This window comes from Palaemon carinicauda, chromosome 10, assembly GCF_036898095.1.
Source record: "Palaemon carinicauda isolate YSFRI2023 chromosome 10, ASM3689809v2, whole genome shotgun sequence".
In the NCBI taxonomy this organism is placed as follows: domain Eukaryota; kingdom Metazoa; phylum Arthropoda; class Malacostraca; order Decapoda; family Palaemonidae; genus Palaemon; species Palaemon carinicauda.
The window spans coordinates 128935213-129079391 of record NC_090734.1 but is presented as its reverse complement, the minus strand read 5'-3'; the positions used below and the strand labels follow the sequence as shown (position 1 = coordinate 129079391).

Here is a 144179-nt window from a genome sequence, read left to right as displayed (position 1 = left end):
AAATCATCTTTGTCTCTTGTAAATAAAGTTTAGACAAATCAATCTCGGTTTTTAGTTTTTTTTTTTACCGTAATCCATTGTCTTTTGTAAGTGAATTTAAAAAAAAAAAAAAACTAGGTTAACTCTTGAGCCTTTTGGTCCTGCAGCAATATAACATAGGGATATTGCTTATCAAAGGTAATATTAAACCTCATTGCTGACATGCTTCCAGATTTTGACTTTTGCTTCTGTACACAAAAATCTAATCTATCAGTTTATTTGGATCTACAATGTTCTGTCATCCTCTTGAAGGGATGTGTTAAAAGTATTCTTAAACATTTATCCCTTTAGTGTTCCCTAATATGTGCTTTCATGAAATTGCCATGTAATTTTATTGAACTGTTATTTATACTTTGTTGTTCTTTGATTTTATTGAACTGTTGTTGTTTATACTGTTATTCTTTGATTTTATTGAACTGTTGTTGTTTATACTGTTATTCTTTGATTTTATTGAACTGTTGTTGTTTATACTTTGTTATTCTTTGATTTTATTGAACTGTTGTTTATACTTTGTTATTCTTTGATTTTATTGAATTGTTGTTGTTTATACTTTGTTATTCTTTGATTTTATTTAACTTGTTGTTTATACTTTGTTATTCTTTGATTTTATTGAACTGTTGTTGTTTATACTTTGTTATTCTTTGATTTTATTGAACTGTTGTTGTTTATACTTTGTTATTCTTTGTTATAGTTTAATCTTTGTAAGTTAGAATTTGTTTTAAATAAATTAACTGAATCTGTAACTGTAAAGTTTAACTTAATTCTCAAAAGTATTTTCGTAATTTGCTCTCCCAGCACTTGGTTTAAGTCATTACTTTGCTCTATTAGAATCGTTTTTCAGTTTTTAAGTTTTGTGATGATTTGGGAGTTTTTAAAAGATAAACATTGTTTTCTATAAAGTATTCAACATATAAACAGTCTCTTCAAATATAAATCAAGTTGGTTTTTCTTTAGTTTTTGTCTCCTTTTATCATATATAAAATCTTAAAGCACAGTCCCTTAGGCCAATTCAGCATGGTTACCAGTAGCTCAACAACATGTATACCTATATAGGTATTTCCCCCTAGGCCTGACACGTAATTTCATTCATAAAAATACAATTGTATGACGTCACATGCAACCACCAATCACAGCAGAGGACGAATCCGTCAACGAGACAACAGATATTTCCCGCTAAATATACATAAGGCGAGATGGTTCCTCTGGTTTATGGGATGTTTTTGGCGAGAGAGAGAATAGTGTCAAAGCGTTTGAACTTTTAATGTAATAATTAACTGGTTTCTCGAACAGCTCATAGATCGTAGGAACTCCCTCTTGGCGGGATATTCCAGCCCTCTGATTGGCTTGTTACATTTGTTAACAAATTCATACCTCGTGTTAAACATCGTAGCCAAAACCTAGTTAATTATTTCTTCTAAAAAGACGTATTTATTCAGCTTAAGCATTCGAACAAGATTTATTATTTATTTCATTAATAAATTTATTATATTAAAAGTTAATTTTTACTATAAACTATAATTTATTATTCCTAATTCATCTGCAATATGTATAGATATTTCACTCTTACAGAGTCGAATTCATTCATAAAATACTATTGCCTGACGTCACATACTACAACCAATCACAACAGAGAACGTTTCAGCCAATGAGACGACAGATATTTCGCGCTAATAATGCATAAGGCGAAAGGGTTTCTCCGATTTATGAGGTGCTGTTGACAAAAAAGTCAGCATCACGGGAGCCATTTCGGTCAAACGCTCTAGTTAATGACGTTTTTTTCATCCTATTTTGTTTTTCATAAGCGTTTTAATGTAAATTTACGGGTATTTGGACAGGTTCCTCCAACAGCAACTCATAAGTCCCCGTTACTCTTGGTGGTACATTCCAGTCCTCTGATTGGCTACATCATCCTCAGTTGTGATTGGTTATTGCCTTCGTTTCACGCACAAACGAACACATGCATAGAACATCGTAGCCAGAAAGTTAGTCAATTATTCCTTCGAATATGACTTATTTATCTAACTTACAGCCTTTAATAAGATCCTTTGTTTATTTTATTTTAAAATTAATAATATGACTAAGATTATTTTTCCGTAAAATTTAATTTTTTAAGCTCTAATCAATCTAAAATACGTATAGATTTTTTTATGCATGAATACGAGTGTCTGACGTCACATACAACCAGCCAATGAGACAACAGATATTTCCCGGTATAAATGCATAAGGCGAGAATATCTTGTAATACTATATACGCAGAAAACAGTAATTGTTAAACTACTTTTGTTTAATCAAAAGACATTTGATCAAAGTATTCTTACATTTATAATACATGCACCCTTCTCCTTTCTGTATTTAAGTAAATACAATGAGTTATGGATAATGACGTCATCAATCAAAAATCAATAATAGCTATGAATAATGACGTCATGAGTCAAGAACCAATTATGAGCTCGATAGTTAATGACGTCATTATCAAAGCAACCAATCACAGGGCACAACCTTCCCACTAGACGAGCTTTATACTGGGGCTTATGAAATGATATGCTGACTTATGGAACCTATTTTAAACATCTCAGACATATAATAATGTATGAAGGAAAGCAAATATATTAATGTATACTGTACTATGAATATGTTTTTAAATAATAATTATGCATATGTATCAACACAATTGTTTCCTGTTGCACTGGAATGACTAATCTCTTTCATATGGATTATAAATCATAATTTGATGTTCTATTGGTCATTTATTCATAATATAATGCACATTTAATCAAAATTGGTGGATTTTTATATTGTTCTTCCATATGTATGTAGATTGAACAATAAGCTAAGCTATGAAATTATGCCAGCCATAAATGAAAAATTATAGTGTACTCTATAATGGATGAAGATAATTTGTGTGACTTGTGCAAAGATGAAGAAGATACTACTGAACATTCATTTTTATGCCATAAATTAGGACAGCTAATAAATGTAGACATAAGATTAGGTACACTGAAAAATCTAGGGGTCTAGCTGCATTTATAGGTAGCAGGATTGCCATGATTTGTAAATGAGAAAAGGCCAATTTTAATTAAACGCGGCTTTAAAAGGCCGAGCCATTAGTAGAAAAAGGCCAAATATATAGTATTTACGACCCAGCTTTTTTCAAGATATTACTAAAGGCCAACTAATTAAAAAAAGAACAAATTTTAGGTTTTTTTTGGCCTGAAAAAAGGCCAAACTGACCACAATAGGTTGCCAAAACTGATGATAGCAAGGTGTTATCCTATCTAATTACAAGGTAGAAGGGAATAAAAGTAAAGATTGGGAATCTCATTACGATATTAATTTATTTAAGGCACAGGTAATATAAACTTAATGACAATAATAATTCTTCACCCAAGGGGTTAACTACTGCACTGTAATTGTTCAGTGGCTACTTTCCTCTTCAGCTATGGTAAGCAGCTCTTCTAGGAGAAGGAAACTCCAAAATCAAACCATTGTTCTCTAGTCTTGGGTAGTGCCATAGCCTCTGTACCATGGCCTTTCACTGTCTTGGGTTAGAGTTCTCTTGCTTGAGGGTACACTCGGGAACACTTCTATCTAGTTTCTCTTCCTCTTGTTTTGTTCAAGTTTTTATAGTTTTTATAGGAAATATTTATTTTAATGTTGTTACTATACTTGATATTTCATTTTTCTTCATTTCCTTTCCTCACTGGGCTATTTTCCCTGTTGGAGCCCCTGGGCTTATAGCATCCTGCTTTTCCAACTAGGGTTGTAGCTCAGCATTTAATAATAATAATAATAATAATAATAATAATAAGTATAAGCTTAAAGAAGCTTTGCACTTATCTAGAAAGGGATAGAGTGGCCGCAAACTGATTTTGCGGAGTAAGAAGTGGCCAGATCTCCTACTAAAATGGAAGAAGAAGAAGAAGAAGTACAGGAAATGTAAACAAAGTTGAATTCAACACGTGATTATACATATTTTAATATTTACGCCATTTTAAGGTAAAATAATCTAATTATATTATTGTATAATACGATATTATCGTATATTTAGGCATTTATTATCATTGAATAAGCAAATATCGTAAAATAACGTACGATATCGCGAAGGAAAACTTAGCCTAAGGTAGACTACGTTTCCGAAAATGTTTAAAAAACTAAGATAATTAATTTTATATATAATTGATTATTAATTTTGGTTAATACCTAGTTGTGTGTGAAATCATGCATTACCTACCGTAAGCCTGCTGGCCTGCACAGTAGGCTAGTTCGGTAATGTGGTATGGCCCAATAGCCTACTGTAAGTTAGGCTCAAGGTGAATAATGGTGTTAATTATTCTTCGAAGCTTTATTACTTAATCTAGCCATTGATTAGGCTAGGGTAGGCCTAACCATGCGTGCCGAACTCCAATTTTCTATTGGTGGTAAGGGAGACTTTGCAGATCAGCGGACAGGTCCTCCCGGGGGCGCAGAGAATAGGAATTTCTTCCCGTAAAGAGATATGCATCGGTACCCAACCTTACCTAAGGTAGTTTCTTATAACGTAGGCAAATAACCCTCCTATAAAACGCCAATTACCCATGATTTGTTGAATTAATGTGCATCCGCTATTTTACAAACATTACTCTATTACTTGTGATTTGTGTAATTAATGTGCGCGTCCGTCATTCTACAAACAAATATGAATTACCTCTAGTTTGAGTAATTTAGCTGTTGTGTGTGCTATCCTACAAACCATTTACTATTACATTTAATTTGTGTAATTAATATGTGTGGCCGCCATTCTACAAATAACTCCAAATTGCCTACAATTTTAGTAGTTAGTGGATGTGTCCGGTATTCTACAAACCATTTACAATTACATCTGATTTGAGTAATCATCGTGTGCATCTGTTATTGTACAAACAACATCCAATTACCTCTAATTTAAGTAATGAAGGGGTGCACGTGCTATTCTACAAACTACCCATGTTGTTATTCAAGTATTTTTATGGTATTGCTCTCCAACGAAGAGTTATGTTTAGTGAAATATAATTCATTTCTGCATGTATGCAAACCCTCGTCTCCTGAATATGCGTAAGATTTTCGCTTTGAGTAGAAAGTTTATAGACGACAAATGAGTGCTTTGCACTAGCGATAATGGTCAGAAATGCATCGAGTATGTGCTAACCAGTTATAAAGTATGTGGTTCATTTGATAGAATGAGGCTGTTATTAATACGATGAGGGATTTTTAAGAAAATATCTTATTTGTGATCAACAACAGCAATAATAGTAATGATAAATGAAAATTAATTAGCCAGAATAGATAAATTAGTAATAGCCAATTTTTTTTTAATCCATGTTTTAAAAAACCATAAACTTGAATATACACGATTAAAATGATAATAATTAACAGGTTGCCACGTAAGTTAATGAATGTCCCGTCGTTTCAGAGCAGATCCCACAATGAGCCAGCTAGATTCACGACAGTCTTCGGCAGGAGCCTTGGTGGTTTCAGAAACCGACAACAGCTCCAAAAAACCCGGCGTGCCTCCTCCGAGGAAGAGGAAAAAAAAAGTGTTGGACGAAGACACTTTTGTGAACGTAAGTAGAAGGAATTAGACTTACAAACACTTATAAACTTATGAAGTTTATTTCAAGGTTAAAAGATCATATCAGGCCTAAAAGCTTATTTCAAGCTGAAAAGCTTATTTCAAGTCTAAAAGCTTATTTCAAGCTTAAAAAGCTTATTTCAAGGCTAAACATTCAGAGACACAGACGCGAATCCAACTGAAATTGTTCATCTCAGATATTGTATCCAAAGTTCATAATGAAATACTGTAGTAAAACTATATAATTTAACGCAGTAAGCAAGAAGACATTTGCAATATGAAATTTTATCATTTGTTGAGTTTTGAAGTTGAAAATCATTGCTATGCAGGTTAGGTGGAGCCAAAATTTTCATAAATTTGACTTTCAAACAGCTTCTAGGAACCTGTTTAGTTTCTAAGTTGAGGACTTTTTGTATAGTACTGTCATCTACAGTTATGAAGGTTTAAATGGGGACTTCCAGTTCAGATATTAATGATTTGTTTGCTTCCAGGAAGTAGAGCGGATCATCGAGAGGGACTTCTTTCCCGATGTGGAAAATTTGAAAGATTGGAATATGTACCTCGAAGCCAAAGAAGCTAACGACATCCTCAACAACCAGGACTCGTCTTCGTTCCGAAACGTTGAGGACAGCCCGGCCACCTTCGAGACCCCGCTGTCGAACACGGGCGACGCGACGCCGCTCATAGGCGGTCGGGAAGGATCGCCCAAGTCGTCCCGGGATGCTAAGGAAAATGAGGAAAGTAAGGATGGCGACAACGTGGACGTGGCGAAGATGTGCCAAATTCAGGTTGAAGGTGAGTGAGCGCAGGTGTTTTTCCTTTTTTAGATCAGGTAAATTCTGGAGAGGATATATCAGTCTTGTTCCTGTACATAATAAAAACCTTTGTCCTTTATCAGAAGTATAACTTCAGTGAAGTTTGAAAAACAGATAAACTTTTAATGAGGCGAGCATAGAGGCCTATCCCGATAAGGGGAGGAACCCTCACTTTCACTTCGGCTGCGGTGCTGTACTGTCTTAATTACCTGCATCTCTTGTTGGGCTGTTTAGTGATTTTTTCTTTTGCCTTCCAGAGTGTTTGTGTTGATTGTGCTATTTGTTGATTATGGTGTTTCAATGGGCAGACGTGCGGCTTTGTCTGGGCCATAATTGTGGCTGGTACATGAGTAGTACATTGGATCCTTCTCTCTGGTTTCGGTTCATTTTCCCTTTACCAACACACTAACAAACCGAATAGTCTGGCCTGTTCTTTACATATTCTCCTCTGTCCTCATACACCTAACTACACTGAAATTACCAGACAATTCTTCTTACTGCACTGTAATTGTTCAGTGGCCACTTTACTCTTTGTAAGGGTAGAAGAGGCTCTTTAGCTATGGTAAGCAGCTCTTCTAGAAGGACACTCCAAAATCAAACCATTGCTTTCTAATCTTGGGTAGTGTCATAGCCTCTGTACCATGGTCTTCCACTGTCTTGGGTTGGAGTTCTCTTGCTTGAGGGTACACTCGGGCACACAATTCTATCTTGTTTCTCTTCCTCTTGTTTTGTTAAAGTTTTTATAGTTTATATAGGAGATATCTATTTTAATGTTGTTGCTCTTCTTAAAATATTTTACTTTTGTTTATTTCCGTTCCTCACTGAGTTATTTTCCCTGTTGGAGCCACTGGGCTTTTTGCATCCTGCTTTTCCAACTAGGGTTTTAGCTTATGAATTGATGATAATGATAATGATAGCCAGATGTGGATCCCGACTTATTAGCTTTTGCAGAGGGGTAGGACTGCACACATTAATATCCCAGTGATTATTGTAGGGATTTTCCTCCTCTTCAGTGGGGAGAATTCTCAAAGGAGAGGAAGAAATCTAAGACGGGTTCATCGGGATAAGAGTGGCAACGTCCAGGCTGGTGCTAAAGAAGTTCTTTTGTACCTTCTTCACTGCATCTTCAACTTCCTTCATGGCTAGGTTTTTGTGAGGAATTAGTAAGAGGAAGTGAAACCCTGCCATGCACACAGGGATTGTTTTGAGTAAGACAAGTACAGTGGTACCTCTACATACGAATTTAATCCGTTCCACAGCCGACTTTGGATGTAGAAAATGTTCAGATGTCGAAACGAATTTTACAATAAGAATACACTGAAATAGGATTAACCTGTGGTTGAGCCCAAAAACCTATGATAACTCCTCAATAAATTACTACACATAATTATACATGACAATAATGCACACTAAATTAGATAATAGACATGTATAAAAGAATAATTATCAAAAAATGATAAATAAGAAACGGGTTTTTAGTGTCACTTTACCTTAGAAAGTCCAGCGCAGGTGGTGTTGGTCTTGCTACGCAGAGAGGAGATGGACGGGCGGCGAGGAGGTAGAGAGGTTAACTACGATAAACGTACACTACCGTAACTTATTCTAACTTACACTAGATGAACTTTAACCTAACTTAGCTTTTTTAAATATTTAACTTAGCCGGTGAATATATAGCTGCAACTCTGTTGCTCGACAGACAACTCTACGGAAAAACTCGCCAGCGATCGCTACACAGGTTGCGGGTGTGCCCAACAGCGCCATCTGTCGACCAGATACCCAGCTCTCAATGTAAACAAAGACTCAATTTTCTCTCTGTCGACGTGTCGACAAGACGTACTTTACTCGCTGTTGCTAAACTGGAGTTTTTCACATCTAATTGGTGAAGTACTATATTCTAGTTTTGAGCTTTCGCTGTGCAGGGTTTTTCTTCACACAAATCCTTGAACTCTTTTTTATATCGGATTCTTTGTTGATGACTTTTTGATCGTTTTTTGGATTTTCCCTTGACCAATTCAAAATGGCTGACCCTTCACAAGTTCCCAAATTTAGGAAATAAAATGCTAGGGACTGTTCTAGGCGTCTTCCGAAGGCTTCTATCGACCCTCACACTGTTTGTTCCAATTGTCGGGATAAAACCTGTCAATTGGAAGATCGGTGTGAGGAGTGCGTTGGCCTTTCGGAATTCGATTTTATCGAATTTCAAAAGTACACACGTAGGCTAGAGAGAGATAGAGTTAGGAGAAGTTCTTCTCGTTCTATTGATGTATCCTCTCCTCATGCCCCACAACCTATTCCTTCCCCTGTAGTGGTTGCTCCTAACCCCCCTCCTGGCACTCAGGAACCATCGATGGCTGACATGATGCGTGCCATCCAGGCTCTGGGTGAGAGAGTTGAGTCCCTTGCTAGTGACCGTAATCAGCTCATGGCGGATGTTAAGGAGCTTAAGTGCCAAAGTGCAGTGGGAAGTGCTAAAGTGCCAAGTGATAGTGTTGTGGACAGTGTTGCGCTTGAGGGTTCGTCTGTTCGTGCCTGTCGTCCTCCTAGTCCGGGACCTCTTGCAAGCTCCCAAGTCCAGGGGAGAAGCAATGTCGTACGACGTATGGGTTCGAGAGGCTTTAATCAGCGAACAGACGTTCCCTCCGTGGTATCGGGCGTATCTCCCCAAGATCGCTCCTACCTACCTAAGACGAGAGAGCCCATTTATACCTCGTCTTCTGAAGGTGTTTCTCGCAAGAAACTTTGGACCAAGGTCTCGCGACCGTTAAAACGTAAATCGGTCCCTTCAGCACAAGTCCAACGGCCCGGTTGTAGCCACTGGGTCAGTTCGGACTCGTTGCCGTCATCCGATGACTGCTCACCACCTAAGAGAGGCAAAGCGGTACCGCTTCAGACACTAACACCGTCTGTCGCCGCACCTGCACCTGCTCCCGTAGACCCTAAGTGGTCTCTACTGCAAGACATGCAGTCTAAACTTACGTCTCTGATGCAGGACTTTCATGCGGAGAAGGTTGCTGCCGTACCAGCTAGTGCAGTACCTAGCCTACAACCCTCCAAGCGATCGGTTGTGCGTCCTGTGGACGCTGAGGTAACCTTCTCACGCACACCAGTTGAGAGAGTTCCTCCACCCATGCGTTCCAGTGTGATCTGCCAGCCGCATGTTGACGTTAAGCGACGCACGGAGGTTGCCTTTGACGTTCTGGATGTTCAACAACCGTCAGAGTTGCCTTGTTTTGACGCGGTGCGTCAACCTCCGCAACCCAGTGTGGTTTCCACTGCGCAACCCTATCAGTCTAGACAGTCTGGGGTAGACGCTGTGCGTCCCCGCGCTACCATGGTTGTTGCCAGCTCACAGACTGGGCAGCAGGTCCATGACGTTGCGTCCGGCTCAGTCACGCATGCAACAGTGCGACCGGACTCAGCGAACCAGCCGTTACCCACTCCGTTGCCATTTCCTCATCAGTTGTCGGATGAGGAACTTTCTGATGATGATGTTGCTGCACATATAGATGAACCACAATCAGAATTGGACGAGCCTAAGTCTTCTCAACCCTCTTTGGACTTTAGAAAAGTTTTGGCCATTTTCAAAGAGCTGTTTCCTGACCAGTTTGTTTCTGTGGCTCCTCGTTCTCCGCCTTCAGAGTTTGTTTTAGGCATACCGTCTACCACTCTTGCCTTTACTAGACTCGTCCTCGCACGCTCGTCCAAGAGAGCTTTGCGGGTGATAGGAGAATGGTTGCAGTCCAAGAAGAGTTTAGGGAAGACAGCATTTGCTTTTCCCCCTGCTAGACTCTCTTCTAGATCGAGCGTCTGGTATGCCACGGGAGAAGTTCTCGGCTTGGGAGTTCCTGCCTCTGCCCAGGGCGACTTCTCAAGTCTTGTAGACTCTCCCCGCCGCCTTGCCATGAGACGCTCTAAGATTTGTTGGTCATCATCGGACCTGGACCACCTTTTGAAAGAAATCTTTAGGGCCTTCGAAGTTTTTAACTTCTTAGACTGGTGTCTAGGAGCCCTAAGCAGGAAGATCTCTTCAACAGATAAAGAGACTTCCTTGCTCATTATGTCCTGCATGGACAAGGCCGTCCGTGATGGGTCTAATGAGCTTGCTGCATCTTTTGTGTCCGGAGTCCTTAAAAAGCGAGAAAATCTCTGCTCATTCCTTTCTGCTGGAGTTACACCGTGCCAGAGATCTGAGCTTCTCTTTGCTCCTCTTTCCAAGTGCCTTTTTCCAGAAGTCCTGATTAAGGAAATAGCCGCTTCGTTAGTGCAGAAGGACACTCACGATCTTGTTGCGTCCTCAGCTCGCAAAGCTCCCCCTTTGCCTACCTTGTCAGCTAGACCAAGGATGGACACTCCAGCGTCTCGCTTTATTCCGCCCTTTCGTGGCAGAGCCTCCAGCAGAGGAGGTGCTCGTGCCGAAGGGAAGCGAGGGAAGAAGAAAGGATCCAAGTCCTTTAAGGGCAGAGTCTGACTGCCCGCAACTTCAGACAGCAGTGGGAGCCAGACTCAAGAACTTCTGGCAGGCCTGGGAGAAGAGAGGCGCAGATGCACAATCTGTGAAGTTGCTCAGAGAGGGGTACAAGATCCCTTTTGTACGGAAACCCCCTCTAGCAACGTCTCCCATCGATCTCTCTCCCAGGTACAGAGAGGAAGAAAAGAGACGAGCCTTGAAACGGGAAGTGTCTCTTTTGCTAGAGAAGGGAGCGGTGGTCAAAGTCTCGGACCTTCAATCTCCGGGATTCTACAACCGCCTCTTCTTGGTTTCAAAGAAGACAGGAGGGTGGAGGCCGGTGCTAGACGTCAGTGCGCTGAATGTCTTTGTCACAAAGACGACGTTCTCCATGGAGACCACAAAGTCGGTCTTAGCAGCGGTCAGAAGGGAAGACTGGATGGTCTCTTTAGACCTAAGGGACGCCTACTTCCACGTTCCCATCCACCCAGACTCCCAACCTTTTCTGAGATTCGTTTTCGAAAAGGTGGTCTACCAGTTTCGGGCCCTGTGCTTTGGCCTAAGCACAGCTCCTCTCGTATTTACGAGGCTGATGAGGAATGTAGCCAAATTCCTCCATTTATCGGACATCCGAGCCTCCCTTTATTTGGACGACTGGCTTCTCAGAGCCTCTTCCAGTCGTCGCTGTCTGAAGGATCTAAAGTGGTCTCTAGATCTGACCAAGGAATTGGTTCTCCTTGTCAATATAGAAAAGTCGCAACTGGTCCCATCCCAAACTATTGTGTATTTAGGGATGGAGATTCACAGTCTAGCTTTTCGGGCTTTTCCGTCGGCCCCCAGAATAAGTCAAGCCCTGTTATGCATCCAGAACATGCTGAAGAAGGAACGCTGCTCAGTCAGGCTGTGGATGAGTCTGGTAGGGACGCTATCATCCCTGGAACAATTTGTGTCATTAGGAAGACTACACCTCCGTCCGCTTCAATACCATCTAGCTTTTCACTGGAAAAAGGACAAGACGCTAGAAGCGGTCTCGATCCCCATTTCCGAAAAGATGAAGTCTTGTCTGACTTGGTGGAAGGACAGTATCAACCTAAGAGAGGGTCTTCCCCTGGCTGTTCAGACTCCCAACCACGTTCTCTTCTCGGACGCTTCGGACGTGGGCTGGGGCGCGACATTAGACGGTCGGGAATGTTCAGGACTGTGGAACTCGAGTCAGAGGATAATGCATATCAACTGCAAGGAGCTGCTGGCAGTACATCTGGCCTTGAAAAGCTTCAGGTCTCTCCTTCGAGGCAAAGTGGTGGAAGTGAACTCGGACAACACCACTGCCTTGGCGTACATCTCCAAGCAAGGAGGGACCCACTCACTGACGTTGTACGAGATCGCAAGGGACCTGCTCATCTGGTCAAAAGGTCAAGACATATCACTAGTAACGAGGTTCATCCAAGGCAACTTGAATGTCATGGCAGATTGTCTCAGTCGGAGAGGGCAAGTAATTCCAACAGAATGGACCCTCCACAAGGATGTATGCAAGAGACTTTGGGCCACTTGGGGCCAACCAACCATAGATCTCTTTGTGACCTCGCTGACCAAGAGGCTCCCAATCTATTGCTCACCAGTCCCGGACCCAGCAGCAATACATGTAGATGCCTTTCTCCTAGATTGGTCACATCTAGATCTCTACGCATTCCCACCGTTCAAGATTGTCAACAAGGTACTGCAGAAGTTCGCCTCTCACGAAGGGACAAGGTTGACGCTAGTTGCTCCCCTCTGGCCCGCGAGAGAATGGTTCACCGAGGTACTTCGATGGCTAGTAGACGTTCCCAGAAGTCTTCCTCTAAGGGTGGACCTTCTACGTCAGCCACACATAAAGAAGGTACACCAAAGCCTCCTCGCTCTTCGTCTGACTGCCTTCAGACTATCGAAAGACTCTCGAGAGCTAGAGGCTTTTCGAAGGAGGCAGCCAGTGCGATTGATAGAGCAAGGAGAGCATCCACCCTTAGAGTCTTCCAATCGAAGTGGGAAGTCTTCCGAGACTGGTGCAAGTCAGTCTCTGTATCCTCGACCAGTACCTCTGTAGCTCAAATAGCCGACTTTCTCTTATACCTGAGAAAAGGACGATCCCTTTCAGCTCCCACTATCAAGGGCTACAGAAGCATGTTGGCATCGGTCTTCCGGCATAGAGGCTTAGATCTTTCCAACAATAAAGATCTTCAGGACCTCCTTAAGTCTTTTGAGACCACTAAGGAGCGTCGTTTGGTTACACCTGGTTGGAATTTAGACGTGGTACTAAGATTCCTCATGTCAGACAGGTTTGAGCCGCTACAATCAGCCTCCCTGAAAAATCTCACTTTAAAGACACTTTTCCTGGTATGCTTAGCCTCAGCTAAAAGAGTCAGTGAGATTCATGCCTTCAGCAAGAACATCGGATTTTCGTCAGAAAAAGCCACATGTTCGCTACAACTTGGTTTTCTAGCCAAAAATGAGCTGCCTTCTCGACCTTGGCCTAAATCGTTCGATATTCCCAGCTTATCGAAGATTGTAGGCAACGAACTAGAAAGAGTCTTATGCCCTGTGAGAGCTCTTAAGTTCTATTTAAAGCGCACTAAACCTTTACGAGGCCAATCTGAAGCTTTATGGTGTTCAGTTAAGAAACCATCTTTGCCTATGTCAAAGAATGCTTTATCCTACTTTATCAGACTGTTAATACGAGAAGCTCATTCACATCTGAGTGAGGAAGACCAAGCATTGCTTAAGGTGAGGACACACGAAGTTAGAGCTGTCGCAACTTCCGTGGCCTTTAAGCAAAATAGATCTCTGCGAAGTATAATGGACGCAACCTATTGGAGAAGCAAGTCAGTGTTTGCGTCTTTTTATCTAAAGGATGTCCAGTCTCTTTACGAGGACTGCTACACACTGGGACCATTCGTAGCAGCGAGTGCAGTAGTGGGTGAGGGCTCAACCACTACAATTCCCTAATTCCATACCCTTTTTAATCTTTCTCTTGAAATGTTTTTATTGTTGTTTTTTGGGTTGTCCGGAAGGCTAAGAAGCCTTTCGCATCCTGGTTGATTTGGCGGGTGGTCAAAGTCATTTCTTGAGAGCGCCTAGATTAGGGGTTTGATGAGGTCCTGTTGTATGGGTTGCAACCCTTGATACTTCAGCTCCTAGGGGTCGATCAGCATCCTAAGAGGATCGCGAGGCTCCGTAAGGAAGACGTACTTAAAAGGCAGAGTAATTGTTCAAGTCGACTTCCTTACCAGGTACCTATTTATTTTGTTTTTGTTATTTTGATAACTTCTAAAATGAAATAAAAAACTCTTAGCTCATAAAAGTGTAAACATATATTACTGGTCTCTACCCACCATCCTGGGTGTGAATCAGCTATATATTCACCGGCTAAGTTAAATATTTAAAAATGATATTTTGATTATAAAATAAATTTTTGAATATACTTACCCGGTGAATATAAATTAAATGACCCTCCCTTCCTCCCCAATAGAGACGCAGTGGGACGAGGAGAAAATTGAGTCTTTGTTTACATTGAGAGCTGGGTATCTGGTCGACAGATGGCGCTGTTGGGCACACCCGCAACCTGTGTAGCGATCGCTGGCGAGTTTTTCCGTAGAGTTGTCTGTCGAGCAACAGAGTTGCAGCTATATATTCACCGGGTAAGTATATTCAAAAATTTATTTTATAATCAAAATATCATTTCTGGGCTTGAACCTGTGCCGGCCAGTGAATAAGCTCCTGTTAGCACTTATTCTTAGGTAATTTACTGCTAAATATACCAGAGAAAAAATGTAAAGGAGTGTTAGGTTAACTAGCTCGCTCACCTATTGGTGTCGGTATAAAATTGGGCGTATAATCCAGAGGTCCCGCACTATTTAGATTCATCCACGACAAAGACCCCAATAGAGGAGAGCCGTTCAACCTCACTCGGCACCAGCAACTCTGCATCCGCTCAGAACCCAACTCCTTTTTTAGCACGCCTGTGTTGTAACCCGCTTTTTTTGTGCTCTCGTATTTTGCTTATTTTCCACTGGATTATGGCTTCTTCATCGGTTTCCCAGGAGACACCGTCTAAGTTGAGTACCAAGCTATGTTTTGCTGTGTTTTGAGCAATCTAGATCGTTTAATATTTAAATTATAGGAGTTTATTCTCTTCGATCATATCGATCTTGCTTGATTCCGCTTACGGTTGGTACTCCTGTTTTGAGAGCTTTTAGTTTCACTCGCGGTGTTACTAAGTGTATTATTTTTATTATTAATTAAATTTTTATATGTTTTATTGTGGATATTCATTATTTAGCGTTTAGAACCCTTGTGGTTCATATTTAGGGCCGATATCAGTTACGTATCGTAGATGGCTTGCCGACCTTCGTTACTGGGCGGCAATTTTTATTATTTAAGCCATCAGGTTGCTGTCCTTTGGGATTTATTTATTATGTTGCATACCTTGCCCTAATATTTTATGTGTATATTCATATATTTTTCAACGCTATTACTTTTATAATGAATATTTGTGCTTATTACTCCGTATGATCTGTTTTGGTAGTGTTTGGGGATCGTCAGTTGGTAGCCCTGCTGCTCCGTATCACGTGATCCTCCCCCAAGCTCCCCCTCTCGCTAGGTTGGTGGCTAGGCTTCTCTCCCCCCTCTCCTAGGGGACCGTTGCCTTCCCTCCTTTTAGAGGGGGTAGTTCAGTGTTTATGGACTTTGTCCTCCGGGTGTCCCGGCGGTTTCGTCTCTGTCTAGACGGGTTGGCCACCTTTCAACAGAGTAGGATCCCGGTGCACCCTATTTTATATTCACCTATCACAATTTTATTATGTTATACGAAACCCTCCGGGTTCGGTTGGCGGTTCTTATCTACAGTTCCGCCCCCTATTAATTTATAACAGTTCCTATGATTATATAGGATTATATATGACAGATCACTATCCCGGAGTTCCTATATGTATTGGTTTATGGATATACCTTTATTTCCCGGCCCGGGGCTTAACCTCGCTCCGGGAAATCAGACACCATGTGTCTTAATTCTTACCTTTATTTCCCGGCCCGGGGCTTAACCTCGCTCCGGGAAATCAGACACCATGTGTCTTAATTCTTTGTTGTTGCATCCTTTTTTATGATCCCGGCTCGACCGGAATGGATAGCTATACTCTAGTCTTAAGTTAGACTTATGTTTAGGCCCGGGTCCTCCGGACCCGCCCCTACTTAAGAGTATTACAGTTAAGCTCTAGTCTTAAGTTAGACTTATGTTTAGGCCCGGGTCCTCCGGACCCGCCCCTACTTAAGAGTATTACAGTTAAGCTCTAGACTTATGTTAGTCCCGGGTCCTCTGGACCCGCCCCTACTTGAGAGAATTACAGTTTCTCATATACTATTCTTTTTATAGATGGTGCATTGTCAGACGACGGCCTGTGCGGCTGTTCTTCATCAGCCTTGTGGCCATACCGTATGTAGGTCTCACGCCCTCTGCGGAGTTCAGCTGGAGGACATAGTGGTCTGGCACCCTGATAACTGTATGGTCTGTTTTGACCTCATCACCACCCTCGGATCTGATTCGGTGAGTCCCGTTGGCTATGTTGCCTTTCTAATTATTTTACCTTTTTTGGTATACATACACTATTTAGTAAGATTTCTATGGCCTTGAAGGACCACCGGGAATCTTCCTTTTTATAATTCCCACTATTATTTCAGGCATCCCCGGAGCAGAAGACTGCGGCTCGGGCCACACTGAAAGTGTGGGTTAGGGGATTTGCCAGAAACGTCAAATCTAAACAGCCTTACGTCCTGTCTGAAGACTACTGTGCAATGATCTACCCTAATGCCAAGTCTTCAGCCGCTGTGGCTAGGCATGTTGCGGCACCCATCATTGCCCACATTGATGCCACTATTGCGGGATTCATAGACCAGGAACAAGATCCGTTGGATGCCCCCGGAGATCTGGAAGACAATGTTGCCTCCATGAACTTGGACGTCGAACCTATGTTGTTGGATGATCCGGATGCAGGTAGGGTGGTAAGTGAGGCAGGTGTTACCGGCGCTGAGATTCCTATCCTCAGCCCTGCTCTTTCTTCTTCATCTGATCTCTCTTCTTTCCATGGTCTTTCTGGGGACCGTGATTCGTCTCACCGATCACACCCGGTTCCCCCCAAAGATAAGTCTATATCTAGGACTTTGCCAAAAGCTCGTAAGCCCCACAAGGCTTCCCATAGTTCCAAGTCTAATACGAACCCGTCATCTAAGGCTTCCGGCTCCTCCTCTAAGTCTCACGACCCGGGAGTACAATCCGCCACTTCTGCTCCTAATCCGGCCCTTTCCGAATCAGCCATGCTTCGCATTGTGTCGGAGATGCAAGCTAAGTTGGTGTCAGAAATGCAGGCCAAGATGGACACGATGTTCTCTAACATTGGTCAGAGACTTGGGGCATTAGAGCAGGGTGCTCCGGAGCGAGTTCAAAGCTCTCTCATCCCGGATGCCTCTAAGCTTCCGCCTTTTACCAAGAATAACCCTTGGCGCATGGCTCTTCATTCCCCATTTTCAGACGGGATGTTAACATTGGAAGGTCTTGGCACTCGTCCCCTAGAGGACTTTGAATTCTTTCCTCCTGGTCTCGCATTTCCATTTCATGGTTATGCCAGGCTTACCGAGGAAGCTCTGGTTCGGCTGGATAAGGTCCCCAAAGAGACTGTCATTTTCCCAAAGGAACAAGCCCAATCTGTTTGGGCTAGGTTTCTGAATGATATTGGTTGCACCAATACCATGTTGACGCCTCATAAAAGTTCGTTCACAATGTTCTTAATGGACAAGAATACCGTGACTCCATGCGTCAATAAGGTTGCAGAACTGGCTTTTCAATATGCTCTGGAGGAGAAGCCCTTGCCTCCCATCCGAGAGGTAGACCCGATCTCCCTCCTTCTTCCTTCAGGTAATGAGTGTTGGGACAATGTCCATACCTCCTTTACTTCTGGCAAGCTAACAGCCGACTGTGCGTCGGTAATGTTTAGCGAACGGCTTCCCCGTCTCCCGGAATCCCTTATTAAACAGGAGTATGATTCCCGCCTACGTGTTGGTCGAACTTTGAACTTGGCCACGTCTACGGAGTCGATAGCCTTAACTTATGATACTGAGAGTATCTTTAAGTCTCTCAATAAGGCTACTTTGCAATCGTTATATTTCGATCTATATGACTTTGCTATTGCCAAACGTAGGTGCCGCAAACACGTCCTGGCTGAGGCGACTATTAGGCACGAGCCTAATAAACTTATCCGGTCCTCTTGCTGGGGTTCAAATCTTTTCCCTGAGGATCTTGTGGAGGAAGTCTTGGCAGAGGCTACTAGGGTTAATCAGAGCCTTAAAACCTGTTGGGGTTTGACTCCTAAGCGGAAATATGATCCCGCAAATTACCAAGCCCGGGGTAGGAAGAAGCTCCGCCCGTATACCTCCACCCAGTTCCGGCAACAGCAGAGTAGTTCGTCTGTTTTCCGTCAGCCTCTTCCTCCATCTCCTGCTGCTCCTGCACAGCCTTCCACCTCTCGGGCTCCTTCATCGGACGACTATGTCACCGTTCTGCTCCCTAAGAGCCAGCTTCCCGGTGCCTCCACCACCTCTCCAGCCTTTAACCAGTCTTATGAGGCTCAAGGCTCTTCCCAGAGTTATAACAGAGGTAGAGGCTACCATCGTGGTTCAAACCAGAACAGAGGTAGAGGTAGATTCTTTCGCAAGGGAAAGAACTTCCGAGGCGGACGTGGAGGCAACTCCTCAAACCAATACTGAGGTGCAGCGGGTAGGGGGGAGGCTTTATGCCTTCCGCAACAAATGGAGGTTCAGTCCCTGGGCTTTCAGTATCATCTCCAAGGGACTGGGGTGGAGTTGGATTCAAGGACCTCCACCTCCGAACAGATTTCATCAATATTCCACTCCGGACCTAGTCGAATTTGTCCAGGACCTGTTACAAAAGAACGCCATACAAGAAACGAAACACCTGAAGTTTCAGGGTCGGCTGTTCAGTGTCCCGAAGAAGGATTCGGACAAGAGAAGAGTGATTCTAGACCTATCCCTTCTCAACTTGTCCATTCAATGCGACAAGTTTCGAATGCTTACCGTCTCGCAGGTGCGGACCTTACTTCCCCGTGGGGCCGTCACCACCTCTATCGATCTTACAGACGCCTATTATCACGTCCCGATAGCGAGACACTTCCGTCCGTATCTAGGCTTCCGCCTAGGGGACAAAAATTACTCCTTCAAGGTGATGCCCTTTGGGCTCAACATCGCCCCAAGGATCTTCACAAAGTTAGCAGAAGTTGCTGTTCAGGAACTCAGAAATCAAGGGATTCAAGTAGTAGCCTATCTGGACGACTGGCTCATTTGGTCAGACACCTCCCAAAATTGCCTAAAAGCCACTCACAGAGTCATCCAATACCTTCAATCTCTAGGCTTCCAGATCAACTTCAAGAAGTCCCGTCTTCTTCCGAAATCAAAGTTCCAATGGCTCGGCCTGCAATGGGATCTTATATCTCATACTCTGTGTCTTCCCAAACCCAAGAGGTTAGAGTTTGCAATGAACACCAAACGCTTTCTCAAAGACAAAGTAAGTTCCAGACGACTCCAAGAGAGGATCCTAGGGTCCCTTCAATTTGCTTCAGTGACGGATCTACTTCTGAAGGCAAAATTGAAAGATATCAATCGTGTCTGGCGTTCGAGGGCGAACCGGAAGCTCCGGGACAGGAAAGTCCGCCTTCCTCCCATTCTCCGGGAAAGACTTCTACCTTGGACAAGGGCCAACAATCTGTCAAAGTCAGTTCCCCTTCGATTTCCGCCTCCGAAGTTAATCATTCACACGGACGCATCCCTATCAGGTTGGGGAGGCTATTCTCAGCTCAGGAAAGTTCAAGGTCTTTGGTCTCCCTTATTCCGCCAATTTCACATCAATGTGCTGGAGGCCATGGCAGTTCTTCTAACCCTGAAACGTCTCGCTCCACCCAAGAGACAACACCTTCGTCTGGTTCTCGACAGCGAAGTGGTGGTCCGCTGCCTCAACAGAGGCGGATCAAAATCAGGGCCTCTGAACCATGTTCTAGTAGCCATATTCTCCCTAGCAGCCTCGAACCGTTGGCATCTTTCAGCTGTCCACCTGGCGGGAGTCCGGAACGTAGTGGCAGACGCCTTGTCCCGGACCTCCCCTCTAGAATCGGAATGGTCACTCGATCTAAAGTCATTCCGGTGGATTCTCTCTCGGGTTCCGGGTCTCCAAGTGGATCTCTTCGCCACGGAGTCCAACCACAAGTTGAGAGTATATGTGGCTCCCAATCTAGACCCTCAGGCCTACGCCACAGACGCTATGTCACAGAATTGGGACATCTGGGAAAGGATTTATCTCTTTCCCCCGGTGAATCTTTTACTGAAAGTCCTAGACAAGCTGAGATCCTTCAAGGGACGAGTAGCCTTGGTCGCACCCAACTGGCCCAAGAGCAATTGGTATCCTCTCCTGCGAGAGTTGAGACTACATCCTCACCCGATACCCAATCCGGTTCTGTCTCAGATAGTACAAACACGCGTTGTGTACGCTTTCTCAAACATTCAGAGCGCCCTAACTTTATGGACTTCATGAAGTTTGCGGCCATGCATGGTGCCAATATCGATCCTCAAAACACCCTGTTCCTAGAATCAGATAAACGGGATTCCACCATCCGCCAATATGATTCTGCGGTTAAAAAGTTGGCTAAATTTTTGATAGACTCAGACGTACACTGTATGAACTTGAACCTTACAGTCACTTTCTTTAGAACTTTATTAGAATCAGGTCTGGCAGCCAATACTATCACCACTATTAAATCTGCCTTGAAAAAGATATTCCTAGTGGGTTTTAACATAGACTTAACCGACTCTGTGTTAGCTTCAATTCCGAAAGCCTGTGCCAGACTGAAACCGGTTACTCGTCCTACCCCGGTGACCTGGTTCCTTAATGATGTACTCAAATTGGCTTCTGATACCATTAACAGTTCTTGTGATTACATTCCCCTTCTCAGGAAAACACTTTTCCTGGTGAGTTTGGCTTCCGGGGCAAGAATTTCTGAACTGGCAGCTTTGTCAAGAGACCCGGGTCATATTGAGTTCCTTCCTTCGGGAGAGGTCCTTCTTTCACCTAACAAATTCTTTTTAGCTAAGAACGAAGACCCTCAGAACAGATGGTCCTCCTGGAAAATTGTTCCCCTCACGCAAGATCCGTCTCTGTGCCCTGTTACTACTCTTAGGTCTTATTTATCCCGGACCTCCTCTAACTCCTCGGGGCCTCTATTCGTTAGAGAACAAGGCGGTACCATTACCATTAAAGGGATCAGGCAACAAATTTTGTATTTTATTAAACAAGCTAGCCCTGACTCTTTTCCTCTTGCACATGATATCAGAGCGGTTGCTACTTCGGTGAACTTTTTTCACCACATGAATTTTACGGATCTTTCCAGGTATACAGGGTGGAAGTCACCGTCAGTGTTCAAGAAACACTACCTTAAACATTTGGAAGCCCTTAAATTTCCTACAGTAGCTGCAGGGAGCGTAGTTACCCCTAGGTAACTCACATGTTAATTCCTTGTCATTTTATCTCTCCCCCTTACCTGCCTCATTTATACCCTATTTGTATTCGTTGGTTTCGCACCTGATTACTATTACTATATTTGTAAATTTTTGACTCCTGAGTATCTGTATATATCATCACTCACGGCATTATTATACCTTACCTTTTTTGTCAATTGTTCTACCAAGTGGATTTATGTTCTTTTTGAGATACCCTTATAGCTGTTTTTGGCACTCATCTCTGATTAAAGCAACTTGTATTTCCCTTATGTTTATGTTTTTCCTTTATTTTGCAAGTTTGGTGACATTTCTCTTGTATATATTCACTGGCCGGCACAGGTTCAAGCCCAGAAAAGGGATTTTGACGTAGGAAAAATCTATTTCTGGGCGAGGGACCTGTGCCGCCCAGTGAACCCTCCCAGCTCCTCTCCCTTGGAGTCCCCAAACTTTGGGTGCTAAGGAGTTGGGTTCTGACCGGATGCAGAGTTGGTGGTGCCGAGTGAGGTTGAACGGCTCTCCTCTATTGGGGTCTTTGTCGTGGATGAATCTAAATAGTGCGGGACCTCTGGATTATACGCCCAATTCTATACCGACACCAATAGGTGAGCGAGCTAGTTAACCTAGCACTCCTTTACATTTTTTCTCTGGTATATTTAGCAGTAAATTACCTAAGAATAAGTGCTAATAGGAGCTTATTCACTGGGCGGCACAGGTCCCTCGCCCAGAAATAGATTTTTCCTACGTCAAAATCCCTTTTATCATAAAAACTCCATATTCAGGGAAACTGCATTTTCATCGCACAGGTGGTCCCTAACTTCCAAACATTCACAGAAACAAACTGAAGATAACAAGGATAAGATTAAGAAATACTGTAATAAAACAACATTTTTCAATAACTTGATATCTATTTCATATGAAACCTGACTATTTGTTGATCTTTCTAGCAGAAAATCATAGCCATGGGTTCCAGGTTAGGCTTACCCTAAGTCAAAATCTAACTAAATTGGACTTACAAACAGCTTCTTGTAACCTATTATATTTGTAAGTTTAAGGACATTCTGTACTGTTTATTTCTTCGTTTTGCAGATCTTGTGGAAGATGGGCATCTCACGGCACCCCAGATGTGTGTCCAGCTATTTCCAGTCTAATCGGAGCCTTGGGCCTCATCTTGGTCCCCTCGTCACCAGAGAATGATTTTGTCCATAGTTTGATGGCAGGTAGGTAAAATGGAAATTACCTGGGGGTTTTCTAGAAATATAATCCAAGAAATCTATTGCCTTGACTTCTCTAATCAATACGATGTACTTCTAACATTTAACGTCTCTCTTATACTGTAGATTCTGTTAACTTTTTTCTTGCTTACACTCGATGCATTTGCCCCTTTCACATATTATTTCTGGGCTCGAACCTGTGCCGCCCAGTGAATAAGCTCCATTTAAGCACTTATTCTTAGGTAATTTACTGCTAAATATACCAGAGAAAAAATGTAAAGGAGTGCTAGGTTAACTAGCTCGCTCACCTATTGGTGTCGGTATAAAATTGGGCGTATATCCAGAGGTCCCGCACTATTTAGATTAATCCACGACAGAGAACCCCAATAGAGGAGAGCCGTTCAACCTCACTCGGTACTACTACAATGCATCCGCTCAGAACCCAACTCCGTTTAGCACGACTTGTGCAGTAACCCGCATTTTTCTAGTGCTCTCGAATTTTGGATATTTTCTAGTGAATTATGGCTTCTTCGTCGGTTTCCCAGGAGACACCGTCTAAGTTAAGTACCAAGCTGGGTTTTACTGTGTTTTGAGCAACCTAGATCGTTTAATATTTATATTATAGGAGTTTATTCTCTTCGTTCATACCGATCTTGCTTGATTTCACTACAGTTGGTACTCCTGTTTTTGAGAGCTTTTAATTTTCACTTGCGGTGTTACTATGTGTATTATTTTTATTATCAAATATTATTTGTTATTGTGAATATTCATTATTTAGCGTTTAGAATCCTCGTGGTTCAATTTTTGGGCCGATATCATTTACGTATCGCTATGGCTGCCGACCGTGCTAAGGCGGCAATGTTATTTTAGCCATCAGGTGTGTCTTTTGTGATTTATTTATTTATGTTGCATGCCTTGCCCAAAAATTTTCTATGTGTTTATTCATATATTTAACGCTATTATTATTTTTATAATGAATATTTGTGCCATTACTCCGTTTGATCTGTCTGGTTGGGGATCGTCAGTTGGTAGCCCTGCTGCCTCGTATCACGTGATCCTCCCCCACGCTCCCCCTCTAGCTAGGTGGGAGGCTAGGCTTCTCCCCCCTCCACTAAGGGACCGTTGCCTTCCCTCCTTTTAGAGGGGGTAGTTAAGTGTTTATGGACTTTGTCCTCCGGGTGGCCCGGCGGTTTAGTCTCTGTCTAGTCTGGTTGGCCACCGGTCAACAGAGTTGGATCCCGGTGCACCCTATTTTATATTCACTTTTCATTCTGGCTTATGTTATACGAAACCCTCCGGGTTCGATTGGCAGTTCTTAGTTACAGTTCCGCCCCCCTATTATTTTATAACATTTCCTATGATGATTATATATGACAGATCACTACCCCGGAGTCTCTAAAGGAATTGGTATTGAATATACCTTTATTTCCCGGCCCGGGGTCTACCCCACCCCGGGAAATCAGACACTATGTGTCTTAATTCCTTGTTTTTGCATCCTTTTTTATGCTCCCGGCTTGACCGGAATGGATGGCTATATTTTAGTTTCAAGTTAGACTTATGTTTAGGCCCGGGACCCCCGGTCCCGCCCCTATGTAAGAATATTACAGTTAAGCTCTAACCTTGCGTTAGACCTATGTTAGGCCCGGGTCCTCCGGACCCGCCCCTAATAAAAAAAAAAATTATTTTATTTTTTACAGTCTAATCTTGTGTTAGACCTATGTTAGGCCCGGGTCCTCCGGACCCGCCCCTACTTAAAAGAATAGTACAGTTAAGCTCTATTCTTGTGTTAGACCTATGTTAGGCCACTTAAAGAATAGTACAGTTAAGCTCTAATCTTGTGTTAGACCTATGTTAGGCCCGGGTCCTCCAGACCCGCCCCTAATTAAGAGAATTACAGTTTCTCATATACTATTCTTTTTACAGATGGTGCATTGTCTGACGCCGGCCTGTGCAGCTGTTCTGCACCAGCCTTGTGGCCACTCCGTCTGCCGATCTCACGCCCCTTGTGGGGTTCAACTGGAAGACGTTGTGGTATGGCACCCGGATAACTGTGTGATTTGCTTCGACCTCATCACTACCCTTGGATCTGACTCGGTGAGTCCCGTTGGCTATATTGCCTTCTTATTTTATTTACTATTAGTAAGATATCTATGGTCTTGAAGGACCATTGGGAGTCTCCCTTTTATAATTCCCCCTATTATTTCAGGCATCCCCGGAGCAAAAGTCTGCGGCTCGGGCCACACTGAAGGTGTGGATTGGTGGGTTTGCCCGGAATGTAAAGTCTAAGCGGCCGTACGTCCTATCTGAGGACTACTGCACCATGGTTTACCCCAACGCCAAGTCTTCAGCTGCTGTGGCTAGGCATGTGGCAGCTCCCATCATTGCCCACATTGATGCCACTATAACGGGTCTCATCGACCCAGAGCAAGATCCATCGGACGCCCCCGGAGTTCTGGAGGACAATGTTGCCTCCATGAACCTGGACGTCGAACCAATGTTGCTAGACGAGCCGGATACAGGTAGGGTGGTAAGTGAGGCAGGTGTGTCCGGCGCTGAGATTCCTATCCTCAGCCCCGCTCTTTCTTCTTCTTCTGATCGCTCTTCCTTTCTTGGATTTTCTGGGGACCGTGATTCGTCTCAACGTTCATACCCGGTTCCCCCTAAGGATAAGTCTACTTCAAGGACCTTACCCAAAGCTCGCAAGCCTCACAAGACTTCTCATGGCTCTAAACATGGTATGAACCCGTCTTCAAAGACCTCTGGTTCCTCCTCTAAGTCTCACGACCCGGGAGTTCCTTCCGCCCCTCCTGCGGCTAGCCCGGGCCTTTCCGAATCAGCTATGCTTCGCATCGTGTCGGAGATGCAGGAAAAGTTGGTTTCGGAGATGCAGTCGAGGATGGACACGATGTTCTCTAACTTCGGTCAGAGAATTGGGGCTTTAGAGCAAGGAGCTCCGGAGATAGTCCAAAGCTCTCTCATACCGGATGCCTCTAAGCTCCCGCCGTTTGCCAAGAACAACCCCTGGCGGATGGCTCTTCATTCCCCGTTCTCAGACGGAATGTTGACTCTGGAGGGCCTTGGCACTCGTCCTCTAGAGGACTTTGAATTCTTTCCTCCGGGTCTGGCATTTCCATTTCATGGTTATGCCAGACTTACCGAGGAAGCTTTAGTCCGATTAGACAAGGTCCCCAAAGAGACGGTCATCTTCCCGAAGGAGCAAGCCCAATCTGTTTGGGCCAGATTTTTGAATGACATCGGCTGCACTAACACCATGCTGACGCCTCATAAAAGCTCCTTTACGATGTTCTTAATGGACAAGACCACCTTGACTCCATGCGTCAATAAGGTGGCAGAGCTTGCCTTTCAATATGCTCTGGAGGAGAAGCCCTTGCCTCCCATCCGAGAGGTGGATCCAATCTCCCTCCTTCTTCCCTCAGGTATTGAGTGTTGGGACAACGTCCATACCACCTTTACCTCCAGCAAGCTTGCAGCAGACTGTGCCTCAGTCTTGTTTAGTGAGAAGCTTCCCCGTCTCCCGGAATCTCTCATTAAACAGGAATATGATTCCCGCCTACGTGTGGGCCGTACTCTAAACCTGGCCACATCCACGGAGTCGATAGCCTTGACTTACGATACGGAGAGTATTTTTAAGTCTCTCAACAAGGCTACGTTACAGTCGTTATATTATGACTTGTATGACTTTGCTACTGCTAAACGCAGATGTCGCAAGCATGTTCTAGCTGAGGCGACGATTAGGCATGAACCTAATAAACTCATCCGGTCCTCCTGTTGGGGTTCAAATCTCTTCCCCGAGGATCTCGTAGAGGAAGTCTTGACGGAGGCCACTAGGGTTAATCAGAGCCTTAAAGCCCGTTGGGGTTTGACCCCTAAACGCAAGTATGACCCCGCAAATTATCAAGCCCGGGGTAGGAAGAAGCTTAGACCATATACCTCCACCCAGTTCAGGCAACAACAAAGTGCTTCATCCAACTTCCGGCTGCCTCTTCCTCCATCTTCTGTTGCCCCTGCACAGCCTTCCACCTCTCGGGCTCCTTCGGATGACTATGTCACCGTTCTGCTACCTAAGAGCCAGCTTTCTGGTGCCTCCGCCACTTCCCCTGCCTTTAACCAGTCCTACGAGGCTCATAGCTCTTCCCAGAGTTATGGTAGAGGTAGAGGCTACCACCGTGGCTCTAACCAGAACAAAGGCAGGGGAAGAGCCTTTCGCAGAGGAAAGAACTTCCGAGGCGGACGTGGAGGCAACTCCTCAAACCAATACTGAGGTGCAGCAGGTAGGGGGGAGGCTCTATGCCTTCCGCAACAAATGGAGGTTCAGTCCCTGGGCGTTCAGTATCATCTCCAAGGGACTAGGGTGGAGTTGGATTCAAGGACCTCCTCCTCCGAACAAATTTCGTCAACATTCCACTCCGGACCTGGTCGAATTTGTCCAGGATCTTTTACAAAAGAATGCCATACAAGAAACGAAACATCTGAAGTTTCAAGGTCGGCTGTTCAGTGTCCCGAAGAAGGATTCAGACAAGAGAAGAGTGATTCTAGATATATCCCTTCTCAACTTGTCCATTCAATGCGACAAGTTTCGAATGCTTACCGTCTCGCAGGTGCGGACCTTACTTCCCCGTGGGGCCGTCACCACCTCTATCGATCTTACAGACGCCTACTATCACGTCCCGATAGCGAGACACTTCCGTCCGTACCTAGGCTTTCGCTTAGGGGACAAAAGTTACTCCTTCAAGGTGATGCCTTTCGGGCTCAACATTGCCCCAAGGATCTTCACAAAGCTAGCAGAAGTCGCTGTTCAGGAACTCAGGAATCAAGGGATTCAAGTAGTAGCCTATCTGGACGACTGGCTCATTTGGTCAGACACCTCCCAAAATTGCCTAAAAGCCACTCACAAAGTCATCCATTATCTTCAATCTCTAGGCTTCCAGATCAACTTCAAGAAGTCCCGTCTTCTTCCAAAATCGAAGTTCCAATGGCTCGGCCTGCAATGGGATCTTATATCTCATACTCTGTGTCTTCCCAGACCCAAGAGGTTAGAGATTGCAAGGAACACCAAACGCTTTCTCAAAGACAAAGTAAGTTCCAGACGGCTTCAAGAGAAGATTCTGGGGTCCCTTCAGTTTGCCTCAGTGACGGATCTTCTTCTGAAGGCAAAATTGAAAGATATCAATCGTGTCTGGCGTTCGAGGGCGAACCGGAAGCTCCGGGACAGGAAAGTCCGCCTTCCTCCCATTCTACGGGAAAGACTTCTTCCTTGGACAAGAGCAAACAGTCTGTCAAAGTCAGTTCCCCTTCGATTTCCGCCCCCGGAATTAATCATTCACACAGACGCATCCCTATCAGGTTGGGGCGGCTATTCTCAGCTCAAGAAAGTTCAAGGTCTTTGGACTCCCTTGTTCCGCCATTTTCACATCAATGTGCTAGAGGCCATGGCAGTTCTTCTAACCCTGAAACGTCTCGCTCTTCCCAAGAAACAACACCTTCGTCTGGTCCTCGACAGCGAAGTGGTGGTCCGCTGCCTCAACAGAGGCGGGTCAAAGTCAGGGCCTCTGAACCATGTTCTAGTAGCCATATTCTCCCTAGCAGCCTCAAACCGTTGGCATCTTTCAGCTGTCCACCTGGCGGGAGTCCGGAATGTAGTGGCAGACGCCCTGTCCCGGACCTCCCCTCTAGAATCGGAATGGTCACTCGATCTAAAGTCATTTCGGTGGATTCTCTCTCAGGTTCCCGGTCTCCAAGTGGACCTCTTCGCCACGGAATCCAACCACAAATTGAGAGTATATATGGCTCCCAATCTAGACCCTCAGGCTTACGCCACAGACGCCATGTCACAGAATTGGGACAACTGGGAAAAGATTTATCTCTTTCCCCCGGTGAATCTTTTGCTGAAAGTTCTAGACAAACTGAGATCCTTCAAGGGACAAGTAGCCTTGGTCGCACCCAACTGGCCCAAGAGCAACTGGTATCCTCTCCTGCGGGAGTTGAGACTATACCCTCACCCGATACCCAATCCGGTTCTGTCTCAGATAGTACAAACACGCGTTGTGTACGCTTTCTCAAACATTCAGAGCGCCCTAACTTTATGGACTTTATGAAGTTTGCGGCTATGCATGGTGCCAATATTGATCCTCAAAACACCTTGTTCCTAGAATCAGATAAACGGGATTCCACCATCCGTCAGTATGACTCTGCAGTTAAAAAGTTGGCAAAATTTTTAATAGACTCAGACGTGAACTGTATGAACTTGAACCTTACAGTCACTTTCTTTAGATCTTTATTAGAATCAGGTCTGGCAGCCAATACTATCACCACTATTAAATCGGCTCTGAAAAAGATCTTCCTAGTGGGTTTTAACATAGACTTAACCGACTCTTTGTTAGCTTCAATTCCGAAAGCTTGTGCCAGACTGAAACCGGTTACTCGTCCTACCCCGGTGACCTGGTTCCTTAATGACGTACTCAAATTGGCTTCTGATACCATTAACAGTTCTTGTGATTACATGCCCCTTCTCAGGAAAACACTTTTCCTAGTGAGCTTGGCTTCCGGGGCAAGAATTTCTGAATTGGCAGCCTTGTCGAGAGACCCGGGTCATATTGACTTTCTGCCTTCAGGAGAGGTCCTTCTTTCTCCTAACAAATTCTTTTTGGCTAAGAATGAAGACCCTCAAAACAGATGGACCTCCTGGAAAATTGTTCCCCTCACGCAAGATCCGTCGCTGTGCCCTGTCACTACTCTTAGGTCTTATCTATCCCGGACCTCCTCTAACTCCTCGGGGCCTCTATTCGTTAGAGAACAAGGCGGGTACCATTACTATTAAAGGGATCAGGCAACAAATTTTGTATTTTATTAAACAAGCTAACCCTGACTCTTCCTCTTGCACATGATATCAGGGCGGTTGCCACCTCGGTGAACTTCTTTCACCACATGAATTTTACAGACCTTTCCAGGTATACAGGGTGGAAATCACCGTCAGTGTTCAAGAAACACTACCTTAAACATTTGGAAGCCCTAAAATTTTCTACAGTAGCCGCAGGGAGCGTAGTTACTCCCGAGTAACTCACAGGTTAATGCCTTGACTCTTTATCTCTCCCTCTTACCTGCCTCATTTATACCCTATTGTATTCGTTGGTCTCGCACCTGAATACTGTTATTATATTTGTAAATTTTATGCTCCTGAGTATTTGTATATATTATCACTCACGGCATTATTATACCTACCTTATTGGATTTATGTTCATATTTAAGATACCCTTATAATTGTTTTTTGGTACTCATCTCTGATTAAAGCATCCTGTATTTCTCTTACGCTTATGTTTTTTCCTTTATTTTGCAAGTTTGGTGACATTTTTCTCTTGTATAGATTCACTGGGCGGCACAGGTTCGAGCCCAGAAAAGGGATTTTGACGTAGGAAAAATCTATTTCTGGGCGAAGGACCTGTGCCGCCCAGTGAACCCTCCCAGCTCCTCTCCCTTGGAGTCCCCAAACTTTGGGTGCTAAGGAGTTGGGTTCTGAGCGGATGCATTGTAGTAGTACCGAGTGAGGTTGAACGGCTCTCCTCTATTGGGGTTCTCTGTCGTGGATTAATCTAAATAGTGCGGGACCTCTGGATATACGCCCAATTTTATACCGACACCAATAGGTGAGCGAGCTAGTTAACCTAGCACTCCTTTACATTTTTTCTCTGGTATATTTAGCAGTAAATTACCTAAGAATAAGTGCTTAAATGGAGCTTATTCACTGGGCGGCACAGGTCCTTCGCCCAGAAATAGATTTTTCCTACGTCAAAATCCCTTTTATGAAAAGGTGAGTGGTATTCATATTGTAGATCAAGTAAGTGGTGTTCTTAATTACCCTGAATTAGTTTAGATGGGTTGTGTCCTTACAGTCGAATATTATGATTATTATTATTACTAGCTAAATATAACCCTACTAAGGAAAGCAGGATGCTATAAGCCCAATAGGTCTAACAGGGAAAATAGCATGATAAGGAAATGAAATAAGGAAACATAGAATATTGTGCCCAAGTGTACCCTCAAGCAAGAGAACTGTAAACTCTAACCCAAGACAGTGGAAGACCATGATACAGAGGCTATGGCACTACCCAAAAGAATAATAGTTTGATTTTGGAGTGTCCATTTCCCAGAAGACATTGGACACATCAACATCAACCAAGCTGATCATTCTGGTAGATGCAATTTTCATTTTCTTCACTTATGGTTTTGATCTCTTGTTTACTAAAATCTTTTTTGAATTTAGACTTCATTAGTGAGCATCAACAATCACACAGTTTACAAAACTAGATAGTTACGACTATGAAAAAAACTACATTCTACACTTAGGAAAAAAATGTAATTTTAATTGGAAATTCTCCATAGAAATATACTGTTCTCAGCCGTATGTCATTAAAATACAAGGGACTAATTTTTACCCTACTTTGGTATTATCTTTTACAGGTTAGTGACTATTATCATTCCTTTACGTCAATATATCCGTTTTTAAAACGGTAAATGCCTGGCTAATTTTTTCTAGAAGTTTTACTGTTTTTTTTTTACAGCAAATTTTTAACAGTGTAGTATATAAATAATTGAATCAGTAGAACTTCAAAAGTTCAAAGTTGGAGCAAATGTTTTTATGTTGACCAGGCTGACATGAGTCTTTTTTTATAGTTTATATATGACATATCTGTTTTTGTCGTTGTTAATTGTTTATATATGACATATCTATTTTGACGTTGTTACTATTTTTAGAATGATTTATTGTTAATTTGTTCAAATCATTTATTTATTTCCTTATTTCCTTTCCTCACTGGTGTATTTTTCCCTATTGGAGCCCTTGAGCTTATAGCATCTTGCTTTTCCAACTAGGGTTGTAGCTTGGCTAGTAATGATAATAATAATTATTAGTGTCTGTAACTGATAATACACTCCTGCCACTTTTATTGCTCCTCAATGGGTGGCAATACCACCAACTTGTGAACAGATCCATTAATAACTGTCACTATGTCTCTAATATTTTTCAGGTCTTTGTATTTTGTATCTAATTCTCACATGTCTCACTTTACTTTCTCGGCCTGTTTCTGTATCTACAAGATGTCCCATTTTTCATTTCTCTCGCACGACATTTTTATCTTTTATTATAACGATATCACCGAGTTGTATGTTTCTCTTTTCCGAGTGCCACTTTCGCCTAACAATGAGTGTGGAGAAATCTCTTTGCCACTTACTCCAAAAAGTGTCGACAACATTTTGTCTAGTTTAAACACTTCTCGGTGTCAACTAAAGTAGACCATGTACCACATGGTACTATATTTCCTGCTGTACCCAAAAGTAAATAGTTTGGACACACAGTGTTCCTAATTCCACATCCATACCAGGCTTCAATCCAATAGGCCTTCCATTCAACAAGTCTGGTATTTCAAAAAAAGTTCTGTAAATCACTAAATATTGAAATAGTAGCTCCTACAAGCATTAACAGAAACCTTTTTTAGTTAACTAATGCCTCACACCGTTTGGCCTTACAGCATTTGCAGAATGAATAAATTTCCATTTCAAGCCTTCTTTTGCTCCAAATTCAGTGACCTCATGCATGTCCCATTGTTGTTAATGGCACTCTTCAGGTCTTTATTTGCCAATACTATTTGTGAGCTTCAATCATTGCACAGTATCAGGATAGCTATGAACAGTTGTGAATCTTCTGAAACACATTAAAAGACTGTTGGTTATATTCATCTACAACATCAATGTACACGCCTCATGTGACAATATAATTGATTACATCCCCATAGGCCTTCCCAGTTGTTCTTTTCTTTATATTATCTTTGATTTGAAAAGGTCCAAATGTCCGAATGTTTGTGAGGTTGGGACCCTCTTTACTCATGAAACATACCAGGCTTAGCAAGTAAAAATAATAGCAATAATGATAATGTTAATAATAATACTAATTTTAGTAATTATAATAATAATGATAATAATTAAAACCTGAACATGTATTATTCAGGGGAAGTGCATTTTCATCGCACAGGTGGTCCCCAACTTAAAAACATTCGCAGATACAAACACAAATCCAACTGAAAATAAACAAAGATAAGATAAAGAAATACTGTATTCAAACAATAATATATCATTTAATGCAATAAGCAAACCAACATTTGGAATAACCTGATATCTATTTCATATGAAACCTGACTATTTGTTGACCTTTCTACCTGGAAATCATAGTCATGGGTCTCAGGTTAGGGTTACCCTAGGTCAAAATTTAACAAAATTTCACTTACAAACAGCTTTTTGTAACCTATTAAATTTGTAAGTTTTAGGACCTTCTCTACTGTTTATCTCTTCGTTTTGCAGATCTTGTGGAAGATGGGCATCTCACGGCACCCCAGACGTGTGTCCAGCAGTTTCCAGTCTGATCGGAGCCTTGGGCCTCATCTTGGCCCCCTCGTCACCAGAGAAAGATGCTGTCTTTTGTTTGATAGCTGGTAAGTAAATTGGAAATGACCTGGGGATTTTCTTGAAATTTTCGCCAAAAATCTATTGCCTTGATTTCTCTAATCAATATGAAGTACTTATTTCTAACATTTAATGTCTGTTTTATAGATTCTGTTAAATTTTTTCTTGCTTACACTCGATACATTTGTCTCTTTCACATAATATTTATGAAAAGGTGAGCTACATTCCCCGTTAGAAAAGGAGGATGCTATAAGCCCAAGGGTTCCAACATGGAATAATAGCCCAGTGAGGAAAGGAAATACATAAAATACAAGAGAAGTAATGAACATTTATGAAATATTTTAAGAATGGATACAACATTGATATAGATCTTTCATATTAAAACTATAAAAACTTAAAAAAAAACATACAAAAGAGGAGGAGTTATAAGATAGAACAGTGTGTCCAAGTGTACCTTCAAGTAGAGAACTCTACCCCAAGGCAGTGAAAAGCTATGGCACTACCTGAGACTGAAGAACAATTTTGATTTCTCACTGTTTGTTCATGATTACGGAACAGATCTGAAAGGGGTATTGCACATATGCCGTGCCTGGCACACCGTAATCTTTACGAAAAACTCTTTGCAGTGTTTGTTTCTTCCCTTTACAGTACTACTTGCTACTTCGTTCAGGAATGGAGCTTTCAAACTGACTAGCTGATTCTGCAAACTATGATGAAGCCGTGGCCAGAATTTGGGTAGTGCCATAGCCTCTGTACCATGGTCTTCCACTGTCTTGGGTTAGAGTTCTCTTGCTTGAGGGTACACTCGGGCACACTGTTCTATCTAGTTTCTCTTCCTCTTGTTTTGTTGAAGTTTTTATTGTTTATGTGGGAAATATTTTGATGTTATTACTATTCTTAAAATATTTTATTTTTCCTTGTTTCCTTTCTTCACTGTGCTATTTTCCCTGTTGGGGCCCCTGGGCTTATACCATCCTGCTTTTCCAACTAGGGTTGTAGCTTAGCATTTAATAATAATAATAAGAGAAGACAAGTGTGCACTGGAAGTTGCATATTTATGAAAAAAGTAATTAGAAAATAAAGATAATATTTGTAAATTCAAAGCTCTGAGACTAAAATAGCAATCTGGGGGAGCAAGATATAGCTATGCCACTATAGAATCCTCACCTAAGAGCCCAGCTTCACATTGAGATCCTCGTAATTGTTTTTTTTTGACTGGGTTATGAAAACTCATGAAATTTCGTTCACTTGAGATGTTTCTTCAGTTGTGGAAAGAGGTGATAGTCGGAGGGGATCAGGTTTGGGGAGTAAGGTGGGTGGTCGACCAATTTGAAGCCAAAGTTGCGTATTTTCCGTAGAGTTTCGTGTGCTGTTGATGCTGTATGAGAGATTGATAAATACAAGATAACCAGTTGTAAAATACATATGGTACATGTATTGTTAATGATGATAGTAATATTATTTTGGGCAAAACAAATATGACCAGCACATTGTAAAGCCCGTCTTTGTAGAATAAAGTACTCACATTTGAAAAGGGTGATTCAAGGAAAAAGAAATAGGTAAAGTCGTCAGCATGTATTCGTATCCAAATAAAGTTTTCAGTCCCAATCGAAGGTTGAATAGAGAAGGTCATAGTAGGTTAATTATTGTTTGGGTGGTGAGCCGTATAATGGCTCTTAACCCTTTTACCCCCAGGCTATTTGGAAATTTCCAACCCTTAACCCCCAAGGGGTTATTTTTTCCCTAGCACATTTTGCAGTATATTTTTTTCAAATTGCTCTAACAGCCCTAATTTTTGTCATAGAGAGGTCATGTTGGTCTCATTCTCTTGGAAAATGCCTGAATTTTCTCAAAAAATTATCAAAAATATGAAAAAAAAAAAAAAATTTATAGCATTTTTTTGCAAGGACGTACCGGTACGTCCATGGGGGTAAAGGGATGAGTTTTGTGAAACGTACCAGTACGTCTTTTTGGGGGTAAAAGGGTTAAGAACATTCATGCCCTGAATAATCGAGGGCATTGATCACACTGAATCATTGGAGGTGGTAAAGTACTGTACTGTATGATGAAAATGAAATGCACATACGAACAGCAGATGGGAAACAAGTCCTCTGAAGTATGATGTAGAAACCTCTCTTAAAAGTTAGGGTAGTAATGGGTTGCAGATGTAAGAATGAATTGGTCTGTTTCTTTAGGAAGATCATTCCTCAATCAGGTTTATTTTTCCATTTTCTTTTGCAATAGATTTCAATCAATCATGTCTTCTACTTGGTGAAACCAACTCATGTTTATTTTGTCTTGAACACACATCTTAAGTCTCCTCACTTATTTAAACTACTGAACAGTGTTTGGCTGAATTTCTCGTATTGTACAAGTGAATTTAAAACGACCTGTTCTTACGTTTCATAAACAACCTTGTTTCTCCGGCCAGCCTTGCAGCTGCTAAACAATCTTCTATTATAGTCATCCATTATATTCTTTGTGTTATTAAGACCTGTTCAACAGTTTTTGAAATATTTATGTCTTGACGAATTATAAGTGCTCTAAATTTTTTTTCAGGTGCTGCTGACGTCAATAGAAGAACGTGACGAGGCTGTGCGGTTGAAAGCAACACAAGAAGGCGATACTACAGATGACTTGCCGTCATCAACCCAAAAATGTAACTGCATGACAGAGGAAGAGAACGGATGGATCGTCACTCATTTTATTTCTTCCAATATTGTGAAGATTTTGATTACTGTTAACCAAAGACTTATTCCATGATAATTTTTACAATTTAGTAAATCTCCCTTTTTGTGTAATGGTACAATGATTCCTTCTTCCCAGTCATCAGACTTTTATTAGTTTTAACCCTTTTACCCCCAAAAGGACGTACTGGTACGTTTCACAAAACCCATCCCTTTACCTCCATGGACGTACCGTTACGTCCTTGCAAATAAATGCTATAGAATTTTTTTTTTCATATTTTTTATATTTATTTTGAAAAAAAAATCAGGCATTTCCCAAGAGAATGAGACCAACCTGACCTCTCTATGACAAAGATTAAGGCTGTTAGAGCAATTTAAAAAATATATACTGCAAAATGTGCTGGGAAAAAAATAACCCCTTGGGGGTTAAGGGTTGGAAATTTCCAAAGAGTCTGGGGGTAAAAGGGTTAATGTCTCCAAAGGCTGGTTCCTCCATTTCAATTTCATGACCATATGATATCGTGTCGAAAATGTTTCATTGGGTTCTTGTCTGTTCAATAATTCTTCAAAGTAGTTACCCTCTCAATCATTGCTTCCTCATCTTCTGTTATCATATTTCCTTGATCGTCTCTTATCATTGCGGGTCTTGCTTGATGTCTTTTCCTCAGCTTTCCAATTCCCTGATAGTGTTGTCTAACTCTACCCTCCCTTCTGTTTTTATCAGTCTCCTCTAATTCTTCATTGAGTGTCCCTCTCTTTGTCTTGTCACTTGATTTACTTCCTTATTCTTTTCCCTTAGTATTCCTTGCAATTCTTCATTATTTGGATTTTGAAGTGTTGCTGAATATGCTATTTTACTGGCTTTTGTTTTTTCTTCATTAAATCAATGATTCTTCTTCAGCTGCTTCCTTTATTGTGTCTGTTGTGTTCTTCCATACTGTATTCACATGAAACCTTGTTAAGTCTTCCTGGTCTTCCAGTATATCGAGTGTCTGTTAACGATTTGTAAGCTTTACCTGGAAATTATTTCGAATTTTATCATTCTTTATCAACATCAAAACGTACATTTTTCTCCATTGGTGTTGACCTTTTCGTTGACAGTCTTGCTTTTATTTTAGTATGTACAGGGACATTTGATGGTAATATGTCGATAGATTCCCACCCAGCCATTACTGCTTGCCAGTACACAGGAGCCTGATGTTTTTCTTTTTACGTGAGCGAAGTGAGTGCACGGTGGAGCAAAAACCCTTAAGGGTTCTATCAAAATATTACTGAAATCTAATGATTTTTGCTCTGCCGTGTACAGTAATGGCTGGGTGGGACTCTCTTGAAATATTACCCTTTTAATACCATATCAAACGATGGAGATGTATGACTGATTTCCCTTTTACCGCATGCAATGAGTTTCTGAAAATGTACGGTCCTTCTCCAGGTGTCATCTGTTTTGCCTACCACCACCATGCAGGTACACCATTTGGTTACTGTTCCCAGTAGGCACAGGTTGCAAGATACCTACTAAAACGTCATTATCTATGCCTTTTTACATGTTTTTCCTTATGAGAAGGGAGAGAAATCATGGGAAAACATCTCTGCATGAAATGTTGCACAGTACAGTATCTAAGAATTGTTCCAACAGTTATTGCTTAAATAGGGGAATGTTATCCTCTTTGAGGAGGTATGGCAGATCATTGGGTATCGTTAACCGCCCTCCAAACCCAAAACTGCCTTCCCAGAGTATTATAACCTGTTTGAATAGGGAAATTCAAACCCACTTAGGATACTCAATTGGCAAGATAAGTAAGAAGCACTACAGTATTACTGTGTTGGTGGTTTATCGCAAATTATCCAGATCATAAAGGGGATCTGAAGTAACTCGTGCTGGCATGGACAGAGCTAACTAATGCATTGCAAATCATAGATATAATTACATTCAACTATGTAGTATTATTTATATCTGATGTGGTGCATATTTTCTTAAAGTTTGATAACAATTATTGAAATTAAAACTTATTTTTAGTATGTGAATAGACCCGAGTTCCACTTAGCCTCGTAGGTCTTTAGCTCTAATTTCATGAATGCATCTTGGGCAGCAACAATTTTAGTCTTTGCTTTTATCAATTTTCACACTATTCCTTCCCCGTTGTTCAAATCTCAAGTTTTATTAAATCATTACTAGCTAAGCTACAACCCTAGTTGGAAAAGCAGGCTGCTATGCGCCTAGGGGCTCCAACAGGGAAAATAGCCCAGTGAGGAAAGGAGAATTAAATTTTAAGAAGAGTAACAACATTGAAATAAATAATTATCTCCTATATATACTATGAAAACTTTAACAAAACAAGAGAAAGAAATAAGCTTAAATAGTGTGTTCGAGTGTACCCTCAAGCAAGAGAACTCTAACCCAAGACAGTGTAAGCCCATGGTACACAGGCTATGTCACTACCCAAGACTAGAGAACAATGGTTAGATTTTTGAGTGTCCTTCTCCTAGAGGAGTTGCTTACCATAACTAAAGAGTCTCTTCTACCCTTACCAATAGGGAAGTGGCCACTGACCAATTACAGTGTAGTAACCCCTTGAGTGAAAAATCTATTTTTGGGTGAGATGGCCATGACTTCCTAATGGAAGGTTCCTTTAGTATCTTCCGAAGGGTATATATGACTACAGTGATATTCCCAGAGAATCAAACCAAAGGTTTCACAGAATTCTAACTTCTGGCGCGAGTACCTTTAAGATTACTCTCAAGGGTATCGTATATCATCAGGGGACGTATTCTTGACACGCCACATGGCAATCTGCACCCCGAATAGCCTTTACGCCTCTAGGCTCTAGGGGGAAAACGTGGCAGAATAGAAGGGTAACCGCAACAAAGATTACCCTGGTTCCCCTACTACAATCGTATCAAAACCGCGCCAACTCCCTCTGGCGGCCATTCCTTGTAGCGTTGAGCAAGGTGCTACAGATACAGTAGATCAGGGGGGGGGGGGGAAACCGAGAAGATCTTTTCATAGAAAAGAAGGGTGGGTCCATTAGGACGTCATGGCCATCTCACCCAAAAATAGATTTTTCGCTTCGCTCAAAATCGTTTTTTGGGCTCAAGCCATGACGTCCTAATGGAAGCATACCAGAGAATTAGTGTATCTGTGGTTTTGTGTTAGTGCCTAAACCTTGGGGCAATATTTCCACGGCCAAAAGGGCCAATTGAGACAAAGGATGTTACCATTATCCGTCATCATCACTAAGCAAAACAATGTTAGTGCTTCCTGCCCCCTGCAGGGAAGAGTCATTTTTTGACGTAGGAAAAGGGCCTCAAGGTAGCATATATTGTATGAACAAACATAGGTATACACTGAGAATACAATCTCAAAGATTGTATATATTGCGGAACCAATATCAGTGTCTCCATCCATTGATTGTAAGCATACAATGATATGAGAAATACTTACATGAGTAAGTTAAGGAACTCTGGTATTTAAAAACATGCAATTGTTGGGCGAATTAGGACGCAACTGCATTTTAATAGACATTTATTCCTAATAAATGACTACATGCTAAATGAATGTAGCATGATAAGGAAATTATACGAGAGACATACAGAAATTAATGTTCCCCTTTTTGAAAGGGGGAAATGATGAGTGCCACTCTCAAACTGAAGAAAAGCCCTTTTAACAAGACTTTTCTTTATAATTTCTGTACATGAAATAGTCTAACAACACTGTGTACTATGTACACACGGCACTAGTGGTATCCGTATAATTTCTCACCTGAGATTCTGAACAGATTTAATGTTACCTTGGCAACACTTATTCAAAGGGAGGTCACACGAAAATTGCTGACCCTTTCTCCTTTTAATTGAGTCTCAATCAATTTACTGTTCATCGCAGAGCTAGACGACAGGGTCCAAATAGCACCTGCCGCCACCACATAATGCTTCAATCCATAGATTTGCTTAGTATAGTGTCTGTAAGACGCATTGGACAACCTCCGATCAGTAGGTGAACGAAGAGGCTGAAGTCCACTCACTGAAAGGTTCAGTGATGAAGCAACTTTCCTTGGATCTTTTATCTGCAGGAGTACTGTCAGGATCCGCTCCGCGAAAAAGGTAGGCGAGCTTCGCCCTCAGTTGTAGGGATAGTTTGATCCAAAGTTTTCTCCTGTAAAGAGCTGTTCCTCCTGAAGTCTGAAGTTCTATGAAGATAGACCTTAGACGCTCTAGCAGACCTAGAGAGACATCTTCCTTCAGAGGGCAGATTCTCCAGGAGCCCCACCTCTTAGTAGGTAGGACGTCTTTGATGAGAAAGGTTAGATCAGAAAGAGATGCAGATCTCCCACTTAATGTGGCCCTCAGGATAGGGCCACTATTTCACTAACTCTAGTCCCAGAGGCTATAGCGAACCGAAAAAATAACCTTTTAGGTTAGATGGTTGAGGGAACAATCCTCATTGTTCACAGGTGAGGCATAATGTAGGACCTTGTCCAAAGACCATTAGACGGGCTTTAGTGGTGTTGCGGGCCTAAGCCTGCACATGTTATCGGAAATTTTTTAAAGATTCCAGTCGTTAGATCCATTTAAAGGGCATATAGAAGAGGTCTAGTCGGGGCTGACATGCACAGAGATAATGGTCCATGGATCCAAAGATCCCATTAAGTGACCTCTTGCAAAGTCGGCCATACCCTTGGTGCTTACTCAAGAATTTATATGGAGACAAGGCCGAAGAACTAGCGTTCTCATAGTATTCAAGGATACACTGCCTCCTTCCTCAAAGGCCAACGTGCTGTCTGCCGCCAGACTCTGAATATAGGGGTGGACAGAGAAGTACAGGCAGAAGATCATGAGATTGTTTTCGGGCCCTTTTGCTTTACAAAACAATTTACTTTCCCAAGAAGACTCGTATTGTCTTCTCGTTGACTAGACTTGTATTCTTCTAGGAATTCTATTTTGCCTTCAAGATCCCAGTCTTTTTCCTAACCGTTAAGGGCAAGGAATTCGTAAAATGAAGGGATCAGGTGTACTGTGATAAATTGAAGGCAGAAAACTTCTGAACCTCCTGGATAATCCTAGGTGCATAACTAGGACTAGCCTCAGCCTCAGTTCCTTCATTACAGGGAACGGGATGTTCTTGGGCTTTCTGGGAGCCAATAGAGTCCCTCTTCCTTGGAAGGGTCTCAGCATGTAGAGGGCCTTCTGGAGGAAATTTTGATGGGCTGAATAGGAATTCTAAGTCCATCACTTCTAATGTAGAGACATGATGTCTGTTACCTCCATTAGAGGGTCCTTGTATGGGACTAAATAACGAGATAGTATCTTGATAACGCTCGTGATGAAGAGAACGATCTGCAGCTCGGGGACTTGTCCCTTTCTGGGAGGGAATGGGTCTGCGTCCGTGTACCATTCCAACTCTATTGGGTGGAACCCGAGAAGAGCATCCGCTGTCACCTTGCGGGTCATATACAAACGAGCTGCTGATAGGCGCCATTCCCTTAAGGAAGGGATGGCTAGCATTCCCTAATGAAATGAGACGTCCCTTATCCTCGACAGTTTCGACGCCTCATTATCGCTTTGATGCCCCAGATCAACCTGAGGAGGTCCGATCTGTGTGGAGAGAGTTTATCCACCCATTACTGGGCTAAAATGGCCTACGGGTCCGTGGCCCTTGGTCATTGTAGGGTAAGCGGAGAGGGAATGACCATCATTGGTCCTATTAGATCTCTTCGAGCGTTTGATGCGTATCTTCTCCAGCCTCTTAGCGCATCTTATAGTTGTGCACGTAGCACTGGGTCTGTCATCATCGTGAACTGGAGAGAGTTCGAAACTCCTCCCTGTTAGCGTTTTGGAATCCTGACTGATTACCATAGTCTCTTGACAGACCTTGCGATCTCCTTTTACATCCCCAGGGGAAAAGGGGGCGTTAGGGTGACTACAGGTTTCAATGGTTTTTTTAAAACATTGAAGCCCCTGAGCTGGAGAGAATCGAGATTCTATTATATGCATCCTCAATGTTCCAGGGCCGGATCATCTCCATGGATGCTCATAGACAGTCATTTCGGGTGCTGCCCACCCCAGCCTGTCGTCCAGGGCCATCGTTGCCTGAACTCTTTCTAGGCTTGGTTTCGCTTGACTGTGTCTGCTAATTCCGCAAGGATCCTAGGACTGAAACTAGTCCGACAAGAATCTCGTCCAGGATAAATGTTATCTTCTGTAACTTGGATCCTAGGTAGGAGGGGAGGGGGTGACTGACTGGAACTTGCTGATAGACATCTTCCAGGGCTGACTAGATTGTCAACACCCCTTACTGAATAGGGTCCTTATGTTCAGAAGGATTATCATTCTGAACTTGCTGTTCTATTGGAACTTGTTGCGTGGCGCCAAGTCCAGAATGACTCAGAGATTTCTTGAGTCTTTCATGTGAACACTAAACTGCCTGAACTCTACTTTCCTCACCGCTAGTATGCTCTGGAGCTTTAAGGTATACTCTTCTAGGGGGAATTTGAATATAAGAAGAGTTGAGGAAAGGATGGTGGAGGTATGTCCATTTCCATTCTAGTCTCATCTTGGTCAGGCCTTGGACTCCAGTGATCAAAGGTCCGGCGATCCAGGAGGAACTTCCCTCCTACCAGAAGCGTCTGTTTGCTTCGCTTGATCCGAAGGTGTATAAATCAGCCTGTCTGTGGAACAACGGTCATTGTAACTGTGGGATGCTGTTTAACATCCTAGGGAGAACTAAGAAACCCTTCCGTTCTCCTTTCAGGCCATACCTGACTGTTTGCCTATATCAGCTTTTCAGTGTTTCACTGTAATAGAAGATTCCTTTCTATTGTATAAAGCTTAGGATAAGTACGCTGGAAAAGAGGAGAGACACAGACGTGTAAATCCTTCCAGCCAACTGCTGCGGTTTTCCTAATTATTGATTCTAAGGCATCCCCTTTCAAGAAGAGGCCGATGGAAGATTCTAGTCCATAAGGCTAGAGTAGTGCCCTACATCCGGGGAATTAATAATGAGAATCAAGGGGCTGATGAAGCATCAGCGTAAGGAAAAGAAAGGGGGGGGAGTGGATCCCCCAAATCAGGTAGGTCTCAGCAAGGGGTTGTGCTTAGAAGCACAACGTACTGGAAAACCATTCTATTGTATGGTTATGTACCAAGGATTTCTGTCTGCGATATGGTCCTAAACTGCAGATGTACAGGGTATTGTATACCCCTATACAACTGGCATGTTACCATCAAGGCTAGTGCTTGGGGGTAAGTTAACTGGCACAGTACTTCGGTACCGATAGGGCTAGCAGGTCTTCGACATATCAGTGACTTGTCGGCTGTCAGCGTCAGCGGGTCGCTGACAGACGTCACACCATCCTAGCCAGTATTCAATGTGACTGGGTAGTGGTGAAAACTATACGCATAGTCAGCGGATCTCTGAACCAGAGGAGACTCCTCGGGCTGTCGGCAGACCGCCGGTAATTGGCGGGCTGTCGATTGAAGGTATACCAACCCAGCTATTGACTGGGTGGTGACCAAGGGCACACACTGCCGGCTCTTGGCGGCGGAGTCAGATGTGACAGTGAAACAATGACTGCTGTCGTTGATTTCACTACAAGGTGTGGCTTGAATGTGGAGTCTCTGCCCGGTGTTTGTCAGTCGGGGGTTCGAGTCCCACTCAGACTTACCAATGCTGTTAGCGTCTGCAACCTCAACTTGAGAGGCAGGGTTGGGGGGTGGGGTTTAGACCTTAAAAACCTTTAAAAGGAGCACTAAATAGGCATTTTTAGTAATAAGTAAGTGAATTATTTGGTCTAATTCCCGTAGAGTTCTCGCATTTTACAAGTTCGCAGTTGAACCGCATTTAAGAGATAACTTTCGAAACGAAACCAACCACAGTTCGACAGCTCTAGACTGCCGTCTTGTAGATTGGGGATTTTGGAAATAATATTGCTGGGGGAACCTGCATATATTATGTCCGTGAAAATACTCATCTTTATAACTGCAGAAGTCTGCAATGCATCATCTGGTGTCCCTCCTATAAGGAAGGGAGAACAGAAAGGAGTACAGTGAACCCTCGTTTATCGCAGTTGATAGGTTCCAGACGCGGGCGCGATAGGTGAAAATCCGCGAAGTATTGACACCATATTTACCTATTTATTTAACATGTATATTCGGACTTTTAAAACCTTCCCTTGTACGTAGTACTGTTAACAAACTACCCTTTAATGTACAGAACACTTAATGCATGTACTACAGTACCCTAAACTAAAACAGGCACAAATATTAAAGGCGATTTTATATCATGCGTTTCCTAAACACCTAAAAAGCACGATAAAAAATGGCAACCAATGTTTTGTTTACGTTTATCTCTGATCATAATGAAGAAACAAACTCATTTAGTGTACACATATATGTATAGGTTAGTTTTTGCATCGATTATATTGATGTATACAGTATGTTGATTTTGTTATTACCAATGTTTTACTTAATTTTCCTTAGGACTTCCAAATGAAATGTTTTTCTTTATGACGCCGCCTGAAACGACGGCGTCATAAAGTACGCTCAGTAAACAACCACGCTCAGAACAAAGAAGGCATTTAACGCGCATGATGAAAGTGATAAATAATGATATTTACAGTAAAAGCATTTACAAAATATGTTATTACAAATATTATTTACCGTATCTATATAAAATCATACAGTACATACTGTACGTAGCAAAGCAGGAAAACAATTTACGAGAGAGAGAGAGAGAGAGATTGTTTTACGTACGTAAATGTAAATTTTAAACAAAAAAAATATGATAGGCTTTTAAAACCTTCCCTTTAACTTAATGCATACAGTACTAAACTATAAAACAGGCACAAATATTAAAATGTTTAAGTAAAAAATAAAGATTGTTACTGTACTCACCACGAAAGAAGTTCAAGAAAAACTTGAATGATGATGGCGATGAATTTGCTGCACAGTAGAAATGATGATGATGTCTTCTACTGTGCAGCCAATAATAGTATTTTACGTCTCTTCAGACGGAGGTGTCTTTTCCTGGGACACCTCTTCAACTTCTTCCTGAGACACTTCTTCAATTTCTTCTGAGGGCATTGTGACCGGAAGTTGCTGCCGCTGCTTCTTTTTTCGCAAGAGCATCCTGTAGGGAGCCATGTGTTCATCGATCTTGGTGCAGAATTGTACAGAACGAACCATATCCTTGTCCCACTCTTGCGACATTTCTTTCACCTCATTCGCAAGCTTGCAGAGCTTGGCAAGCCGTTCTAATGTTAAGACCGTTTCTTCGACATTTTCTTGGATCTCTTCCTGTGTTTCACTGTCTTCACTGCCCGATTTCGTCAGGTCTTCGAGGTCTGCGGCCGTGTAACTTCTACTGTCTTTTAACATAGTATCGAGAAGCGTCACCTTCTCAGCAATCGTCATCATCTTTCGGTGCTGTTTAGGCTCACTACCAGCCTTAGTAGAAGCAGAAGGCTTGGGAGGCATTGTACAGTAGGGTTTAACAGAAAGTTCAACTTAAAACAGTCACGCACAGCACAGATTAAAGTTCACAATTAACAACGTCAACACAGCGATACAGCGGGAGACAAAATGACCGCGGAAAGAGATGCTGCGGGTTGGAGAAGCGGTCAAAACACCAATCAGAGGCTAGATTACAAAACTTGGGTTCTGATTCGTCATCTATCAGCGCTTGAACCAATCACAACCCAATTCAAAGTACAAGATACCCTGCGTACAGTATACTACCTACAGTAATAATAATAATAATAATAATGATAATAATAATAATAACAATAATAACAATAATAATTTTAATAACAACAACAATAATAATAATAATAGCTTTACGTACGCTATTTTACGCTTTTGTTGTAGGATGTGTCTCTCTCTCTCTCTCTCTCTCTCTCTCTCTCTCTCTCGTACGCTTATTCGAAATGTGATTTTTGCAACAAAGAATATTATTGGATGCAGTACTACGTACGTATACATACAAAAGATTCATGGAAAAGAAGCACTTCCATTATATTTGTAGTAATGTACAGTACAGTAGTAGCCAACAGCAGCCTTACACCATTCTAATATGGTATGACTGCATCTGATTTGCGTTTCATGTTCGATTTAATTTTACTACGTACTGTATACAGTACTGAATTATCGTATGATCACATTCTCTTTTCGTGTTTTATTTCTTTCTGTGCTTAATTATATGTCATATGTAATGCAATGAACAATCAGTAAGAGCAGATATTACTAATTACAGTATTAATGGAATTACAGGTAACGAAATATCGTATTTGGGGTCTTCAGATATTGCGGTATTTTCGAAATTTCCGGAAAATCCGCGATATGTATATATATATGGGTTATGGAAAAACCCCGCGAAGTGGTGAATCCGCGATTGTCGAACCGCGAAGTAGCGAGGGTTCACTGTATTCAATTGATTATCGCATCGATAAGCAATTTGCAAAATTGTCTTTTGACAAAATAGTTTAGGACAGAAAGCTAAAAGAGATAGTGGGAGACACATAACCGTGTATCCCCTGTGAGCCAATGCTGTTACTTCTCCTCAGTCTGAAGGAAATTCCTCCAACCGGGGAATTCCCTGAAGAAAAGGGGGCTCGAACACCTAGGTGTAAGGAAGTGTACATGCACTGTCCCCTTCTATGCTTAACGCTGTGAGGTAAGGAGGATTGATACACAATCAGAGTATCGAAGGAATGTCATTCTTTCGAAATAGGAGCGGTGACAGCAGAAGCTCGTATCCAAGATATGTTGATTAGAAATTAAAAGACATATATTTGTGTATCCCAACCCATCTATTCGCTGCAACCTCCCTTACAATATTAAATCAGGAAGTTTCCTGAACAGGGAAACTGAGGGATAAGGGCTCTCCCCTTTAGGTGTTAGAGGCGTCACACCACCGGCCCTTTACGAAATTTAATATTGCAGGGTAAATAGAAACTGATTTCAAATCAGAATATTGATGAAATATTATTCCATAAATATAGAATTGGGTCCAGCAAATATCTAGACAGGACACCCAATATATATTGGAAATAACTACTAGTATAATCTATACGTTAGTTATCCATCTGCCGTATTTACTATACTGCAAATATACTGACTACCTGTATAGACCTATACCGTAGTTCAGCCGGCAGAAATTAAAAGACATATACTTATGCATCCCAACCAATCTATTTGCTGTGACCTCCCGTACAATATTAAATCAGGGAGTTTCTTGATCAGGGAAACTCGGGGATAAGGGCTCCCCCTTATAGGGGTTAGAGGTGTCACACCACCAGCCCTTTACGAAATTCAATATTGCAGGGTAAATGGAAACTGATTTCAAATCAGAATATTGATGAAATATTAATCCATCAATATAAAATTGGGTTCAGCAAATATCTGGGCAGGGATACCCAAGATATATTGGAAATAACTACTAGTATAATATATACGATAGTTATTCATCTGCTGTATATACTATACTGCAATTATACTGATTACCTGTATAGACATATACTGTAGTTCAGCCGGCATATTGCCGGATTAGCTAGCTATTGTCGGAGCATCTAGCAAGCTAGAAAAGAGAGAGAAAGCATGGAGTGAAGGCTCTCTATTACTGTATATGTATACAGTAATAAAAGATGTAAAAGTTTAATTTTACTGCCTTTCTCCGAAAAGGTTCACTTCCATTTAGCCATAGTACTATTGCCGGCTTACTACTGTAGGCTAGCCTTCGACAGCACGAGTACAGTCAGCATGCTACCTACTGAGTCAGTATCTATCTGTGTCAGCCTACTGCCGGCCAGAACAATGCGCCGACAATAGAAACTGTGGCTAGCAGTTCAAGGGAGAACTGGAGAACCTTGATAACAAAAGGGGGTCTCCCATCCACAGCCGCCAAAGCCGCTGGAAGCTGGCAGTCGCCGACAGCCGCCATGGCCGTTGGCAGTCGCCGACAGCTGACGGCTGAGGATTGGGGGGGGGGGGGGTCTGGGCGGATCCGGCAACCCACCTGCAATGGTAAGGTTGCAGGACTCCAGCACAGGAAAGACAATGGCTCGGCCATCGTAAAAGAACAGAGGGGAGGGGAAAGGGTCCTATATATGAGGTATAGGAGGGACCGGCAATGTTGCCGGATCTACACACCTGGCAGAAACTCTGTTTCAGTACCGGCACGACCACAAGCAGCAGGAGAATCATTTATTTTCCAGCTTAGGAGGTGCTAATACAGTTAAGGGGACGGTAGCTCATGCCGTTCCTCTCAACAAGGGAGAAACAGAGTTCCAATGCCGGCGCCATCCTAGGCCACAAGAGTATACGACTCTATAGCCTAGGGTTGGCGAGCATAGGACTAGTCTACTAGACCACAGGGAGAAGGTGGCGGTAACATTCGACCACTTCAGGTGTAGTCTAGGGAGGGCTAGCCTCCTATGCCGGTAGTTCCGACGGCAAGGGAATGCAATCACCCCGACTGCCGACAAAGACTAAATACTCTGAGGCTCTGATCGAATCCCAAAACTTGCCGACGGCCGTTAAGGGATGAGACAGAAAACTCTAGGCTAGTCATGCCTGAATTCGAAATTCAAGGCCGACGCAGAGAGTTGTAGCCTAAGGCTACTCTCAGAGGGAAGAGAGATTACCCATAATTCTCTAGTGAGATTAATGATGGTTAATATAATTCCAGGAGATATCGATCTCTAGGAATGATAACCAATACACAAGGGTAACCGGGGAAATGACGAAAGTATATGTTGTCTAGGTTATGTTACCCAGACAAGACGAGATTTCGGTTACCTAAATCACCAGAAATCTGACATATACGATCGCCACAGAAAGGGAAAAATATGCTTATAGATATCTTTACAATATATAATGCCTAAATAGCTTTCATAACAATGAAAAAGCTATTTACACCGGAATGTCGTTCTGCTAACTAAATATCACATGTACAAAGAACGACAGCGCCATGGTGACACCAGCGATCGGCGAAGATCCGCACACAAGAAATACAATTTCATTGCGAGGCTAGAACTATATTACATATTGTAAAGAATCAATACTCAACTTTCTAGATGGAGAAAGAAGCCGTAGAAGCATAAATATTCCCAGAAATCGATCGGAAATGTCAGATCGACAGGGAACACCACCGTAGCGAGTCGCTACAGATAAAGGAGTGACCGCCAGAGGGAGTTGGCGCGGTATTGATACGATTGTAGTAGGGGAACCAGGGTAATCTTTGTTGCGGTTACCCTTCTATTCTGCCACGTTTTCCCCCTAGAGCCTAGAGGCGTAAAGGCTATTCGGGGTGCAGATTGCCATGTGGCGTGTCAAGAATACGTCCCCTGATGATATACGATACCCTTGAGAGTAATCTTAAAGGTACTCGCGCCAGAAGTTAGAATTCTGTGAAACCTTTGGTTTGATTCTCTGGGAATATCACTGTAGTCATATATACCCTTCGGAAGATACTAAAGGAACCTTCCATTAGGACGTCATGGCTTGAGCCCAAAAAGAATTGTTTGCTAATCTGTTGTCAGGTGTATGAGGACAGAGGAGAATATGTAAAGAATAGGACGCACTGCTCAGTGTGTGTGTGTTAGCAAAGGGGAAATGAACCGTAATGAGAGAGAAGGATCCAATGTAATGCTCTTTGACCAGTCAAAGGACCCCCTAACTCTCGAGCGGTAGTATCTTAACTGGATTTAATCTACAATGTAAATGCCATCCCTACTGCTGCTGTTACTCACAGCGTTGAAGACGTATTCAATGTTAATACAAATGGTCGTCCTTTACTAGCATGGAGATAAGTACACTTCATGTTGTGAACTGTAAGCATGACTTTAATGTTTCTTTTCTTCCTTTTCATTGCCTAACATTTTTATTTCATAAGTAAAAGGGTTCTTTGACCCCATAGGGAGGCCAAATGTCCCAAAATCCATACATCCTTGCCAATCAAATTTCACAAAAACATTTGCATGAAACCTATTTAGAATTATCTTGTTAATAACTTATGCTGCTAAACATCTGCTTAGATGAAATAGAGAATATCATTTATGGTGCTAAACCAAGATGCTATAAGCCCAAGGGCTCCAACCGGGAAAAATAGTCTAGTGGGGAAATGAAATAAATAAACTACAAGAGAAGTAATGAACAATTGAAATGAAATATTTTAAGAATAGTAAAAACATAAAAATGTTATTTTTATTAATAAAATAAATTTTTGAATATACTTACCCGATAATCATGTAGCTGTCAACTCCGTTGCCCGACAGAATTCTATGGAGGGATACGCCAGCTATCACAATACTAGAAGGGGGTGTACTTACCAGCGCCACCTGTGGCCAGGTACTCAATCATTTGTTGTTGACACCTCCTCAATTATTCCTCGGTCCACTGGTTCTCTCTGGGGAGGAAAGGGAGGGTCGATTAAATCATGATTATCGGGTAAGTATATTCAAAAATTTATTTTATTAATAAAAATAACATTTTTCAATATTAAACTTACCCGATAATCATGTAGCTGATTCACACCCAGGGAGGTGGGTGAAAACCAGTGTACATGATTAAAGGATAGCTAAGTATCCCAAAATTTCATATAACAGTTATCTCAAATAACAATGAAATAAGTACCTGGTAAGGAAGTCGAATAGAACCGTTACTCTGCCTTTTATTTAAAGTTCGTCTTCCTTACTGAGCGCAGCGTTCCTCTTGGAGGCTGAATCAACCCAAAGGTGCCAAAGTACAAGGGGTTGCAACCCTACTAAAGGACCTCTACCAAACCTTTAACCCAGGCGCTTCTCAAGAATGAATAGACCACCCGCCAAATCCAAGGATGCGGAAGGCTTCTTAGCCTACCGTAACAACCATAAAAACAACAATAAAAGTATTCAAGAGAAAGGTTAAAAAAGGTTATGGGATTATGGGAATGTAGTGGCTGAGCCCTCACCTACTACTGCACTCGCTGCTACGAATGGTCCCAGGGTGTAGCAGTTCTCGTAAAGAGACTGGACATCTTTCAGATAAAATGATGCAAACACTGACTTGCTCCTCCAATAGGTTGCATCCATAATGCTCTGCAGAGAACGGTTTTTATTAAAGGCCAACGAAGTAGCTACAGCTCTTACTTCGTGGGTCCTTACCTTCAGCAATGCAAGGTCTTCCTCCTTTAAGTGAGAATGTGCTTCTCTGATCAGAAGCCTTATATAGTACGAAAGCCCATTCTTGGACATGGGTCTCGAGGGTTTCTTGATGGCACACCATAAGGCTTCTGACTGTCCTCGAATAGGTTTAGACCTCTTCAGATAATATTTGAGAGCTCTGACAGGGCAAAGAACTCTCTCTAGTTCGTTACCTACCATGTTGGAGAGGCTAGGTATTTCGAACGATCTAGGCCAAGGACGTGAAGGAAGCTCGTTCTTTGCTAGGAATCCAAGCTGAAAAGAACATGTAGCTGATTCGGTTGTGAAACCAATGTTCTTGCTGAAGGCATGAACCTCACTGACTCTCTTAGCTGTTGCAAGGCAAACGAGAAAAGCAGTCTTGAGGGTAAGATCCTTGAAGGAAGCTGACTGGAGAGGTTCGAACCTAGATGTCATAAGGAACCTTAAGACTACGTCCAGATTCCAGCCTGGAGTGGAAAGACGACGTTCTTTAGACGTCTCAAAAGACTTGAGAATGTCTTGAAGGTCCTTGTTGGAAGACAGGTCCAAACCCCTGTGGCGGAGGACTGAGGCCAACATGCTCCTATACCCTTTAATCGTAGATGTTGAAAGGGATCTCTCATTCCTAAGATGAAGAAGGAAGTCAGCTATTTGGATCACAGAGGTATTGGTAGAGGATATTGAATTGGCTCTACACCAGCTTCGGAAGACCTCCCACTTAGACTGGTAGACTCTACGAGTGGAAATTCTTCTAGCTCTGGCAATCGCACTGGCTGCCTCCTTCGAAAAGCCTCTAGCTCTAGCGAATCTTTCGACAGTCTGAAGGCAGTCAGTCGAAGAGCGTGGAGGTTTGGGTGCAACCTGTCTACGTGTGGTTGACGTAGAAGGTCCACTCTTAGAGGTAGAGTCCTGGGGAAGTCGACTAGCCATTGACGTACCTCTGTGTACCATTCTCTTGCAGGCCAAAGGGGAGCAACCAGCGTCAGCCGTGTCCCTTCGTGCGAGACGAATTTCTGCAGAACTTTGTTTATAATCTTGAACGGAGGGAATGCGTACAGGTCGAGATGGGACCAGTTCAGAAGAAAAGCATCTACATGAACCGCTGCAGGGTCTGGAACAGGGGAACAATAAAGCGGAAGTCTCTTGGTGATGGAGGTGGCAAACAGGTCTATGGTAGGTTGACCCCACAACGTCCAAAGTCTGTTGCACACACTCTTGTGGAGGGTCCATTCCGTGGGAATGACCTGATTCCTTCTGCTGAGGCGATCCGCTGAAACATTCATATCGCCCTGGATGAACCTCGTGACCAGTGTGAGGTTTAGACCTCTTGACCAAATGAGGAGGTCCCTTGCGATCTCGTAAAGGCTCCTCGAATGGGTCCCTCCTTGCTTGGAGATGTAAGCCAAGGCTGTGGTGTTGTCTGAATTCACCTCCACCACTTTGCCTAGCAGGAGGGACTTGAAGTTCAACAGGGCAAGATGGACTGCTAACAGTTCCTTGCAGTTGATGTGGAGTAATCCTTGTTCCTTGTTCCATACTCCTGAGCATTCCCGTCCGTCCAAGGTCGCACCCCAGCCTGAGTCCGATGCATCCGAGAAGAGATGAAGATGGGGGGTCTGGATGGCCAATGATAGACCCTCCTTGAGAAGAAGATTGTGCTTCCACCACCGGAGAGTGGTCTTCATCTCTTGGTTGATAGGGATAGAGACTGCTTCTAGAGTCGAGCCCTTGTCCCAATGAGCTGCAAGATGGAATTGAAGAGGGCGGAGGTGGAGTCTCCCTAGCTCGACAAACAGGGCCAGAGATGAGAGGGTCCCTGTGAGACTCATCCACTGTCTCACTGAGCAATTGCTCCTCTTCAGCATGCTCATGATGCACTGTAGGGCTTGGTTTATCCTGGGGGCCGATGGAAAAGCCCGAAAATCCCGACTCTGAATCTCCATTCCCAGGTACACAATGGATTGGGAGGGAATGAGTTGAGATTTCTCTATATTGACTAATAGACCTAGGTCTCTGATTAGATCTAAAGTCCAAGAGAGGTTCTCCAGACAACGACGACTCGTGGAGGCTCTCAACAGCCAGTCGTCTAGGTAGAGGGAGGCTCTGATGTTCGATAAGTGCAGGAATTTCGCTACATTCCTCATCAGATGAGTAAAGACCATAGGAGCTGTGCTTAGGCCAAAACACAGGGCTTGGAACTGATAGACAACCTTTCCGAAAACGAATCTCAGGAAAGGTTGGGAGTCTGGATGAATGGGAACGTGAAAGTATGCATCTTTCAAGTCCAACGAGACCATCCAGTCCTCCTGTCTGACCGCTGCTAAGACCGACTTGGTCGTCTCCATTGTGAACGTCTGCTTGGTGACATACTCGTTGAGAGAGCTGACGTCCAGCACCGGTCTCCAACCTCCTGTCTTTTTGGCCACAAGAAAGAGACGGTTGTAGAAGCCCGGGGATTGATGGTCCCGGACTATAACCACTGCCTTCTTCTGCACAAGTAGCGACACCTCCTGTTGCAATGCTAGCCTCTTGTCCTCTTCTTTGTAGTTGGGAGAGAGGTTGATGGGCGATGTGGTCAGAGGCGGTTTGAGGCAGAATGGAATCCTGTAACCGTACCTCAGCCAACTGACAGACTGTGCGTCTGCACCTCTCTTCTCCCAGGCTTGCCAGAAGATCTTGAGCCTGGCTCCTACTGTTGTCTGGAGAATCTGAGAGTCAGTGCTTTCCCTTAGATGTCCTGGGTCCTTTCTTAGACTTGCCCCTGTGAGAGTCTGGACGGGAGCTTCCTCGGCTGGGGGCTCTACCACGAAAGGGCGGTATGAACCTAGTGGCCGGGGTATCAGCCACTGGAGAGCGATAAGTCTTGGGGACAGAGGTGGTAACCTTAGACTTACGAGCCGATGAAGCTACAAGATCGTGCGTGTCCTTCTGTATCAGGGCAGCCGACAAGTCCTTAACTAGCTCCTCGGGAAAGAGGAACTTTGAGAGTGGAGCAAAAAGGAGCTGTGACCGCTGGCACGGTGTAATGCTGGCTGAGAGGAAGGTACACAGTTGTTCCCTTTTCTTCAACACCCCTGATACAAATAACGACGCTAGCTCACCCGATCCATCCCTGATAGCCTTATCCATGCAGGACATAATTAACATGGCAGAGTCTTTGTCCGCAGGAGATGTTTTCTTGCTGAGGGCTCCCAGGCACCAGTCGAGAAAGTTGAACATTTCGAAAGCTCTGAACAACCCTTTCAGAAGATGATCCAGGTCTGAGAAGGTCCAACAAACCTTCGAGCGTCTCATCGCAGTCCTCCTAGGCGAGTCCACCAGACTTGAGAAGTCAGCCTGGGCAGAGGCAGGAACTCCCAAGCCTGGTGCTTCCCCTGTGGCATACCAAACGCAACCTTTCGATGCGAGCTTCGTTGGAGGGAACATGAAGGAAGTCTTGCCCAGGTGTTGTTTAGACTGAAGCCACTCCCCTAAGGTCCTTAAGGCCCTCTTGGAGGATCTAGCTAGGACAAGCTTAGTATAGCTCGACTTAGCTTGTTGCACGCCTAGCGAAAACTCAGATGGAGGAGAGCGGGGAACAGCAGAGACGAAGTGGTCAGGGTAAAGCTCCCTGAGTAGAGCCAAGACCTTTCTAAAATCAACAGACAATGGAGAAAGCTTAGACTCCTCCACGTCTGATGAGGGATCAAGATGTGCCTCCTCATCATCTGACACTTCATCAGCAGAAGGTAGCGAAGCAAAAGGACCAGAATGCTGAACCGCAGAGTCAGAACGGGTAGGAACAACAACAGAGGTTTCCTCAACTTGAGGGAAAACCTGAGGTTCAGACTGCATAGGCTGAACAACAGTCGGAGCAGAAGGCAGGTGCAAGGGTGAAGGAGGTTGACTCCTAGCAAGAGTTGCACCCAAGGATTGCACCAGCTGAGCGGAGGACGGAGGCGGAGTAGTCCGTTCCTGTTCCTGAGAGATGAGTGGAGCATGAGAAGGTTGAGGCTGCGCAGAACAAGGTAAAGTTCTAGCAAGCTGAGGCTCCTGAGGCGCAAGTGCATGGTGTAGATGAGCTTGCCTAGATGAGGGTTGAACTCGGTGCAGCGCTGGTTGAGCAGACAGACTCACGGAGGGGAGAGGTTGTTGTACCCCAACCGAGAGTTGCACCACTGGTGGAGCAGCAAGGGGAGGAGGAGGAAGAGTGTAACTCTCCTGATCCCAAAGCAAGGGTTGCCTTAAAGAAGGCTGAGGCTGAACAACACTGTGAACAGCAAACTCCGAAAGTGGTTCAACATCGTACGCCTGGCAGATGGAGCTGCGACCAGGCGGAGTAGGTGCAGGCTGGGCGAGCACAGGCGGAGCAGGTGCAGGCTGGGCGAGCACAGGTGCAGCGAGAACAGGTGGAGGGAGTGCAGGAGGTGCAACACTCTCAGCCCGACACTCACGCATCAAGTCCGAAAGCTGAACTTGCATGGACTGAAGCAGGGTCCACTTGGGGTCGGCAGAAACGATAACAGACTGAGGTAAAGTCACAGTCGGGGTCTGTATAGGCAGAACCTTACTCCTCTTGGGCGGAGTACAGTCGACCGATGACAGAGGCGAGTCGGAGCTGAGCCAATGACTGCAACCTGGCTGAGCACTCGCTGACTGAACTCTACGTTTAAGCGGTCTCGAGACCTGAGACCAACGTTTCTTCCCTGCATGAAGATCAGCGGACGAGAAGACGGGCTCAATCGTCTGCAGGTGGGAGTGACGGTCTAAGGAAGACACGCCCGCAACCACCGAGGATAATTCTGTGCGCCTAACAAGGCCTGTCGAACCCTTAAGCCCTTCGACATTGCTTCTCCCCTGGGCATGGGAGCTTGCAAGAGGTCCCGGACTGGGAGGACGACTGGCTCGCACAGAAAAATCCTCACGCACCACACTGGCACCACTAGCACTTGGCACTGCACAGACACTAGCACTCGTCACAGCACTGGCACTATTTCCACCCACTGCACTCTTGACCTTCAGTTCTTTAACCTCGGCCATCAGAGACTTATGGTCACTTACCACTGATTCTACTTTATCTCCTAAAGCCTGAATAGCACGCAAAACAGTTGACATATCAGGCGGAGGGCACACAGTAGGTTCGGGGGTAGCCACTACAGGGGTAGGAAAAGGTAGGGGATCATGAGGTGAGGAAAACATAGAAGAGTGAGAAGAACTTCTCCTAGCTCTAGTTCTCTCTAACTTGGATGAATATTTTAAAAGACGTACAAAATCCAATTCCGAAAGTCCGGCGCACTCCTCACACCGATTTTCTAATAGACAGGGCCTGTCCCTACAGTCAGAACAAGCGGTGTGAGGATCTACCGAGACCTTCGGAATACGCCTATTGCAAGACCTACATCGTCTATGGGAGGGAGCTTGCGAAACGTCAGACATCTTGTTTCAAAGAGTAAGTCAAAGGGTGATCCAAAAACAAGCAAAAATTCATTAACCGTTAATCAGAGTTTATATAAAAGCTAACTAGCTAATATAAAAAGGATTCCAGTATGCGACAGCCGTTAATCTAAGAGAATACTTCACCAAATATCCATGAATAAACTCGAAGACCATGAGCGTATCCCAGAACGTCTAGCCGGAAGCACGACAGAGGAATAATTGAGGAGGTGTCAACAACAAATGATTGAGTACCTGGCCACAGGTGGCGCTGGTAAGTACACCCCCTTCTAGTATTGTGATAGCTGGCGTATCCCTCCATAGAATTCTGTCGGGCAACGGAGTTGACAGCTACATGATTATCGGGTAAGTTTAATATTGAAAAAGTATGAATTGAAATAAGATATAGACTATGGTGTCCAAATGTACAGTACCTTCAAGTAAGAGAACTAACCCAAGACAGTGGAAAACTAAGGTAGGCTACATTGTATTATTATACTGGACTAAATCAAAACTGATTTCTGGTGGTTTCAGCAACCAATCAAAGGATATTTGCAGATTAAACTTATGTTCATAGGATTTTTGTGTTTATAACTTTATATTTAGATAGTGATAGAGGTAAGGGAAAGGAACAATGCCCTACAGACTGATCATATATAGCCTAGCCTACATATGGTCACAGCACTCAAGCTAGGACCAGAGAGGGCCAGACAATGGCTGCTAATGACTCGGCAGGTAGACATATATTGCCTGAAAACATCCCATCCATAGCTCACAAAGATAATGAATTATACTAAATTTAAACAGCTCGCTGAGCCAGATGTTATAGTATATATAAGAGAACATTAATCTCTACAAGTTTTAGAGTTCCTGATAAAAGAAACCCAGCAACTTTTTACTCCTAAATTTCAGTTCCCTCTAGTTATTAGAAAATATTAACCTCATTAATTTACGCTATTTTAACTATATAGTTTATTTGAATATCAAATTATACTAATGTCCATATTTTAACACCAGCTGGAGTATTTTTCAGATCATAAGTTAATTCAAGTGTTTCATCATCTGTTTAATGTTTGCTTAAATTATATGCTACAGCTAAACACACACAAACATCGTAATCAAACAAGTCATTTATTCCTTTAAATAATCAAAGTTTACTTGAAATTCTACAAAATGCGACTTAAAGTTGGGTAGTTCCTTCACTATATAAGCTCTTTATGGTAATAATATCTATTGAATATTCATCATTAGCGATTTTTAACACTTCAAACCAGCAAACAAAATTATTCAAGCAATCTGTTCATGACTTCACTAAAACGTATTTTCTTAATAAAAACACTGATTTGGTCTCTAAAATGTATCCTTTTGATAGATTGTTATATAAACATCTTATAAGGACTATCTCTATATATTTTATTGAAATATATTTATAATTTCCCATGAAACAATAAATCTTCAGCCCTGCCTCTCATAACTAGACATCGTAGCCAGAAACACTGTCTATTATTCTTTCGAGTTTGACGTATTTATTTAACTTACGGCCTTGATAAGAGCCTTTATTTGTTTAGTTAAAGAAGTACTACCTTTTATAATGTTATTCTTATAAAATCTAAGTATCTAAGTCCTAATTCTTCTGATATACGTATAGGTTTTTCCCTATCCTCCTAGGTCTGAGACGTAATTTCATTCATAAAAATACAGTCCTATGACGTCATATGTAACCACCAATCACAGCAGAGGACGAATCAGTCAGAGACAACAGATATTTCCCGCTAAATATACATAAAGGTGAGAGGGTTCCTCTGGATTATGGCTGCTGTTGCCTAGCGAGTGAATAATGTCAAAGCATTTGAACTTTTAATGTAATAAATAAGTAACTGATTTCTCGAGCAACATCTCATAAAACGCAGACATACTCTCTTGGAGGGATAATCCAGCCCTCTGATTGGCTTGTTACATTTGTTTACAAATTCATACCTCATGTTAAACATCGTAGCCAAAACCTAGTTCATTATTTCTTCTAAAGAGACTTATTTAATCAGCTTAAGCATTCGAACAAGATTTTTTATCTATTATATTAGTAAATGAATTATATTAAAAGTTCATTTTTACTATAAACTATAATTTATCAGTCCTAATTTATCTACAATACGTATAGGTATTTCACTCCTACCGAATCGAATTCATTCATAAAATACTATTACCTGACGTCACATACAACCACCAATCACAGCAGAGGACATACATGACGTCACATACTACAACCAATCACAACAGAGAACGTATCAGCCAATGAGACGACAGATATTTCCCGCTAAAAATGCATAAGGCGAGAGGGTTCCTCCGACTTATGAGCTGCTGTTGACAAAAAAGTCAGCTTCACAGGAGCAATTTAGGGTAAACGCTCTAATTAATGACGTTTTTTTCATCCTATTTTGTTTTCATAAGCGTTTTAATGTAAATTTACGGGTATTTGGGCAGGTTCCTCCAACAGCAACTCATAAGCTCCCGTTACTCTTAGTGGTACATTCGAGTCCTCTGATTGGTTATATCTTCCTCAGCTGTGATTGGTTATTGCCTTGGTTTCACGCACAAACGAACACATGCATAGAACATCGTAGCCAGAAAGTTAGTCAATTATTCCTTCGAATATAACTTATTTATCTAACTTACAGCCTTTAATAAGATCCTTTGTTTATTTTATTTTAAAATTAATAATATGAATAAGATTATTTTTTGTAAAATTTAATTTTTTAAGCTCTAATCAATCTAGAATACGTATAGCTTTTTTTTATGAATGAATACGAGTGTCTGACGTCACATACAACCAGCCAATGAGACAACAGATATTTCCCGGTCTAAATGCATAAGGCGAGAATATCTTGTAATACCATATACGCAGAAAACAGCATTTGTTAAACTATTTTTCTTTAATTAAAAGACATTTAATTAAAGTATTCTAACATTTATAATACATGCACCCTTCTCCTTTCTGTATTTAAGTAAATACAATGAGTTATGGACAATGACGTCATCAATCAAAAATCAATAATAGCTATGAATAATGACGTCATGAGTCAAGAACCAATTATGAGCTCGATAGTTAATGACGTCATTATCAAAGCAACCAATCACAGGGCACAACCTTCCCACTAGACGAGCTTTACATTGGGGCTTATGAAATGCTATGCTGACTTATGGAACCTATTTAGATATCTCAGACATATAATAATGTATGAAGGAAAGCAAATACATTAATGTATACTGTACTATGAATATGTTTTTAAATAATAATTATGCATATGTATCAACACAATTGTTTCCTGTTGCACTGGAATGACTAATCTCTTACATGTGGATTATAAATCATAATTTGATGTTCTATTGGTCATTTATTCATAATATAATGCACATTTAATCAAAATTGGTTGATTTTTATATTGTTCTTCCATATGTATGTAGATTGAACAATAAGCTAAGCTATGAAATTATGCCAGCCATAAATGAAAAATTGTAGTGTACTCTATAATGGATGAAGATAATTTGTGTGACTTGTGCAAAGATGAAGAAGATACCACTGAACATTTATTTTTATGCCCAAAATTAGGACAGCTAATAAATGTAGACATAAGATTAGGTACGGTGAAAAATCCTAGCAGGGGTCTAGCTGCATTTATAGGTAGGGCAATGCGTATAAAAGAAGAATTTAAGAAGTCCAAACTGATTACCACAATAGGTTGCCAAAACTGATGATAGCAAGGTTTTATCCTATCTAATTTCAAGGTAGAATGGAATAAAAGTAAAGATTGAGAATCTCATTACGATATTAATTTATTTAAGGCACAGGTAATATAAACTTAATGATAATAATAAATATAAGCTTAAAGAAGCTTTGCACCTATCTATAAAGGGATAGAGTGGCCGCAAACTAATTTTGCGGCGCCGTGTGAGCAGGGGTGCCAAGCATACGATAATTATCCTACATGTACGGTTATTTTAGGTCCAGTACGATGTACGATACATACCTTAGGTATATACATATGTGTTTAATTAAACAATTATACTAAAATATTTTGAAATAAGTCAATCATGTAACTCCTTAATAATTATATTGAAACTGTGTATGATAATTTTGGTTGAAAAACGACAATTCTAAGGCTCATGTACGATAATCCAGTCGAAATAATCTGGCAAGCCTGAGCCAGTTGCCAGGTTTTCTAAATGAGAAAAGGTCAATTTCTAATCAACAGAGGCTTTAAAAGGTCAACCCATTAATAGAAAAAGGTCAAAAATATAGTATTTAAGGCTCAGCTTTTTTCATATTACTAAAGGCCAACCTATTTAAATACAAAAGGTCAAATTTGAGTTTTTTTTGGCCGGAAAAAAGGCCAAACTGGCAACCCTGCTAAGCAGTAAGCAATAACAAACCAGGAACCAGCAGGATAGGGTAAGTTATCGCATGATATTGCAGTACATCACGTAATTTATAATGTAATTATCATTAGTTAAAAGTAAATCTTAACTATTAGGAACACATTAAGTGTATATAATCCTTTTAATTATAAGATGATCACCTTGCTTGACGTGTAACAGCTAGCGGTACAGTATTGCGTTCGGTAAAGTTACAGTTTATCCTAATAGAAAGCAGAATTTTATTTTATCAATTACACGTATGTTCAAATTATATTATTCTAACGATTCTTGTCATCTTTCTAACACAAATATGTAATTTATTTGGTAAATATTTGGTATTTTACCTTGCTATGTGGCAATTCGTAATTCATTGGGATGGACCTGGTCAGGAAATCCTGTGGGGTAAATCTTTTACTGTAGTACAATAACCCAAATAAAGAAAAAAGAAGTTTTCTTGGTATATTTGTAAATACTTTAAACTGTACTGATGCAAATAATTAGGGGAAACATATACACATTTCAAATGTTTTAAAATTACAACATTTAAAAAAAAAAAAAAAACTATTTTAAAAGGGAAACAAACTTGACACCATTTAACACAATCTAGGAGCCGTATCCTGACTTAACTACTGGGGATGAGTTGTATGTATGATAGCGGCCATCTGTATGTATGATGACAGCGCACTAAGAATACGGCAGGGTAAGGGGGTCGCAGGGGTCCCTTACCACCCCCTTTAGTTAAGTAGGTAAGGACACTTCTTGTAGGTTAGGTTAGGGGGGGAAGTTTAGGTTAGTTGATGTCCATATTTTATGCTCGCTGGAGGAACTGACCGCTGATATACAAAGACTCCAAGTGGGGTTATGGAGATGGGTACATGGGAAGGAAACACAGGGTTACGACTTGTCTTATGGTAAGTGGTGTTATAGGAATGGGTACATGGGAAGGAAACACAGGGTTACGACTTGTCTTAGGGTAAGTGGTGTTATAGGAATGGGTACATGGGAAGGAAACACAGGGTTACGACTTGTCTTAGGGTAAGTGGTGTTATAGGAATGGGTACATGGGAAGGAAACACAGGGTTACGACTTGTCTTAGGGTAAGTGGTGTTATAGGAATGGGTACATGGGAAGGAAACACAGGGTTACGACTTGTCTTAGGGTAAGTGGTGTTATAGGAATGGGTACATGGGAAGGAAACACAGGGTTACGACTTGTCTTAGGGTAAGTGGTGTTATAGGAATGGGTACATGGGAAGGAAACACAGGGTTACGACTTGTCTTAGGGTAAGTGGTGTTATAGGAAAGGGTACATGGGAAGGAAACACAGGGTTACGACTTGTCTTATGGTAAGTGGTGTTATAGGAATGGGTACATGGGAAGGAAACACAGGGTTATGACTTGTCTTATGGTAAGTGGTGTTATAGGAATGGGTACATGGGAAGGAAACACAGGGTTACGACTTGTCTTATGGTAAGAGGGGTTATAGGGAAGGGTACTTTGGAAGCAAACACAGGGTTTTGACTTGTCTAAGGGTAAGAGGGGCTATAGAGATGGAATAGGTACCCTTTGATATTGGACCACCTATCTGTGATGAGAGTTTATCATTTTTAAACATAAAACTTACCCGCTGGTTATATAAGAATAGCTAAAGTCCCTGGACGCCCGGCAGAAATATTCAAAATCTCCCGGCTATGGCAGATATGCCAGGTGTATACTACCGCCCTTGCTGTAGACAGGCCGAACTAATCCAACCACTTCAGATCTTCTCTGCCGCCATAGGGGCTAGAACATTGGAAATTCTCTCGCAGATTACTTTGATTTAGACGGTTTATTTGGTGATGTACTGTCTTTTTGTTTTGGGCTCTCGCATAAGTGATTTCTCTTTCATAATTTCTTGAAATCTTTATTGTTTTGGGTTTATTTAGTTAATTTTGACTCTTGTTATTTTTTGGGGGATCTCTCTCGTAACTTTCCAATATGGCCGACCACTCCCTTGTATATAGGAAGTGTATTAAAGGATGTCATACTCGTCTTCCTAAAGCTTCTATTGATCCTCATACCATTTGTGTAAAATGTAGGGGTTAAACTTGTAATTTTGGGGATCGGTGTGAAGAATGTTGTTCTTAACCGAAAGTAAGTGGTTAGCTTATGATCACCATACTCAGAGATTAGAGAGACAGAATTAGACGCAGTTCTTCTCGTTCTGTAGAATTACCTGCATCCAATGTCATTGATCCTAATCCTTCCCCCGTAGTGGTAGATCAGGAACCGAAGGAACCTACGATGTAGAATATGTTGTCCGCTATTCAAGCTCTCGGTGTGAGAGTTGAATCGTTAGCAGCGGACAAGAAGCAAATTATGTCCGAAATTAATTTACTTAAAAGTGGTTGCACAGGCGACCTATCAGTGTGAAAAGTTTGGCTAATGTGTTCAGTGTTGTGGAGGGTGCGTCTGTGCGATCCTGTCGTTCGCCTAGCCTAAGACCTCTGTCAAGCTCCCGAACCCATGGGAGAAGTTACGGCGAAAGGGAACGAGAGGCGTCATCAATCGCGCAGACGTCCCCTCGAGCGTTCCTGCTGTCGTATCACAGGTCGCTCACCCTCACCGCAGGAAAGGTGAGGTTAGTGCTTTATCTCCTTCTTCGGATGAAGGCTCACGTGATGAGGTCTGGCGTCAACCTCTTGACCGCTTAAGAGAAAAGCGCACGCAGTGGAACAACGGCGCGATTCCTCTCCGCAACAACCAGGCTGTAGCCATTGGGATACACCTGAGCGTTTTCGGTCCCTTGACGAGTGTTCGCCTACGAAACGCTCTGACGTGGGTTCCGAAATGGATAAAGGTTTGGTACAGTCAGATTCGGAGCTGATCTCTGGTTCTGGTGTTACGGTTCATGCTCCGCCGCTTCCATCAGACTGGTGTTCGTCTCCCGAAAGTGGGGAGCGGTTTGGAAGCGATGAGGAAGGCGAATTCGCATTGGAAGAGGCAGCACACGTATCGTCTAAAGATGATCCCAAATGGTCTATGTTGTTCGGCATCAAGCAACAACTCTCGTCGCTTATACAGTCTTATCGTCCTGCGGTTGGCAGTGCGGCTGGGCGTCAGTCTTCCCTTTTAGACCCGTTGTCGCACAGGCGGCCTGTTGTCTCCGGTACTAACGCGTTATCGCACAGGCGATCTCCCATTCGCAGTGTTCAACTGCAGGTTGAGGTGGATGCATCTCGTCAGAGTTCTGCTTCTCAACATCAATCGATCGCGCATACCGCCGATCGTCAGTCTTCCAAACGTGACGACATTCGTCAAGTAGCGGAGCGGGGCCGCTAAGCGGCAGGACAGAAGCGGACACGATACGGAGCGTCAGCGTCAGCGTGACAACACACACCAGTTAACCCATGACACTGCGGAGCATCAGCGTCAGCATCAGCCAGACGCTACGCGTCAGCGTGACAACACACGCCAGTCAACCCATGACACTGCGGAGCGTCAGCATCAGCGGCAGGTAGACGTTACGCGTCAGTCAAGGGAAACAAAAACAAGCAGAGGGGTTCAGGATCCCTAAACTGTCTTCTAAGGCGGACCCACTTATTACAGTGACTCCTCGTAGGGAACCTTCTGTCCCTTTCCCTTCAGGGGATCTGTCTAACAGTGCATCCATCATTCAGCAGCCTTGGTTCAGTGCCTTAGTCAGAGCCGTAACACAGGCTTTCGAGCCAGTCCTGTCTGATCGCTCATCAGAGCGACCTATAGCTCTAGACCTAAGACACGGAACCATGGCTTCCTCTACCCCTTTGAAGAGGAAAAGAGGAGTTTCTGACGCGGTCACTTCCCTAAGGGCGAAGCTGACTCCATGCAGACCATCAAGACAAGTTCCTCCAGTTTCTCAGAGAGAGACTCCCTCCCTGTCGGACGAAGACCTTCCGTCACCAATGGAACCGCGCGAGGGGAGACACTTTTTCACCGCACCAATGGAGGAAACCCCTCTTCAGCACAGGTCTTCGATGTTGGAGTCTTATCTCCTTCCTTGGATGGAGACCAAAGACTCCAAAACTGCCAAATTCCTCCACCAGGGCTAGAACGGAGACAGCCAGCCACTCAGGGAATGTCCACGACTCACCCCAAGAAGAGCTCTTGGGGATAGAAGGAGACTTCGCTGCAAGTCCTACAGCAGGAGGAGACCAACAAGAATCAGAGCATGCATTTTGGCAGGTTCTGACTCTAGTAAGGGTTCTCAGTGGGTTTTCCGACCCAGTGATCCCTCCTCGAGAGGGCAAAGACGTGGTCTTAGACCGCATCTTTGGTACTCAGAAACCCTCAAAGACCAAAGAAGCCCTGGTCTCAACTCGATACCTTTATTCCAGCAATAGCGGAATCCTCGAGTATATAAAAGAGGAAAAGAACCCCTATTCAGTTTCGACAGGTAAAGATGATCACTCAACCTTGATCCTTCACCTTCAAACTGAAAGAAAGGAACATCCTCTCATCGATAGACCTTTCCTAACTCATACGGACTTACAACTTGCCCTTCTCCAGTCGGAATTGAGACCTTCCTCTCGGAACAAGGTTCAGATTCTCCGATCTCTAAAGAGATCTCCTTATGTTCCACTTCACCAGGCAACAAATTTTCTCCTGATTTAAGAAGATAATGTTCCTACACACTCGGACAGCAACCATACGAGTCAAGGAACTTCATGGTCTCTCTTTCGACATCGCCCATTATTGAGAAGGGCGAAAGACAGTGTTCAGTTTCGTCCCTGAGTATGTCGCCAGACACAGTCTCCAGAGGTGACGGATCCTACACAAGTCTCCACTCGGTAACGGACGATCCAGATCATCCGTTACAGTACCTAGGGTTAGGTATGAGACTTTACCTAAAGAAAACAGCAACAGCCCACCCGGGTCCCTTCTCTTGTCATCAACACTTAGAGGAGGATCACCGAAACATCATCTCGACATGACGACTCACAGTGTCAGGGGCATAGCTATGCCCCTGGTCCTTCTTAGCAGATTACTCTGTGACGCAGGTTTTACAAGAAAGGATGTGAATGCTCCAGGTGACTTTCACAACCTTTCTCCTGCAAGACGTGACTCACAGGAACTCAATACGGTCTCTATCGGTCCGGTGGTGGCTGCACAACAGCTGGTTGTATACCTCAAGCTCTTTATTGGACAAGTAGCAGAAGGTTGAGGGCACTGTTACCCGGTTTCAGTCTGTGTGAATGAAAAGATTTGACTGGCTCTTATTCTTTTCTTCATCCTACCCTCTCGTGGGGAAAGCAGCATCCTGGGTTCTCTGCATAAGCTGACCTCAAACCACTGCAGGTAAACCATGCTCCCTTGTGTACCTAGTATTAAGCTAATACTGTTGCGTCCCCATACCCTGGCAAGGTGGTATTGGGGAGGTCTTGGTTACATCAGGTTTTTCCCACATAGACTTGGAATAACTTTACCTAGACAGTCACCCTTCTGCATGTCTCAACACACAGCTTGCGTAGGCCGCGGACCATGCGTAGCAAGGTTTTAGCGAGGGCAGGGACTCCTTATTTTTGATTACTAACATACTCAGATAAGGAGCCCCCGGGCAAAGCCAAAAGCCAGATTGGCAGGGACGTCCACCCTTCCTAATGGGTGAGTCACCCCTAATAAATAGCGTGGTTTGTATTCCAGTTACAGAACAAATAGCAAATTCATAGATCATTTGTATTTTTCCTAATTGTACAAACATTAGCTATTTATACAAACTTGCCCGCCATCCCTATCCCACTTGAAGTCCTACCTTCAAGCAAAGTCACTAAATCACAGGTGTGTGTGAACGCGAGTGGTAGCAAGCTACCCCCCCCCTATTCCCGCTAAGTAGCGGTGTGGGTAGTTAACCCTCGCAAAATTTTAATGGCTCGTCATTTCAGCTCTGCCGAAAGTATAACCCCTAATAAATAGCTAAGGTTTGTATAGTTAGGAAAAATACAAATTATCTACGAATTTGTCATATTTAATCTTGTTTTCTGTCATCTCTATCTCGCTTCTATTGTGGCTCGGCTTGACGAGATCTTTCAGTTTCATGTTCTGTTTGCACACACACATTACGTTCCTGTGTGGGAGCACCATCGGACGTACCGGCAACAATACGTATTCTCAAACCGAACGTGCTTCTCCCCTTTTGCGTGTTCCTAAAACACATATGATCATGCAACGTAATGATAATTCCCCAGCTTCTAGATCTTTGCCATCTTCAAGGAAGGTAGACAATCATTCCAACAGTTATTCACAGGTCAAGACCAACCTATATTAACCCTTTTACCCCCAAAGGACGTACTGGTATGTTTCACAAAAGCCATCCCTTTACCCCCATGGACGTATGGGTACGTCCTTGCAAAAAAATGCTATAAAAATTTTTTTTTTTTCATATTTTTGATAATTTTTTGAGAAAATTCAGGCATTTTCCAAGAGAATGAGACCAACCTGACCTCTCTATGACAAAAATTAAAGCGGTTAGAACAATTTAAAAAATATATACTGCAAAATGTGCTGGGAAAAAAATAACCCCCTGGGGGTTAAGGGTTGGAAATTTCCAAATATCCTGGGGGTAAAAGGGTTAATGAAGAATCCTTGGTTTTACAGGTTAGACCAGCTCATCAGAAAAGGAGTGCTGAACCATATACCCGGTACTATAATCCTTTCCCTAAAGTTGACCCTCCTACTTATTCTCATGACCAACTAGCTCATAAGCGTCGGAGACTAAGGGAATTTCGATGGCATTGCTTAGAAGGTCCTGATTATCACAGATATGAGGATAGATTACAGAATTCAACTTATTGCTATGCCTTGGCTGAAAAGGAAGCCAAACCTTTGTTGCCAGCACCTTCTTATTCTGACCAGGTCTTACCTGATCGTAATATTTCAAATTACGATCAATCTTCATCTGTAGCCTCTGCTCACATCAGAGGCTATACAATAAATCTCCTTACAAATTTCAAACTATACTAGCTTATATTGTGCTGTGACCGCTGTTAATGCGGGAGATAATTTGATTGGCTATGACTTCATTAAGGGGATGGTCTCATTTCGCCAGGAATCTCTGCTGCCACTATAGTCGGCAATGAAAAGATATTCTGGAAAGAGTAAAGAGTTCCGGGGTAATTTCAAAACAAGAACTCCTGTTCCTCCTTTTTCTTTAATAGTTATAGAAGATTCACCAGAACAGGTGAATGAAGCAGAACCCACAGAGATGCAGTGTTGTTGTCTTAAATATCTCAACCTTGGGCCTGAGAGAAGCCTTTTATTTCATGGAAATGATGAACCTTATTAGACGTATTGACGATCTTTGAGAATCTCCATGTGCGCAGATGATGGTTTGACGCAACGTGATTGATGATTTATTTTCAGAAGTTTGATGTACCCCTGTCAAATTGAGCTAGACATCCAATGGGATTACTTTACCCTATGGTGATTCTGGTTGTGACAAAATTGCTATCAGGCTTATGATTTGCAAAGAATTTTCTGTGTGTTTGTAATGACGTTATGTGTCAATGTAGCGCCATTAACAAAATAACAAATATAGAAACACCCCAAATACTGTTTGTTTCGTAATTGGAATACAAACCTACGCTATTTGTTTAGGGATATTACTTTCTGCGAAGCTGAAATGACGAGCCATTAAAATTAGCAAGGGTTAACTATCCACACCGCCAGTTAGCGGGCGGTAGGGGGGCTAGCTTGCTACCGCTCCCACTCACACACTGGTGATTTAGCTCACTTTACTTTTGGCTTGGATGGAGACCAGTTGTATCCGCTCTTCCTCCTCGCCTATTTTGGACTGCCATTAATTTTTGTCTTTTAACTTACATTGTCTTATATACTGTATACTGTATGTATATGAAAACATTCTTAATGTTTATGTATACAGTATATATTTAGAAATGTTGTAAGTTTCCTTTTCAGTGTTTGTGTTGTGCTTGTGATACGTATAGGTCGGGGAACCTTCCCTTCTGACCTCTCCCCCCCCCCCCCCCCTTGTCCCTCGGTCTTCCCGTCAGCGGATAACCTACCGTTGACTCGGCCCCCTCCGCAGGGGAATCGTCATCGTTTGGACCCTCCTCGTTCAACTGTTGTCTTCGTCTTTCCCTCTTCCTATGGGAAACATATGGATTACTGAGCGAAGGGAGTGTGGCCTCTCAGAGATTGACTACGGTCTTTCTCTTCTCAAGGCCGTTCACCTTTCATGGGCCTCCGACAGTGTACTAACAGGGGGAGCACCTTTCCCGTTCGCGGGTTAGGTTGCGCTTCCGATTTTTTACTCAATTATTTAAGTGAAATTATAATTGATTGTACAGTAATTTAACTTTTCAGCTTCTTCTCTGTGGGGAACACTTCCCTTTGGAGGATCAATGGTTCTTCCTATTAGTGAATATTTTTAGCTGATTTAAATAATTGATTGTAATTTAACTTTTCAGCTTCTTCTCTGTGGGGAACACTTCCCTTTGGAGGATCAATGGTTCTTCCTATTAGTGAATATTTTTAGCTGATTTGAATAATTGTAATTCATGTTTTATTACAGTTCCTCTCCGCTCCCCTTCTGCTGTCGATGTCGACTGGGGAAGGGAGGGTGCAGTACTTATTTTATGTTTGTTCCCTCGGTGGTCTCCCTTCCCGTCACAGCCGAGGTGTTCCTCCCGAGGGAATTTTCTGTTACATAATTTATTTTATTTTTCCTCAGTTAGTGATGCAGTTTTCTTCGTTCGACTAAGAGTGCCGACGAAGCAGAGCTGTCCTGTTCATGCCTGGGGAATCTGCTGTCACTGCCGTCCCTCAGAGGACGTCATCATGGGCGTAATCTCTTCTTTTAAAAGTATGCCCGTGGCAACACCTGATCAGCGCTTCATCTTCGAGGAACTAGCTCCGGCTACGCTTCCTCAGGTAGCGCTCTTGTCAGATCATCTTAGACCACTACCAGGAGGTTCACCTCCAGGGCTTGGACAACTTTCCCTTCCAAGGGAGAGTTTTCCTCCCTATGTGTGAGGTTGTTCTCCTGGTCCACCGGCCCTCATGGGCGTCATCCGTTCTTGGACCTTCTCCTGATGATGCTGCAGCTAGTTCTGGACTCTTCTGTGGATCGTTCGCGATCTCCATCGGTGGATGTTCACCCTTCCAAAGGGCACATCGCAGTTCCTGAACGTCCTACCAGCTGACCTGCCGACCTACCAGTGCAACCTCGCCACAGAGAACCACGTTTGTCTACTCACCAGCCATCCTACGATCGCCGGGGCAACAGAGCTCACCGAACCTCAGCGTGCACCCGCGGTCTCCTGCTTGCCCAACGATCTCCTGCATGCCAGCGCTCTCTTATGCGCCAGCGCTCTCCTGCGCACCAACAATATCCTGCGCGCCAGCGCTCTCCCCACAAGGATTTCCTTTCCCTCCAGGATCGGAAGGCTATTGTGTTTGCTCTCAATCTAGACCCCACAGGAACATTCAGACCTTTTCCATTGGTCGTGCGGTGGTCGCACAACAAATGGTTTATACACCTCAGGCTCCGTGATGGACAAGTAGCAGAGGGTTGAGGGCTGAGGTTACCCGGGTTAGTCTGTGGTGAATGAGTAAGAATAACTGGACCCTTTCTTCCTTTCACCTTTTCCCCTTTGGGGAAAACAGCTCCGCAAGCCTCGATATAGCTGACCTCACCTCGCTTGTGCCTCCTAAGAATAGAATAATACTTTGTTAGGTCCCCAATACCATGGTGAGGGAAGGTATTAGGTAAGTCTTAAGAACAATAGGTTTTGTACTAAAGTTCCTATGTTAAAGACAAGCCACACTGTTAGTTCCACTCACACACACAAGCTTCTGGAGGCCGCTATCAGTGTACCCGGTTTTCCTTCTACCATTCATAGAAATTCTGTCTTTTCATGCTTATCTAATGCCTTGATCTTCAAGTGCTTGCTCCATATTTATAGCTTTTGAGTTTGCCCAAATAAAATTAACCCTTTTACCCCAGGGCTATTTGGAAATTTCCAACCCTTAACCCCCAAGGGGTTATTTTTATCCCATCACATTTTGCAAAATTGCTCTAACAGGCTTAATTTTTGTCATAGAGAGGTCAGGTTGGTCTCATTCTCTTGGAAAATGCCTAAATTTTCTCAAAAAATTATCAAAAATATGAAAAAAAAAAATTTTTATGAATAGAACTTACCTGGCAGTTATATATACATAGCTAATTATCTCTATTTCGGCAGAATTTTTCTAAAACTAGGCAACCGCCTTGTGGTGGTTGGGTGGTAACACCCGTTAAAGGGTGGTAGGAGGAATCATTCCCGTTTTCTGTTCTTCAGTTCATCTCTGCCGGCCGCATCGACAACACGTTGGTCCGTTATTAAGAGTTTTTCTTCGCTTTCCCTGCTCGGTGTACCAGTCTGCTTTTTTGGTGAAGTACTCTGATTTGGGGTTTTGGCGATCGTTGTATTTTGTTTTCTCTTAGCTTTTTTTGCTGTTTTTCATTATGAGTGAAAAGAGTCATTACCGTATCTGTGCGAATGAGGAATGTAAGGTGAGACTACCGAAAATGGCGGTAGACGCTCACACCGTTTGTTCTAATTGTAGGGGTTTTGTTTGTGCCCTTGATAATAGGTACGGGGAATGTAAGGTTTTGGATGAGAAAGATTGGTAAATTATGAAGCGCTATGTGCGTAAGCTAGAGCTCGATAGAGTTAGGAGAGCTTCTAGGTCTAAGTCTAAGTCTGTTAGTGGTAAGGAAGACGAACTTAGCGTAGATTTATCTATTGATCCTATTATTGATTCCTCTTTGGAAGTTGATCCTTCCCTTGAGGTAGTAACTCTTGCACCTCCTACAGGTCCCGTATCTACGGATGACCCTCGGTACGCTAGCCTGGCGGCCGAGTTGAAGGCCATTAAAGAACAACTGGAGGCCTTTAAAGGTAAGGAAAGTGAAAGTGCTTGTGTTAGTGCAGTGGAGGTGGCGACTGACCGAATCTGTCATACCCCTAGGCCTAGACCTCTACCAAGCTCCCAGGACCAAGGGAGAAGGTACGTCGATGACCGAAAGGGGGTGAGAGGTACGTACCCTTGGTCAGCCGTCGCCTCAGACAGTCCTGTTGTCGATTCCCAGGCTGCTCTTGACCGTCACGGGAAAGACGTGTCGGATGTGTTGTTTTCTTCTCCGAATTCGTCCAGACGTAAATGGAAGTATGAAGCTTCAAGACCTACTAAGAGGAGATGGAACCGCGACGAACGGTCTCGTTCTTTCTCTCCCGGTTCTAGCAGTTATGAACCTTGACCGTCGGAGGATGATTTCGACTCCGTGCCTGTGAAAAGGGCGAAGCCTGCTGCCGAAGATCCTCCCCCTTCTACGAGTGTTATTCGTCAGCCCCCCCCTTCGGGTCCGCAAGACCCAGCTGATGTTGCTAAATCCTTTATGTCTGTCATGCAGGAACAACTTTTGACTTTAGTACAAGCCTTTAGCCGCCCTCACGCCCAGTCTGACAGACGTAAAGACGACTCGTTGCCGATTAAGAAGTCTGCTTCTAAGAGAGAACGGAGTTCTTCTTTAAAGAAAACTTCTCCCTCTCTACGCCAGGATGAGGAATGTGTGCTTTCGCGATACCAGGGCGATACGTTTTCTCGTTCTCGATACCGGGACGATACCTTATCGAACGATGCTGCTTCTCGTTCTCGATGCCAAGACGATACCGCCTCCCGTTCACGTTACCAGCACGATACCTCCTCTCGTTCGCTTCGCCACGACAATACCTCCTCTCGTTCGCTTCGCCACGACGATACCTCCTCTCGTTCACGACGCCACGACGATACCGACCCTAGTTCTCAACGCCACGACGATACCGCCTCTCGTTCACGACGCCACGACGATACCGCCTCTCATTCTCGCCGCCACGACGATACCGCCTCTCGCTCTCGACGTCAGAACGACTCTGCCTCTCGTTCTCGGTCCCAGGGCAATACTACCCTGCCTCTTCGGGACGATACTGCCTCTCGTCCCAAGGATTCTCCTAGCGCGGGACTCCAGGATGCAACCCGTCTTTTGCAGGATGATGCCTTTGATTTGCCCTTGTCGGGTTCTAAGGATCCTTCTTCTCTTTCGAAGGATATTGCAGATGTGGATCAGGACCTCGAGGATGTTTCTGATGACGATGATAATCCTGCCGACGCTGTGGGAGATTACAAAGTTCTCTCTCGCTCCCTTCTTGAACTTTTTGGAGAGGAATTCCAACCTGCTGCCCCTCAATCTCCTCAGTCCCAATTTAACAGAAAGAAGGCCAAGAAACAGTCGGCCTTCTTCAAGATGAAGCTGTCTATCTCCGCAAAGAAGGCTCTCACGAAGATTGATGACTGGATGATGGAGCGGAGACAAACAGTTAAGACTTCCTTCTCGTTTCCACCAGCTCGTCTTGCTTCAAGAGCGGGTATGTGGTATGCAACTGGAGAACCTTTGGGTCTGGGAGTGCCTTCCTCCTCCAAGGGTGACTTCTCTGGTTTAGTGGACTCTGCTAGATGGCATACTCTCAACTCAGCCAAGGTCATGTGGTCGATGTCGGAGCTGGATCATCTCGTCAAAGGTATTTTTAGAGCCTTTGAGGTTTTTAGTTTCCTAGACTGGTCGCTTGGGACTCTCGCAAGGAAAACTGAACAGATGGAAGGATCTAGGGACCTTACCAGTATTATGTCCTGTATGGATAAGGCCCTCAGAGATGGGGCGAATGAGTTGGCTGCTCTGTTCTCAGCTGGGGTCCTAAAGAAGAGAGCTCTGCTTTGCTCTTTTGCTTCTAGGTCTGTTACCAATGCACAAAAGTCTGAGCTTCTTTACGCCCCCCTCTCTCAACATCTTTTTCCCGAGTCCCTGGTTAATGACATTACGCGTTCTCTGGCCCAAAAAGCCACCCAAGACCTTTTATCTCGTTCTGCTCATAAGCCCTTGGCAGCCCCTCCTTCTTCTTTGAAACGGGAGGAAAGGAGATTCCAGCAGCCCTTTCGGGGCAGGACTACTTCAAGACCAGATTTTAGAGGGAGAAGGCAAGAATCAGGACCAAGATCTACCAGGGGTTCTTTCAGACCTCGCTCCAGAAAATGAAGTTCGTCTCCTCCAGACAGTAGACGCAAGACTGTCAGGTTTTTGGCAGTCTTGGAAGAGGAGAGGGGCGGACACCTGGTCCCTCTCAGTCATCAAGGAAGGATACAAGATCCCCTTTCTGAAAAAAACCTCCTCTCGCAGATGCTCCGCTGGCCTTAGTAGCCCGGGACTCAGATCCGGGGAAACAGAAGGCCCTAGTAGACCTTGTCAACCAAATGCTAGACAAGGGGGCGATAGAACCGGTTCGGGATCTATCCTCCCCAGGCTTTTACAATCGCCTGTTTCTGGTCCCCAAGAACTCGGGCGGATGGAGACCCGTCCTGGATGTCAGCGCTCTCAACGTATTTGTGGAGAAGACAAAGTTCTCCATGGAGACGACTCAGTTGGTGCTGGCGTCAGTACGTCCAGGGGACTAGATGGTGTCCCTCGACTTGCAGGACGCATATTTCCAATGTCCCCATCCATCCGACTTCGGGGAAGTACCTGAGATTTGTAATGGAGGGCAAGTGCTTCCAATTCAGAGCTCTTTGCTTCGGTCTCAGCACGGCTCCTCAAGTCTTCACCAGGGTAATGGCGAATGTGTCAGGTTGGCTGCATCAGGAGGGGATAAGGGTATCCTTCTATCTGGACGATTGGCTGATTCGTTCACGATCGAGGGAGAAATGTCTGGAGGATTTACGGAAGACTTTTATGATGGCTCAAGATCTAGGCCTGGTCATCAACAGGGAGAAGTCTCAGATCAGACCGAATCAGACTATTCTCTATTTGGGGATAGTTCTGAATTCAGTTCTTTTTCGGGCTTCTCCCTCTCAGGAAAGACAGACCAAGTGTCTCGTAAAAGTCAGAACTTTCCTGGACAAGAAGAGATGCACAGCGAAGGAGTGGATGAGTTTGCTAGGGACTCTATCCTCCCTCGAACAGTTTGTCTCTCTGGGGAGATTCCACCTAAGGCCTCTTCAGCACTTTCTTTCGAAGACGTGGAACAGAAAGATGCAGGCAGACTCCTTTTCCTTCCCCATTCCAATAGAAGTCAAGACTCTTCTGAAGTGGTGGCTGGACCCAACCTTGTTAGGGGAAGGGATCTCCTTACACAAGAAGAACCCAGACCTAGTGTTGTTTTCAGACGCATCAGAGTCAGGCTGGGGGGCAACACTAGGAAGCAAGGAGGTCTCAGGCTATTGGGAAGGAATTCAGCTGGGATGGCACATCAACAACAAGGAGCTGATGGCCATTTTTCTGGGAAGATTGTGGAGGTCAACTCAGACAACACCACAGCTCTTGCTTACATCAGGAAGCAAGGAGGGACTCACTCTCTGTCTCTGTTCGAGACAGCAAGAGAGCTCCTTCTTTGGGCGAAGGAGAACAGGATAAACCTTCTGACGAGGTTTGTTCAGGGACAGAAGAATGTGAGGGCGGACATGCTCAGCAGGAAAGGGCAGGTCCTTCCCACAGAATGAACCCTCAACCAACAGGTCTGTCAGAGTCTCTGGAGGCTGTGGGGGAGACCCCTCATCGATCTTTTCGCCTCCAACTTATCCAAGAGGATCCCCATCTATTGCTCCCTAGTTCCGGACAGAGAGGCAATAGCAGTAGACGCCTTTTTGATGGATTGGACGGGGATGGACACTTATGCTTTTCCCCCGTTCAAGATCATCAATCTGGTAGTCAGGAAATTCGCCCTCCTCGATTCGGGACGGATGATCCTGATAGCTCCGTTCTGGCCGATGAGGGAATGGTTCACGGAGGTGGTGGACTTGTTGATGGACTTTCCAAGAAGCCTCCCTGCAAGTCCAAATCTGCTCAGACAACCCCACTTCGAGAGATATCATCAAAACCCCCTCGCTCTCAATCTGACTGCCTTCAGACTATCGAGAAGCTCGTCAGATCGAGAGGCTTTTCAGCGCAAGCTGCGAAAGCTATCGCCAGAGCGAGGAGGGTCTCTTCGCAGAGGGTCTACCAGTCCAAGTGGGAGACTTTTAGGGCTTGGTGTAGGAAGCACAAGATTTCCTCATCCACTACCTCTGTGAGCCAGATTGCGGATTTCTTGTTGTACCTCAGACAGGACGCTAAGCTAGCTGTGTCCACTATCAAAGGGTACAAAAGTATGCTCTCTTCCGTCTGTCGGCATAGAGGCTTGGACTTGTCTCGCGATAAGGACTTACATGACCTCTTGAAGTCTTTTGAGACGACCAAGCAGACCCAGTTAAAGCCCCCTTCTTGGAACCTTGATGTGGTTCTTAAATTTCTGTGCACCAAGAGATTTGAGCCCATCTCATAGGCTCCCCTGAGGGAGGTTACCAAGAAGACCCTCTTTCTTTTGGCCTTAGCAACAGCTAAAAGAGTTAGTGAAGTCCATGCAATTGAAAAACAGGTAGGCTTCAATCTGAATGGCGCAGTTTGTGCCTTGAGATTAGACTTTCTCGCTAAGAACGAGAACCCTTCTAAGCCCTGGCCGAGGACCTTTGAGGTTCCTAACTTGACCAACCTAGTGGGTCAAGAGCAAGAGAGGCTGCTCTGTCCAGTACGAGCCCTCAAGACCTACTTGTCTCGCACGAAAAGTGTGAGAGGCTCTTCTAGCTCCCTGTGGTGTTCTGTGAAAGATCCTCAAAAGCCCCTTTCCAAGAACGCTTTGTCCTTTTTCCTGAGGAAAGTGATAAGAGAAGCACATCTCTTGTGTGAGGAGGAACACTTCGGACGTTTAAAAGTGCAAGCTCACGAAGTGAGGGCCATTGCGACCTCGCTTGCTTACCGCAAGAACATGTCGCTCCGTCAAATTATGGATGCGACATTCTGGAGGAGCAACTCTGTGTTCGCCTCTCATTACCTCAGAGAGGTGAGGGTGGATTATGAGAAATGTTATACCTTGGGACCATACGTAGCTACGGCTTCTGTATTAGGCAAAGGAGTTACTACCTCCCCTCAACCTTAGTTTTGTTTACTTGTACATAGGTTGGTGTATTTTTTATTGGTTGTCTGAGGACTTCGACTTGTGTACAGTCACCTCAGTCTAGTTAGATAATTTTTATCTACTTTGCAAATGTTAGGTGGTTGGTTTGGTAAAGTTGCAGTTTTTTATTTTGGGCAATAGGTAGTCCTGAAGTCTAGTCAGATTGTTGGTCTCACCCCGTTGACAGACTCGATTGAGTGTTTTCAGCTCTGCAGGTCACATCCTGGCTGACACTCCTAAGGGAAAGCGACTCAAGAGGCAGGAACCTTTGAAGTCAGCTACCTTAGCAGGTAAGGAATCAAGGTGTTTATTTATCCTACAACTTTTTTGGTTGTTTCCCCAACGATGTTACTGTCTATCACCCTCCTCCAAGTGTGTTAATCAGCTATGTATATATAACTGCCAGGTAAGTTCTATTCATAAAAATGGAGTTTTTATGATAAAACAAAGTTTTATGAATACTTACCTGGCAGTTATATATACATTCGAAGGCCCACCCACCTCCCCTCAGGAGATAGGTCGGGCATAGATGAACTGAAGAACAGAAAACGTGAATGATTCCTCCTACCACCCTTTAACGGGTGTTACCACCCAACCACCACAAGGCGGTTGCCTAGTTTTAGAAAAATTCTGCTGAAATAGAGATAATTAGCTATGTATATATAACTGCCAGGTAAGTATTCATAAAACTTTGTTTTACCATAAAAAAGGGATTTTGACGAAGGAAAAATCTATTTCTGGGCGAGAGACCTGTGCCGCCCAGTGAAATGCTCCTTAAGCACCATTTCAAAGGAATATAACTGCTAATATTACCAGAGAAAAAATGTAAAGGAATGCTAGGTTGAACTAGCTCGCTCACCTAATGGTGTCGGTATAGACTGGGGCGAAATACCAGAGGTCTCGTACCATTTAGACTTCTCCTCTTCGAAATCCCCCAATAGTGAGGTGCCGTTCAACCTCCCCTGCCTCGCAGACCAGTACTACTAACTCAACCCACGCTTGCCCATCACTCCTTACAGCACCCTTAAGTTTGGGGTCTGAACAGGGGGGGGAGCAAATAGGGTGGGTTCACTGGGCGGCACAGGTCTCTCGCCCAGAAATAGATTTTTCCTTCGTCAAAATCCCTTTTCTGGGCTCAATCCCTGTGCCGCGCAGTGAAATAGTACCAGAGAAAACGAACCCAAACTTATTAACTATACGGGAACGAATAAAAATCAACATAACGAACAGTGGTTTAATCAAAAGTTAACGTAGAAGACGGACGTCTTTAATAACATCAGCATGATAAGGTATAATATCCCAGGAAGGGAAGACAAAAGAACATTAACTTAAAACAAAACCAATTAAGGTCAAACACTGGAACAAATTACATACACTTGAACACTAAAGAAATACAGTTTGTATGGAAGAATAAATTGAACAATGATAATAAAATGGCAATGTTACGAACTAGGAACACCCATGGGTGTGATACAACAAACCGAACTCAGGTAGGAACTGTAAGTGAGGCAGGTAAGAGGAAGAAGGTGGAAGATATAGGATTCAGGGATTAGTTAGAAGGAATTTGTCCGGGGGATACCACGCTCCCTGCAGCTACGGTAGCGAGTTGAAGGGCCTCTAATTGTTTAAGATAGTGCCGCTTGAACACTGAGGGGGATTTCCATCCGGTATATTTAGAGATATCTGTAAAGTTCATATGATGGAAAAAATTTATTGAGGTCGCTACCGCCCGAATGTCGTGGACGTGAGGAAAAGACTCTGGATTGGCCTGTTTAATAAAATACAAGATCTGTTGTCTGATCCCTTTCAAAGTTATAGTCCCTCCCCGCTCCCTGATGAACAAGGGTCCCGAGGACTTATAGGAAGTCCTTGATAGAAAGGACTTTAGAGTGGTAACCGGGCATAGGGAAGGATCCTGAAGGAGAGGGATGATTTTCCAGGAGGACCATCTATTCTGAGGGTCTTCATTTTTGGCCAAAAAGACCTTGTCTGGGGAGAGGAGGACCTCTCCTGACGGAAGGAACTCTATGTGGCCTGGATCCTTTGATAAGGCAGCTAATTCCGGAATCCTGGCGCCAGATGCCAAACTCACGAGAAAGAGAGTTTTCCTGAGTAGAGGGATATACTCACATGAATCGTTGACGGTTTCTGACGCTAGTTTAAGAACATCATTGAGAAACCAGGAAATCGGGCTAGGACGAGAAGATGGTCTCAGTCTGGCACAGGCTCTTGGGATCGAAGCTAGCAATGAATCTGTTAGATCTATATTAAAGCCGATTAGAAAAATCTTCTTCAAGGCAGACTTGATGGTAGTAATAGTGTTGGCTGCTAAGCCCGACTCAAACAAGGTTCTGAAAAAGGTTACCGTTAGGTTTAGTGTCATAAAGTCAGTACTAGAATCTTTCAAAAACTTAGCTAGTTTTTTGACCGCTGAGTCATATTGACGAAGAGTGGTCTCTCTTGTCAGATTCTAAAAATAAAGTATTCTGGGGGTCTATGTTAGCCCCTTTGTGTGCCGCAAACTTCATGAAGTCCATAAAGTTAGGGTGGTCTGAATGTTTGAGGAAGCGAACACAGTGCACGTTTGTACTATCTGGGCCAAAGTCGGGTTGGGAATCTGGTGAGGGTGGAGATTCAGCTCCAGTAAAAGAGGAAACCAATTGCTCTTGGGCCAATTGGGGGCCACCAGGGCTACTTGACCTTTGAAGGTTCGAAGTTTGTCCAGCACTTTCATCAGTAGGTTCACCGGTGGGAAAAGGTAAATCCTTTCCCAGGCGTTCCAGTCGAGAGACATGGCATCCGTGGCGTAAGCCCGAGGGTCCAGGTTGGGGGCCACATAACATTTCAGCTTGTGGTTGGATTCCGTCGCGAAGAGGTCTACCTGGAGATCCGGCACTTGGAAGAGGATCCATTGAAAGGATTTGCGATCTAGTGACCATTCTGACTCCAACGGTACCGTCCTGGAGAGTGCGTCTGCCACAACGTTCCGAACTCCAGCCAGATGAACGGCGGATAGGTGCCATTGGTTTGAGGCCGCCAGGGAGAAGATTGCCACCATCACGTGATTGATGGGACCTGACTTGGAGCCCCCTCTGTTTAGACAACGGACTATGACTTCGTTGTCGAGGACTATCCTCAGATGTTGTTTCTTGGCCGGGGAAAGACGTTTCAAGGTTAGTAAGACAGCCATGGCCTCTAGGACGTTTATGTGAAATTGCTGGAACATTGTGGACCAAAGGCCCTGAACTTTCCTGTGTTGGGAGTAGCCTCCCCAACCTGATAGGGAGGCATCCGTGTGGATGACTATCCTTGGAGGGGGGTACTGCAACGGAACCGATTTTGATAGGCTCTTGGCGGTTGTCCATGGGAGAAGCCTCTTCCGAAGAATGGGAGGAAGGCGTGTCTTCTTGTCCCGACGTTTGGTGTTCGCTCTGGAGCGCCAAACTCGGTTGATGTCTTTCAGTTTCGCTTTCAGAAGGAGGTCCGTCGCTGAAGCGAATTGTAGGGACCCTAGAATCCTCTCCTGGTTCCTTCTGGAAGTTACCTTTTCCCCGAGAAAGCGTTTGGTATTTTTCGCAATCTCTATCCTCTTGGACCTGGGGAGACATAGAGTGTGAGAACGTAGGTCCCACCGTAATCCCAGCCACTGAAATTTGGTCTTTGGTGTCAGACGAGACTTTCCGAAGTTTATCTGGAATCCCAGAAACTGAAGATATTGGATCACCTTGTTTGTTGCCTTGAGACAATCCTCGACGTTGTCTGACCAGATTAGCCAATCGTCCAGGTATGCGACGACTTGGATTCCGTGGGATCGGAGTTCCTGAATGACCGATTCCGCCAGTTTCGTGAAGATTCTGGGCGCGATGTTGAGCCCGAAAGGCATCACTTTGAACGTGTAAGCCTTGTCGTCCAGTCTGAATCCTAGGAATGGGCGGAAGTGTCTCGCTATTGGAACGTGATAGTAAGCATCGGTAAGATCGATGGAGGTGGTGACGGCCCCACGGGGAAGCAAGGTTCGCACCTGCGAGACGGTAAGCATGTGAAACCTGTCGCATTGAATGGACAAGTTTAGTCGAGACAGATCGAGGATGACCCTTCGGCTGTCGGAGTCTTTCTTCGGAACGCTGAATAAGCGACCTTGAAACTTCAGATATTTCGTTTCCTTGATCGCGTTCTTGCGAAGAAGATCTTGGGTAAACAAAAGTAGGTCCGGTGTCGAGGGTTGATGGAATCTGTTCGGTGGAGGAGGCCCTTCTATCCAACTCCACCCCAGGCCCTTGGAGATTATGCTGAAGGCCCAAGGACTGAATTTCCAGCGACTCCGGAACACATAAAGTCTCCCTCCTACCTGAAGACCGTCAGTAGTTGGAGGTTTTACCGCCTCGGCCACCACGTGACCCTTTTCCACGGGAGAAATATCTCCCTTTGCTTCTGTTCTGAAAAGAACCCCTCGAACCGGGGCCCCTGCCTCGTTGGTATCCTTGGGAGGAAAACCGGGACTCATAGACCGGGTTATAAACAGGAGAGGTAAACGAGTTCGAAGCCACTTGGTTTTCAGGGACGAGGACATACTTCACTTGGGGCTGAGACTTGGAGGTGGAGGGTTGGATGCCCTGAGAGACCGGGGCCGACTGGACTACTTGAATAGGTTGGCGGAATTGGGTAGAGCTATAAGGGCGTAGCCTTTTTCTGCCCCGGGAGTGAATGCTCGATTGTTCGAACTTCCGTTTGGGAGTGAGACCCCAACGGACTTTGAGGCTCTGGTTCACTCTGGCAGCTTCGCTCAATACCGAGTTGACCATGTCCTCCGGGAAAAGGTCCGGACCCCAAGCAGAGGCTTTAATGAGCTTATTTGGCTCATGGCGGATAGTGGCTTCAGATAAGACATGCTTACGGCAACGTCTTTTGGCCACCAAGAAGTCGTAGCAGTCTGCTAACAAAGATTGCAGGGTGGCTTTAGTCATAACTTTAAAAGAATGTTCCTCGTCATAAGTAAGAGAAAACATCTCCGCCATAGTCGAGATGTTGAGGCTCCGGCTAAACCTAGACCGGGACTCGAACTCGAGTCGGATTAAGGTTTCAGGTAGTCTTGGGAGGCGTTCACTGAATTGCGTCGATGCACAGTCCGCGGATAGCTTACCAGAAGTGAATGTCGATTGAATGTTAAGCCAACATTCATTATCTGATGGGAACAGCAGAGATGTAGGATCTGTCTCCCGGAGTTGTGGCAAAGGCTTATCTTCGGTCACTGCCTGAAGGGCTAATTCAACCATTTTGGTGACGCAAGGAGTGGGGGTCTGTTCGTCCACAAGAAACATGGTGTAAGTACTCTTGTGGGGGGTCAGCATGGTGTTTGTACAACCCCACTCATTTAAGGTTCGAACCCAAACAGACTGAGCCTGTTCCTTCGGAAAGATAACGGTCTCTTTAGGGACCTTATCTAGTCGGACAAGAGCCTCTTCCGTAAGCCGGGCGAAGCCGGGGAAAGGAAATTGAAGACCGGGAGGGAAGAACTCAAAATCTTCAATGGGCCTGGTCCCAAAACCCTCGATGGTCAACATTCCGTTCGTGAAAGGACAGTGGAGCGCCATTTTCCACGGGTTGTTCTTCGTGAAGGGTGGAAGTTTTGAGGCGTCCGGGATGAGGAACTGCTGTTGTTGAGGCAGTCCACTTTCCAGGGTATCTAGTCTTCTGGTGACGGCAGAAAGTATAGAACTAATCTGCTCTGTAACGACCCTCGACAACATATTCGTGAGGGCCTCCGGGTCGAGGTTGGTTGTGGTAATTAAGGGGGATGACTGCACTCCCGGGTCCTGAGACATAGGGGCAGTGCTAGTCGAGTCACTAGGAGCTCCGGGGAGGGGAGCCTTCTTGGGCTTCGATGATCCAGGTAGTGTAGGATTCTGACGAGTCCTCACTAAAGGTCTTTTCTGAGATTTGACCTTGGCAGGAACCGAGAGCGATCTCGGGGAGGATTCGTGGTTCCCTTCAAAACCAAGAAAGGAAGAATTATTAGAAGTTGGAGAAAAAGAGGGGCTAAGAAGAGAGGTCTTAGCGCCAGACCCACCTGCCTCACTTACAACCTTACCTGTGTCAGGTTCGTCAAAAACCATGGGCTCTATGTCTAAGGTCAGAGCCGTAACATTGTCTTCAATGGGGTCCGGGTCGTCAGGGATGTCTGTATCCTGGACGAGATTGAGTTCTACGGTTTCCGCAATGTCAGCAATTATAGGAGCCGCCACTTGCCTAGGCACTGCTGCCGAAGATTTTGCGTTCGGGTAGATAAGTCTACAATAATCTTCTGAGAGGACGTAGGGCTTCCTGGCCTTTACGTTACGGGCGAAGCCGCCTACCCACAATTTCAAAGTGGCTCTTGCTGAAGTTTTAACAGCCTGGGAACTCTGAAAGAACGGGGATAAGGTTAGCAAACCCGAGGGACAAAATGATAAATGAACCCGAAGATTCATAACAGAAGTCAATGATTATCTATCATATTGATGTCGCCCAGTGAAGGGAAGTAAATACAAAAATGACTGAAAGAGGCTCACCGAATCTGAAGCGAGGGTGGAGATAAGGTCATAACAGATAAGGCAGTTGTCAGGGTGCCATACCACAATATCGTCCATCTGGATCCCACAGTCCGCGTGGGACCAACAGACAGCATGGCCGCAAGGCTGGTGAAGGACGGCCGCGCAGGCTGTCATCCGGCAACGGACCACCTGTAAAAGGAATAGTCCATGAGCATCTACTAGTTTCTCTATAAGGGGTCCTGGAGGGTCCGGGACCTGCCAGTTAATAAAATAAATGTATAGCCTTAGACTAAACATGCAGAGAACTGAGACTATTCCAATAGCAATCCGGCAGAGCCGGGTATGAAAAAGGATGCAAAAAACAGTGATGAATATATAATCATAACTAGTTCCGGGGCCCCCGTGGCCGGGGAACAGGGTTGGTAAGTAAACTTAAAGTAAACTTAAAGTAACTTAAAGTAAACTTAAAGTACCCAAGATACATCCTTAAAGTACATAAATAGAAAACGCCAATTATGATCTAAAACTAATGTCTGTAATGAATAGGGCTCCCGGAGGGAGGATATTAATCAAAACCGTGTCAGTGTCAACCGATCATGTAGTTAAGAGCTCGGCGGCTCCGATGTCTGATGACGGGAGGGTATGACGGGAGGGTACAACGGGAGAGCGCGGGGGGAGCCAGTGGAACCCCCCTACCTTACCTGAGGTACCGGGACAAAGGTAATGATTCATGTAGAATATAAAATAATGATATGGGATATAATAAGTCCTATACGGACGATAATAGCATGAGGTACCGTAGGGGAGGACACTCCTAATATAAGTGCTCATTCTAACAACCGTAGTCAAAAGCAAGGTTACACCAAGGTGCAGTTATACCGACTAATCACGTGTGATAGTCCCCGGTGGTCCCGGCCTTCCCCCTCCCCGACCGATGGCGACGGGAGGGGGGAGACGAAACCGCCCGGTATGAATGAATGAGACTAAGTCATACCCCGTTGGTATACTCAGTCCTCAATATGTCGGAACGTTGATGGAAGACTGAGGTACAAGCATACTTGACCCGTAAATCATAACCAACAACCATCGAGTGAGAGGAAGGGTGTACACTGAAGGGGGGGGGGGAATGGAATAACCTCCCCAACTTGTTGGGGGGGGTGTGATGGTACAGGGAAATCGCCAGTGCGCAGTGGTAGACAGGGCTACCAACTGGAGATCCCCTAATCATGACATGAAAATCCCAAAAATATGATCATAACGGAGTAAGCAATAAATATAATATCAATGCACAAATACATAAAAATAATTAATGAATTAAAAGCGAAATCACGTAAGTAAGGTTAGGCATGCAGAAAAAATATGGCGAGAGAGGGACTCGGGCGAGTGGTAAGGGAGGAGCATGACGCCATCAGCAGATGGAAAGCAGGGGTACCAACCTAGTTACTGAAGCGGTAGATCGAACAGTAAAAACAACAAAATACGCGAGAGTCCCACTCGAACCAAACGTAAAACAAGGTGGAGCGTAATAAAACAAAAGGTTTTACTAATAATAAGTGAGATGGTCGAAATTAAAGCTCCTAGAACTAGCGAAACAATCTCAATGGTGACGCTACCCACCAACATGCACGAATGCAGGCATACCAACATAACCTACTCCTGATGAAACGCTAACACCGATATCATAGGATAACATAAAGTAAATGCTATATGAAAGCATAAAGTCGGTGTACTAAATGAATATTGCTATATGAAAGCATAAAGTCGGTGTACTAAATGAATATAAGGAAAAAACTCCTAAAGGATCGAACGAATATAAAAGACGGACGAACTAACGAGACAAAGGGCAGAGGCGAAAGAAAGAACGGGGACGCCGCTCATATATAAACACTTCTCAATAATAAAAACAAAGATGACACTGCCCAATCTCGTTAAAAACTCATGGATAAGGTACTTAACTTCGATGGGGTATCTTGGGAATCGGCCATCGAGAGAAAGTTGATGATAAATCCAATGAAACACACGAAATAAAAAACTTGGACTTATATCAAACAGGTGCTTGAAAGGAGTGATGGGCAAGCGTGGGTTGAGTTAGTAGTACTGGTCTGCGAGGCAGGGGAGGTTGAACGGCACCTCACTATTGGGGGATTTCGAAAAGGAGAAGTCTAAATGGTACGAGACCTCTGGTATTTCGCCCCAGTCTATACCGACACCATTAGGTGAGCGAGCTAGTTCAACCTAGCATTCCTTTACATTTTTTCTCTGGTAATATTAGCAGTTATATTCCTTTGAAATGGTGCTTAAGGAGCATTTCACTGCGCGGCACAGGGATTGAGCCCAGAAACTCCATTTTTTATAGCATTTTTTGCAAGGACGTACCGGTACGGGATGGCTTTTGTGAAACGTACCAGTACGTCCTTTGGGGGTAAAAGGGTTAAGAGAAAAGGATGTACTCTAGGGGGTCTCTTCTCCTACGCCTGATGTTATGATGTCCACCACAAGGTCAAAATTGTAGGGACTAAGAGCTATTCCACACCCGCAACTTTTCTGTACTTCCCACGCTCTTATATTTAAGGTTGCCTTTATATACTCATCTTGTACTGCTTTAACATACTTTTCAGAAATTGCCTTCTCTCTCATTTATCTCCATACTTCTTGCCTTAGTGCCTGGTCATTTACTTTTTCCAAATCAAATAATATCAAGTGTAGTCCTTTCTGGTCTCTTCTGCTTCTCCTGTGTATGTCTCAATGCAGAAAAAAAATTGCATCTACTGTATCCATCCCTAGCAATAACTTAACCCTTTTACCCCCGGGATATTTTGAAATTTCCAACCCTTAACCCCTAAGGGGTTATTTTTTTCCCAGCACATTTTGCAGTATATATTTTTTAAATTGCTCTAACAGCCTTAATATTTGTCATAGAGAGGTCAGGTTGGTCTCATTCTCTTGGAAAATGCCTGAATTTTTTCAAAAAATTATCAAAAATATGAAGAAAAAAATTTTTATAGCATTTTTTTTGCAAGGACGTACCGGTACGTCCATGGGGGTAAAGGGATGGGTTTTGTGAAACGTACCAGTACGTCCTTTGGGGTTAAAAGGGTTAAGTTGACCCTTACTAATTGGAGTTTACTTCATTATTTCTTCCATAATTATTTCAATAAATCATTATCGTGTAGAATTATCAGGTTTATTCATTGTTATTTAGAGTAGTCATGTAAACTTTGATACAGTATTTGATTTTACACAAATACAAACTCTTTGATAGGAATATGCTTCCAGTGAAACTGGATTTGGATATAAAAAACTTTAATGAAGTGACTAGTTCCAGGTGGCAAGGAAGCCCACCCACCTGACAAGACACTGAGCTCTCTGTTTTCAGCCGCCGATTATGCATACCTAAGACCAACTCTCTCAGCTGACTGCTTTAACATACATACATACATATACCAAAGGCACTTCCCCCAATTTTGGGGGGTAGCCGACATCAACAATGAAACAAAACAAAAAGGGGACCTCTACTCTCTATGTTCCTTCAGCCTAACCAGGGACTCAACCGAGTTCAGCTGGTACTGCTAGGGTGCCACAGCCCAACCTCCCACATTATCCACCACAGATGAAGCTTCATAATGCTGACTCCCCTACTGCTGCTACCTCCGCGGTCATCTAAGGCATCGGAGGCAGCAGCAGGGCCTACCGGAACTGCGTCACAATCGCTCTCCATTCATCCCTATTTCTAGCACGCTCTCTTGCCTCGCTCACATCTATCCTCCTATCACCCAGAGCTTCCTTCACTCCATCCATCCACCCAAATTTTAATATTATAGATAATTAGTTGGTAGATCGTAATGTACAAGGGCTGTAAAGAAGAAGAAAGTCTTTGAAGTTTCCCCAATAGCTGCAGCTGACTAAGAGTTATCAGTGCATTCTGTCAAATCTACATTCTTGTTCCCGTTACAGATTTACTTTAGCACAAAAGCTGTTCCACTTTTCTTCATATCCTTATAGGAGTTTCTGAGCAACCTGCCCTTTTACTTTCAAAGATGAAATTCTGATTCTTGCTTTCAAAAAGCACTGTATGAAAGTAAACTAAAATGTTTAATAAGAATTTTTCCCTTTTTCCCCCCAACAAAGAAATGCTAATCTAATTTATTTTTATGAAGGAGAACTTACGACATTCATAATGTCTGTTATATACTTGAACAATTAGCTTATAGTTAAGCAATTCGTAAATTCCCTAAGAAGATTGTGAGATGTCGTGTAGTGTAGAGATAAACTATCATAACATTAATGCTTTCTTTTGTGAAATAGGCTCTCACTTTAAGGTTTTTATCAGATTATAAAAAGAGCGTAATTTAATATTTTCAGATGTTGATGGCTGTTTACATTCAGTTTACAATTTTAGATTATAAATAGTGAAATTTTCTCTTCCAGGTGTGTATAGCGGTTTACATGCAAATTGCTATGGCGAATAAGACATTTAAATTGCGTTACTTTCAGCTGAAGGAAATAGGACAAGTGGAGGAATTTCCGAAGTTGAACTCGAGGTGAAAGTCGAGCCTAACGGGAATGGATTTTAAAACTCATGAAAATTAAGGTGAGTTGAAACGCAAGTAATTTTCTAAACACTAACATCAGTTCGGGTAAAAAAAAAAAAAAAAGAGTAGAATGGAGGGGCGCTCAGTAGAGCACAGACCTCCGCCATGGCAGCTTATTTCTTGACCTTTATCTTAACCTTTAACATTTACCTTAACCGTTAACCTTGGACGTAGGACTTTCAAAATTGAATCACTTCTCTATGAGTTGCCAGAGAGTTGTTCACAAGCAAACATGAACAATTAAAATTTAATATTTTAAAAACAGTAACATCAAAGCAGATATTTCATAAACTTTAAAAACTTGTGTCAGCCTGATATCTGATATTGAAGATTTATTTTGTTCCGTAACCGAAATACAAACCACGCTATTTACATTGGGTTTACCTTTTAGCGCAGCTGAAATGGCGAGCCATTAGAATTTAACGAGGGTGTATTACCCCCGCGCTAGTTAGCGGGTGGGTAGGGGAGTGGTAGCTAGCTACCCCTTCCCCCCCTCACACACCAGTGAAGCTCACTTTCACTTTTGGCTCGGACTGGGATAGACGTCTCTGTCTTTGTCCTCGCTTGGCAGCCATTGTTTGTTTTGTCTTTACTTAATCACTTACTTTTCTTTTACTCAATATATATGTAAACAGTTTTTCATGTTTGTATATATATTTGAGTACATGTATAGAAATTAGTAATTTTCAATATTTAACTTAGCCGGTGATTATAGTAGCTGCAACTCTGTTGCTCGACAGAAAAACTCTACGTAAAAATTCGCCAGCGATCGCTACACAGGTAGGGGGTGTACTCAACAGCGCCATCTGTCGTTCAGATACCCATTACTCATTGTAAACAAAGAACTCAATTTTCTCTCTGTCGGGCTACCGGCAAGACCTACTAATTCGCTGTTGCTAACTGGATTTGTTTTCACAACTATTTGGTGAAGTACACTATTCTAGTTTTGAGCTTTCGCTATGCAGGTGTTTTATCTTCATCTTAAAACTTGAACTCGTTTTGGATAGATTTAATTATGGTGACAAAGAGAGTATGGACTTTCTTTCACTTTTAAATGGCCGACCCTTCCCTGAGACGGAAGTGTGTTTAGGCTTTTAGTAATTATCTTATCACGTTATAGATTTTCCTATATATATTTTATATCTCTCCGCCTTTATTAGGCCTCTTCGATTAACTTTCCATTTTTTATAAACATATAAAAATAAATTTTAATGCTTTGTTTATATAGACCTTTCCTGAGAGTAGGCGGTCCTAACTTGGAAACCGAAGTTAATCAACGTTGAGCCCTTTATATCGTCTTTAGCTGAGCTAAGGATTTAAAACTTTTTAAATGTAATTTTTTATGAAAGAATTTCTTTGATAGTCTTCGTACTGTTTTCAAAGATGAACTAACGTTTAGTTTTTTATGCTACGCAGTTGTTGACGTTCAGGACGTTCAACATGCGCTCTATCGTTACGATAGAGAGAGAGTGTATCACGGTTTCACTTTGCAGTAAGAGTAAATCGATTCTGACGTTTTGTTCATTCTTTCTTAGCTTAAATGTTTTAAATTCTAATTTAAAGGAACTTTTTATTTGAAAAACCTTTCAGTTTTTTCCTTTAGTCAAATAGCATGTTTTTTTGACGATATATAATTGGGCTCTTCTCTTAGGTGCGAAATCAAGAGAGAAAGAGAGGGAGAGATAGAGACGGAGGGAGAGAGAGGAGAGAAAACGTTCCGTTCAAGCGGGTAACGTTGTTCTCGTGTTACTCACGTCCCTAGTCGCTGTACGGGGAGGAAGGATAAAACGTTTTTAGGTTTTTATTCTCGTCCCCAGGCTATGTGCGGTGAGAGATTGAAAACGTAGTTATATGAACTAGTGTTTAGTCTCTTTCCCAGCCACTGATTTTTCTTTTTATCTTAAAATATGTTTTCTGTTTTTTGCTGGTATTGTGAGCTTGCATTATACGACTAATTTCGCAATTACTACCTTTTAATGAAGGGTAGAATTGCGTGTTTCAGGTAGAAATAAGTGCAAAACAGAAAATCGAAGTGATAAAGTGATATGCGCAAAGTGTTACAGTGTTGCGTCCGAGGCGCAAAGTGTTACAGTGTTGCGTCCGAGGGTTCGTCTGTTCGTGCCTGTCGTTCACCTAGTCCGGGACCTCTTACAAGCTCCCAAGCCCAGGGGAGAAGTAATGTCAAACGACTTATGGGTTCGAGAGGCCTTGACCAACGAACAGACGTTTTCCCTCTATGGTATCGGGTGTATCTTACCAAGATCTCCCCTACCATAAGACGAGAGAGACGTTGTTTCTCCTCGCCATCCGTAGGCTTTTCGCATAAGAAACCTGTCACAAGGTTTCGGAGCCCTTAAGCGAAAGTCAGTCCTTTCAGGACAGGTCCAGCGTCCTGGTTACAGCCATTAGGACAGCTCTGACCCTATGCAGTCATCGGATAACTGCTCGCCGCCTAACAAAAGCGTAACACAGACTCCGAGAGTCTTTTTTTGTAGGCAAAGTGTTGCGGTCACAGACGTTACCCTCGTCTATTACCACAACCATTTCCGTTGATCCTTAAGGGGTTGTATGGCAAAACATGCAGTATATGCTTGCCTCCCTTATGGAAGACTATTCTGCCGATTAGTCCGTTGAGTCTAGCCGTTTATCTCATCGATATCCTGGCTTTCAGCCAACCTAACGTTCCTTTGTGCTTACTGTTGACGTTGGCGTAGCTTAGTCACGTCAGTCAGGTTGTTTAGAACCACACTCGATGCGGTCTCGTGTGGTTTTTCAGCCGCATTTGGACGTTAGGCCACTGGCTGATGCTCCTGTTGACGTTCAAGACGTTCACTAACAATCGGAGTTGACTTGTTTTGACGCTGTGCGTCAACCTCCGCATTCTAGAGTTGTTTTGACTGCTCAGTCTAGGCAGTCAAAGCAGTCTCGAGTGGACGCTGTGCGTCCTCACGCACCTGTTGTGGTTGACAGTTCAGTTGTTGATAGTTCACAGACTGTCAAGCAGTTACATGACGTTGCGTTCTGGTCCGCTACTAATGCACCAGTAAGAGACTCAGCTTTTATCGGACAAGGTTCCTGTAGATGAGGAAGTTGCTGTTCTCCCTCCTACTGATATTCCCTTGAGGACTCTGTCAGATGGAGAGGAGCCTAAAGCTGCTTAGCCTCCTATGGACTTTAATTAAATCATGATGATTTTTTTTAAGGATCTTCGTCCGGATCTTTTTGTAACTGCTGCTCCTCGTTCGCCTAAACGTCAGAGCTTACACTAGGCCTAGCTACTTCGAAGCCGTTGTTTTTAAGCTAGTGCTCTCTCGCTCTCCTAGAGAGCGTTACGTTGGATAGGCGACTGGTTTTCACCAGGAGGAGTTTGGGGGATACAGCCTTTGCTTTCCCTTCTTTTAAACTGGTTTATAGAGCGAGAGTCTGATATGACACGAGAGAAGTTCTCGGCTTGGGAGTTCATGCCTCTGCCCAGATAGACTTCTCAATTCTGGTAGACTCTCCCTGGCGCCTAGCCAGGAGACACTCCAAGTTGTTTACAGGTCAACTTCACAGCTGTTGTCGAGCCTTTGAAGTTTTGCTGTACTATTATGTCACGCATAACAAGGCTTTCAGGGATGGTAAACGGTTCCGCCTCAGTCGCTAACCCCGTCTGTTGCCACACCTGCTCCCGTAGACCCTAAATGGGCTTTGTTGCAAGACATGCAGTCCAAGCTTGCGTCCTTGATAGAGGACTTAAATGCGGAGAAGAACCTTCTGGCCAACAACCTTCCAACCGGTCGGTTGTGCGCCCTGTTGACGCTGAGGTAACCTACTCGCGTCTGCCAGTTGAGGTGGTTACTCCACCGATGCGACCCAGTGTGGGTTGCCACCCGCACGTTGACATTAAGCGACGCTCGGAGGTGGTTTTTGACGTTCAGGACGTTCAACAACCAGCAGAGGTGACTTGTTGTGACGCAGTGCATCAACCTCAGCAACCCGGTAGGGTGTTGACTGCACAACCCAGACGGTCTAGACAGTTTCGGGTTGACGCTGTACTTCCTCGCGCACCCATGGTTGTTGACAGTTCACAGACTGTGCAGCAGTTCCATGATATTGCGTCCGGCTCCGTCACGCATCCACCAGTGCGACCGGATTCAGCGAGTCAGACGTTGCCCACTCCGTTGCCGTTTCCTCATCAGTTTCGGATGAGGAACCCTCTGATGAGGACGTTGCTGAACAAGACGATCAGCCCCCAGCCCTGCTATCCATCCAGAAGATGCTGAAGAAGGAACGCTGCTCAGTCAGGCTGTGGATGAGTCTGGTAGGGACGCTGTCATCCGTGGATCAATTTGTGTCACTAGGAAGACTACACCTCCGTCCTCTTCTATACCATCTAGCTTTTCACTGGAAAAAGGACAAGACGCTAGAAGCGGTCTCGATCCCGGTTTCCGAAAGATGAAGTCTTGTCTGACTTGGTGAAAGGACTATATCAACCTAAGAGAGGGTCTTCCCCTGACTATTCAGGCTCCCAACCACGTTCTCTTCTAGGACGCATCGGACGTAGGCTGGGGTGCGACATTAGACGGTCGGGAATGCTCGGGATTATGGAATTCGAGTCAAAGGACAATGCATTTCAACTGCAAGGAGCTACTGGCAGTACGTCTGGCCTGGAAAAGCTTCAGGTCTCTCCTTCAAGGCAAAGGGATGGAGGTGAACACGGACAACACCACGGCTTTGGCGTACATCTCCAAGCAAGGAGGGACCTACTCTCTAACGTTGTACGAGATCGCAAGGGACCTCCTCACCTGGTCAAAAGGTCTAGACATATCACTAGTAACGAGGTTCATCCAAGGCAACTTGAATGTCATGGCAGATTGTCTCAGTCGGAAGGGACAAATAATTCCAACAGAATGGACCCTCCACAAGGATGTATGCAAGAGACTTTGGGCCACCTGGGGCCAGCCAACCATAGATCTCTTCGCAACCTCGATGACCAAGAGGCTCCCAATATTTTGCTCACCAATCCCGGACCCAGCAGCAGTTCATATAGATGACTTTCTCCTAGATTGGTCACATCTAGATCTATATGCATTCCCTCCGTTCAAGATTGTCAACAAGGTACTGCAGAAGTTCGCCTCTCACGAAGGGACAAGGTTGACGCTAGTTGCTTCCCTCTGGCCCGCGAGAGAATGGTTCACCGAGGTACTTCGATGGCTAGTAGACGTTCCCAGAACACTTCCCCTAAGGGTGGACCTTCTACGTCAGCCACACGTAAAGAAGGTACACCAAGGCCTCCACGCTCTTCGTCTGACTGCCTTCAGACTATCGAAAGACTCTCGAGAGCTAGAGGCTTTTCGAAGGAGGCAGCCAGAGCGATTGCTAGAGCAAGGAGAACATCCACCCTTAGAGTCTACCAATCGAAGTGGGAAATCTTCCGAAACTGGTGCAAGTCAGTATCCGTATCCTCGACCAGTACCTCTGTAACTCAAATAGCTGACTTCCTCTTACTTCTGAGGAATGAACGATCTTTTTCAGCTCCCACTATCAAGGGTTACAGAAGCATGTTGGCATCAGTCTTCCGTCACAGAGGCTTAGATCTTTCCAACAATAAAGATCTACAGGACCTCCTTAAGTCTTTTGAGACCACGAAGGAGCGTCGTTTGGTTACACCTGGTTGGAATTTAGACGTGGTACTAAGATTCCTTATGTCAGACAGGTTCGAACCGCTACAATCAGCCTCCCTGAAAGATCTCACCTTAAAGACTCTTTTCCTGGTATGCTTAGCCACAGCTAAAAGAGTCAGTGAGATTCATGCCTTCAGCAAGAACATCGGATTCTCATCCGAAACGGGTACATGTTCTACAACTTGGTTTTCTAGCCAAAAACGAGCTGCCTTCTCGGCCTTGGCCATTATCGTTCGATATTCCAAACTTTTCGTATGGTTGGAAATGAACTAGAAAGAGTCTTATGCCCTGTAAGAGCTCTTAAGTTCTATTTAAAACGAACTAAACCTTTACGAGGCCCGTCTGAAGCTTTATGGTGTTCAGTTAAGAAACCATCTTTGCCTATGTCAAAGAATGCTTTATCCTATTTTATCAGACTGTTAATACGAGAAGCTCATTCCCATCTGAATGAGGAAGACCAAGCTTTGCTTAAGGTAAGGACACACGAAGTTAGAGCTGTCGCAACTTGCGTGGCCTTTAAACAAAATAGATCTCTGCAAAGTATAATCGACGCAACCTATTGGAAAAGCAAGTCAGTGTTCGCGTCTTTTTATCTTAATGTCCAGTCTCTTTACGAGAACTGCTACACTCTGGGACCATTCGTAGCAACGAGTGCAGTAGTGGGTGAGGGCTCAACCACTACAATTCCCTAATTCCATAACCTTTTTAATCTTTCTCTTGAAATATTTTTTATTGTTGTTTTTGGGTTGTCCGGAAGGCTAAGAAGCCTTTCGCATCCTGGTTGATTTGGCGGGTGGTCAAATTCTTTTCTTGAGAAGCGCCTAGATTAGTGGTTTTGATGAGGTCCTGTAGTATGGGTTGCAACCCTTGATACTTCAGCTCCTAGGGGTCGCTCAGCATCCTAAGAGGATCGCGAGGCTCCGTAAGGAAGACGTACTTAAAAAGGCAGAGTAATTGTTCAAGTCGACTTCTTTACCAGGTACTTATTTATTTTATGTTTGTTATTTTGAATAACTGCTAAAATGAAATAAAAAATCCTTAGCTCATAATAATGTAAACAATTATTGCTGGTCTCTACCCACCCCCCTGGGTGTGATTCAGCTTATATAATCACCGGCTAAGTTTAATATTGAAAAATGTTATTTTTATAATAAAATAAATTTTTGAATATACTTACCCGGTGATTATATATTAAAGGACCCTCCCTTCCTCCCCAATAGAGACCCAGTGGACCAAGGAGAAAATTGAGTTCTGTGTTTACATTGAGTACTGAGTACCTGCACGACAGATGGCGCTGTTGTAGTACACCCCCTACCTGCATAGCGATCGCTGGCGGATTTTTAACGTAGAGTTTTCTGTCGAGCAACAGAGTTGCAGCTTATATAATCACCGGGTAAGTATATTCAAAAATTTATTTTATTATAAAAATAACATTTTAAGTTAATGTCTTGTATATACCTATTTAATACGTCTTTATGCTGCTAGAATCTTTCCAAAGAAAAATGTCCTTAAAAAAAAATCAGTACGTGCTACACTCCTAATATTTACATTCACTCTCAAGCATTGATTTTTGGATCTAATTCCTTGTGCACTTCTGTGATCAAATTTTAACAAGGAATGTCTAAGTCTTTTTGGATAGCAAGCGATTATGGACCCTCAGCTCCCAGAACAAAGTAGGGACACTACATCAGTTTAAAGGTTTAAAGGTCGCTCATGAATGGCAGAGGCAAGGGACAGTGACATTGCCCTAGCAATCAGGACAATGCCCTAGAGACTGACCATATATTATATGATCAGCGCCCAAGCCTCCTCTCCACCCAAGCTAGGACCAGGGAGGGCCAGGCAGTGGCTGCTGATGACTCAGCAGATAAACCTATAGGCTCCCCCAAACCCCCCAACCTTAGCTTACAAGGATGGTAAGGTTGCAGACACTAATGGCAGTAACGAGGCTGTACGTCTCTTACTGGACAACAATCTATTCTCTACTGAACTGTCTTCATCTAATTTTAGTGAAGGGTTGATCAAAAATTGAATGAGACTCTTAGTCTTAAAAACATATTGGACCGAAGTCTTAAAAACATTTTGGACCTGAAGAAAGTTGAAAGAGACGAGATCATATTATGTTCTCCAAAGCTTACCTTAATTCCTGTAATTCACTCTGCTTTTAGCCAATGCCAATTCTAACAGAATGCTAACTGTCACTGAATGGCGTAGATGACCCTCTACGTACTACTTGAGCATACAGTATTTTAGACCTTAAATATTATTGTGAATATATATTTTATTATTGTTATTATTATTATTATTACAAGCTAAACTATATCCCTAGTTGGAAACGCAGTAGTTTTATTTATTTCTTAATTTTCTTTCACCACTGGGCTATTCTCCATGTTGGACCCTTTTGGCGTATATAGGTACACTGGATCGTAAAAGTATTGGTGCTAAGGGATTTGATGTGTACTGAAAGAATTCATTTAAGTGCAGGTGTCGTGGGAGGGAAGGGTTAGTATGCCTGGAAGTGGGTGCTTCGGAAGGACCGAATGTAGTTACTGTATATTGAAACTGATAGTCAGTGTCGAATAACACGAGCATATGTCTGTCATTGTGATGGAAACATCAGAGTCATTGCTCGAAGCCATCGTTGAAACACTACCATATACTATATATTCGTAAGGGGATATCAGTAGTAGTCGTTTTATGGGTACCCCTTGACATTAGGCCTACCAAAATTTGGGATGTCAGACACTTATATTTCTGTGACTTTCGTAGTGTGGTCCAAAATATTTCATACAAATTGGCACCGATAAAATTTTTCAATCCATTGTATTTAGACTTTAAGCAGATGGTTAAGAGCACTCTAACTCATCTTGCAACTTTAAGATGTGGTAGCTTATCTTATAAGAAAAAAAGTTGGTATTATGAAACCTCTTTATTTTATGTCTATGAATGTATGGAAATACAGGTTGTTTTGTTAAGATTATGTTTATAAGTTTAATTTTCATTGGAGTAAATTCTTAGGACATAAGATGACTTTTAATTGTACACTTATTTTCTTTTTCTGCCCTCAGAGCTGTGCACCTCTACGCTCATAGATTTGTTGGCATTGTTGGGCAGCACAAGAGAGAAGATATCGGTCTCCCATGACGTCATCTTTTTGGCTTCCTGTGCCATGGATGACGTTGGAACATAGTTACTTGTATGACGTCGAAGTGGATGGTACATTGAAGGTAACTATAATTTTTTAAGTAATCATCATAGTTTCAGATATCTGTCTGTTTTAAGTATGGCAAACTATCATCCTAAAATATTGCTATTTATCATCCAAAAATCTTCAGTTTATCCTCTGAAATTAGTTTTGTTCCAACACGGAGACTTACCTCGAACTACTTTCTTAGGAGGTACCTGGAATCTCCTCTCAACCGACCAGAGTTTTGTGTAGTTTACCCTACTTCCGTTTTCTGTGAGGACTACCCCAGGCGGAAGGATACGTGTCCTGAGGCTAGTCCCGAGCCAGGTCGCGTGTTAGGTTGGGTCTCGGTCCTCAGTAAGTTCTCTCTGGCCGCGTCGTGATACCATCCCGACGCTCTCCATTCTCAGTGCGACCCTTTGTGTCCCCGACTCGTGTGTCCCACGTGGTATCCCTGTACTTTCCCTTGTGTTCTCGCGTGTTCGCTTGATTCCCTTGTGCTTTCCCAAGTGTATTCCTTATCCTTTCCCTGCGTTCCTGTGTCTTACGGTGTTGTGTTTTGCATTATGGAGCAGTCCCGCCGTTGTCCTGGGCCTAGAGCCTGGAAGTCGTGTGGAGTGTTTTTGTCCAAGCCGGAGGTTGACCCGCATTCCCTTTGCTCTTCGTGTAGGGATAGAGTATGTTCGCCGTCGGACACGTGCCCGGAGTGTGTCGTGGAGTGAGATCCAGTGGGTATGTTTTAGTACGAAAAAGAAGAAGTCCGCTAAGCGATCCCCCAGTAAGGCGAGCACCTCTTCGCCCTTGACGTCACCAGGAGGGAAGTCTGACAATGTTTCTGTTCCATCTTCCCCTACCCAGAGTAGGGGACGAGGTAAGTCCGTTGCGGGGAAGAAGCCGATTGCTCTTCCCCAGGAGTCTAGTCTTCGAGATATTGGGACTCTTCGCAGGCAAGTGGGGGCCCTGAATGTGCTTTTAGTGGGGGTCTTGGAGACTCTACCCTTGTGCTTGGGGGGCACGTCTCATCTGATGACCCCATGTGGGGTAAAAATGTCCCTGTCTCTTCGCCCACTTCATGGGCCTACGTTTCAGGTACCTCTGCAGCTGATGGCACCCAAGATAAGATGGACTTGCCGGTAGCGGATTCCTTCGGATGGGGACCCCCGAAGACTCCAGGTAGGTCCCCGTTGAGGATGGAAGAAGGCCTTGGTTCCTGGTTCCCCAACGTGGTGCGACCGAACTCTCCCCCAGCTCCTCTTTTGGCGGTTCCTGACATGTTTCTACAACCTTCGACCTCCGGAACCCAGCAAATCACGAAGACCTCCATTCCCCATGCGCCTGCCCCTCGGTCGTGTTATGCAGAGTCGGTGGGGGCTTCAGCGGCAGGTTCATTGTTCTCTTCGGAGGGAGAAGCGCGGAGGAGGCGCCGGCGGAGGAGGGATAGATCCAGGAGCAGACGTTCCCGTTCGAGGTCGAGATATGGTAGAAGGCGTTCCAGGTCCCCGAGGAAGAAATACAGGAGGAGTAGGTCTCCCAAAGAAGAAAGGGTCCTCGTCCCCCGCAGGAAGCTCGCGGACTTCGCTGCTATCCCGAGCTCTGCGAGTTGGCGGTCCAGAGACGGTTCTCCAAGGAGGCCCTCTGCCAGCCACAGGTTTGACCCTCGGAAGGACCAGAACAAAAGGACCTCTTCAGACAGGCGTAAGGCCGCGAAACAATTGACTCAACCTGCACAGCGGAGGGAGTCGCTTTTTCGGAAGGGCAGCCTCGTCGAGTCAGCAAAATTGACTCGACCCGTGAATACGCAGGGACGGCTTCCTCCGTCGGGCAAGCCCACGGAAGCCTCACCCTCTTTGTCGAAGGACATGTTAAGGACGGAAGCCCTCGCCGACACGGTGGTGCCCGTCCCAGGACCGAGACCTAGTGCGGAGGTGCCCGTCGGCACAGCCCCTTACCGCCACACGGAGGTGCCCGTCGAGTCAGAACCTCAGCGACAGACGGAGGTGCCCGTCGGGACAATGCCTCAGCTTCAGACGGAGGGTGCGGTCGGCGACGTGGAGGGTTCTCCAACCGAGAATTCAGCCTATCGGAGGGTTATAGGCCTCATACGGAGGCATCACAGGATCGAGGAGCCTGTTCCCGCCGACGAAGATGCCTGGCGTTCCAGCGTCAATCGTCTAATGGAGGCCCCCTTACAGCAGAAACCCTTCTTAGCGCTACCTGTGGCCAGGGACGTGGTTCTGGGACGTACGCATGTGGACAAGGTTATGGCCGGCAATGCCGAAGCCCCCAAATCCCAGAGTGCCTCAAAATTACTCCAGGGTCTAAGGTCCCAGAGCAAATTTTATGTGCCGGAGGGGCAGCGACCGGGAGCCTGCAAGATGGAGGCCTCCCTTGAAGTGTTAGGTCAGGGTGGCCCGGAGGACAGAGCCTCGTCAGCACCGATTCGTTTTCAGAAGCGACGATGATGGAGGAGATGTCCAAAGACCTGGTCAACGTTGCCTCCTGGTTGGACTGGTGGGCATCAACTCTGGTGGGTATTCAGGCCACCTACAACTTGACAGACCCAGCGAATCAAGCCCTCCTGTAAGAACTCATCATCTCCGGGGGAAGGACACTAAAGTTCTTGACATTCCAGTCTCTTGCCCTATCGGCCAACTGGATCCTTAGGAGAAGGGATACGGTCCTGACCAAGCTATTCCGGAAAATCCCTGACAGAGAAGCGAGGGCTTTGAGGAGCCTGCCCGTGTGGGGTGACTCGCTTTTTCCCTTGAAACAAATGGAGGAAATCATGGAGAAAGTCATGAAGAGGAAGGAAGTGAGTGGGCCCAGACCTCACACCATGAGGAGACCCGCTTACAGAAGGCCAACGTCGGATGGACCCTCTACTTCTCGAGCCTCTCCTAGCCAGACGAGGAGAGACGCCCCATCTACCTCTTGGGCTCAACCACCGCAGCCCCCCCGTAGAGGAGCTCCGACAGCACCTGCCTCGTTTAGAACGTCCTACTCGGCTTCCAGGAGAGGGCGTTCAGGTCGTTCCTCCAGAAGGAGATAGGGTGAGAGGCCCCCTACTCCTGCTCAAGCCTCAGGTTGGGGGATGCCTCAGACATTTTTGGCAAGCATGGAAAGACCACGGTGCGGAACCCTGGACAGTAACGGTGTTGAAGGAGGGTTACAGACTACCATTCCTAGCAGAACTGCCTCCTCTGATTCCAGCCAGCCAGGCGGAGTGGCTAGCACCCAAGGACCCTTTGAAGAGGGCAACCTTACAGGAGGAAGTATCCGCGATGTTGGAAAAAGGTGCGATGGAAACCGTCCTACATCCGGGCCCAGGCTTCTACAGTCGACTCTTTCTGGTGGAGAAAGCGACGGGGGTTGGAGACCGGTGATAGATCTGTCAGCCCTCAACAAGTTTGTGTGCAAGACCGACTTCAAGATGGACACCCCAAAGTCGGTCCTGCAGTCCCTGAGGGAAGGGGACTTCATGATGTCCATAGACCTCAAGGACGCGTGTTTTCAAATCCCTATCCACCCCTCAAGCAGGAAGTTTCTCTGGGTGAAGTGGGGTACCCAGATCCTGCAGTTCAAGACCCTCTGCTTCGGATTGTCAACAGCGCCCCAGGTATTCACGAGGATCTTCACGACAGTCTCTGTGTGGGCTCACGAGCGGGGTATTCGCCTCATTCGCTACCTGGACGACTGGTTGCTTCTTTCTTCCTCAGAGGTCGTTTTGAAGGATCAAGGCGTGAAACTAATACAATTCTGCAAAGTTCTGGGTATCACTATCAACCTGGAGAAATCGCATCTGTCTCCCTCCACCAGGATGACTTACTCGGGGATAGTGCTGGACTCCCGCCTAGTGAAAGCCTTTCCGTCGGGGGAGAGGTTGAATAACCTGGACCAGATCCTTCGGCCCTTCCTTTCGGGACAGCCCAGGAGAGCCAAGGACTGGCAGAGGTTGATAGGTCACCTAGTATCATTAGAGAAACTGGTCCCCCAAGATAGGCTCAGACTCAGGAGCATCCAGTGGAACCTGAAGGGGCTCTGGAGCCAGTTAGACTCCCCCCACAAGTTAATTCCCGTTCTTCCGGAGGCAAAACAATCCCTGGAGTGGTGGCAGGATCGAGCGAATACCCTCGAGGGGATGCCCTTCGCAACCGAGCCCCCCGAGATGCTTCTCTTCACGGACGCCTCCAAGGAGGGGTGGGGGGCACACCTCCTCGGCAAGTGAGCAAGAGGCTCTTGGACGGAAGAAGAGAAAGCACAGCACATCAACGTCCTAGAGATGAAGGCAGTCCGAGAAGCGTGCCTACAGTTCGTAGATCTTCTAAGGGGAAACACAGTGGCGTTGATGTGCGACAACGCCACTGTAGTAGCGTACATAAAGAAACTCGGAGGTCTCAATTCGAAGGAGTTGTGCGATCTCGCGTTGGAGATCCTGGATTGGGCCGAGTCAGAACAAATAGTGATTTCAGCAAGGTTCATTCCAGGCAAAAAGAATGTCCTAGCCGACAGGCTCAGCAGGATGGGCCAGGTAGTGGGTATAGAGTGGTCTCTTCACCCAGAAGTAGCCAGGCTCATCATTAGGAAATGGGGTTCGCCGTTGATGGATCTCTTTGCAACCAGACTGAACGCACAACTCCCCGTATTTTGTTCTCCTGTCCCAGACCCAAAGGCGGCATTGGAGGACGCCTTTCAACACAAATGGGACAATCTCGACGTGTACGCTTTTCCTCCCTTCGCATTGATCAGGCAAGTGCTCAACAGAGTAAGGACAGCTCACAACTTAAGGATGACTTTGGTAGCGCCCTGGTGGCCGGAGAGAGAGTGGTTCGCGGATCTAAGAGATCTAGCGTGTCTTCCCCCGTGGCCTCTGCCCGACAGACCAGACCTTCTACGGCAGCCACACTTCCAAAGGTTCCATGACAATCCTTGGTCTCTTTGCCTTCACGCTTGGAGACTATCAAGCTTCTCCTGAGGAACGAAGGATATTCGGCAAGAACGGCTGTGAAGATGTCACGCTATCTGAGGCGGTCTTTGGCAGCGGTCTACCAGGCAAAATGGGCCACTTTCACGAAATGGTGTTCCTCAAAGAACATCAAGCCTCTAAAAGCCTCGGTTCCGGATATTGTGGATTTCCTCGTACACCTCGGATACGGGGTGGGCATGTCAATACCAGCCATCAAGGGAGTCCGTGCAGCCTTGGGCCAAGTTTTCCTTCTGAAGGGCATTGATCTGGGCTCCTCTAGGCATATCTATGCTCATCAGGAGCTTCGAACAAGCATGCCCTCCGCAAGCCTCCAGGGTACCGCAGTGGGACGTGGCAAGAGTACTGAAAATGCTAAGTGAGCCACCGTTCGAACCCTTGAAGGACATGGTGGACAGGGATCTCACTCTCAAGACGGTCTTCTTGTTGGCCTTGGCCTCAGCTAAGAGAGTAGGGGAAATCCATGTGTTGTCCTACGAAGTCTCTCATACGAAGGAGTGGCGTGAGGTCTCCTTCAAGTTCGTCCCTTCTTTTGTAGCAAAAACACAGAATCCAGCAGTCTGGGATCCTAAGTTCGAAGGTTTCTCAATGCCAGCGATTCCTCGGACAGGGAATCCAGAAGATTTGAAGTTGTGCCCCGTCAGAGCCGTGAGGAAATACCTTGAGAGGACGGCTAATCTCCGCCCTGGTATCAAAAACCTTTTTGTCTCCACGGGTACAGCGAAAAAGCAGGTATCTAAGAATACCATCTCCTATTGGCTAAGACAGGTGATTTTCAGGGCCTATAGCAAAGCGGGCCTTCCCCTGACAAGTAATCCCAGGCCCCATGACATTAGGGGTCTAAGTACCTCTCTGGCTTTTGAAAAGAACATGGTGGTGGCCCAGATCCTTAGAGCAGGCACCTGGTCGAACCAGTCGACCTTCACAACTCATTACCTCAAGGATTGCTCGTGGAAATCTCTAGACGGGTTCTCTATTGGGACAGTCATCTCTGCGCTCCAAGCGATTTAACAGTGAAGCCCCAGATACAATCGTGGGTAGCAAAACCAAGAGACGCAGGTTCGTTTCCTTTCACCCTTGTCCCTTTTCCTTTCCCAACCCTCGGAGATAGACCCAGATACAACCTGCACAGGACACGACTTTACAACTTCGTCACAGGACTCAGCATCGTGGAATTTTTAAGGGCAAGTACTTAGACACTAACATGAGCTCTTCGTGTAGTTTTTCCCTACGTTTCGTTTTCCGGATATCTTAGAACCTAGTTTCCTACCTTGGTTCCTTGTCGCCCGGATTAGTTGGGTCTAGAGTTCAGGAAGACACTCCCACCTCCTAAAGTGTAAGTCTCCTAAGAAAGTAGTTTGAGGTAAGTCTCCGTGTTGGAACATATCACAAATTTTTAAGTAATTTGTATTTTCCCTAACATACTTACTGAGAACTACTTTCGGGTAATGGCCCTCCCTTCCTTCCCCGAGTGCCTTACTGACCCTTAGATATTTTCATCATCCAGGAACTTACTGAGGACTAAGACCCAACCTAACACGCGACCTGGCTCGGGACTAGCCTCAGGGCACGTATCCTTCCGCCTGGGGTAGTCCTCACAGAAAACGGAAGTAGAGTAAACTACACAAAACTCTGGTTGGTTGAGAGGAGATTCCAGGTACCTCCTAAGAAAGTAGTTCTCGGTAAGTATGTTAGGAAAAATACAATTTTCAATATTAAACTTAGCCGGTGATTATATAAGCTGCAACTCTGTTGCTCGACAGAAAACTCTACGTTAAAAATCCGCCAGCGATCGCAATGCAGGTAGGGGGTGTACTTCAACAGCGCCATCTGTCGTGCAGGTACTCAGTACTCAATGTAAACACAGAACTCAATTTTCTCTCTGTCGGGCTACCGGCAAGACCTACTAATTCGCTGTTACTAACTGGATTTGTTTTCACAACTATTTGGTGAAGTACACTATTCTAGTTTTGAGCTTTCGCTATGCAGGTGTTTTATCTTCATCTCAAAACTTGAACTCGTTTTGGATAGATTTAATTATGGTGACAAAGAGAGTATGGACTCTCTTTCACTTTTAAATGGCCGACCCTTCCATTAGACGGAAGTGTGTTTAGGTTTTTAGTAATTTTGCTTAACACGTTATAGATCTATATATTTTATATCTCTCCGCCTTTATTAGGCCTCTTCGATCAACTTTCCATTTATTATAAACATATAAAAATAAATTTTTATGTTTTGTTTATATGCGACCTTTCCTGATAGTAGGCGGTCCTAACTTGGAACCGAAGTTAATCAACGTTGAGCCCGTTATATCGTATTTAGCCTTTAAAGAATTTAAAACTTTTTAAATGTAATGTTTTATGAAAGAATTTCTTTGATAGTCTTCGTACTGTTTTCAAAGATGAACTAACGTTTAGACTACGCAGTTGTTGACGTTCAGGACGTTCAACATGCGCTCTATCGTTACGATAGAGAGAGAGTGTATCACGGTTTCACTTTGCAGTAAGAGTAAATCGATTCTGACGTTTTGTTCATTCTTTCTTAGCTTAAATGATTTAAATTCAAAATTAAAGGAACTTTTTATTTGGAAAACCTTTCAGTTTTTTCCTTTAGTCAAATAACATGTTTTTTTTGACGATATATAATTGGGCTCTTCTCTTCTCTTAGGTGCGAAATCAAGAGAGAAAGAGAGAGAGAGATAGAGACGGAGGGAGAGAGAGGAGAGAAAACGTTCCGTTCAAGCGGGTAACGTTGTTCTCGTGTTACTCTCGTCCCTAGTCTCTGTACGGGGAGAAAGGTAAAACGTTTCTAGGTTTTTATTCTTGTCCCCAGGCTATGTGCGGTGAGAGATTGAAAACGTAGTTTATATGAACTAGCGTTTAGTCTCTTTCCCAGCCAGTGAATTTTTTATCTTAATATATGTTTTCTGTTTTTTTGCTAGTATTAATGAGCTGCATTTTACGACTGATTTCGCAATTACTACCTTTAATGAAGGGTAGAATTGCGTGTTTCAGGTAGAAATCAGTAAAAGTTTCGATTTCAGTGAAATAAGTGCAAAACAGAAAATCGATAAAGTGATATGCGCAAAGTGTTACAGTGTTGCGTCCGAGGGTTCGTCTGTTCGAGCCTGTCGTTCACCTAGTCCGGGACCTCTTGCAAGCTCCCAAGCCCTGGGGAGAAGTAATGTCGAACGACTTATGGGTTCGAGAGGCCTTGATCAACGAACAGACGTTTTCCCTCTGTGGTTTCGGGCGTATCTACCCAAGATCGCCCCACCCACTCTAAGACGAGAGAGCCCATTTATTCCTCGTCTGCGGAAGAGGTTTCTCGTAAGAAACCATGGACCAAGGTCTCGCGGCTTATTAAGCGCAAGTCGGTCCTTTCCGCGCAAGTCCAACGGCCCAGTTGTAGCCACTGGGTCAGTTCGGACTCGCTGCAGTCTTCCGACGACTGCTCACCTCCTAAGAGAGGCAAAGCGGTACCTCATCAGGCAGTCACACCGTCTGTTGCCGCACCTGCTCCTGTAGACCCTAAGTGGTCTTTGCTGCAGACCATGCAGTCTCAGTTAACGTCATTGATGCAGGACTTTCGTGCGGAGAAGGTTGACACTGCACCAAGCCTACAACCAACCACGGTTGTGCGTCCTGTGGACGCTGAGGCGACCTTCTGCCGCACTCCAAGAGAGTCCCGCCACCCATGCGTTCCAGTGTACCCTGCCAGCCGCATGTTGACGTTCAGCGACGCACGGAACCTTCCGTTGACGTTCGCGAGGTACAACAACAGTCTAAGTTGTTTTGTTTTGACGCGGTGCGTCAACCTCCGCATTCTAGAGTTGTTTTGACTGCTCAGTCTAGACAGTCAAAGCAGTCTCGAGTGGACACTGTACGTCCTCACACACCTGTTGTGGTCAGTTCAGTTGTTGACAGTTCACAGACTGTCAAGCAGTTACATGACGTTGCCTTCTGGTCTGCTACTTATGCACCAGTGAGAGACTCTCTGAGGTAACCTAGCTTTTATCGGACAAGGTTCCTGTAGATGAGGAAGTTGCTGTTCTCCCTCCTACTGATATTCCATTGAGGACTCTGTCAGATGGAGAGGAGCCTTAAGCTGCTTAGCCTCCTATGGACTTTAATTAAATCATGATGATTTTTTTTTAAGGATCTTCGTCCGGATCTTGTAACTGCTGCTCCTCGTTCGACTTAACGTCAGAACTTACACTAGGCCTAGCTACTTCGAAGCCGTTGTTTTTAAGCTAGTGCTCTCTCGCTCTCCTAGAGAGCGTTACGTTGGCTAGGCGACTGGTTTTTGCACCAGGAGGAGTTTTAGGGATACAGCCTTTGATTTCCCTTCTTTTAAACTGGCTTATAGAGCGAGAGTCTGATATGACACGAGAGAAGTTCTCGGCTTGGGAGTTCATGCCTCTGCCCAGATAGACTTCTCAATTCTGGTAGACTCGCCCTGGCGCCTAGCCAGGAGACGCTCCAAGTTGTTTACAGGTCAACTAGCTTTTGTCGAGCCTTTGAAGTTTTGCTGTACTATTATGTCACACATAACAAGGCTTTCAGGGATGGTAAACGGTTCTGCCTCAGTCGCTAACCCCGTCTGTTGCCACACCTGCTCCCGTAGACCCTAAATAGGCTTTGCTGCAAGACATGCAGTCCAAGCTTGCGTCCTTGATAGAGGACTTAAATGCGGAGAAGAACCTTCTGGCCAACAACCTTCCAACCGGTCGGTTGTGCGCCCTGTTGACGCTGAGGTAACCTACTCACGTCTGCCAGTTGAGGTGGTTCCTCCTTCTGGCCAACAACCTTCCAACCGGTCGGTTGTGCGCCCTGTTGACGCTGAGGTAACCTACTCGCGTCTGCCAGTTGAGGTGGTTCCTCCACCGATGCGACCCAGTGTGGGTTGCCAGCCGCACGTTGACGTTAAGCGACGCTCGGAGGTGGTTGTTGACGTTCAGGACGTTCAACAACCAGCAGAGGTGACTTGTTGTGACGCAGTGCGTCAACCTCAGCAACCCGGTAGGGTGTTGACTGCACAACCCAGACGGTCTAGACAGTTTCGGGTTGACGCTGTACTTCCTCGCTCACCCATGGTTGTTGACAGTTCACAGACTGTGCAGCAGTTCCATGATATTGCGTCCGGCTCCGTCACACATCCACCAGTGCGACCGGATTCAGCGAGTCAGACGTTGCCCACTCCGTTGCCGTTTCCTCATCAGTTTCGGATGAGGAACCCTCTGATGAGGACGTTGCTGAACAAGACGATCAGCCCCCAGCCCTGCTATCCATCCAGAAGATGCTGAAGAAGGAACGCTGCTCAGTCAGGCTGTGGATGAGTCTGGTAGGGACACTGTCATCCGTGGATCAATTTGTGTCACTAGGAAGACTACACCTCCGTCCTCTTCTATTCCATCTAGCTTTTCACTGGAAAAAGGACAAGACGCTAAAAGCGGTCTCGATCCCGGTTTCCGGAAAGATAAAGTCTTGTCTGACTTGGTGAAAGGACTATATCAACCTAAGAGAGGGTCTTCCCCTGACTGTTCAGACTCCCAACCACGTTCTCTTCTCGGACGCATCGGACGTAGGCTGGGGTGCGACATTAGACGGTCGGGAATGCTCGGGATTATGGAACTCGATTCAAAGGACAATGCATTTCAACTGCAAGGAGCTACTGGCAGTACGTCTGGCCTGGAAAAGCTTCAGGTCTCTCCTTCAAGGCAAAGTGGTGGAGGTGAACTCGGACAACACCACGGCTTTGGCGTACATCTCCAAGCAAGGAGGGACCTACTCTCTGACGTTGTACGAGATCGCAAGGGACCTCCTCACCTGGTCAAAAGGTCTAGACATATCACTAGTAACGAGGTTCATCCAAGGCAACTTGAATGTCCTGGCAGATTGTCTCAGTCGGAAGGGACAAATAATTCCAACAGAATGGACCCTCCACAAGGATGTATGCAAGAGACTTTGGGCCACCTGGGGCCAGCCAACCATAGATCTCTTCGCAACATCGATGACCAAGAGGCTCCCAATATTTTGCTCACCAATCCCGGACCCAGCAGCAGTTCATATAGAGGCCTTTCTCCTAGATTGGTCACATCTAGATCTATATGCATTCCCTCCGTTCAAGATTGTCAACAAGGTACTGCAGAAGTTCGCCTCTCACGAAGGGACAAGGTTGACGCTAGTTGCTTCCCTCTGGCCCGCGAGAGAATGGTTCACCGAGGTACTTCGATGGCTAGTAGACGTTCCCAGAACACTTCCCCTAAGGGTGGACCTTCTACGTCAGCCACCCGTAAAGAAGGTACACCAAGGCCTCCACGCTCTTCGTCTGACTGCCTTCAGACTATCGAAAGACTCTCGAGAGCTAGAGGCTTTTCGGAGGAGGCAGCCAGAGTGATTGCTAGAGCAAGGAGAACATCCACCCTTAGAGTCTACCAATCGAAGTGGGAAATCTTCCGAAACTGGTGCAAGTCAGTATCCGTATCCTTGACCAGTACCTCTGTAACTCAAATAGCTGACTTCCTCTTATATCTGAGGAAAGAACGATCTCTTTCAGCTCCCTCTATCAAGGGTTACAGAAGCATGTTGGCATCAGTCTTCCGTCACAGAGGCTTAGATCTTTCCAACAATAAAGATCTACAGGACCTCCTTAAGTCTTTTGAGACCACGAAGGAGCGTCGTTTGGTTACACCTGGTTGGAATTTAGACGTGGTACTAAGATTCCTTATGTCAGACAGGTTCGAACCGCTACAATCAGCCTCCCTGAAAGATCTCACCTTAAAGACACTTTTCCTGGTATGCTTAGCCACAGCTAAAAGAGTCAGTGAGATTCATGCCTTCAGCAAGAACATCGGATTCTCATCCGAAACGGCTACATGTTCTACAACTTGGTTTTCTAGCCAAAAACGAGCTGCCTTCTCGGCCTTGGCCAATATCGTTCGATATTCCAAACTTATCGTATGGTTGGAAATGAACTAGAAAGAGTCTTATGCCCTGTAAGAGCTCTTAAGTTCTATTTAAAACGAACTAAACCTTTACGAGGCCCGTCTGAAGCTTTATGGTGTTCAGTTAAGAAACCATCTTTGCCTAGTCAAAGAATGCTTTATCCTATTTTATCAGACTGTTAATACGAGAAGCTCATTCCCATCTGAATGAGGAAGACCAAGCTTTGCTGAAGGTAAAGACACACGAAGTTAGAGCTGTCGCAACTTCCGTGACCTTTAAACAAAATAGATCTCTGCAAAGTATAATCGACGCAACCTATTGAAAAAGCAAGTCAGTGTTCGCGTCTTTTTTATCTTAAGAATGTCCAGTCTCTTTACGAGAACTGCTACTCTCTGGGACCATTCGTAGCAACGAGTGTAGTAGTGGGTGAGGGCTCAACCACTACAATTCCCTAATTCCATAACCTTTTTAATCTTTCTCTTGAAATGTTTTATTATTGTTTTTGGGTTGTCCGCAAGGCTAAGAAGCCTTTCGCATCCTACTTGATTTGGCGGGTGGTCAAAGTCATTTCTTGAGAAGCGCCTAGATTAGAGGTTTTGATGAGGTCCTGTTGTATGGGTTGCAACCCTTGATACTTCAGCTCCTAGGGGTCGCTCAGCATCCTAAGAGGATCGCGAGGCTCCGTAAGGAAGACGTACTTAAAAAGGCAGAGTAATTGTTCAAGTCGACTTCCTTACCAGGTACTTATTTATTTTGTTTGTTATTTTGAATAACTGCTAAAATGAAATAAAAAATCCTTAGCTCATAATAATGTAAACAATTATTTGCTGGTCTCTACCCACCCCCCTGGGTGTGAATCAGCTTATATAATCACCGGCTAAGTTTAATATTGAAAAATGTTATTTTTATAATAAAATAAATTTTTGAATATACTTACCCGGTGATTATATATTAAAGGACCCTCCCTTCCTCCCCAATAGAGACCCAGTGGACCGAGGAGAAAATTGAGTTCTGTGTTTACATTGAGTACTGAGTACCTGCACGACAGATGGCGCTGTTGAAGTACACCCCCTACCTGCATTGCGATCGCTGGCGGATTTTTAACGTAGAGTTTTCTGTCGAGCAACAGAGTTGCAGCTTATATAATCACCGGGTAAGTATATTCAAAAATTTATTTTATTATAAAAATAACATATTACTTAAAAATTTGTGATATTGTTTTAAAATTTGGCTACATAACATCTTGAGGTTTGGCTATTTATCATCCTGAAATCTAATGTTGTTTTATCCTGAAATATAGATATTTTTCCTACTGAAATCTGGCTATCTATCTGAAAATATGCATGTATATCTTCCTCCCTATTAACGCAAAAGGGCCTCGGTTGGATTTTGCCAGTCATCCCTATCTTGAGCTTTTAATCAATACTTCTCCTTTCATCATCTCCTACTTCACGTTTCATAACCCTCAGCCAAGTAGGCCTGGGTCTTCCAACTCTTCAAACTTTTATCTCATAGTAATTCTATTTGTTCATCAAAAGGCTTAACACTACACAGTATTCTAGAAATTTCATTCCAGGTATTACCAGATTGTGGAATGAACTTTCTAATCTGGCAGGTGATTCTGTGAACTTCAGAAGTTCAAACTTACAGCGAAGATTTTTATGATGAAGAGATTGACAAGTTTTTCTTCAGAGTTTATAAATGACAGATATATTTTAACGTTGCTACTGATTTTAAGAAAATATTTCTTATTCATTACTTCTCTTATATAGTTTATTTCCTTATTTCCTTTCTTTCTTGTTATTTTCCCTGTTGAAGGCCTTGGGCTTGCAAGCATTCTGCTTTTCCAACTGTGGTTGTAGCTTTGCTAGAAATGATAATAATAACTGAAGGGTTTTTCCCCAGTTGCATTTGGGTAACAAAGGGTCTCACAGGCCCCAACACTCGACTATATAAACTAAATTCATAAATCCAATCTAATCCTGAGAAGAGATGTTTCAGAGAATCTCTATTATCGTGCAGTGTGCGCCACTTGTAAGTGGTATCCCTCTGGGTGACGTGATTTAATAAAAAAAATCAATTCATCCTTTCTCAAACCTCATTGCCAACCCTATAAGTAGGTTCTCTAGCTCTCCATTTATTATTAGGAAGTGTTCTTCATTGATTCTTTTACCAACTGTGTATTATAAAGATTGAATGCCAGTCTTACGTTTTAGTAATCTGAATGTTCACTTACATTATTACTGTAGTAAATCTTCTCGCCATACTTTTCTCCAGTTATTTTTAAGAAGCGTTCTTTATTAATTCTCTTACCAGCTGTGTATTATAAAGTTTGAATGCCAGTCTTACGTTTTAGTAATCTGAATGCCCACTTACATTATTTCTGTAGTGTCTTCTCGCCACACTTGTACTATAAACATAGCAAGGGAACTAGTAAAATCAAGCTGAAATTCTGTCATAGAACAGTCTTCTCTTGCCTTTTCATATTTTTCATTTTCATAGGAAGGTTACTAGGGCTCTTGCATACATTTTCGGGAGAACTTCAAACGTTCAAACTTGCAGCAAATCTTTTTATTTTGAACAGGCTGACTTAAGTTTTTTTTTATAGTTTGTATATGAAATATCTTTTTAAATGTTATTACTGTTTTAAAAATATTTTATTTCAATTGTTCATTATTTCTCAGGTTGTTTGTTTATTTATTTCCTTTCCTCGCCGGGCTATTTTTCCCTGTTGGAGTCCTTTTGGCTTATAGCATCTTGCTTTTCCAACTAGGGTTATAGCCTAGCTAGTAATAATAATAATAACTGGCATCTTGTGGTTCAAAGTAACCAGTAACCTTTACTTTGATTGTAGATGCTTCCCCGTCCTAAGTGTTGGTGTACCTTTGTTGTCATGTCTTTGTGCAAACTATAGCTATCAGCCAGCATTTTTCCTTGGTCAAATATATATATATATATATATATATATATGTTTCTCTAGTACTGTACAATATACAATATACATACATAAATATACCAAGGCACTTCCCCCAATTTTGGGGGGTAGCCGACATCAACAAAGAAACAAAAACAAAAAGGGGACCTCTACTCTCTACGTTCCTCCCAGCCTAACAAGGGACTCAACCGAGTTCAGCTGGTACTGCTAGGGTGCCACAGCCCACCCTCCCACATTATCCACCACAGATGAAGCTTCATAATGCTGAATCCCCTACTGCTGCTACCTCCGCGGTCATCTAAGGCATCGGAGGCAGCAGCAGTATGTCATATAAAAATTATTGGAGGATTGTGGCTTTAGGATTGGAATATGCTTGCAATGCTGGATGCTTTTTTACATTATTATTATTATTATTATTACTAGCCAAGCTACAAGCCTAGTTGGAAAAGCAAGAGGCTATAAGCCCAAGGGCTCCAATAGGGAAAAATAGCCCAGTGAGGAAAGGAAATAAGGAAATAAATCGATGATGATAACAAATTAACAGTAAATCATTCTAAAAACAGTAACAATGTCAAAACAGATATGTCATATAGAAACTATTAACAACGTCAAAAACAGATATGTTATATATAAACTATAAAAAGACTCATGTCAGCCTGGTCAACATAAAAACATTTGCTCCCACTTTGAACTTTTGAAGTTTTAATAGTTTAACATTTGGGAATATAAAGAACTTGGTTTATAGAATTATGGTGGGTTTGTAATACAGTGCTTTTTAGTTTGGCAGCCATGAGTTAATATTTTATTAAGACTTGTTTCAAAATTTTGATAATTCCTTCCATGCTATAAATATTGTTTTGTTAATTTTATATTTCACAGCACTACATTTGAAACTTGACGTTAGGGAATCATTAACAGTTACGTGTTGAGTTGAATTTGTAAGCATTTCATGCCGTTGTTTTTTCAGGGCCACAAGAAACACGACAAGGGATTCAACCTTGAATCCTCAAAACGACGGAACCGCTGCGATTTCTTTTCGGATATCCCCGAAAAGATGGAATCCGATGATGAAGGGGGCCCAGTTGCGGGGCCAAGCCACACTACAGATTAATATTTACGGTCCTTTTATTTAACTAACTTATTATAAGAATTTAGTGATGCAATATCTTCATCAGAGTCTACTGCCATCAAGGGAAAACACATCATTGTTGAAGGTGCTGTAAGGGACTTGTTGTGTGATTAATGTAATTAACGATTTTTGTTTGTAATATACCTTGGAAAACGATGCCACACTTATGAGTTGGTTAGATTGTTTACACCCGTAGGAATTGTCGGAAAAACAGTGTAGTGATGAGGGAGACAGATCGTTCACACCTTGAGGAGTTGTCAGGTAGCTGTTGTCCAGGTAGGGTAATTGCCCCGGGGCTCTGAGGTTGTGAATAGGTGGTGTGGGTCCTTTCCTGCTGTTGGCCTCATTGGTTGGTGAGTTGCAACTCGAAGGTCGTCCATGCTACCACAGAGGGAACTTGTAAGGTGAGTTTTAACTACAAGCTATATCTTTGGCCTATTCCAAGAAAGTATGGCATCTAAGATTACAATGGACATGATTAACCCTTTTACCCCCGGGGTATCTGGAAATTTCCAACCCTTAACCCCCGGGGGTTATTTTTTTCCCAGCTCATTTTACAGTATATTTTTTTTAAATTGCTCTAACAACCTTAATTTTTGTCATAGAGAGGTCAGGTTGGTCTCATTCTCTCAGAAAATGCCTGAATTTTCTCAAAAAATTATCAAAAAATATGAAAAACAAATTTTTATAGCATTTTTTTGCAAGGACGTACCGGTACGTCCATGGGGGTAAAGGGATGGCTTTTGTGAAACGTACCAGTACGTCCTTTGGGGGTAAAAGGGTTAAGCCATTCACCGGCGAAGGAGACATTGTGTCATGGTTGAAGAAGGTGACCTTAGTGGCTAAGCTACAGAAAATAGTTGACTTAGCCAGTTTTATTCCTTTGTATCTGGAGGGTGATGCTCTAGCACTTTCTATGGAGATGGGTGATGAAGACCAAGAATGTGCGGCAAAAATCCAAGAAAAATTGAAAGTAGCCTTTTCTGATGATCCGTTCTCTGCTTTTGGAAAACTTGTTCAATTGAAGTGGACGGGAGAACCAGTTGATGTGTATGCTAATGAGATTAGGAGGCTGGCGGGTTTAGCTAAGTTTGATAAGGTTGGTTTAGAAAATGTTGTAAAACTAACGTTTGTTAACCCTTTTACCCCCAAAGGACGTACTGGTACGTTTCACAAAAGCCATCCCTTTACCCCCATGGACGTACCGGTACGTCCTTGCAAAAAAATGCCATAAAAATTTGTTTTTCATATTTTTTGATAATTTTTTTAGAAAATTCAAGCATTTTCCAAGAGAATGAGACCAACCTGACCTCTCTATGACAAAAATTAAGGCTGTTAGAGCAATTTAAAAAAAGAATATACTGCAAAATGTGCTGGGAAAAAAATAACCCCCTGGGGGTTAAGAGTTGGAAATTTCCAAATACCCCGGGGGTAAAAGGGTTAATGGTTTTCCAGATAATATTAGTGTTGCTTTACAGCAATTGCCAAATGTGATGACAATGGCAATGAGTGAATTGATTAGCCATGCTAGGATTTTGTCATCTAAACAGCAAGATGGTGTGGTAGCTGTAACTGTCAGAAAGGGTGGAGAAGGAGTTGGTGCAAAACATGAGAATACGGGTAGGCCTTTCCAGTTTAGGGGTCAGTGTTTCCGATGTGGTGGCCCTCATATGATAAAAGACTGTAAAGAGACACAGGTGAGGTGTTATAGGTGTAATAAAATTGGTCATATGGCCAGTCGTTGTCAGGAACAGGTTGCGGAAAACGAGCAAGGGGGGACTACTGCGCCTGTAGCCGCCCTTTTGATGATAAAAAGGTGCACCTTGATACATTGCCTATAATTGATGTTTGGATTGGTAATTTGACTGCAAAGGGTCTTGTAGATACTGGCTGCTCTACATCTGTGGTACACTCTAAATTTGTGCCTCGCTGTAAAGGAGAAGTGTACATCAGTGCTTTTGATGGGAGTCATATTAAGTGTAAAGTTGCAGATTGTGTGGAGCTGGGTGTGAACGGTAAATGTGTGACAGTGAGGGCTGTAGTGTCGAATCAACTGGTTAATGGCGTTGATGTGGTGTTAGGAGTTGATGTTATTGACCAATTGGGAGGTGTCACAGTGACCCAAGGAAAGGTATGTTTTGGTGCTTTTGGTGTTGCTTCAGTTGGTCAAGAAATTAAGCGTAGACTTTGTGGTGAGAGGGATAAAAATAGTTCAACAGTTGTAATTGAAGATCCAGACTTTCATGCTAGGTTTGATGGACAGAAATGGACAGTCAGGTGGTTTTGGGAAAATAATGAAACTGTGACACTGAAGAATAAAGTAAGCTATTATGATAAAAAGCTTGATGGTTGGAAGAAGGAAGTGGACAGGTGGATTGCCAAAGGTATTTTAGTTCCATGGAAAGAAAAGGTTGACGTTGGTATCATTCCTCTAATGGCAGTGGAACAGCCAACAAAGAACAAGGTGAGACCAGTGCCTGATTTTCGGGAACTTAATGTGAATGTCAGGTGTCACGCTGGTGATGATGTGACTGATGTATGCAGTGAGACACTGCGGAAATGGCGACAGACAGGTGAGAATGTGTCTGTTGTGGATTTGAAGTCGGCCTACTTACAGTTGAGCGTTGACGAAAAATTGTGGCCATATCAACTGGTGAACTATAAGAGACAGACTTTTTGCCTTACAAGATTGGGATTCGGGTTGAACTCTGCACCACAGATTATGTCTAGGATACTAAAGGCCAAGGTTTGGGTGGATGGATGGTGTGAAGAAAGCTCTGGGTGATAGGAGGATAGATGTGAGAGAGGCAAGAGAGCGTGCTAGAAATAGGAATGAATGGCGAGCGATTGTGACGCAGTTTCGGTAGGCCCTGCTGCTTCCTCCGGTGCCTTAGATGACCGCGGAGGTAGCAGCAGTAGGGGACTCAGCAGTATGAAGCTTCATCTGTGGTGGAAAATGTGGTAGGTTGGGCTGTGTCACCCTAGCAGTACCAGCTGAACTCGGCTGAGTCCCTGGTTAGGCTGGAGGAACGTAGAGAGTAGAGGTCCCCTTTTTTGTTTTGTTTCTTGTTGATGTCGGCTACCCCCCAAAATTGGGGGAAGTGCCTTGGTATATGGATGGATGGGACTAAAGACTATATTAAGTAAGGATGAAAAAAATAGAGAGAGCAACCAGTTCATATATAGATGACATTCTTGTGAATGAATCGATAGCTTCTGCTGATGAGGTGATTAGACATTTGAATACCTTTGGGTTGATAACAAAGCTCCCTGAGTCACTCAATGGAGGTGCTGCTTTAGGATTGCAACTGCAAAGAGTTGGAGGAGAGTTGATGTTCCAGAGAGGTAATAAGGTGCCTAAAGTTGCAGATATGCTTACAAGGAGGGAATTGTTTTCAGTTTGTGGTACATTAGTGGGTCATTATCCCATTGCTGGATGGTTAAGAATTGCATGTAGCTACATTAAGAGAAGAGCCTCAGGAGCACGTTGGGAGGATCCTGTTGGTGAACAGTCCATGATGATGGTTAAAGAAGTAATTGAGAGTAAAGTTGGATGATCCTGTGAGAGGAAACTGGTGTGTCCAGAGTGTAAAGCATGGTGTTGTGTGGTGTGATGCCAGCAAAATTGCTATGGGTGTAGTTTTGGAGATAAATGGCAAGATTGCTGAGGATGCTGCTTGGCTTAGAAAAAAGGACGATTTCAACCACATCAATGTTGCCGAACTAGAAGCTGTTTTGAAAGGAGTAAATTTAGCCATTAGATGGGGTTTAGAGTCGATAGAGGTGAGGACTGACTCTGCAACCGTGGGGGCATGGTTGAAATTTATAGTCTGTGCTGAGAAGCGTGTCCACACAAAAGGAGCTGCTGAGATGATAATCAAAAGACGCTTGGGTACATTGAAGGAATTGATTACTGAGTTTGGTTTGAGTATCGTTGTTCAGATGGTGCCTTCAGAGAAGAATGAAGCTGATATTTTGACAAGAGTCAAGAAGAATTGGTTGGTGAGCAGTGAAGTTGAAGATGCACAACTCTGTGCAGGTGCTGTAGTTGATATAACAGAGTTGCATAATAAACACCATATGGGAATTGACAGAACACTATATTTAGCTAAAAAGATGGATCCTCAAGTTTCCAGAGAATGTGTGAAGAAGGTAGTTCAGTGTTGTGATCGTTGTTAGTCCATTGATCCTGCGCCTGTGATGCACAAAGGAGGCGAATTAAGTGTTGAAAGAAACTGGCAGCGCCTAGCTATTGATGTTACTCATTACAGACAGGTACCCTATTTATCAGTGGTGGATTGTGGTCCAGGTCGTTTTGCAATATGGAGGCAGGTAAAGAGAGAAGATGCTCAAGAAATATCTGGTGAGTTGAATAGCATCTTTTTGGAAAGAGGGCCAGTTGACGAACTATTACTGGATAATAGTACAGCATTTAGGTCGCAGTGTTTAGGAGATATGTTGTCTCATTGGAACACTGTTAGGGTGTTTCGGGCTGCTTATCGACCAGGAGGAAATGGAATAGTTGAAAGACATCATAGGACCATCAAGGCTATTGCAGAGAGAGGAGGAATTAGTCCTATAGAAGCAGTATTTTGGTACAACAGCACACCAAGATCTGGACAAGTTGAATCGTCTGTTCCACAACTTTCGGTATACTGTACAGATATGAGTGGAGGTATCCTTCAGTAGTCCCCAATGGAACAGATACCAGCCAACACAAGCCCCTTTTAATCAAGATGGGAGAGGAAGTGTGGGTGAAGCCCCCAAACGCCCATTGTACTACTCAATGGCGTAAAGGGATTGTCATTCATGTGAACTCTTCAAACATTTCCGTTGATGGAATGCCAAGGCATGTGTTGGATGTGCGACCAGTTATAGTCCCAGCCTCCCTATCTGACGGCTCAGGCGAAATGTCAAGTGATGATTCAGTCTCTGAAGAACCAGTGGAACCACAAGTAAGTGTTCAAAGAGAAACGGGAGAAAATCAGCGGCCACAGAGGAATAGAAAACCACCTGTATGGATGGCTGATTATGTTTCTGATTAAGTCTTGTGCTGTTTGTGTGTATGTATGTATGTATGATGCGTGTTGATCTTGAGATCAGGTGGGCGTGCTGTGTGAATAATGTAATTAACGATTTTTGTTTATAATATACCTTGGAAAACACTGCCAGTTATGAGTTGGTTAGATTGTTAACACCTGTAGGAGTTGTCGGAATAACAATGCCGTAGTGACGATGGAGACAGATCATTCACACCTTGAGGAGTTGTCAGGTAGCTGTTGTCCAGGTAGGATAATTGCCCCGGGGCTCTGAGGTTGCGAATAGGTGGTGTGGGTCCTTTCCTGCTATTGGCCTCATTGGTTGGTGAGTTGCAACTCGAAGGTCGTCCATTGCTACCACAGAGGGAACTTGTAAGGTGAGTTTTAACTACAGGACTATTGCGGTTAGTATACCTCCTACATTGCATAGGGGTTGCTGCTTATGGCATGTAATATATAAACAGGCAATTTAAGAAAAGAAAAATAGTACTTGAGGTCAAGTAATTTTTTTTCTTTCTTAACTGGCCTTAGCTTGCCAAGGACTTCCTAAATAGACTGCCAAATAATAATGTAGTCTTTGGCTGAGTACCTCCTGCAAAGCAATGACCACATCAGACATCAGACAAGAGTACCTCTTGCAGACAAGAACCAAACTACTCTTGTGGGCTATAACTTATAGTCTAACAGCTGCAGCCATAGAGACCCAGGCAATCTCAAACGAGTAAATGCAGCATCCCTTTATCTTCTAAATGGATCCATGTTTTGACCTCTGGGTTCCTCTTCCTTATATCTGCTCTGCTATTCAACTTCTTAACTTTTCCTTCATAGTTCAACTGCTGAGTTTTATTTCAGTTTAACTTGGGCACTGAAGGCCCTCCCAGACCCCAGGCTATGAATATAGCCCAAATTTCATAGATAAATCTATGGTACCTCCTAGATAATGCTTAAAATCTTTTTTAAAATTTGTTACATAATGATTTTATATTTCTAATATGATATCTAAAGGCTAATTGGTTTAAAGAGTTATGTATATACATTAAGTTACTGTCACGGCTACCCTTGTGAGGGCGCTTGTGTCGACTTTTTCCATCTAACTACTTTTGTTCCTTTCATCTTCTCCTCAGTCCCACCTCACCACATTCATCCATCTGATCTGCAGATGCTCCACACTCCTCCTCCCCAACACTGGCATGTTCTTAGCTCTCTTGATCATTTCCATCTCTCTTCTCATTACATGGCCGTAATATCTCAGGCAGGCCTCCATTCCATTCTACATTACATTATTATCATTATTTTATTCTTATTGAGGTTCTTTGCATCTGTAACCGTAGGAGGAAATGATGATTATTAGTACTAGCTAAGCTACAACCCTAGTTGGTAAAGCAGTGTGCTTGCCCAAGGGTTCCAACGGTGAAAAATAGCCCAGTGATGAAAGGAAATAAAAAACTATGAGAATTAATGAACAATTGAAATATGTTTTAAGAACAGTAACAACATTAAAAGATATTTCATGTAAAAACTATAAAAAGATTTATGTCAACCTGTTCAACATAAAAACATTTGCTGCAAGTTTGAACTTCTGAAGTTCTACTTTACATTCTGCTTAGATCTCGAATATCCCTCATTTCCAGTAGTAAAATTTAGACAAACCTTCTCACCATTCCCATCTCTTTATTTCCAATAGTTCATCTTCTCTTCTCTCTACTGCTATGATTTTTTTTAATCATTTGGTCTATAAATGACGACAGTGAGAACTTGGGACTAAAAAACCTTAAAAAAAAAATGGTGGTAGTAGCATAAAAAAAAACCTGGAACCTTCAAATTGTATCATAATATACCCAGCAACAATAAACCAAACATGTTTGTATATTAAGGTACAGTAAATAATAACATGATGCAAGATGTAATAATAAAAAGACTACTTGATAGCAAAAGTTGCTCTTAACAGTATGAAAACCTCTTGGGGTTGAGGAAGAAGAGTCAATGACGATTCATTGTTTAATAATCAGATACCCAGATTACAAGGGCCTGCAACAGGCTCCGCACGTCTTTATAACTGCGCGGGAAAACATATCGTACACACGGATCCCACATGCCCCTCCAAGATTGACATGTAATAATTACAACAATTACACTGCAATCTGATAATTATCAAATGGGGTAAATCAGTAACAAAACAGATAGGATGCACGATGTAGCATCTAGCTACACAAAAATAATCAGAGTAAATAAATCAATAATTGCTTAATAAAATGGGTCAAATTGGCATAATAGAAATGGATCAACTGCATACTGCAAACATAGCCATACAAGAAAAAATTAAAACATTCACAGAACAAAGCAATGTGAGCAACACTATCAGATGTATAGTATAGCATGAATTATCAATAATTCTTTAAAAAAAAAAAAAAAAAAAAAGAAATCCATAATAACACGTGGACAAGGAAATCATATATTTATAGGCTAGCAGTACACAAAAGCAATGACAATTACATATTATTTAACAAATTTAGTGAGCCAGCCAGGTTCTTTCCTGGAGCGTTGTGGTCTCGTAGCACGGGGTAGGCTGGGTGTGGGGGAGCTAGACCTGGGCGGGCTCTCACTGCTGCTGTCAGCTGGTGTGGTGCTAGGGGTTGGGTCAGACGGTGGGCTGGGCGTGGGACAAGCTATCTGTCCCTTTAAATGTTTTCTGTTGCGCAATGATAACCTTCCACTCCCGTCAAGCCTTACTGTGTACTGCCGGTATGGGAGATGATGACACCTGATCTGTCCCACCTTTTAGTCCCGGGATCTTGAATCCTAACCTGGGTGCCCACATGCAATGGAGTCATGTTGCAAGAGCGTTGTCTTGGTGATTGGGGAAATCTGTCACTAGACGATGCCATCAATATTTCCCGCTGTCGAAGGGTTCTTCTCCAGTGGCGATCTACCTTATACTGCTGTCTTGCTGTAGGAACACCATCACGAAGTGCTCTTCCTGTTGCTAGTTGAGCTGGTGACTTGCCTATCTCTCTCAAGGGCGTATTCAGGTATTGCAGCATTGCCTGTGTTCACCTGTCGTTGTCCAAACTACCGTTGGCCCCCGTGTTCGAGCGGATGATTCTTTTGGCGGATTTCACAGCAGCCTCTGCCCTCCCATTTGACTGCGGATAATGAGCAGATGAAAGGCGGACAGTACCCTCCATTTCTTAAGAAAGTCCATCATCTCCTCACTAGCCAAGTTAGTGCCTCCATCAGTGGAGAGTTGCTCGGGAGCCCCCCACCTGGAAAAGTAGCCACGTAGTTTCGCTATAATTTTGTTGGAACCAGTTCCCTTGGGGAAATGCGCTATTTCTAGCCAACCCGTCAGTCTGTCAGCGTAGGCCAAATAAACTTGTCCTTCGAGTTGAAAGAGATCAGCCACCGTCTGCTGGAAGGGGTACTCAGGGGGAGGGGTAACAATCATGACTTCTGGCGGTGAAGAGGGCGTGTGCAGGTTGCAGACATCACAGGAAGCTCGGCATTGTTCCAAGTCGCCTGCTATTCCAGGCCAATACACGGTTGCTCTTGCACGACGTAACATCGAATCTAGCCCTTGATGGCTGGCATGCAGGTTCCTTGCTACTTTATTACGTAATGAGTCAGGTACCACTAATCTCACTGCCCCCTCCTCATGGGTATATGTCACCATACTTTGTGCAGCAGCCAACCTGTCCCTTACGCTGTAGAAGGGTCGAAGACACTGTAGTTCTTGGGATTTTTGCTTAGGCCAGTCCCCAGCACGGACTCTTGCAAGCAACAGCTGGTATACGGGATCATTATTTGCTGCGTCCATGACCATCTCTTCGTCCATTGTAATACCGTCATCTTGGCTCAATACAGCTACTGTTGCTGCTGCTACCGCCGCGGAGATATCTTCTTCTTGTATAGTGTCCTCCTTATCTGGGACTGCCGTTAGGGAGGGGTACCGAGATAGAAAATCGGCTGCTGAATTCCACTTTCCAGGCAGGTACTTTATTGTGAACTTATATTGCAGAGTCTTTTCTTTAAGGCGGAATAACCTTGGGTTCACCACATCTGTGAGGGCCCTATCCCCCAAAAGCTTCACTAGTGGGCGGTGGTCTGTTACGATAATGAGGGAGGGGCATCCCAACAGAAACAATCTTGCTTTCCGTAGACACCAGGCCACTGCCAAAGCTTCTCCTTCCACTGCTGCGTATCCGGATTCGGCAGCAGACAGGTGACGACTCCCACACAGAGCCAGCCGCCAACCCCCTTTGCAACAAAAAGGGGTCTCTAGGGAGGTACAACCACAGTACTGTTGCAGGACAACGAAACCTATACCTTCCCTACTCCAATCTGTGATTACTGCTGTAGGCCTAGTCTTGTCGTAATACCGTAGTCCATCCTTTGCCAGCCGACAAATAATATCTTGAGCCTGTCGGAACTTGTGTTGCAGTTGTTCGTCCCAATATACCTTCTTTCCTGTAGATTTCTTCAGTAGTTCCCGGAAGGGCTCCATGAGGGGCGCGGTGGCCAAAAAGGGTGCCAGCTGGTTGACGAAACCATACCAGGATCTGATATCCGTAACTGATGGTTGGGCTGGCATGGGAAAGTCTCTTATGGCAGCCAACCTTTCACTTGTAGGCTCATACGAGTCCCACCCCAGGTGAAAACCAACAAAGGTAGCCTCTCTCCTGCAAAATGAGAACTTTTCTGGTTTTAGGGTAATGCCTTTCTTCGCGCAGGTAGCCAGAAAATCAAAGGTGTGCCAAAAGGCTCCCTCAACACTTATGTCATGCAGAAGGGTGTCGTCTACACACTTGTACTTGCGAGGAATATCCATAATTGCGTCATCAAACCGTCGAGTGTAGGCATCGGAAGCTGCACAGTGGCCCATCGGGGTGCGACGATACTGGTACCTGCCCCATGGGGTTATGAAAGTTGTCAGTCTTCGGCTGTCCTCATCCAACTCCACCTGGTGGAAACCCCAGAACGCATCTGCAACAGTCTTATAGCTTCGAACAGGTACACCAGATACTATATCAAAGGGTGCTGGTGTATGGTGCGTTTCCCTCTTGCAACATGCATTTAAGCGCTGATAATCCACTGTCCTCCTCGGGTGGCCATCCTTTTTGGCCACTACTACCATTCTGGCGCACCACTCTGTGGCCTCCCCCGGTGGTACTGGCTGGATGATGCCCCTACGTACGTCCTCCTCCAGCTGAGCCTTGACTTCATCTTCCCAGTGCTTTGGGACCGCTGCAGGTGTGTGGCAAGCATAGGGTATGGCCCCGGTGACGAGGTGGATGCGGTGGGGTGGGCCCTCCATAACTGGGAGGGGTGACTTGGAGGTGTTGAAGGTTGTCGCCGAAAAACGTTGGAGTAGCCAATCTTGAAGTAAGGGAACGTTTTCTTCCAGCGGGGGGAATGGTAACACTGTCGGACGTGAGAGATCCACCTCCTCTACTGTATCAACGGTGGCAACACTGGCGAGATGATAGGGGAACGTAGCTGGGACTAGACCCAACTCTTTACACATTGACAATGACAAGTATAAATTTGTTGCAGAATTCACGAAGAAAATCTCCTGCATAGAGGATCGACCATTTAATGATACACAACACTTAGTTGCCCCTAAACACTTCAAACGAATGCCTGCAACATCTCTCAGCGTCTGCTGCTTTTCAACTTTCGCGGGGTCGAGGTGCAGCAGCTGCAACAGCTCGCTGCCAGCGACGCAAACCTGGGCCCCCGTATCGGCAACGGCGGTGGTGGGTACACACTCCCTCCCCCCCGGCACTGACACTGATACATTTAATAACGGTTGTCCCGCAACGGCGGTAGATGCAATCACTACAGCACTAGATACTTCTGGCAGGACCTTACGTTTGCCCCTACAGCATTTCTTCAAATGCCCCACTTTCTGGCAATTATAACAAGTAACACCTTTGGCCAAACACGAATTCTTATCGGAGTGCGAACTGCCACAGTTGCCGCACCTCGTTGGCGGCGTACGATGCACAGCACGGTGGATAGTGGCGGCTGCACACTCCCCCTCCTCCGTGACATTGGCTGCCTCGACTGGTGGATAACTTGCAATTTGGCGGGAAATTTTCCCGCTCTCACCTACATCCCTAACCGCAGCTTCAAATGCTATGCACTGTGCCCTGAGGGCGTCTACGCTATCATACCTATGATAACTTTGAAAAATTTCTCTTTAAGCACTAAATTATTCAACCCTACCATCACTTTACGCAATAGCATATATTCAGACAGATCGGAATTACACTGTGGGCACTCGAACTTGCAATCTAGAGCTAACTGAGAACACCTTTGAAAATACACATTGATAGGCTCATCCGTGGCCTGAACATCATTAAAGAATTCGCTCCATAGCACTGCTTGGTTGGATGACCGTAGTACTAGCTTTTCAACGCTATCTAATGCCTCCTTGGGGCTCACACATGACCATTGGGCCGCTGAGAACTTTGCGTCTAAAGCTCTCTGTAGAGCTGGCACACACAGAAGACGGATGTGCATGACGGCCTCCAAACTAGGCCACCTGTTCAGGTGTATCCAGCACTCCATAGACCGCCTCCATGTCCTGAACGCCGCTGAAGACATTTCCACATCACACTTCTCAGGAGCTGAAGCATTGGACACCCGTGGCACTCTGGCTACCGGCAGGTTAGCCACCTGGGTTTGCAGTGCAATGATAGCTTGTTGCTGGGAGATAATGGTGTCGCGGGCCTGACGAAGTGACGGAGTTGCGATGGCCCTCCTGGAGGGCGTTGCAAGACGAGGTCTAATAGGTGGTGCCATCCTGATCTACGCTCCACAGGCGTAGGTTCATATCTCACTGCGCCATCTTGGGGTTGAGGAAGAAGAGTCGATGACGATTCATTGTTTAATAATCAGATACCCAGATTACAAGGGCCTGCAACAGGCTCCGCACGTCTTTATAACTGCGCGGGAAAACATATCGTACACACGGATCCCACAAAACCTTATTGACAAACAACAGGAGAGGCATTCAGACAAGCATTAGAGCACTGATAAGTCATGTATGGTCCACATAGGTGGGAGATGTGGACAATAAACAAGAACTTGAAAAATAAAGGAAATACAGATGAATTGTGATTTCTAGAAGAATATCGAAGGTCACATGAACTGAGAAAGTGTCAGATGAGTAGGGAATAAGAAGAGTAAATCAAGAAAAGGTCAATTATGAAAGTTGTACAGAGAAGGTAGATGGAATTTCTGGGACATAAAAAGAGAAAAGATCAATCTTTTGTTCCTGCAAAGAAAAAAAGTTCCTGGAAAGCTTAATGGAGGTTTTAAATGGGAATGTGATAGTTGGAAATATGTAGAGAGAGGCAATTGACAGTCCACGTCGAAGACCCGTCGCCTATGTTAGGTTAGGTAAAGTCTACTGCTGACTGCTTTGGTTTGAACATTTTCAATATTGTTCAATTTATTTTGTAAATGTATAAACATTAATTATATTTTTGCAGTCATTGACTTCTTAAAGTAGTTAGGAGACCCACATAATTTAATGAAGAAACTCTAATATGTAACAAATATAATTTAGTCCCTCCAATGAAAAGTTTTCTCTCCCACCATATTATTAGTTTTCTTTATCATGTAATCATAAACTATTGTAAATTATTTTGGATTTCGATTTCATATCAGTTAATGTGACGTATCCTTTAAAGTATAACACATTTGTATTCACAGGTAATACTTTATTGAGGTACATAATGCCTGGCTTGGTTTGGTTTTGATATTTTACTCAATCAAGTTATAAAATTGAGATAAACTTCTAATATACCGGGAAACATATCTAGTTAGCCAAATAGTTCGAAAAGGTGGAGTCAGTCACAAATGCATAGGGTTTGTAGACACTGAAGCTCCACCCACAAAAGTCAGTTCCCATTTTGGTTTGAATTACGAAAAAGAGCAATTGAAGAAAAGAACGAAGGAAATAATGAGATTCATACAAGGGAATGGCCTACATCCATATATTAGAGAAATTGATATGGATAAGGCAATCCTGATAATAACGAATTGGGAAAACAAATTTAAAAGGCTCAAAATGAAATAAGATATCAAGGGAAAAATACATAGATGTTTGTGACCTATGCAAAGAAAATTTAAATAATGCAGAACATTTATTTACATCCCAAAATGTGTAAAGTTAAAGGAATATTATACAATATAAGCGTAGATATCTTGCAAAGTCCTAACAGATATTAGGTAGAATGCATAAGTCAAGCCATAAATATGAAATAAGAGTTTAGAAATACAATAATTATGGACAAAACTGACAAAATATTATATCCCAGCTGATTTCAAGGTACATTAGGATAAGCTTAAAACTAAAGCTCTTTTATTAAGACTTGCTTATTTGACAAGAAAATGGCTCAATTGGAGTACTGAATATAAGTTTAAAAGCTTTCCTCCTGTCAAACTTATTTTGCAAAGTGAGCAATGAGGAATCAGGAACCATGACTTTGACCAGAGTATTAGATGGGTAGGTGCAAAGATCTGTACTCCTGCAGAAAGTTCACTGTCATTAGTTATCTCTTACGAAGAGAGTACAACTTGTGTACTTCCATAGCAGCTCTTCTAGGAGAAGGACATTCCAGAAAATCAAACCATTGTTCTTTGTCTTGGACAGTACCTTAGCCTCTGTACCATGGTCTTTCACTGTCTTGGGGATAGAGTTCTCTTGCTTGAGGGTACACTCTGTCACACCATTTTATCTTATTTCTCTTCCTCAAGTTTTATTAAAATCTTTTATAGTTTAGATATGAAATATTTATTCTCATGCTATTACTGTTCTTAAACTATTTTATTTTAATTTTCAATAACTTTTCTTGTAGTTTACTTATTTCCTCTCCTCACTGGGGTATTTTCCCTGCTTGGAGCCTTCAGGCTTATGGCATTCTGCTTTTCCAACTAGGGTTGTAGCCTAGCAAGTATTAATGGTAATGATAATAAGATAGTTGGTACTATATCTGTTTTTTTTTATTCTAATTCTATGCTACTGCTTCAATTTTTTCTTAATTCTGTGCTATTGCTTCTAAATTTTCTTAATTCTGTGCTATTACTTCTAAATTTTCTTAATTCTGTGCTACTGCTGCTAAATTTTCTTAATTCTGTGCTACTGCTTCTAAATTTTCTTAATTCTGTGCTATTGCTTCTAAATTTTCTTAATTCTGTGCTATTGCTTCTAAATTTTCTTAATTCTGTGCTATTACTTCTAAATTTTCTTAATTCTGTGCTACTGCTGCTAAATTTTCTTAATTCTGTGCTACTGCTTCTAAATTTTCTTAATTCTGTGCTATTACTTCTAAATTTTCTTAATTCTGTGCTACTGCTTCTAAATTTTCTTAATTCTGTGCTATTGCTTCTAAATTTTCTTAATTCTGTGCTATTGCTTCTAAATTTTCTTAATTCTGTGCTATTACTTCTAAATTTTCTTAATTCTGTGCTACTGCTGCTAAATTTTCTTAATTCTGTGCTACTGCTTCTAAATTTTCTTAATTCTGTGCTATTGCTTCTAAATTTTCTTAATTCTGTGCTATTGCTTCTAAATTTTCTTAATTCTGTGCTATTACTTCTAAATTTTCTTAATTCTGTGCTACTGCTGCTAAATTTTCTTAATTCTGTGCTACTGCTTCTAAATTTTCTTAATTCTGTGCTATTACTTCTAAATTTTCTTAATTCTGTGCTACTGCTTCTAAATTTTCTTAATTCTGTGCTATTGCTTCTAAATTTTCTTAATTCTGTGCTATTGCTTCTAAATTTTCTTAATTCTGTGCTATTACTTCTAAATTTTCTTAATTCTGTGCTACTGCTGCTAAATTTTCTTAATTCTGTGCTACTGCTTCTAAATTTTCTTAATTCTGTGCTATTGCTTCTAAATTTTCTTAATTCTGTGCTATTGCTTCTAAATTTTCTTAATTCTGTGCTATTGCTTCTAAATTTTCTTAATTCTGTGCTATTGCTTCTAAATTTTCTTAATTCTGTGCTATTGCTTCTAAATTTTCTTAATTCTGTGCTATTGCTTCTAAATTTTCTTAGTTCTGTGCTACTGCTTCTAAGTTTTCTTAATTCTGTGCTACTGCTTCTAAATTTTCTTAATTCTGTGCTATTGCTTCTAAATTTTCTTAATTCTGTGCTATTGCTTCTAAATTTTCTTAATTCTGTGCTATTGCTTCTAAATTTTCTTAATTCTGTGCTATTGCTTCTAAATTTTCTTAGTTCTGTGCTACTGCTTCTAAGTTTTCTTAATTCTGTGCTACTGCTTCTAAATTTTCTTAATTCTGTGCTACTGCTGCTAAATTTTCTTAATTCTGTGCTACTGCTTCTAAATTTTCTTAATTCTGTGCTACTGCTGCTAAATTTTCTTAATATTGTGCTATTGCTTCTAAATTTTCTTAATTCTGTGCTACTGTTTCTAAGTTTTCTTAATTCTCTGCTATTGCTTCTAAATTTTCTTAATTCTGTGCTATTGCTTCTAAATTTTCTTAGTTCTTTACAGGTAAACAAATGCTCTGTCGTGTCCTATGCTTCACTGCACAACCCACAAAGTGTATAATTTTCTTTCCCATTTCTATAATTTTCTTTTAGGTTTATCATAAGCAACTTTGTTTTTATGACTATGACTTCTTCCTTAGTGTTAAGCTCACGTATCTCTTCGAACATTACCATTCATAAACCTTAACTTGGTCATTTCTAAAGAAAGATAAAAGAATTGCAACAGCCATATGAAGAGAATAACTGCTCACTCCGCAAAATAAGTTTGCGGCCACTCAAGAAGAAGAAGAACCGCACAAGTGCAAAGCTTCTTTAATAATGTAAACAAAGTCAGTCACGTGACTCACGTTTTGAAAAGTGAAAAAGTTACGGTAACTCTGTAAGTGTTATTTGTGTTATTTTATGGTTAACCTATCGTTTTTATTGATAAAATTACATGCCTAATAACGTAGGATATATTGTAAATAGGAATTGTAAGGGATGTTATAACCAATGAAGCCATTAGACCCAATAATCGCTTCATTTCTATGGCTAGACGGCGTGTGGAAGCATTTGGGAGATAAGTAACATTTACCTCATTACGTAAGATTTTTTTTTAGAGATTTAGACATTTATTATAGAAATTTTACGTCATTCCTTAAATGAGATAGCCCATAGATAATATGCAATAAGTTATATTGAATGTGTATCATCAGTAGCTGGTAGTAGGCTTATCCGTGGACCTCGTAAAGGATTATTATTCACGAGGAGTATTGCCTACCTAACCTAACACCTCAAACTCCTTCAATTTAATGTATTCCAACTTCTGATACCTTGAAATGCCTTACACAGCGTAGGGGTAAAGAATTAGGAGCCTTTGTATGTCAGCGGCCATTTCCTCCCTCGTGCATAGACAATGGGGGAATTTCCTTCCCATTCTCTAGTCGTTTGTAAAGCATGACAGCTTTACTACTAAAACTATGTTGGGTTGTTTGTAGCGTGCAGGCCACCCCCCCATATTTTGTTTATTATCGCTCCCACTGTTATCTTGTATAGAATAAGATCGTTTGGAAATGGTCTACGGATCTTAAATATGTGCTTAATCGCACAATTTTATGTTTTTTGCCGAAAACCCTAAATTACCTGAAAATTTATATGTGCCTCGAGTTCTTACTCCGGCCACGAATCTTCTCGCTCCCGTAGTTCAAAAAACAAGCTGTAGTTGGCGTTACGATAGCGATAGCACCGCTGTAGTGGCAAATTACCGAACTAATCTCGGCCGCGGTACTTTTGAAACGACCCAATGAGACCCCACTTGACCTGCGGATTAGCCTAAGGGCATTTTTTTGCCCAATCAGAATGCAAGAATTCAAAAATCTCGATCATACCATACCTCACACGAAGCACGCTCGTTCTTTCTAGTGCAGTCACCATGGCGTCCAGTGCTACATCTCGTGTTTGTGAAGATATAATTAAGTTTGACCAAATTAACGACCCTACTTTTTTTCAAGTGTTTAGTTTCATGGCCACTAACAATTTTAGTGATTACTTGTATTTCAAAGGCCTGTTAGGTGATTTTTCCGGTGTGTGTTCTAAGTGCAATAACGGCGAAGTCACTAAGAAGTACGACGGCAAATCAAGAAAAGGTGAAGACACGTACTTTTGGCGGTGTAATTATCACAAGTGCCGGAAAAAGATTGGTTTGAAACGTGGCAGTTTTTTTGAAGGATCCCAGTTGTCGTGCCAGGATGTTTTTATCCTCGTCTGCGGTTTCGTTTATAAATTTCCCCAATACACCATTCGCCAGACGTATAAAAAGTTTGCCTCTCATACTCTCGTGGATTGGTACAACTTTTGCCGGGACGTGTGTTCCGATATTCTTTTGATAGACAATAAGAAGATTGGCGGTCCTGGTCACGTGGTGGAGATAGATGAGAGCAAGTTTGGCAAACAGAAGTACGGCCGGGGAGATCCGGTCGACGGTGTTTGGGTGTTTGGAGGGATTGATCGGCAAACACGTGAGACGTTTTTCCAGGTTGTCGAGCATCGTTCGGCTGCGACGTTGATTCCTATATTAGTAGAATTCGTCCATCCCGAAACTACTATTATTTCGGATTGTTGGAAGGCTTATAAGGATATAAAGAATCAATTTTTTCAGCATCTCACTGTTAATCACAGCCTTCACTTTGTGAACCCGGACGATCGCAGTGTACACACTAACTCTATAGAATCGCAGTGGCACGTTTTGAAAAGGGCTGTCATACCTGCTTTCGGCACACGGAAACACATGTATGACAGTTATTTTTCAAATTACTGTGTTCGCAAGCGATATCTAGAGGGATCAGAGTGTCAACTGAAGGCATTCTTGAAATTAATCAATCGTGTTTACCCTCTCAAAACTTGCCAAACCCCATCAACAACGGCCGCTACACACACTTCTCCCGGACCATCCATATCTCCCCGTCCATCCATATCTCCCCGTCCATCCATATCTCCCGGTCCCTCCCGCCCATCGAAAGTCAGAAAGAAGATCGTCAGCGCGTACCCCGAAGACTCGGAATTCAGCGATTACGAATTATAATTACGTAAGTACTCATGGATTTCAGTATATAACTACTTAGTTAATATTATTGTTGTGTAAGGGGGGGGGTCCGGGGGGGCGCAGCCCCCCCGGGTAGGTAAGGACACGGCTTTTAGCATAGGTTAGGTGGGTTTTTTAAGTTAGCTTCTCCCGTCGTACTCGTAGGTAAGGACACGGCTTCTAGCATAGGTTAGGTGGGTTTTTTAAGTTAGCTTCTCCCGTCGTAGTCGTAGGCAAGGAAGCTGTTGTGTAAGGGTGGGGGGGGTCCGGGGGGGCGAAGCCCCCCCGGGTAAGAATACGGCTTTTAGCATAGGTTAGGTAGAACGACGGCCACAGTTCTGGATATTCCCGTTTTCTACGAATTCGCTATTAGAACGGCGGCCACAGTCCACCCCACTTAATAATATTCCCATTTTCTATGGTTCAAAACGGACCTGGCCGTCACCCTACAAAGGCTCCACTATGTTTGTTCTGTAAAACATCTACACAAGAATACCACCTAACATAAACTTTCCCACCTAATCTAACCTACAAGCTTTGTCTTTACCTACTTACCTAATTGGGCCGGCTAATGTCCCCCTGTGACTCCCTTATGCTGACGTATGGTAATATTACGGTAGAGTCCCACCCAGCGCCATTAATGCTTGCCCGTACATAGGAGCTTGATGTTTATCTTTTTACATTGTTTGTAAGCCAACTTTCTGCACTATAAAGTAGTGAGGCTCCTAACGCTGCTTTGAACACTTTGATTTTATATTTATATACATATGGCATAGTTGTATTGTTATAACAAAATATTGAGAACTTGTTAATGGTCTTTGCATTTTCAATTTCATGTTGTTTGAGCACTGATTGCATTTTTCCATTGCCCGTAAACCATGCACCAAGATACAAATATTTTTCACAATGGTCTATCTTAACATTATTTATGACTAGAGACTCTTTATCTCTTGCATTTCCATTTACTACAAAAAACTTAGTCTTCTTTTCGTTAACAATCGTCCCATATAAGTTACAGTAATCCAACGTGATCCCCATTTTCTCAAAACACTTTCCTCTTGATGTACTTAAAATAACTGTGTCATCCATCAATAATAGCGTATGCATTGTCCCTAAAAACCCATCTCTGCCAATTCCCTCTTTTATCATTTTATCCATTTTGTCTAGGTAGATAGTAAATAATAAACAGCTTGTTGGAGCACCCTGACGTATTCCAACAGTAGATATAATCACAGCTGATTTCAAGACACTTTTAGTACAAGCATGGATCTTATGAATGGCCATTAACATAGTCTTACCACAACCTTTCTTTTTTAGACACTCGATTAACTTATCTCTTGGAACACGGTCGTATGCTTTACTAAAATCTACAAATACAACATACTGCTTCTTTTTCTTAAAAATTGCGTAGTCCATCATAAGCCTCAAAGAGAATATTTGTTCGATACACCCTCTACCCTTTTGGGCTCCAGCCTGACATTTATCTATACCAACCCACAGATTTAAACGTCTCGCCAACAGTGCATCATAAAATTTTGCGAAAGTGTTCATTATGCTTATGCCCCTGTAATTCCCACAGTCCATTCTATTACCTGATTTGAAGAGTGTAACTAACCTGTCATGACACCAAGCAAAAGGGTAAATAAAATTACAAAATAAAAAGTTACAAAAGGTAAGGAAAAAGCTCAGCCAAGTCATTGGCAATAGCGACAATATACCAGGGCACACACCAACATAGCTTTTCCCCTTATTCATACTTTTCACTGTCATGTCTATCTCTTGATAAGTGAATGGGTCGTCTAATATAGGAATGTTAGGTGACGAAGATATATCGAGTAGTTGGATATTGTTTGCAAGATTAGGATCAGGATTAAAGAGCCTTTCAAAATGTAATTTGAAATGAACGTCATCCGGTTGAGTACTGTCATCATTATTCATTACATTCCCTTTCCAGTTAATTGACTTCCAAATAATTTTTGGATCATCCTTTTCGAATATCCTTTTCCACCTTGGGGGATTTTGATCCCATTCATTTTGATCCTGCTCTCTCCCATTTGGTAATTTACATTCTTTAGCCACCCTATTGATGATTATAGTGGCTGATTCCAATCCAGTACAAACTGAATTGACATTAATTTCATCCAAATTGGGAGGTATTGCCTCCTCTATTGCTCGTTTAAATCTATTTAGATGTACTTGCTTGGAAGCAAGTCCCCTCGTTATGCAACTGTGATCTCGATAATTTGAGTCAAAGTAAGATCTGCCCAAATCTCTTGCACGCTCGGTTAATAATGGAAGGGTCACATTCTTCATATGAGTGAGATTAAGCCTCACCATCATCGGGGCATGGTCAGATATTAACCCTTTTACCCCCAAAGGACGTACTGGTACGTTTCACAAAACTCATCCCTTTTTTATTCATATTTTTGATAATTTTTTGAGAAAATTCAGGCATTTTCCAAGAGAATGAGACCAACCTGACCTCTCTATGACAAAAATTAAGGCTGCTAGAGCAATTTTAATAAAATATACTGCAAAATGTGCTAGGAAAAAATAATCCCTTGGGGGTTAAGGGTTGGAAATTTCCAAATACCCCGGGGGCAAAAGGGTTAATATTCAGATCAATCACCCCACTGTATATATATGGTTCAAAGTTCTCGTTACAAAGAAAGGGAATACCTACACCGGAATTAAAATCCCCCATTGCTACTACATTTTCATACTCATTCATAACCCTTTTACCCCCAGGCTCTTTGGAAATTTTGCAGTATATTTTTTTAAATTGCTCTAACAGCCTTAATTTTTATCATAGAGAGGTCAGGTTGGTCTCATTCTCTTGGAAAATGCCTGAATTTTTTCAAAAAATTATCAAAAATATGAAAGAAAAATTTTTATAGCATTTTTTTGCAAGGACGTACCGGTACGTCCATGGGGGTAAAGGGATGAGTTTTGTGAAACGTACCAGTACGTCCTTTGGGGGTTAAAGGGTTAACAGCTCCAAGGTTACCAAAACATGTTGGTACAAAATAAGGCGACTCACTTGGTAGTATATAAACACCTCCAAACATAAACCCAGGATAGCATGATAATTCAACCCAAATTTGACCTTCTATATTCATATTCACAAATTTAACCCTTTTACCCCCAAAGGACGTACTGGTACGTTTCACAAAAGCCATCCCTTTACCCCCATGGACGTACCGGTACGTCCTTGCAAAAAAATGCTATAAAAATTATTTTATTCATATTTTTGATAATTTTTTGAGAAAATTCAGACATTTTCCAAGAGAATGAGACCAACCTGACCTCTCTATGACAAAAATTAAGGCTGTTAGAGCAATTTAAAAGAAATATACACCAAAATGTGCTGGGAAAAAAGTAACCCCTTGGGGGTTAAGGGTTGGAAATTTCCAAATAGCCCGGGGGTAAAAGGGTTAATGACACTCAATAATGAATATTTTACTAACATTTCCACTCCACCTCTTCTACCACAGTACATAGACGGATTTTGGTATGTATAAAAGCCCGGTACATTTATTTTAGCAGTTGTTTTTATCTCTAATAGCCAAACAATATGATAATTAAGAACAAAAGATAAAATATCTTGATTATTCATCTTATCCTTGACTCCTGCAACATTCCAACAACACATATTTAGTTCATTGGGGCAGCCACTGTTTTGTGACCTTCCTAAAAATACGAAGGTGCATACCTATCAATCACAAGACCGTCCCGCAACAAGACACGTCGTTGCTTGTCATAAAATATGTTTGCTCCCTGATTTTCTGCCCTCTCTCTTTCTTCTCTCTCACGCTTCCTTAACCTTCCTAGTTCCTTTCTCACTGCTGGGTGGACATCTTTTTTCACGTAAATAGACGAAAAAGGTCCAGGTTTTCCCTTTAAGTTTTTGGCCTTATCCAAGATGTTGTCCTTTTGTCTCTGGTCGTCGACAACTACCAGGATTGGTCTCTTCCTACTATCATTCACTTGACCAAGCCTTTTAATTTCCCATTGTTCCGTAACCGAAATACAAACCACGCTACGGTATTTACATTGGGTTTACTTTCGGCGTAGTTGAAATGACGAGCCAATAGATTTTAACGAGGGTTAACTACCCCCCGCGCTAGTTAGCGAGGGTAGGGGAAGGGGTAGCTTGCTACCCCTCCCCCCCACACACCGGTGATTTGCTTCACTTCACTCTTGGCTCCGGCGATGAACAGACGTGTCTGTCCATCGTCCTCGTTTGACAGCCTTAATCTTTTTTGCTTTTCCTCAGCTTGTGTGTGTTTGAAGTTGGCCTCGCCCTTGGATGTCCACCATGCGCAAGTGGCCTGGTATTGCCGGTCGCCCTTGCGGTACTTTCATGTCTGCGGTGGATACGGATCCTCACACCCTTTGCCCGTAGTGTCGAGGCCGACGGTGTGACAGAGAAAATACTTGAAGTGAGTGTAGGGAGTGGTCTGCCTCCTAGTGGGAGAGGTTTGGCCGCCGGCGTAAGAAGAAGTCCAAGAGAGACCGTTCTCCTTCTGGGGTTGCCTTGAAGGAGGAAGGCTCTCGGGACTCTTCTTCCGCCGCTCAAACCTCCTCCGAAGCTCCCCCTCCTCCGGCTCCTAAAGAGAGACTGCCGAGTGGGACCGCAGGCCCTAGTTCTGTTTCCCGTCCTTCGGTTGGGGGAGAGGGCGTCGCCTCCCATAGCGGGGCAGCTCCCTCTCCTCCTCCGGGGGAGGTTTTTGATAATGATCCTGTGTCTCATGATGATCTTTTTCAGCTTTGGGCTTCCTTGGGGCTGAAGGGCCTGCCCTCCAAGGAAGCCCTGTTTGACCTTGTCCAGTTGGGGGCTGCTGTTAAGCAGTCGCCGGTGATAGCAGAGGTAGATCCTCTGTCTATCGTCGACGTCGTGGTGGCAGAGGCTTCCGGCTGGTCTGGGCAAACCTCTGCTGTTCCTGATGTGGATGATGTTGCTGAAGGCTCTCCTCCCCCTTCTGTACATTCTTCGAAGGGGGAAGGGAGTTCCACGGGCTCTTCTGCGGCCAAGCCTCCCTCTCGGGGGAGTGCTCTGGCTGAGACTCCCCTTCGGAGGACTGATGATCCTGACGACCCCCCTCGTGGCCGCCTTCGCCGTAAGGCTCACCGTCCGCTGCGTCGCAAGGGCCTCCCGTCTCCCTATAAAGGTGCTAAGAGGCGCCTTTTTGAATCTTCGCCTCCTTCCTCCGATGGGGACTCTCCTCGCCGTAAGCAGCCTGCAGCTCCTGCTTCCTTAGACCTCTCCGGGGATCGCTCTCGTTCTCCAACGCCTTCCAGACCTTCCGCTTCTGGTGCAGATGGACAGCATTCTGACCTCGTCATCCGATGGGCAACGGTTCCTTCGGGGCAAAGGGTTGCCTCCCACGGTGTGGGTGCTTCCCTTGCGCATCAGGGTTCCCCTGCGCGCCCTTCTGCAGTGTTAGCGCACAGGCGCTCTCCTGCTCGTCAGCGTTCTCCTGATCGTCAGTGTTCTCCTGATCGTCAGCGTTCTCCTGATCTCCAGCGCTCTCCTGATGATCGTCACCCCACTGCTCGCCAGCGCTCTCCTAAGGACATCGAACATCCTGCTGTTCCTGTTGTGCGCCCAGCGCGCCATCGGTCTCCTGAGCGCACTAGATCTCCTGCCCATCAGAGCGCACCTGCGCTCCCAGTTTCTGACACGCGCCCTGTGCGCCCACGCTCGCCCGCGCGACCTAGAACCTCGGTTCAGGTCTTGGACAAGGACTCTTCTTCTCCTTGCCCTCGCGATCCTGCTCGTCAGCCTGTTGCGCAGCAACGCTTGTGGTCTCCAACGCGTACTTCCAAGGTTCCTGTACGCCCTCGCGCCCACGCACCTCCTGTTCCTGAGCCCGTTCGTAAACGTTCGCCTTTGCGCACCGCGCCGGCAGCTCCCACACAGAATTCCACGCGTCGCCCTCCTGCTCGCCAGCGATCACAGACGCGTCAACGTTCGCCTGCGCGTCAACGGTCCCCAGCGCGTCAGCGATCCCCTGAACATCGGCAATCTCCTCACCGCCTGCGTTACTCTTCGCCTGCGCGCAAGCGCTCTCCTACGCGTCGGCGCCCAGAGGATCTGGAGAGACATGGGTCTCCTTCTACCAGCTCGCCCTCGCGCGGTTGCTCGCCTGTGCGTTCTACGAGCCATCACTCGCCAACCCGCCATCGCTCGCCTACACGCCAGCGTTCACCAACGCGCCATTGATCGCCTGCTCGCCATCACTCTCCCACTCGTTACAGGTCCCCTGGACACCATCGACAGCGGTCGTCGGAGTGATCTCGTTCGCCCACGTGCCAACGCGCTCGCTCGCACACGCGCTCACGTGCTTACTCGCCTGCGCGCCCGCGTGTGATTGTCTACGCGCGATTGCGCGCCCGCACTTCAACAGCCTCTCGCGCGCGACTCCTTAGTTTCGCCTACGCACGAGCGTCAGCACAACCCCCGTTCCCGTCGGGTTCCGCAGCTCGCGACAGCAGCAGGGACGCGTGTCGCCAGACCGCAATCAGGATCACCTCCGCCTAAGCGCATGTCTCTTTTTCAGGATAGGGAAGACCCATCGGAGAGGTCAGAGCAACTTTCTTCCCTTTTTCCTTACAGGCAGGTCCAGTGGTGTCCACTCCGAAGGATCGCCTGATCCCCTTCCCTCCAGCGGGAATTTCGGACTCTGTGACCGTGTCTCGGCAGTCTTGGTTTTGTCCTCTGATGCGGGCGTTAGTGAAGGCTATGAAGCCGGCACTCGCCAATCAAGGACACAAGCCAACGGCGGCCTTGCCCCCGCTGAAGAGAAGGAGAGGAGTGGACTTCGTGGTGTCATCTCCCAGGGAGAAGTTGGTTCCTAAGAGGTCCGTCAGGAAGGCTCCGTCCCCTTCGCAGGCGTTTTCCCCTTCTCCCGAGGACGAGGCTTTTCCGTCCTCAGGAGAATCCAGTGAGGTAGCGGTCTCCCCCTCGGCACCAAGGGGGGAGTCGTCTCCTCGTGGAGGGGAATCGTCTCGCGTGGAAGGCGCCTTCCAGACCTCTTTGTTGGGGTCGTGTATCCCGCCCAGGAGGGAACCCAAGGACTCCAAGACGATTCCGAAGTCTTCTTCTTGAATTCGTCAGGATCCAGCTGCACCCCGGGAGAACGTCCATGCATCTCCCCAGGAAGAGATTCCGGGGACAGGAGACTTAGCTGCCAGTCCACAGGGAGGAGACCAGCAAGAGTTTGAGCATGCCTTGGGGCAGGTTCTGAGCCTGATGAGACAGCTCAACGGGTTCATGGACCCTGTGATCCCCCCCCCCCCCCCCCCCCCCCCGTGAAGGCAAGGACACGGTCCTGGATCAGGAGTATGGAACTCAGAAGCCCCCCAAGGCCAGCGCGGCTTTGCCCTGGTCCCAGGGGCTGAAGAGTGCCAGAGCCAGGGTCAATGCTCAACTCGCGGTTCTCGCTTCCTCCAGTCGTTCCTCTGCCGGGAACAAACTTCTCCCACCTCCTCGTCTCCAGCAGAGGAGGTATTTTGAGATCATGGGGGAGTCTAGCCTCGCTCTTCCCCTCCGTCATTCGGTAGAAGAGCTCGCTAGGGGAGTTCCTCTTGAGAAGCTCTCCGCCCGGCAGGTGACGTTCTCAGCGTTGGAGATCCTGAGCCATGAGAAGGTCGCGAAGTGCGCCATGCAGGCCACTTCGTGACTGAATATCTGGCTAGGTTCTCTGAGCATCCTTTTGCGCTCCGAGGATCTGTCTAAGGAGACCAATAGGAAGGCCCTGGAGACCTTCCTCCTCTCGGGCACTCGCTCCATCGAGTTCCTGGCACATCAGGTTACCAACCTATGGGCCAACTCGGTGTTGAAGCGTCGTGATGCGGTGACCGAGAAGATCCATCCGAAGGTCCCCGCCGTGGATGTCTGCAGGCTCAGGCACGCTTCCCTCCTTGGGGGGAATCTGTTCGAGCCTCAAGACATGGAACGTACAGCTGAGAGGTGGAGAAAGTCTAGCCAAGACTCCCTCCAACAAAGGGCCCTTGCATCTCGGCCGTACAAGCCTCCAGCTCCGCAGCAACCGCAGCAGCAGCCTCGCAAGACACCAAAGCAAGCGCCGGCAGCTAAAAAAGTGGTGTCTAAGCCCCAGCCCTTTCCAGCCAAGGACAAGAGGGGCGGTAAGTCCTCCAGGGGAGGCAAGACTCCTAGGGGGAGCGGCCGCGGCCGCAAGCGCTAGGAGTGGCAGTCCCCCCACGTGTCCACCTGTGGGAGGATGCCTTCAAAGTTGCGTGCACAGGTGGCAGCAACATGGGGCCAATGCTTGGACGGTCTCCGTGATCGGCCAAGGCTATCGCGTCCCATTCACGACATCTTAACCTCCCCTGACAGCGAATCCAGTGTCGTTGAGCTCCTATGCCATGGGATCGGTAAAGGGGCTGGCCCTTCGGACAGAAGTCGAGACCATGCTCAAGAAGGATGCTCTCCAGGAGGTCATAGACGGCTCCCCAGGCTTCTTCAGTCGACTCTTTCTTGTAAAGAAGGCGTCTGGAGGCTGGAGACCTGTCATCGACCTCTCAGCTCTGAACAAGTTTGTCAAGCAAACTTGGTTCAGCATGGAGACAGCGGACACGGTCAGACTTGCGGTGAGACCACAAGACTTCATGTGCACACTGGATCTAAAGGACGCGTACTTCCAGATCCCAATCCATCCGTCTTCCAGGAAGTACTTGAGATTCAGCCTAGACAGCAAGACCTACCAGTTGAAGGTGCTGTGCTTCGGTCTCTCCACAGCACCTCAGGTGTTCACCAGAGTTTTTATGAATAGAACTTACCTGGCAGTTATATATACATAGCTAATTATCTCTATTTCGGCAGAATTTTTCTAAAACTAGGCAACCGCCTTGTGGTGGTTGGGTGGTAACACCCGTTAAAGGGTGGTAGGAGGAATCATTCCCGTTTTCTGTTCTTCAGTTCATCTCTGCCGGCCGGATCGACAACACTTTGGTCCGTCATTAAGAGTTTTTCTTCGCTTTCCCTGCTCGGTGTACCAGTCTGCTTTTTTGGTGAAGTACTCTGATTTGGGGTTTTGGCGATCGTTGTATTTTGTTTTCTCTTAGCTTTTTTTGCTGTTTTTTCATTATGAGTGAAAAGAGTCATTACCGTATCTGTGCGAATGAGGAATGTAAGGTGAGACTACCGAAAATGGCGGTAGATCCTCACACCGTTTGTTCTAATTGTAGGGGTTTTGTTTGTGCCCTTGATAATAGGTGCGGGGAATGTAAGGTTTTGGATGAGAAAGATTGGTTAATTATGAAGCGCTATGTGCGTAAGCTAGAGCTCGATAGAGTTAGGAGAGCTTCTAGGTCTAAGTCCAAGTCAGTTAGTGGTAAGGAAGACGAACTTAGCGTAGATTTATCTATTGATCCTATTATTGATTCCTCTTTGGAAGTTGATCCTTCCCTTGAGGTAGTAACTCCTGCACCTCCTACAGGTCCCGTATCTACGGATGACCCTCGGTACGCTAGCCTGGCGGCCGAGTTGAAGGCCATTAAAGAACAACTGGAGGCCTTTAAAGGTAAGGAAAGTGAAAGTGCTTGTGTTAGTGCAGTGGAGGTGGCGACTGACCGAATCTGTCATACCCCTAGGCCTAGACCTCTACCAAGCTCCCAGGACCAAGGGAGAAGGTACGTCGATGACCGAAAGGGGGTGAGAGGTACGTACCCTCGGTCAGCCGTCGCCTCAGACAGTCCTGTTGTCGATTCCCAGGCTGCTCTTGACCGTCACGGGAAAGACGTGTCGGATGTGTTGTTTTCTTCTCCGAATTCGTCCAGACGTAAATGGAAGTATGAAGCTTCAAGACCTACTAAGAGGAGATGGAACCGCGACGAACGGTCTCGTTCTTTCTCTCCCGGTTCTAGCAGTTATGAACCTTGACCGTCGGAGGATGATTTCGACTCCGTGCCTGTGAAAAGGGCGAAGCCTGCTGCCGAAGATCCTCCCCCTTCTACGAGTGTTATTCGTCAGCCCCCCCCTTCGGGTCCGCAAGACCCAGCTGATGTTGCTAAATCCTTTATGTCTGTCATGCAGGAACAACTTTTGACTTTAGTACAAGCCTTTAGCCGCCCTCACGCCCAGTCTGACAGACGTAAAGACGACTCGTTGCCGATTAAGAAGTCTGCTTCTAAGAGAGAACGGAGTTCTTCTTTAAAGAAAACTTCTCCCTCTCTACGCCAGGATGAGGAATGTGTGCTTTCGCGATACCAGGGCGATACGTTTTCTCGTTCTCGATACCGGGACGATACCTTATCGAACGATGCTGCTTCTCGTTCTCGATGCCAAGACGATACCGCCTCCCGTTCACGTTACCAGCACGATACCTCCTCTCGTTCGCTTCGCCACGACAATACCTCCTCTCGTTCGCTTCGCCACGACGATACCTCCTCTCGTTCACGACGCCATACCGACCCTAGTTCTCGACGCCACGACGATACCGCCTCTCGTTCACGACGCCACGACGATACCGCCTCTCATTCTCGCCGCCACGACGATACCGCCTCTCGCTCTCGACGTCAGAACGACTCTGCCTCTCGTTCTCGGTCCCAGGGCGATACTACCCTGCCTCTTCGGGACGATACTGCCTCTCGTCCCAAGGATTCTTCTAGCGCGGGACTCCAGGATGCAACCCGTCTTTTGCAGGATGATGCCTTTGATTTGCCCTTGTCGGGTTCTAAGGATCCTTCTTCTCTTTCGAAGGATATTGCAGATGTGGATCAGGACCTCGAGGATGTTTCTGATGACGATGATAATCCTGCCGACGCTGTGGGAGATTACAAAGTTCTCTCTCGCTCCCTTCTTGAACTTTTTGGAGAGGAATTCCAACCTGCTGCCCCTCAATCTCCTCAGTCCCAATTTAACAGAAAGAAGGCCAAGAAACAGTCGGCCTTCTTCAAGATGAAGCTGTCTATCTCCGCAAAGAAGGCTCTCACGAAGATTGATGACTGGATGATGGAGCGGAGACAAACAGTTAAGACTTCCTTCTCGTTTCCACCAGCTCGTCTTGCTTCAAGAGCGGGTATGTGGTATGCAACTGGAGAACCTTTGGGTCTGGGAGTGCCTTCCTCCTCCAAGGGTGACTTCTCTGGTTTAGTGGACTCTGCTAGAGGGCATGCTCTCAACTCAGCCAAGGTCATGTGGTCGATGTCGGAGCTGGATCATCTCGTCAAAGGTATTTTTAGAGCCTTTGAGGTTTTTAGTTTCCTAGACTGGTCGCTTGGGACTCTCGCAAGGAAAACTGAACAGATGGAAGGATCTAGGGACCTTACCAGTATTATGTCCTGTATGGATAAGGCCCTCAGAGATGGGGCGAATGAGTTGGCTGCTCTGTTCTCAGCTGGGGTCCTAAAGAAGAGAGCTCTGCTTTGCTCTTTTGCTTCTAGGTCTGTTACCAATGCACAAAAGTCTGAGCTTCTTTACGCCCCCCTCTCTCAACATCTTTTTCCCGAGTCCCTGGTTAATGACATTACGCGTTCTCTGGCCCAAAAAGCCACCCAAGACCTTTTATCTCGTTCTGCTCATAAGCCCTTGGCAGCCCCTCCTTCTTCTTTGAAACGGGAGGAAAGGAGATTCCAGCAGCCCTTTCGGGGCAGGACTACTTCAAGACCAGATTTTAGAGGGAGAAGGCTAGAATCAGGACCAAGATCTACCAGGGGTTCTTTCAGACCTCGCTCCAGAAAATGAAGTTCGTCTCCTCCAGACAGTAGACGCAAGACTGTCAGGTTTTTGGCAGTCTTGGAAGAGGAGGGGGGCGGACACCTGGTCCCTCTCAGTCATCAAGGAAGGATACAAGATCCCCTTTCTGAAAAAACCTCCTCTCGCAGATGCTCCGCTGGCCTTAGTAGCCCGGTACTCAGATCCGGGGAAACAGAAGGCCCTAGTAGACCTTGTCAACCAAATGCTAGACAAGGGGGCGATAGAACCGGTTCGGGATCTATCCTCCCCAGGCTTTTACAATCGCCTGTTTCTGGTCCCCAAGAACTCGGGCGGATGGAGACCCGTCCTGGATGTCAGCGCTCTCAACGTATTTGTGGAGAAGACAAAGTTCTCCATGGAGACGACTCAGTCGGTGCTGGCGTCAGTACGTCCAGGGGACTGGATGGTGTCCCTCGACTTGCAGGACGCGTATTTCCATGTCCCCATCCATCCGACTTCGGGGAAGTACCTGAGATTTGTAATGGAGGGCAAGTGCTTCCAATTCAGAGCTCTTTGCTTCGGTCTCAGCACGGCTCCTCAAGTCTTCACCAGGGTAATGGCGAATGTGTCAGGTTGGCTGCATCAGGAGGGGATAAGGATATCCTTCTATCTGGACGATTGGCTGATTCGTTCACGATCGAGGGAGAAATGTCTGGAGGATTTACGGAAGACTTTTATGATGGCTCAAGATCTAGGCCTGGTCATCAACAGGGAGAAGTCTCAGATCAGACCGAATCAGACTATTCTCTATTTGGGGATAGTTCTGAATTCAGTTCTTTTTCGGGCTTCTCCCTCTCAGGAAAGACAGACCAAGTGTCTCGTAAAAGTCAGAACTTTCCTGGACAAGAAGAGATGCACAGCGAAGGAGTGGATGAGTTTGCTGGGGACTCTATCCTCCCTCGAACAGTTTGTCTCTCTGGGGAGACTCCACCTAAGGCCTCTTCAGCACTTTCTTTCGAAGACGTGGAACAGAAAGATGCAGGAAGACTCCTTTTCCTTCCCCATTCCAATAGAAGTCAAGACTCTTCTGAAGTGGTGGCTGGACCCAACCTTGTTAGGGGAAGGGATCTCCTTACACAAGAAGAACCCAGACCTAGTGTTGTTTTCAGACGCATCAGAGTCAGGCTGGGGGGCAACACTAGGAAGCAAGGAGGTCTCAGGCTATTGGGAAGGAATTCAGCTGGGATGGCACATCAACAACAAGGAGCTGATGGCCATTTTTCTGGGAAGATTGTGGAGGTCAACTCAGACAACACCACAGCTCTTGCTTACATCAGGAAGCAAGGAGGGACTCACTCTCTGTCTCTGTTCGAGACAGCAAGAGAGCTCCTTCTTTGGGCGAAGGAGAACAGGATAAACCTTCTGACGAGGTTTGTTCAGGGACAGAAGAATGTGAGGGCGGACATGCTCAGCAGGAAAGGGCAGGTCCTTCCCACAGAATGGACCCTCAACCAACAGGTCTGTCAGAGTCTCTGGAGGCTGTGGGGGAGACCCCTCATCGATCTTTTCGCCTCCAA

At 44.2% G+C, this 144179-nt stretch overlaps 3 protein-coding genes and 1 long non-coding RNA gene across 5 annotated transcripts; all 4 read left to right on the top strand.

The window, feature by feature from the left end:
• Positions 1-3967: 3967 nt before the first annotated feature.
• Positions 3968-22817, top strand: LOC137648754 (splicing factor ESS-2 homolog). The gene is made up of 4 exons (XM_068381837.1): positions 3968-4035; positions 5473-5618; positions 6118-6421; positions 22556-22817. The coding sequence occupies exons 2-4, from the start codon at positions 5481-5483 to the stop codon at positions 22615-22617; spliced, it is 504 nt and encodes a 167-aa protein (XP_068237938.1). The 5' UTR covers positions 3968-4035; positions 5473-5480; the 3' UTR covers positions 22618-22817.
• Positions 22818-60805: 37988 nt separating this feature from the next.
• Positions 60806-112944, top strand: LOC137648755 (uncharacterized). Of its 2 annotated transcripts, none has more exons than XR_011045695.1 (4): positions 60806-60848; positions 87872-87968; positions 96704-96862; positions 112653-112944. It is a non-coding gene; the product is annotated as an uncharacterized lncRNA (long non-coding RNA). The 2 variants fall into 2 exon arrangements; XR_011045694.1 differs by having other exon boundaries at positions 87806-87968.
• A 606-nt stretch (positions 112945-113550) lies between these two features.
• On the top strand, positions 113551-115599 carry LOC137648248 (uncharacterized). Its single transcript, XM_068381172.1, has 3 exons — positions 113551-113913; positions 114293-114511; positions 114688-115599. The coding sequence occupies exons 1-3, from the start codon at positions 113551-113553 to the stop codon at positions 115597-115599; spliced, it is 1494 nt and encodes a 497-aa protein (XP_068237273.1).
• A 1415-nt stretch (positions 115600-117014) lies between these two features.
• LOC137648247 (uncharacterized) lies at positions 117015-117503 on the top strand. The gene has a single exon (XM_068381171.1). The coding sequence runs from the start codon at positions 117015-117017 to the stop codon at positions 117501-117503; it is 489 nt and encodes a 162-aa protein (XP_068237272.1).
• The last annotated feature ends 26676 nt before the right edge of the window (positions 117504-144179 follow it).

Coding starts and splice junctions, on each gene's coding strand:
- LOC137648754 (XM_068381837.1), top strand. CDS start 5,481: ATGAGCCAGCTAGATTCACGACAGTCTTCGGCAGGAGCCTTGGTGGTT. Junction 5,619..6,117: donor ACGAAGACACTTTTGTGAAC/GTAAGTAGAAGG, acceptor GTTTGCTTCCAG/GAAGTAGAGCGGATCATCGA. Junction 6,422..22,555: donor GTGCCAAATTCAGGTTGAAG/GTGAGTGAGCGC, acceptor TTCGTTTTGCAG/ATCTTGTGGAAGATGGGCAT.
- LOC137648248 (XM_068381172.1), top strand. CDS start 113,551: ATGGCTTTTGTGAAACGTACCAGTACGTCCTTTGGGGGTAAAAGGGTT. Junction 113,914..114,292: donor GTTTAGCTAAGTTTGATAAG/GTTGGTTTAGAA, acceptor GTTGCTTTACAG/CAATTGCCAAATGTGATGAC. Junction 114,512..114,687: donor AAGACTGTAAAGAGACACAG/GTGAGGTGTTAT, acceptor TTGACTGCAAAG/GGTCTTGTAGATACTGGCTG.
- LOC137648247 (XM_068381171.1), top strand. CDS start 117,015: ATGCACAAAGGAGGCGAATTAAGTGTTGAAAGAAACTGGCAGCGCCTA.